Source organism: Salvelinus sp. IW2-2015, linkage group LG33 (genome assembly GCF_002910315.2).
Source record: "Salvelinus sp. IW2-2015 linkage group LG33, ASM291031v2, whole genome shotgun sequence".
In the NCBI taxonomy this organism is placed as follows: Eukaryota; Metazoa; Chordata; class Actinopteri; order Salmoniformes; family Salmonidae; genus Salvelinus; species Salvelinus sp. IW2-2015.
Window position 1 is genome coordinate 9036611 of NC_036872.1, and position 144179 is coordinate 9180789.

Consider the following 144179-nt stretch of genomic DNA (forward strand, 5'->3'; position numbering starts at 1 on the left):
ACTTCACTCCACATGTAATTCTAATGCCTACTGCTCGCAACATCCATTTATTCAACAATTAAAAATAATGTTTCTTTGCGGGACAAAGTTCGTATTGACTTTCAAGAATGCTTGAGTTGCTTCGCATTGCAATTTGAAGTTTCACTATCAAATTGTTTCAGATCATCTAGGCATGCGTGACTGCAAGTAAATAAAATTGCGATAAATTGACATGAGAATGATAAGAATATTGCAAATATTAGTCCATTTTTGTATTATATCCATCCTGGATTTTGCGGGCTACCTGAGACATGAAAGATATGTGGGCTGGGCATACATGCTGTAGCCACTTTATTAATACGCAATATGCCTAATAAGATGATGGATACACTTCAACCACATTTCTATTCGACGTTTTAGGTTTTGTGACGTCATTACGTCCAGCTGTTTTTATCGACACAACAGTTTAATGGAAACGCACGGTGGTAGGCAATATACGCGTCTGTCTGTGAATTAAATATCGAGAAAAAAATCACTGGAAAAGTTAATGGAAACATAGCTATTGCAAGTTTTGATTACCTATGTAATTGCTTTCCTGTTATAAAGATGTTGTGGATTTGTTTTCTTCTTTCTTTCTTCCTAGTGTAGTAGTTAACATATCATAGTTTGTTGTTTACCTGTGAAATTTGCCCTTCATTTCAGACACAGGTTGACTTTTTATTTTATTTAACCAGGCAAGTCAGTTAAGAACAAATACTTATTTACAATGACGGCCTACCCCGGCCAAACCCGGACGACGCTGGGCCAATTGTGCGCCGCCCTATGGGACTCCCAACGACGGCCAGATGTGATGCAGCCTGGAATCTAACCAGGTACTGCAGTGACGCCTCTTGCACTGACAGCAGATCTGGGACAAGGCACATTTCCCTAAACGCTCCTCACTCTTTTTTTTTTATGACACCATTTCATGGCTCAAATGGGTTGCTTAAGTTACTAACACTCAATTCCTCAGTGAGATAAACTCAATTGTAACTGTTAGTTAGTATGCAAATAGAGCATCCAAAACTGCCAATGAGAGGAGCCACAGGGCACAAGTCTATTTCCATGGCTCAATAATAATACTTTACATAGTATAATACATTTTACATATAATGTTTTAAATAAAAAGTTGTACATATCATGATTTGCTCTGTAGGCCTACTGTATTTTGGAGCAGACTTGTCATGGAAAATGAACATCCTCCAACCCCGTAACAAACATGATGAAAAACAAAGGAAATCAACCGGCTCATCAAGAACTAGTTCTATTAACTTTCAATCACTGTAGCTATATTCATTCCATGACCAAGGTAATGATCCATCATGCAGAAATCATTTGCTCATGTGTTTTTTCAGTGCTGGTGTAACAGTATAACTTTAAACCGTCCCCTCGCCCCGACACGGGCGCGAACCAGGGACCTTCTGCACACATCAACAACTGACACCCACGAAGCGTCGTTACCCATCGCTCCACAAAAGCCGCGGCCCTTGCAGAGCAAGGTGCAACCCTACTTAAGTCTCAGAGCAAGTGACGTAACTGATTGAAATGCTAGTAGCGCGTAACCTGCTAACTAGCTAGCCATTTCACATCCGTTACACTCACCCCCCTTTCAACCTCCTCCTTTTCCGCAGCAACCAGTGATCCGGGTCACGGCACCAATGTAACAATAACTTTAAACCGTCCCCTCGCCCCGACACGGGCGCGAACCAGGGACCCTCTGCACACATCAACAACGGTCGCCCACGAAGCATCGTTACCCATCGCTCCACAAAGCCGCGGCTTTTGCAGAGCAAGGTGCAAACCCTACTTAAGTCTCAGAGCAAGTGACGTAACTGATTGAAATGCTAGTAGCGCGTACCTGCTAACTAGCTAGCCATTTCACATCCGTTACACTGGTACATAAACCCAACCTGTACTATATTAAGGAAGGGTTGCTAGACCTGAAGCATTGACCAGTGAGGCTTTTTTAAGATGACCAATTAAATAGATGTAAAATGCCTTCGCTGCTCATTTAATTAAAATGTGCATAATAGAAGTACTCAAGGAAATTTGAGAAGTGCAGTATCCTGTCCATTACCCCATAGACAGGAAGCACAGCAGTTCCCTATGATTTGAGTAAACACAGCGAGTGAAGAAGCACAATATCGCCTTGTTCAAAAAGGTAGTTGAGGCACATTAGCCTATAGGCCTACAATAGCTCTGCAATAGGTCTTACAGGCCTTGAACAGGTTTGTGTTCCACTCACTCAGCAACATTTATTTTCCTTTCCTTGCAATCATCTTTTTAAATCCTGTGAGTTGCAGTGCTGGAGTTCAGGGATTTTAAACCTCAGATTCTATGAGGTTGTGTGGGCTTCAAGTCATAAATTGCACTTATTCCATGGCCCAAACTGTGACATGAAAGTAAACAACAACTCAGATACTTGTAGGGCCTTTTGTTGTTATTGTTGTTGATTAAAGGTCAAGTTGTGTAACACAGACCACTTCACTACTGATAACATATTTGGCAGATAGCATTTCTCGGATAATGGTATGCTAGACGAGCCTATACCTTGTAGAGATACTGCTTTAGTCTGCTTGCCTTGGGTTTTTCTTCTGCTATGCAATAATGCTAGTCTCTTTGCATTACTTTTTTTTACATGCAGCTACTACCATCATGCAAATGTAGTATGTATTATTCTGTACAGATTTTAGGTAGAGCAGGTAACATCAACTGCTTGTTATGGGACTAGGCCCACTTTCGAGTCGCTTTTCTTCTGAGGACACTCCCTACCACTGTCCGACGTCACCGACCAGGAGTGAATGGTCTCTGTAAAAATACATGGAATTGATGAAAGGGAAAGGCTCAAGCCTGTACGAAACATGATCGTTTTTTCTATTTGTATTATAGGCAAACGTGTAGCGGAATAATCAACGTTTTCCTATTCAAGGCACACGGATGACGAGTTTTTCCGTTTTGTAAAGTTAACATGCGATTGGTGTTGCGTGTTTTTTCGTGTTGTTTTTTTTTGTTGCGAGTGAGAGATAATTGTATTCATGTCTAGCGGATTGGAATGAAAGTCCGCCATATTCTGCTTTACCACGCCCGGGAGTCGAGCTATTGGAAATAAAGCGGACACGTTTTTTCATGTCTTTTTTCATCAAACGGATGATATGATAGGACTATATTGGACGTAGGATATGAAGACATGCCTTTTAATAAAAGACGTGAAAAGGATGACTGGGCAAGAATGAGAATGCTTATCACAAAGACTACGGACGGATCTGTTGATCATATTTAGAAGAGAATTCACACTACCCATTACCCAATTAGAATTTTACTGACATTTAGTTAACTCCCCGAGCTACTGTCTTCTGACTGACAGGCGACCAGAAAGGACACGAAACGGGGGGCAACACAAATATACATTTTATTTTAACCACATCTAGGCTATGTCCTATTTATATTAAACGCGTCCATGTTTTTTTCTGCAGCTGTGAGGGCGTGATATGATATTCGTTAACTGTTATCATTTATTGCAAGTGGAATCTGCATAAAGAAGCAGGAAAAGTGATTTTAAAAGAATGACCCTTGACTCCATAATGGCGTGTTGCCTCAGCGAGGAGGCGAAAGAAGCCAGGCGGATCAACGACGAGATCGAAAGGCAGCTCCGCCGGGATAAGAGGGATGCTCGGCGGGAATTGAAGCTGTTGCTTCTCGGTAAGCTAGTGGTGATGATGAGATGCAAGTAAAGCCCAAAATTCCATATAGGTAGTGATACGCGAGCTACGCCTGCGAATCAGCCTGTTAACTTTGTAACCAGCCACACATGTCGAATTGCAGTTTTCAATCTTACGTGTTCCAAAGCCATCTTATTTGAATATATACTGAACAAAAATATAAATGCAACAATTACAAAAATGTTACTGAGTTACAGTTCATGTAAGGAAATCAGTTAATTAAAATAAATACATTTGGCCCAAATCAATGGATTTCACATGACTGGGAATACAAATATGCATATGTTGGTCACAGATACCTTTAAAAAAAGTAGGGCAGTGGATCAGTAAACCAGTCAGTATCTGGTGTGACCACCATTTGCCTCATGCACCAAGACACATCTCCTTTGCATAGAGTTGATCAGGCTGTTGATTGTGGCCTGTGGAATGTTGTCCCATTCCTCTTCAATGGCTGTGCGAAGTTGCTGGATGTTGGAGGGAATTGGAACACGCTGTTGTACACGTTGATCCAGAGCATCCCAAACATGCTCAATGGGTGACATGTCTGGTGAGTATGCAGGCCATGGAAGAACTGGGACACGACAATGGGCCTCAGGATCTCGTCACGGTATCTCCATGCATTCAAATTGCCATCGATAAACTGCAATTGTATTCGTTGTCCGTAGCTTATGCCTGCCTATACCATAACCCCACCTCCACCATGGAGCACTCTGTTCACAACGTTGACATCAGCAAACCACACAACGCCATACACGTGGTCTGCGGTTGTGAGGCCGCTTGGACGTACTGCCAAATTCTCTAAAACGACTACGTTGTAGGCATCTTATGGTAGAGAATTAACATTAAATTATCTGACAACAGCTCTGGTGGACATTCCTGCAGTCAGCATACCAGTTGCACACTCCCTCAAAACTTAAGACATCTGTGGCATTGTGTTGTGTGACAAAACTGCACATTTTATTGTCCCCAGCACAAGGTGCACCTGTGTAACGATCAAGCTGTTTAATCAGCTTCTTGATATGCCACACCTGTCAGGTAGATGGATTATCTTGGCAAAGGACAAATGCTCACTAACAGGGATGTAAACAAATTTGTGCACAACATTTGAGAAAAATAACCCTTTTGTGCATATGTAAAAAAAAAAAAAGTGGGATCTTTTATTTCAGCTCATGAAACATGGAAGCAACACTTTACATGTTGCGTTTATATTTTTGTTCAGTGTATTTAGTTACCATTTTTTGAATCACTCGCACCATCCAACAATTGATTTCAGTGATAGCTGAGGATGATAGCTGTGATCCCTAAATCATTCCAAGTGGTTTCCGTCTGTTTACTGATGAGGCCAAAGTCTAGGCGTTTTATTGGTAGCAATTACAGGGTCTAGAACTCCTGAGATAAAAGCGTGTTTACAGTGGTGTTTACCTGTTGGCCTACACTATTAAGCATGTAGACATTCCTGCATGTTTCGAGTCCGAACGTTTGGCCCAACAATCTGTGCACGCCACTCGCACACATCTCTGAAATAGACAGCTGTTTTTGAAATGCTTCAGGTGATTGAAATCTGAACGCACTACCAGCGCTTTGAAAAGTTGTACGTAGTTATACTTTCCTGTGGATGTATTGTCTCACATTCCTACCTGCAAAAGGACCCACCGCACGGTCAACCAGTAAAGTACGTTAAAATATGATTTTATTCAGCATTCTGCTTGTGAGAGGACATTTTTCCAAACAAATGTACAGCATTAATCTCACACTGTGAACCAGAGGTATCACAGTCTGATTATCAGGCAAGCCTACCAATTGACTCTTGAAGAAGATGCCTAATGTTAACACAACTCTCCTTTTCTATTATACCCACAAAAAAATAAGGTTTTATTAGTGTTTACAAACAAGAAGGCCGCAAGCAAAAATAATAGCTTTAAAATATGTTTAGAGCTATCATGTGGATGTCATGGATTGTCAGTCCTTGCATCTAGAATGCTGGCTGTATGCCTATACCTATACCAAAACAAGTGGCAGGGACCACGTTTGATTGCTTATCTAATCCCAGAATGTAGCTTTAATGGACTATCTATTACAAAGTTACTATTAATGACTAAATGTAGTCTATTTGATCAACGTTTCATATATGGCCTACTGTATGATGAATGTTACTTACGTAAAAAGGCTGGGGGTTTTAGGTCTTTGGCTTGTAAATTAACTGGGTTCAAAAGGGGCAGATGTAATCAAATCAACTCCTAGCTGCCTGAACTGAAAGCCTGCACTCATAGGCCTACGGACATGGGTCAGTAAGCTGGATTTTCCTCACATTTGTTGCACGGCAGCAGCGAATCAACAATTCCTTGAAATGCAGTATGGGTAATTCACAGAAAAACCACTCATGTGGGAGGTCATTACTAACACTCTAACATTGACCGTTCACTTTAGTTTTACGAGTTTATCAAGGAAGTCCAACCATTGTTTGGCAGCTCTGTCGGCCATGTGTCAGTTTGGGGACTCCAGATACATTTTACATTTACATTTTAGTCATTTAGAAGACGCTCCTATGCAGAGCAACTCACAGGAGCAATTAGGGTTAAGTGCCTTGCTCAAGGGCACATTGGCCAATTTTTCACCTAGTCGGCTTGGTGATTCAAACCAGCGACCTTTCGACTACTGACCCAACACTCTTAACCGCTAGGCTACCTGCCGCCGAGATACAGTGAACTTTAGCATCGTTGCCATTGTTTTAACACTGTACTGTAACTATACTAGATCATCGTCCTTGTGTCAACAGTTTCCTGACTCGAATGCAACCCCTCAAACACCACTCAGAATACAGGCTCTCTAGAACCAGGCACACACTATAGATTTTTGACTGTCCCCTCTGAATGCAAACAAGTGGGGCCTCTTTCTACTCATTGGCTCTTTGTCATCACGCTGGAAGATGTGTATTCCACAGCCTCCTTGTGTTCTATGAAAACTGAGGCGGCGTTCCAGCCTGACTACATTGCAGACGCCTGCCATATCTCACAACATCTGGATAGGTGTTTAACATTTCAGCTAACCGCATCATATGACAAAGCAATCTGATGCCCAACTGTGCAGTCAATGGCATGGCGCACATCCATTGGTTGATGCAATGCAAAGACTGCAATGTAGCTGGCCTGGAAGGTAAGGAGGAGATGGTGGTGGAGACTCTTTCTTCCTTCCAATCTATAGCAGGGTGTGGTGTATACAGAGGAAGAGTCTGCTTTTTATGATGCAAAAATCTAAAATTGTATATTTCATGTTCATATCATGGCACTCCGCAGGTTCAAGAAAGGGGAAATAAAAACCTAGCTCGGTTCAGAGCACTTCACTTATAAACCAAAGAGTATTTCAAAAATCAACAAATTAAACAATCTCTTTTGTGGCTAGGCTTGACTTTGGCTTTTGGCTACGGAAATCACTCATGCACGTTCTTCGTCTTTTAATCCATAATTTTTCTTTGTCTCAATGTCCTCTTCTTTCCTTTTCTTGTTTCGTTGCTCTATATTTCTCCTCGTTTCTTTGTCGATTCGTTCCTCCCCTTCCGTGTCTCCATTGTTCTCTTTTGTCCGTGCGTAATTGGTCCTGTGCCTTCCCCTGCGCCGATAATAAGGGGTGTGCTTGGGGAGTCTTGTGACATCGTCAGGGATTCCCTGCGTTCCCCCGCCCCTCTGACTCCCATTGACCGCTACACCTCTGGATGGCTCACACACCCCCATCCTCAGAATCTACCCAGCAGGTCGAGTGGCCTCTCGCCGCGGCGGGACAGTAGTCTGCATTTCCGTGAGGGACCCTGAATCTGTAGTTACCCTACTGTTACTCTCTTTGTTTCTCGCCATGCAGGTGAGTGGTACGTGATCAGTCAATAGAGGCAATTTGCTTCCTAACAGATAATATCGCTAGCCCCTCTCTTTCAACCATGGCATATTTCCTTTTTCTTTCGGAGAGTTTACAGCTGATGTAGGCTATGGGGTGCTTGTCCTCTCCCAACCCCTTGGAGAGCTGCTCCTATGCCGAAATCAGAGGCCTCTGGCTGCACAATGAAGTCCCTGCCCAAGTTTGGTGAGCTTTGTACTGGTTTTGCGCACAGGGATTCTTTCAAATTTTGGAAAGCTATTTTGGCTGCTTGAGTCCGCTTCACCTGGGTGGGAAGGTCTTACTTTGTCAGGTCGGACAGTGGAGCGACTATAGATGCATAGTTGGGTATAAAGCACTGGTGGTAACTTGTGATCCCTAGGAAGGATCACACATGCTTTTACGCACTGGCCTTGGCCACTCCCAGATAGCCTCCACTTTCTTTGTCTGGGGGCATATGAGACCACTCCCAATCATGTACCCCAGATATTTTGCCTCACTTAACCCGAACCTGCATTTCTTGCTGTCAATCTAGCTCTACTTAGGCTCCCCAGCACGGCCCGTAGCCGTTGTAGGTGCGTCTCCCAGTCTTCTCTGGATCACCACGTCGTAGATGTAAGCTGCAACGTAAGCTTGGTGGGGTCTAAGTAGCTAGTCCATTAACCGCTGGAACGTCACGCCAGCTCCGTGAAGCCCGAAGGGTAATTTCACGTAATGTTAAAGGCTGTCTGACGTAGAAAACATTTTCTTTCCCCTGTCTTCTGGGGCCAAAGGCACCTGCCAATAGCCTTTATAGTGAGATCTAGGTTAGTTATGTAGCTCGCTTCTCCCAACCGCTCTATCAGCTCATCTACCCTCGGCATTGGGTATGCGTTCATTTGGAGATGTCATTCCTTCCTCAGAAGTCCTGAACAGAATCTCATCATTCCGTCTGGCTTCGGAACGAGAACTATCGGACTGGATCATGCGCTGTGGAACGACTCAATAACTCAAAATCAAATCAGATTTTATTGGTCGCATACACATATTTAGCAGATGTTATTGCAGGTGTAGCGAAGTGCTTGTGCTCCTAGCTCCAGCAGTGCAGTAGTATCTAACAATGCACACACATCTAAAAGTAAAAGAATGGAATTAAGAAATATATGAATATTAGGACGAGCAATGTCAGAGTCCGGGAGTATAAATATATTTATAAACTGGGTGGTTCGACCCCTGAATACTGATTGGCTGACAGCCGCGGTATATCAGACCGTATGACAAAACATTTATTTTTACTGCTCTAATTACGTTGGTAACCAGTTTATAATAGCAATAAGGCACCTCAGGGTTTGTGATATATGGCCAATACTCCGTGATGCGCCATGTCTAAAAATAGCCCTTAGCCATGGTATATTGGCCATATACCACACCCCCTAGTGCCTTATTGCTTAAATATGTGATGGGATGTATAGACCTTATATACATTATGGGCAGTATGAGGATAGAATATTTAGTATATCTGTAGAACACGTAGGATAGAATAGTATATATGCAGCAATAGCTTAATAAAACAGTATGTACACTTTATTAAAGTGACCAGTGTTCCATTATTAAAGTGACCAGTGATTCCATGTCTATGTACATAGGGCAGCAGCCTCTAAGGTGCACGGTTGAGTAACCGGGTTGTAGCCGGCTAGTGACAGTGACTAAATTCAGGGCAGGGTACTGGGTGGAAGCTGGCTAGTGATGGCTATTAAACAGTCTGATGGCCTTGAGATAGAAGCTGTTTTTCAGTCGCTCAGTCCCAGCTTAGATGCAGCTGTACTGACCTCCTGGATGATAGTGGGGTGAACATGCCGTGGCTCGGATGGTAGATGTCCTTGATGATATTTTGCCTTCATGTGACATCAGGTGCTGTAGGTGTTCTGGAGGGCAAGCAGTGTGCCCCCGGTAATGCCTTGGGCAGACTGCACCACCCTCTTGAGAGCCATGCGGTTGCAGGCAGTGCAGTTGCCATACCAGGGGGGATACAGCCCGACAGGAAGCCCTCATTGGTGCATCTGTAAACGAGGGTCTTAGGGCCCATAACAAATTTATTGGCACTGTTGCGCCTTCTTCACCACTCTGTCTGTGTGGGTAGACCATTTCAGATTGTCAGTGATGTGTACGCTGAGGAACTTGAAGCTTTTCACCTTCTTCACTGCTGCCCCGTCGATGTGGATGGGGGCGTGCTCCCTCTGCTGTCTCCTGAAGTCCACAATCAGCTCCTTCATTTTGTAGACGTTGAGGGAGAGGTTATTTTCCTGGCACCACTCCGCCAGGGCCCTCACCTCTTCCCTGTAGGCTGTCTCGTTGTTGTTGGCAATCAGGCCTATTACTATTGTGTTGTCTGCGAACTTGAGTTGGATGATTGAGTTGGAGGGGTGCGTGGTCACATAGTCATCAGGAAATAAGGGAAGGGGCTGAGCATGCACCCTTGTGGGGCCCCTTTGTTGAGGATCAATGTAGCGGAGGTATTGTTTCCTACCTTCATCACCTGGGGAAAGCCCGTTGGGAAGTCCAGGACTCAGTTGCACAGGGCGGGGTTCAGACCCAGGTGAATGATGAGCTTGGAGGGTACTATGGTGTTGAAGGCTGAGCTGTAGTCAATGAAAAGCATTCTTACATAGGTATTCCTCTTATCTAGATGGGATAGGGCAGTGCGATGGCGATTGCATTGTCTGGGGATCTATTGGGGCGGTATGCAAATTGAGGTGGGTCTCGGGTCTCAGGTAAGGTGGAGGTGATATGATCCTTAACTAGCCTCTCAAAGCACTTCATGATGACAGAAGTGAGTGCTACGTGGTGATAGTCATTTAGTTCAGTTACCTTTGCTTTCTTGGAAACAGGAACAATGGTGAACATCTTGAAGCCAGTGGGGACAGCAGACTGGGATAGGGAGAGATTGAATATTTCTGTAAACACTCCAGCCAGCTGGTCGGCACATGCTCTGAGGATGCGGCTAGGGATGCCGTCTGGGCCGGCAGCCTTGCGAGGGTTAACACGCGTAAATGTCTTACTCACGTTGGCAACGGAGAACGAGAGCCCACAGACCTCAGGAGCGGCCCACGTCGGTGGCACTGTGCTTTCCTCAAAGCGGGCGAAGAAGGTGTTTAGCTTGTATGGGAGCAAGACATTTGTGCCCACGATGTGGCTGGTTTTCCCTTTGTAATCCTTGATTGTCTGGTGTCCCTGCCACATACGTCTCGTGTCTGTGCCGTTGAATTGCAACTCCACTTTCTCTGTACTGATGTTTTGCCTGTTTGATTGCCTTACGAAGGGCATAACTGCACTGTTTGGATTCAACCATATTCCCAGTCACCTTGCCGTGGTTAAATGGGCTGGTTCGCGCTTTCAGTTTTGCATGAATGCTGCCATCTATCCACGGTTTTTGGTTTGGGTATGTTTTGATAATCACAGTAGGAACAACATCCCCTATACACATCCTGATGAACTCAGTCACGGTGTCTGTATATACGTCAATGTTATTCTCAGAGGCTACCCGAATAGAGTCGTGAACCTTGTTGCCATCCCAGAAGAGAGAGTAACAATGGTTGAGAACACAAAACATTTTTATGGTCTAATATTGTAAGAAATAACAAAAATAAATGTAAAAAATACTGCCAAGTTCCTTAGGAGCTAGAAGCAGAGCTTCCATGTCTGTCAGCGCCATCTCTCTCACTCCCTCCCTGATGATATATCGTCAGTCAGCAGGGATTCTGTAAGGCCTTAAGTTTACTCTCTTGCCTGGCTCTGTGTATAAATTATGCTGGATGAGGTATGTATTCCCTGGGAGGGAGGAAAATACCTCCCAGTGTCGGTCAACAAGGGCCCGTGGGTTCTGCTCTTGCTCGCACGTCAGCGACCCCAAACTTCGGGGCTAGGAAGTCCGGTTGTAGGCTCTTTGTTGCGCTTGCAGCGCGCTCCCCATGTGTTCCTTCACTATTTGCCACACCGTGGCCATCAGGTCTCGCATTAGAGCGACATGTTCTATCAGTGTTCTGTGGGCTGGGCTTCCCACGCCTCCTTGGCGAGGTCCTGGATCCCTCTGCACTGCCTCCCATATAACAGATAGAATGGAGAGAAGCCCGTTGACAACTGGGGCACCTTCCTAAGAGCAAACAACAAGTGAGGTAATAACATGTCTCAGTTCCTGCCGTCTCACTCAATCGCCTTCTTCAGCATAGACTTAACAGTTTTAATCAGGCGTTCACATAAATCATTGTTTTGTGGATGATATACACTTGTGAGTATTTTACTCATATTGTACAAGGTGTGCAAGTATTTCATTATGCGGGACATAAACGGGGTCACTTGGTCCGACAAAATAGAGGAGGGTAGGCCAACTCTGGAGAAATCTGAACCAACTCTGGAGAAATCCCTTTAGTGGACATATTTAGCTGGGGAATGGCTTCCGGGTAGTGTGTTTCATATTCGATTACCACCAGTATATATTCGTGCCTTCTGCTGATTTGGGAATAGGACCCACCAGATCCATTGCTATCTGCTCAAAGGGTGTTTCAATGGTGGAATGAGCAGGTTTCTGTAATTGACTTCGGGGGTCGTCTTTTGGCACTGGTCGCATGACTAACAGTACTTTTCTACATCATTCGTAATATGGGGCCAGTAGAATCTACTCATGATGCGCTCTTTAGTTTTGTTAACGGCCAAGTGGCCTCCCAGCACGTGCTAATGCTCCAGGTACAGTAGAGTACAGTGTCTCTATATGATCCAGGCACCATTAAGAGATCTAGAACCTCGTCCCTTCTCTTAACCACCCAGTACAGTAAGCCCAGTAATACGCGGATTTACCTCATTGATGCCCTACAATCGATTCCCATCCACTACTTTCACTTTGCGCCGCCCCAAGACCAGGTCTGTGTCCTGCAACTGTGCGGTGCCGAACTGTACTTTCAACTCATCAGATAAAGGAAAATCTTGGCTGTCTATTCTCAGTGGGGGGAATTGGTCTCCTCCCGCTCTCTGTTGGGAGACCTGGGCACATGTCATCCTCTGTCGTTTCTTGAAACAGCTGCCTCAGCCTCTGATCTAGAATTGTATTTTTCTTCCCCCCCAGCACTTGATCTGGGTGAAGAAGAGACGTCTGTCTTCCTGTAGTGCCAGTAGGGCGCGGCGAGTGCGCGCCTGTTGGGGATGTGTTTTCTCAGAGTGTGCCAGGGACTGCTTCGCTTTGCTTCTGTGTATCGGGGCGGTTCTGTTTACGCTGCCATAGGTTCTCGAACAGCTTACAGTATCTCCTAGCAGTACAGGTAAATGGTTCACCACCCCCATTTTTATAGTGCACTTGCCTTTGGTAGTTACTAACGTAACCTGCGCCACTGGGTATCTGCGTGTCTCACCATGGATACAGGAGACTGACATCTGTTCCTGACACAAATCTCCTTCCTGTTCTGTGACAGAACTAGGCTAATCTTACTTCCTGAGTCTAGGGCTGTGGCAGTCACAGCATTTTGTCAGCCGGTTATTGTCATGCAAAAGTATGCCAGTCTCACGGTAATTGACTGTTAATTAACATAAACAGGTTTAGCATCTCTAGGCCTCCACGCATACAAGCCTCCACGCACATTTTTTAAAGTTGAATAAATCAATTTAATATACGTCATCACAATAAATCTATTATTTATTTTAGTCAGGTCTAAAGAAACATTATGATATGAAGAAAATGTATTTCAGAAGAACAGAATATGTTGGCCTACTGTATGTTATCTGGCTATGATCCATGCAATAGGCTGTAGGCTTGTTCATTTAGCTGACAAGATTTGCTTATAAGTCAAGTGCCGTTATTTTATATTATATGATTTTATAGTGAGAAGAATATAATTTAACTTAGCTGAATAAAATAGAAAGGATATTTTTCCCATTCCGGAGCAAGTGCGCATACGAAGTGGCTATGTTGAGTGTAAAAGTGATCATTTGAAACACATCCTATACACCTGGTTAGAGTTATTTGGCAACTTTAGTTGCGGATGATACAAACCTTAGAATGTCTTAGAAATCAAACATGTACAGACTGCATGATGCGACTATAGGCTTTTGATGATTTGAGAAAGTAAAAAAAAAAAAAGCTTGCGATCAGTTCCTTGCCTCGGCTGCACACGCTGTTCTCTCATCAAGTGATCATATTTTCACCCATCAGACAATTCTCAACTTAATCTTTACTAATATGTAAAATTGGTTTCAATTTAGAATGTCCCATTATCAAATGGGCAGGAACAGGGGCAGGGGATAAAAATACCTGTCATCAGTATGCAGTCGAATAGCAAATGGAGTCCGCACGCTTTCCCATGGTCCGTTTTTCAATGATGCCAGGTAGGCTACTTGCTACTAGCTGAGCTGTGCTTCATATGAGCAGCCGAGAAATAAATATAACAACACTTATATTACTCCATGCATCAACCACTGTTTGAGGAGCATGCTCTCGCTGGGCGCTGGTGATATTCCGGCCTAAACTCTGTACGCCAGGGGCTCTCCAACCCTGTTCCTGCAGCTACCCAGTGCTTAATTTGGGAAACTAAATTAAATCTGTTCGGGAGCATCGATAGTAACATGTTTTCACAACAAAACATATTCCACTAAACTGTTGACAGCCCCTCTGCACGCTCTAGAAAGGAATAAAGGAGAGAGAGGAGGAGATGGAAACGGATAGTGGTGAGATATTCTGTATCCCTAAAGGTAATGTGTCACCCAATTAATCATGAAAATATAAAAAATGCCCTATTGCTAGGCTATTCAAAATCAAATACAAATTCACTATAATTGTAGGCTAACTCTCTGTAAGCCTCCCTGCACAATCAATGAACCAACAGCATCGCCTGGGGCTAAACTTTCTCTCCCAGAATCATGGATAGAAATGTTGGAGTGTAGCATAAAGTGAGATTGTAATCCACGTGAGACGAGCTAGTAGAATGATGGGGGAAGACTGCTACCTTGATAAAGTCCATCCTTAGAACACATAATAATTGGTATCTATAGTTTAGGTGTGGTTTACCTGCTGCTCTGTTGATGACAATCACATCCCTGTCATTTAATACACTGTCACCTTACCACATACATAAATGTACTGCCTCAGTCACCAACTAGTCCAGTTGCTAAAGTTGTAACAAGCTAAATCAAATGAAGGTACCTTTGGGAGTTCTATACTAGATCAGTGTGGTTCGCACTGCATTTCCTACATGCAATGCCCATCTATCAGGGAATGCAGGCCTTAAGGGAGTCAGAGGGTTTGGTCTGGCTCATATGATGGGTGTACCCACCACTCCCTAAACTGACTTTTTGCAAGGTGGCATCCTATGACAGTGCCACGTTGAAAGTCACTGAGCTCTTCAGTAAGGCCATTCTACTGCCAATGCTTGTCTATGGAGATTGCATTGCAGTGTGCTCGATTTTATACACCTGTCAGCAACGTGTGGCTGAAATAGCCAAATCCACTAATTTGAAATGGTATCCACATATGCAGAAATCGCTCTGCCATTTCCTGGTTGCTAAAATTTGAATTGGTCGCCTAATTTCTGTTTATGTGACAAAACAAGCAAGTATAGTGTAGAGAATCATTGTACCATCTAAACCGCTGTGAAATATATTTTACATAACCAAAAATATTGTGTTTGAAGCTGGTGTACAAAACTGAAAGTAAAAGACACAAAAACGAAACTTACGAACGGGATGCATAGAAATAGCGCATGTAGAACAGATCTAACGCTTCTTATACTTGCTTTCAATAAGAATGATAGATCTATAACTGTTATATGTGCACTATTTCTTTACTTCCCATTCTAAAAGTTTTTACTTTTACTTTCAGTTTTGTACACCAGCTTCAAACAGCTGGAAAAATATATATTTTTGGTTATTGAAAAGAGATTTCACAGTGGTTTAGATGGTACAATGATTCTCTACGCTTGTTTTGTCACAAACTGAAATTAGGATAACTATTAGAATTTCAGCAACCAGGAAATGGCAGAGCGATTTATGCGTAGTGCACATTTAACACTATGATTTGACTATTAGATGTCAAAGCAATGAAATAACTAGGGCTTTACAATGATGGTGAAAACGTGAGACATTTGGGAGTGTGGGTTAAAGTCACAGAGGGTGCACAGAGGGAAATACATTATATCACATAGAGCAAATCTTTATTCAGATTCAAAATCAGATTTATTGAATTCTCCATGTGGTCTATATTAAAGGGCACTTCATTTAATATAAAAGGATTTCAGAATGTAATATTGGTGCACAATTTCTACTTAACATATCAAACGGACGCAAAAGGCTATCATTTTGTGGAACGACCCAGTAGTGTTAACGTTAAATTCTGCCCATTGGACGTAGGTTGCAATGCTCTCGTCAAGTTTGTTTGTTTATTTGTCAAATGCACATTAAAAACATGGAGTCTACTTGACTGATAATATATCATGTTTGTAGTCATTTTTGTAGTAATTTAAATGCATTTTAGTGCCTTTGGTACATGTCAGGTAAAATAAAAATGCATTTTGACAAAATATATAATTTAATATAAAAAATGTTTGCCATGTTTTAATTAAAATGTATTTCTTACAAGTAAATGTAAATGCATGTAGGAGTATTTCACAAAACATTACCAAATACATTTTAAAATGAATTGACCTAATATTTTGATAAACATATATTTCAGAATGTATTTTAAAATACATTAAATATATCTTACGATGCATTTAACATATATTGTGATATACAGTTTACATACATTTATAAATACATTTTAAATACATTCCATAATATATGTTGGAATGTGTTTAAAATGCATTGATTACATTTTTTTCTATATATATATATATATATATATATATATATATATATATATATATATAAATATATACCTTATTTGGCCAATTTTAAATATTTCACAAATATTTCAAAACATGTACATTTTAAAACTCAGTATCGGTAAATAATGCCTCACAATTCTTCAAAGACCCATGTATTCCTTCCTTCCCCTCCTCTCACCCATCTCCCCCTTTCCCAGGTACTGGAGAGAGTGGGAAGAGCACCTTCATTAAACAGATGAGAATCATCCATGGCACGGGCTACTCAGAGGAGGACAAGCGCGGCTTCACCAAGCTGGTGTACCAGAACATCTTCACTGCCATGCAGTCCATGATCCGCGCCACGGAGACCCTCATGATCCCTTACAAATATGAACACAACAAGGTAAGGAGGGTGGGAGAGGGAAAGAAGGGAAGTTGTGGGACAGAGTGGGAACGAAAGCTGTGTGTGTATGTGAGTGCGTGTGCGAGAGAGAGATGTGTTAGTGAGCATAAGAAGATGACTCTATCTTTCATAGTCATGGAACAGCCTTCCACATTCACATCCTGTCTGTTTTGGTATTTCCTGTGTCTTCCTGTCACTCTCAACCCATTCCATGTCATCCAGCCAAGGGTGTGTGTGTGTGAGAGAGAGAAAAATAGTTATCTGGTGTACTGAGGTCATATTTCTCAGTTTCAGTTGTCTGCGTAGACTGAAACTGCTCATATGAATTCCTCCTCTTTGATTAAGACTGGTGTCCTTTATCCTGAGCCTTAGTCTAATTCAGGCTATTATTTTGGTTACAGAGAAAAGAGAGGTCTCAAAAATCTAGAACTGCAGGTAATTCCACATGAAACTGTCCAATTGAGGTACTGAGACCTATCAGTTGTTGACGGGCCATGTCTTATATGAATCACTAGGCCTGGTGTGACATCTGACCATGTAGTCTCAGGTTGTTAATAGAGGATAGGGTCGTTCCCTTATGTATGTTACGTTGTATACATGTTGTTCTTTAGTGTTCATATAGTCATCACAAGTTTTAAGTGACCTGGATTGTATATGAAGCCTGTGGTATTTTCCTGGTGTGTTATGTTGGCTTGAGGATTGGATACATTCAACGGGGCAGTAGCATGTCATTCCCCGGTTGTCACCGGGCAAAAACAATCACTAACATTTGGGGTTTTGGTGTACAAGGTACAGTAGAGATAAGTAATGAGGTGAGGTCAGATAATGAAGTGAAGCCAGTCATGTGACTCGGGGGATTTCAGAATCCCACCTTTTCTAAATAATTGTAGAACGAAATACTGCTGGAGTTGGGCTAGGTGGGCTATGTGGTAGCTTCATATTAGGCCCTTAGAGTCCTCTGTGGAGCGGCATATAGTGAAACAAATAGGCTGTGTTCTTTTTTTGCAGTTGCACTCGCTGTTCATCTCAGAATATTACTATATCAGATTAAATTGCTTCCTAATGTCACGGATCCCTCCGGAACTGTTATTACGCACACCTGGTCCCTATTCCCATTGATTAGTAATTGTATAAGTGTGCCCTTTGTTTACCATTGTCCTGTCGATTATTGTTCCGATATCCGTTGGTCGTTTGAGTACCTGTGCTGTGGCCTGTTACGGGTCTCGTGTGATAATCATTGTGCGATTGTGTATTTATTCGAGGTACTCCTCGCTCATTTGGGTCTCAACCCTGTGTTTGGTATACGTGTTTGTTTGGTCTTCGTCCCCGTGCCTTTACACGGCACGCTGTAGTTTGGCAATAAAAATCCCTATTACGCATTCCTGCGCCTGTCTCCCGATCCCTTATACCAGCATGACACCTAACATGCTGACCACGTTGTGATCGCGAGCGTTGCAAAATAAATGTACACATACATGTTATTCAATCATTGCACCCACACTGCTCGCGCGCGCCAACGAGGGTCTGCGTTGCCAAGCGCAAACATAGAAGTCAGTTCTATTTGTGACGCTGAACGCGGTGCAAGTCCTGCCTCTCCCATCTCCTCATTGGTTTATAGAAGCATATACCCACGTGCCATCTCCTCATTGGTTATACCCACGTGGGTGATTGAAAGTTGAACTGAGGTCGGTCGGTCGTGGTAATACACCTATGAAAGTTAGATGCCAATCGCCATATAGAGTGCAAAGACGAAAAAGCCTAGAAGGAGGCGAGATGACTAGAAAGGATTCGATTGACCGTTTTATGTATGGAATAATTGTCGGAGTAGAGGACCTTGTGCATTTCAGGTAAAAAAACAACTCAACGTTTATATCCCAGGACAAATTAGCTAGCAGCAGCAATCTAGCTAAATAGGACAATTAGCTAGCAACTGCAAGCTAGCTAGCTAAATTGCCATAAATGTTTAATGCTTTTCGACCTGTTCCCAAACTAATATAATTGGTTCAGAGTTTGTTTTGATATTTCAACCTGCGTGCCGTGATCGCGTTTAGTGTCGGGGGACAAAATCAATTTGCGCACGATGGCGCACGCGCGTTTCTGGTCTGGGCATGGTGTTAGACATTAATTAAACACCTATTCAAGTGTCGCGAGATCTGATCGTCTCCGCATTACAACTGTAAAATAGTCCACCCGGAACCCGGCCATACTCACCGACAGGATTGTTTGCCTGAGCCTGGGTTATGCTTTAGTACCAATTCAGACTCACTGAACCTTGAATTAATGCCATTTAATTTATATATTTGTTTCTGTCGACTAAAAGTCTGACCTGGAGGAGTGTCTCAGCCTGTTTTTTCTTCCCTCCCTCAGGGCAACGCTAACGTGGTCCAAGAGGTGGACGTGGAGAAAGTCTACACGTTTGAGAACCCCTACATAAACGCCATCAAGTGTTTATGGAATGACCCGGGCATCCAGGAGGCTTACGACCGGAGACGGGAGTACCAGCTGTCGGACTCTACCAAATAGTGAGTAAATGAGATCTCTAACTCTACTACTACATCACATTTCCCCTCCTGCTAGACAGTGGGCACTCACAATACCCCTCCCCCCCTTTTTTTGTCTCCATAGTTACATGAATGCATTGGACCGGATCGCAGAAACCTCTTACCTGCCCACCCAGCAGGATGTGCTGAGGGTTAGGGTCCCCACTACGGGCATCATTGAGTACCCCTTCGACCTCCAGAGTGTCATCTTCAGGTATGCCAACCCTCAATCTCACTGAGCTGTTCAATTCTATTCTACTACACTCCATTATATTCTATTCTATTCTATAACCGACACAGTGTGAGAAAGTGAGATTGAGGTTTGTCTCTGTACTCACACTAGGCACTGCTTATATGTAGCCTTCAACTTCCATACTGATGTAGTGGGGAGAACAGACCAGAGGGTGGAGCTCTATCAATTGATGTTATATTCTTAGGGTATCTAGAGTACAGACTTGCAAGTTCACTATAGCTCATTCTTAGATAAACGTGTGTAACAATGGTTCCATTGAAACAGTAGCTCATGCCTTGCTTTACTGTGGATTGTACAACAACATTAGGGATTATATTTTATCAGCTGTCCAGCGAAAATAGTAATTTTAACGGTCTAGATTAAAATAATAAATTGTGTGAAATTTATCAGGTAACAATCATGTAAATAATATGTATGGTATTTTGTTTTTTGATGACCCCTGTACCATGTTTGACTATGTTTGTTTTTTAGTATCTAAAAAAGCAATTTGAGTGGTCCACAATGTGTTTTTTTTAAATCGGTATTTTCAAATATTGTATCGTTGTGTAGTGACACTTAAATACACTTTTCGAAACACTAAGCTAAATTTCTACCACGGGTTGGTCAAAACAAGCATTGTGATTGCTTGAGATCCGTTCTAAGCTGATCTAAAAAAATCCATTAACAACAGGTACATCGCAAAAAACACTTGTTTACTGTTCCATCCGAAATATCACTGCTGTTCTTGATACCAGGGCAAATGACAAGAGAAAAGCAAGAAGGCTTTTATTTAACACATTATTACCCCTTGTTCTAGTTTAACGTTTGGCTTGCAACAACGGGGGTTTCTACAAACATTGCTGTCTGCCTCTCCAACCTTTGCAACATTGTATTTTTTTTTTATTGCGATCTCCACCATCGTGTAGACTAGAGAATTAGGATGAGATGAGACAGACAGCTTTTCTGATACTGGAAAAATGATACATCAACACAATTTTCATGGTTATATACAAATAAATGTCAATATAAAAACAAGTAAAACGAATCGAAATGCTTATAGTTTGCTGTCTCTCCAGCTTCAGTTTGAAGTGATTGTGTGTAGTGGTGGAGTGTCAACTCCAAAAGAGTCGATATCTCGACTCCTTGACCACCGAGAGTTGGAGTCGACTCCAAAAATCCTGGAGTAGTCAAAAGAAAGGTAGCCTAGCTAGGCTGACGTAGGCTACTGATTAGCCTTAAATATTTTGATGAGTAGCGATTGTCAGATTTACATTTACATTTACATTTAAGTCATTTAGCAGACGCTCTTATCCAGAGCGACTTACAAATTGGTGCATTCACCTTATGATATCCAGTGGAACAACCACTTTACAATAGTGCATCTAACTCTTTTAAGGGGGGGAGGGTTAGAAGGATTACTTTATCCATATAGATGGCACTATATGCATAGCTAATCAATCACCCAAATCAAATCAAATTTGATTTGTTACATGCGCCGAATACAACAGGTGTAGTAGACCTTACCGTGAAATGCTTACTTACAAGCCCTTAACGAACAATGCAGTTCAAGAAATAGGGTTAAGAAAACATTTACTAAATGAACAAACGTTTTTAAAAATCTAAAAATTAACACATTATAAAATAACAATAACGAGGCTATATACAGGGGGTACCGGTACCGAGTCAATGTGCGGGGGTACAGGTTAGTCAAGGTAATTTGTACATGTAGTTAGGATTAAAGCAACCTAATGAACCCAGAGTGTGCAAAGCTGTCATCAAGGCAAAGGGTGACTATTTGAAGAATCTCAAATATTAAAGATATTTTGACTTGTTTAACACTTGTTTGGTTAGTACATGATTCCATATGTGTTATTTCATAGTTTTGATGTCTTCACTATTATTCTACAATGTAGAAAATAGTAAAACATAAAGAAAAACCCTTGAATAAGTAGGTGTTCTAAAACTTTTGACCGGTAGTGTACATTGTACAACACAGCAGATTTTTTAGCATGGTTTTGTATTTAAAAAAAATAATAGAAGTTAGCTCTTTTTCAATGGGGGGTCAATGGGGAAGACAGATTGTTTTCCCCCAAAGAGGGCGTGGTCTAGGGGAATTCCTTCTTATGACGTGAATATTGACTGGGACAATTGAACAAACGACCAGACGGCTCGGCTAGCAACCCTTGGTTTACTGTCGGGTCTGTATGAATACATATATCAAACAAAAAGGTTTTAATGAAAATATCTCACACATTGTTTTAATGTTATGTTGGTACTCAGCTACGCCTCGTACCTACGACCGCAGCACAGCCGTGCTAAAAAAGTAGTTTAACACATCCTCTCGTGTACAGTTGCTTTAAAATGAGTCTCAAGCATGTCTTTGCTGTAAAAATGCTAGCTGTTTTTTTTTTACACCAAAATGCTACGTTTAAATGAAACAATAATAATCTCGCAAACACGAATAGGACCTACACTATATTCCCATACCAACTGTAGTTGTACTCCACTCATCTGTGCTTGATATTGTTCATCTCTTCCTATGACAGGATGGTGGACGTGGGAGGTCAGAGGTCAGAGAGGAGGAAGTGGATCCACTGCTTTGAGAATGTCACATCCATCATGTTTCTGGTGGCACTCAGCGAGTATGACCAGGTGCTCGTAGAATCTGATAACGAGGTGAGCTTTGTTATTAACAACTGTGCAGTATGCAGGGCTTGACTTTAACTTTTTTTTTACTTGTCCAAAAGTTGTATGATCCGTGTATGATGAAAGGAACCATTATACAAAAATAAAATGTGATAGAGAATCAGACAAAAATGTAGTGCTATACTCTGCCTATTGGCTTCTTAGCATATTCAAGCCTGTTTAAAAAAAAAAACACTCCCCCTTTAAGGCTCTCCTTGAGGATGGTTGGCCAACCTTGGTAGCCTATAAAATATTGCAACATTACAATTACGACCAAATACTTTTGTATATGTCTACAGTTCAAAACAGACTCTGGGACAGACCACTGCACACCGCACGTAAGAGCGGTTTCATGTGGCAGAGATGAAAATATCAGTTAGAAATTAAGAAAGGGTAAAGATGCATCAACTAGCATGCACTCTGAGACAAAAAGGTTCCTTGTAGAACCCAAAAAAATTATATCGCTTGCTTCAAATATGGAACCACTAAACGTTCTATATATTGATCAGAACCCTAGTGGTTCTTCTTCACTGAACCAAAATGTTTCCATATAGAACCCTGCATGGTGCCATTTATAAATGATGGCTACTACTATTAAATAGTAATATTCTTTGCTAAGAATATCATTTAATAAACAACTAAATAATGGACAAAAGAATATCAGTACTGTTTTTTAGAATGTATTATCATAATATGCAAACAGATTGGAAATGTGCACTGGTGGCCAGGGAGGCATCTCTTCGTTTGAATGATGGTCCATGTCAACTCTTGCTAACTTCTTTACAATACAATACAACTTTGTTCATTAGTTACAGTGAACAACAAAAATGTTCCTCTGCTCAGTTTTTCAACCCCCCCAAACAGCAGACCTCACACATACAGTGGAGACGGTCACAGGTTCCTGGATGGAGACCATGTTGTGGGGTTAAGGGCCTTGCTCAAGGGTCCAACGGTAGGGGAATGTTTTTGGGGATTTGAAACCATCAGCCCTCCAGTTATCAGATACATTTCGTCTATTTTTTTTCCAACTGGCCACCTTTCGTCCACAGGTAAAACTCCTGCCACCGGTCCAACTCCTTAGCCACTGGGCTATCTACCGTCAGTACAGTATGGGTTGTTGCCTGACTGGTTCCAGAGAAGAAGAAAAGAGGAGCAAAAACATGAGATAATCTTCAGAAATAAGCATGAGTTCATCTGCCAAAATGAAGACAAAATGCTATGCGGGCATAGAATTATTATGATGTAGAAGAACAACTTACATGCAGTTGTTGTCAGCAGCAGCCACAAGAGAGATCCTCTGGCTCTGTTAGTTCTGGGTTACTGCCAAACTGAGCAAAACATAAACAGTGTGTTTAAAAGTCATGTAATGATTAACTAGGCTATTAAATCACCGAAACGTATTATACATAATTTATTATAAATAATTTATACATACCTCCTCTCAGTCAGCAACAGTTTACTAATGGCTTCATGACACATAGTCCCCTCAATTGACTCCACACTGAAATAAAGTAACAATTAGCAAATTGCCAATGTCAGGCTGGGTCTGTAGCTCTATTTGGCATATCCCATAATAGTATGTTTATTTGAAAGAGTTAGCTGGCTAGCTTGTAAAGTGGCAAATGCAAGTAGCCTAGCTTTTTTTGTTCAGTTAGCGAAGTTAGCTAACGTAGCTAGCTATCTTACAAACATGCTCAAATTCTTTAAACTTTATTTATCTAGCGTATAGTTTATCATATGACTTTGATTTAATTTCATTATTATTGAATTAAATAATCAACTTTGTTTACCTTAATATATTGAAAAAGAACGTGCTTATTGGTAGGCCACATGCAAGTTGGTTCAATCACGTCCTCTTGCGTGGTTATGCTGGAATGACAGATGGTTTCTATATAGAACCCCTTTTTTAATCTAAGACTGTATGCTTTCATTAAGCACATTATTTCCTCATGCTTCTAGATAGAATTTAGTTTGCAACAGCACTGGTTTGTATCAACCTTGCTGTTTGCCACTCAGAACCCGGCAACAATGTTTCAAAATAGGAAATCGATCATCCTCCTGCCATAGAGGGCTAACGGTTTCAGACGTCAGCTAGCCATCTTTCTGACCATGCCAAAAACAAATATTTAACCTTTATTTAACCAGGTAGGCCAGTTGACAACAAGTTGTCATTTACAACTGCAACCTGGCCAAGATAACGCAAATCATGCAGCAGCATCATTAATATGGCTATACATGTCAATGCAAAACAGCTGAAACAAATTAAAAGGGAATATTAGCTGTCATTTCAGAGTTTGATGTGACTGGGTTAGCTTTTGTTAGCATTTTCTTTCTAAAATCCCCATTATACTCAAAGTTCTTTGCCTTCACTGGGTATATTTAGTTCAATGCCTTCAGAAAGTATTCACACCCCTTGACTTTTCCACATTTTGTTGTTTTACAAAGTGGGATTAAAAGGGATTAATTGTCTTTTTTTTTGTCAACAATCTACACAAAGTACTCTATAATGTCAAAATGGAAGGAACATTTTTAATATTTGTAAAACATTTCTGAAAAATAAAACACAAATATATCTTGATTAGATAATTATTCAACCCCCTGAGTCAATACATAGAATCATCTTTGGCAGCGATCACAGTCTTTCTGGGTACGTCTCTACGAGCTCTCCACACTTGAATTGTGCAACATTTGTCCATTATTCTTTTCAAAATACTTCAAACTCTGTCAAATTGTTTATTGATCATTGCTAGACAACCATTTTCAGGTCTTGCCATAGATTTTGAAGCAAATTTATGTCAAAACTGTAACTCGGCCACTCAGGAACATTCACTGTCTTCTTGGTAAGCATCTCCAGTGTAGATTTGGCCTTGTTATTGTCCTGCTGAAAGGTGAATTAATCTCTCAGTGTCTGGTGGAAAGCAGTCTGAACCAGGTTTTCCTCTATGATTTTGCCTGGGCTTAGCTCCATTCCGTTTCTTATTTTTCCTGAAAAATTCCCCAGTCCTTAACGATTACAAGCATACCCATAACATGACGCAGCCACCACTTTGCTTGAAAATATGGAGAGTGGTACTCAGTAATGTGTTGTATTGGATTTGCCCCTAACATAACACTTTGTAGTCAGGACAAAAAGTGAATTGCTTTGCCATATTTTTTGCAGTATTACTTTAGTGCCTTGTTGCAAACAGGATGCATGTTTTGGAATATTTTCATTCTGTACAGGCTTCCTTCTTTTCACTCTGTCAATTACTTAGTATTGTGTAGTAACTACAATTTTGTAGTCCATCCATCCTCAGTTTTCTCCTATCACAGCCATTAAAATCCCTGAGCGGTTTCATTCCTCTCTGGCAACTGAGTTAGGAAGGTCGCCTCTATCATTGTAGTGACTGAGTGTATTGATACGCCATCCAAAGTGTAATTAATAACTTCACCTTGCTCAAAGGAATATTCAATGTCTGTTTGTTTGTACCCATCTACCAATAGGTGCCCTTCTTTGCGAGGCATTAGAAAACCTTCCAGGTCTTTGTGGTTGAATCTGTGTTTGAAATGCACTGCTCGACCGAGGGACCTTACAGACAATTGTATGTGTGGGGTATAGAGATGAGTAAGTCATTCAAAAGTCATGTTAAACACTATTATTTTACAAAGAGTGAATCCATGCAACTTATTATGTGACTTGTTAAGCACATTTTTACTCCTCAACTTATTTAGGCTTGACATAACAAAGTGGTTGAATACTTATTGACTCAAGACATTTCAACTCTTCATTTTTAATTAATTTGTAAAAATGTAGAAAACCCAAATTCCACATTATGGGCTAGTGACCAAAAATCAAAATGTAATACATTTTTAATTCAGGCTGTAACACAGCAAAATGTGTAAAAAGTGAAAGGGTATGAATGCTTTCTGAAAGCCTTGTTTAGTAAAGGGTTCTTTAATCTTGTCCAAAGAACCAAAAGGTTCTAAATAGAACCCCAAATAACCCATTTTCTAAGAGTGTGGGTTACTGGTATGACTAGGATCATGCCTTTGGCTGCTGGTCAATAAAATAATGTTGATTTGAAAACCAATAGAAAATGAGAAAAATGCTTCTTTCAATGGCATATTAATTGTTTATAAAATAATTACCTCAACATTTATATGGTTGTATTTTGGCTAGCCTAGGCTACTTTGAAAAAACGTCCAGGTTATAAACAATTAAGTTTATAGTTAAATCATTTCAAAATGCTGACCTCCTCCGCTCAGGTGGGTGATGTAGGCTACTGTTCTTCCCTCTCCGGTCTTGTGACCATTTGATCTGAACGGACAGTGCCATGAGTAGGCCTATGTCGACAGAATCAAACCTTTAGACGCTAATGTTAATTATCTTTCATTATATTTGCCAAACATGACTGGCGCATAGCCTATATTTATGTCATTTAAAGGGTCACTAAAGTTTGGCTACATTTTCTGGCGCCTCTCTCGTGTCAGCATCTGTTTGGCCAATATGCATATCACCTACATTTACATTTTTTAAGTCATTTAGCAGACGCTCTTATCCAGAGCGACTTACAAATTGGTGCCTACACTTTGACATGTATGCTTTTTTATTTATGGACTTGAAACATTTATTTGAATATTATTCCAGTGTTGTTCTCACTGATCCAATTTTGATCGGAGTAATTGTTTGATATTGTGATTCTTCTTGTCCGACAATTTTGTTTTACATGTTCCGGGCAAGAAGACAAGCACTCATGTCGAGCTCTGCAGTATGTTTAACTAACACACACACTCAGAAAGTACACCTATTTTACTATTTAGATAACAACAGCACTTTGCATGAAGTTACATCATTTGACAATAGGACTTCAAATAATCTCTAACAAAGTAAGTTAATTACAGGTCTCTGAACCATTGTACAATTCAGTCTTTCTACTCGAATTACATTATTCCCATGGGCAAAATAATGTGAATATATCTGTGGCTATGGTCTTCTCTCTCTCAACTATGGTGTATATGGGTGTTTTAGAGGCACACCTCTCTGTGCTTCTGAAAGAGAAAGGCTTGTCCTTATTTAAAATAATGGAAATAAGACACTGCTTTTTCCTGGCTTTTTCCAGCTAGACCTCCCTTTCACTTGGAAAGCAGTTGTAAATTACTCCTACAGCTGTTTTGAATACAGCCTACGGGCGACAGAACTTCTTCAAGAGAATACATACCATCTGTGTGTTCCCAGCATTTCCCAGCATGCTCTTGACTTTTCAACTTTGTCAGTAGAAACCTGTGTCCATAGGATAAAACCAGAGAGAGACCATTAAAACATCTGTAATCAGGCAATTCATGTTTACAGTGACGATACAATACAAATAACATAAGACCAGTTGGTTGAATGTAAAGCTATATTAAAAACATGAGTCGCACACTCTCTATATAAACTCCCAGTAATTTATTGGGTAAATCCAATCAAATGTTATTTGTCACGTGCCAAATACAACAGGTGTAGACCTTACAGTGAAATGCTTACTTAAAAGCCCTTAACCAACAATGCAGTTTTACGAAAATACAAAAAAAAAGTAATAAATAATTCAAGAGCAGCAGTAAATAACAATAGCAGGACTATATACAGGGGGTACCAGTACAGAGCCAATGTGCGGGGGCACCGGTGTCGAGGTAATTGAGGTAATATGTACATATGTAGGTAGAGTTATTAAAGTGATTATGCATAGATAATAACAGAGAGTAGCAGCAGGGTAGAAGGGGTGGGGGGCAATACAAATTGTCTGGGTAGCCATTTGATTAGCTTTTCAGGAATCTTATGGCTTGGGGGTAGAAGCTGTTTAGAAGCCTCTTGGACCTAGACTTTGGCACTGCGGTACCGCTTGCCGTGCGGTAGCAGAGAGAACAGTCTATGACTAGGGTGGCTGGAGTCTTTGACAATTTTTAGGTCCTTTCTCTGACACCGCCTGGTATAGAGGTCCTGGATGGCAGGAAGCTTGGCCCCGGTGATGTACTGGGCCGTACACACTACCCTCTGTAGATCCTTGCGGTCGGAGGCCGATCAGTTGGCATACCAGGCAGTGATGCAACCCATCAGGATGCTCTCGATGGTGCAGCTGTAAAGCCTTTTGAGGATCTAAGGACCCATCTTTTCAGTCTCCTGAGGGGGAATAGGTTTTGTCGTGCCCTCTTCACAACTGTCTTGGTGTGCGTGGACCATGTTAGTTTGTTGGTGATGTGGACGCTAAGGAACTTGAAGCTCTCAACCTGCTCCACTGCAGCCCCATCGATGAGAATGGGGGCGTGCTCGGCCCTCCTTTTCCTATAGTCCACAATCATCTCCTTTGTCTTGATCACTTTGAGGGAGAGGTTGTTGTCCTTGCACCACACTGTCAGGTCTCTGACCTCCTCCCTATAGTCTGTCTCATCGCTGTCGGTGATGGTGTTGGAGTCATGCCTGGCGGTGCAGTCATGAGTAAACAGGGAGTACAGCAGGGGACTGAGCACGCACCCCTGAGGGGCCCCCGTGTTGAGGATCAGCGTGGTGGATGTGTTGTTACCTACCCTTACCACCTGGGGGCGGCCTGTCAGGAAGTCCTGGATCCAGTTGCAGAGGGAGGTGTTTAATCCCAGGGTCCTTAGTTTAGTGATGAGCTTTGAGGGCACTATGGTGTTGAACGCTGAGCTGTAGTCAATGAATAGCATTCTCACATAGGTGTTCCTTTTGTCCAGGTGTGAAAGGGCAGTGTGGAGTGCAATAGAGATTGCATCATCTGTGGATCTGTTGGTGCTGTATGCAAATTGGAGTGGGTCTATGGTTCATGGGATAATGGTGTTGATGTGAGCCATGACCAGTCTTTCAAAGCATTTCATGGATACAGATGTGAGTGCTACGGGTCAGTAGTCATTTAGGCAGGTTACCTTAGTGTTCATGGTGGTCTGCTTGAAACATGTTGGCATTACAGACTCAGACAGGGACAGGTTGAAAATGTCAGTGAAGACACTTGCCAGTTGGTCAGCGCATGCCCGGAGTACACGTCCTGGTAATCCGTCTGATAATCACCAACGTTTCAGCTGCCGACTCTCTTTATTTTGATAGCTTATGGATGTAAAGCTATGACATTTTACCGTTTTCCCCCTGTACTTTAAACCTGCAGTTTAAACCTTCATGCAAATCAGAGGTTTGGAAGCCCTGAAAGGTTGTTTGTAATGCTTGTGAAGCACCACACACAAATTTAATTTTTTTTTATTTTTTATTTGTCACATGGACAGTGAAATACTTAAATTGTAACCGCTACCCAACAGTGCAGTATTCAATATCAAAATAGTATAACTAATAAAACTTTTTTTAAACAAGAGAAATAAGAAAAAGAAGAGGAAGATATATACAGGGTCAGTGCCAGTACCAAATGTACATTGTGCAGGGATACTGGAGTATTTGAGGTAGATATGTACATGTAGACAGGATTAGGAGAAAGTGACTGGTAGCAGGATAAATAATAATAATAATAATAATAGTAGTAAACAGTATGGCAGCAGCATAAGTGGTGGGTGGGAGTGTGTGTGGTGGTAAGTGTGTGTATGTAAGTGTAAGCGTGTGGGGGTGTGCAAGAGTATTAGTGTTGGCCTGATAGGCGGAAATGTAAACAGGGCTGAAAAGAGACTGGTAACAGGAATATATACCGGTAAATACTTATGATAACATGCTAATGGTAATATGTACATGTAAAAAGGAGTAATATTGTCAAGTAGCAGTATAGATATTAATGGTAATTGCAATCGATAATCAATGAACAGCATTGTAGCGGTAGTAATGAATCTAATCAATAATCATTTTAGCAGAAGCGTAGGTGTAAGGGGAGCAGTAGTTGTTAGCTTCCCTGGCTTTTGGCTAAGATCAAGTGTAGTTGTTAGCCATTTAACAGGGGATGGAAGCTGTTTAGGAGTCTGTTGGTCTGAGCCTTGATGCACCGGCACCGCCTGCCAGACAGGAGCCTGGAGAATAGTCCATGTCTCGGGTGGCTGGAATCTTTTGCAATTTTTCAGCCCTTTCTGAGACATCGCCCGGCATGTACGTCCTGGATGGCTGGGAGCTCACCCCCAGTGATGCGCTGGGACGTCCACACCATCCTATGTAGGGCCTTCCGGTCGAGAGTGGTGCAATTGCCATGCCAGACGGTGATACAACCGGTCAGGATGCTCTTGATGGTACAGGTGCAAAAGTTCCTAAGGATCTGAGGGGCCACGCGGAATCGTTTCAAACCTCCTGAGGGAGAAGAGGCACTGCCGTGCTTTCTTCACGACTGTGCTGGTGTGAGAGGGCCATGTTAAGTCCTCCGTTGTGTGGAAGTTGAAGCTCTTGACCCTCTCCACTGTGGCCCCGTCGATGTGGGTGTGCACCCTCCCCTGTTTCCTGTAGTCCACGATCAGCTCCTTGGTCTTGCTGATGTTGAGGGAGAGGTTGTTGTATTGGTACCACACTGCCAGGCCTCTGACCTCCTCCCGACAGAATCAAACCTTTAGACGTCAATGTTAATTATCCTTCAATAAATCCCTGTAGGCTGTCTCATCACTGTTTGTGATCAGGCCTACTACCGTTGTGTTGTCAGCAAACTTGATGATGGAGTTGGAGTCGTGCGTGGCCACACAGTTGTGGGTGAACAGGGAGTACAGGAGGGGGCTAAGCACACACCCGTGGGGGGCCCCCTTGTTGAGGGTCAGCGTGGCAGAGGTGTTGTTACCTACTCTTACCACCTCAGCCCGTCAGGAAGTATAGGATCCAGTTACAGAAGGGGTGTTCAGTCCCAGGGTCGGCTCCTAAGCTTAGTGATGAGCTTGGAGGGCACTATGGTGTTGAACACTGAGCTCTAGTCGATGAAGAGCATCCTCACATAGGTATTCCTCCTTTCTAAGTGGAACAGGGCAGTGTGGAGAGCAATTGAGATTGCGTAATCTGTGGATATGTTGGGGCGGTATGCAAAATGGAGTGGGTCCAGGGTGTCTGGGTCTGGGATGATGGAGTTGATGTGTGCTATGACCAGCCTTTCAAAGCACTTCATTGTTACAGATGTGAGTGCTACAGGGCGGTAGTCATTGTGGCAGGTTGCCTTAGAATTTTTGGGAACAGGAATGGTGGTAGTCAGCTTGAAACATATGGGAGATGTGTGACAATACTCTTGTCTAAATGGTGATGACACCATAGAACAGACTTTGAATGTGCTTTAGGTGGTGTGTGTGTGTGTGTGTGTTTAGCAGTGAGTGTAAATGTTAAAAGAAAGTAAATAACAGCCCAGTGGTGAACTGAAAAAGCATCTGGAGGCCTCTCTCTCTCCCTCTCTGGCTGTAAAAAGTTGATTAGAACCTGTACTTAACGGGATAGTATAGCTGAACTGAACTATCCCTTCAATGATAGCAGCTGGACTTGACAAACTGTTCTCTTCTCTCCTCGTTTCTCCCTCAGAACCGAATGGAGGAGAGCAAAGCCTTGTTTAGGACCATCATCACATATCCCTGGTTCCAGAACTCCTCTGTCATCCTCTTCCTCAACAAGAAGGATCTGCTGGAGGAGAAGATCAATTACTCCCACCTGGTTGACTACTTCCCAGAGTATGACGGTGAGTGGCCGCACCCGTTTGCTATTTGGAGTCAGGGGCCCGACCACAAATTAAATTCCCTCAGGAAAAATAAAGTTCCCTAAAACTGTACTAGCCTCTATGCTTTATGACTTGTTAAAAGCACAAATGAGCCTTTATAATGTGTTATGACAAGGCTTGTAATATGTGTATGTCTCTAACATAGGTCCCCAGAGAGACGCCCAGGCGGGCCGCGAGTTCATCCTGAAGATGTTTGTGGACCTGAACCCGGACAACGACAAGATCATCTACTCCCACTTCACCTGCGCCACGGACACGGAGAACATCCGCTTTGTGTTCGCCGCCGTCAAAGACACCATCCTGCAGCTCAACCTGAAGGAGTATAACCTGGTGTGAAAGCCATAGAGTTAGAATCCTAGAAGGGACTTCTTCGGCATGAGCGGAGCACGACTGAGGCCGAGACCCTTCTCCAACATTGACAGACTGAATGTCAAACTGACTGTCAAAACAAACATCTAATGGTTGCGTAATGCTAATTTATTGCCATTGTTGACCCTTCCTTTCTTTTGTCTATTTAAAAGAAAAACATTATTGAGGGGGTTTGGGGGGTTTAAATGTCATTGTTGGATATGTACAGCACCGTTCCTCCAATTGTTTTAGGCTAAGCGTTGTGACGTTTTATTTTTAAGACATTTAAAGTGACAGCTGGGTTTTGTCCGCCTCTGATCTCGATTCCAAGGTGCTCCTGCCTTCTGTGTTTCTGATTTGACCCAGTCGGTCCATTCCACCGCCAGTCTGTGGCGTCCATTCTTCTGCCTAACACTTATTTTCCTCAGAAAGGGTGAAAAGGGTTGATACTGTGATTTTTTTAAGTGATTGTTTTTCATTATTGCATCAAATGATTTGGTAGCGTTTGACGTGGGAGTGGTTTGAGCCACACAGCAGGGCAGGAGGTTAGCCGTGTAACTAGGTTGTGGAGTGAGCACCATGATACTCATTGTCCATCACAGGCCCCGGGGTCAGGAAAAGGTTATTGATGAGACAGTGTTGAAGTCGCGCTGTGCCACGCTCACTTTTTTTAAGGTCCTGTTTATTGCCGACGCCAAAAGGACGTAGAGTAAGGTTAACTCAACGCTCCCCTTTGCACAGTTAACTAGAAAGTGTATTGGAAGCAAGACGGGACACAGCCTTTTGAAGGCACCAAGAGTTGCCAATGCACACGTGACCATTTTAAAGTGTTTCCCCCCGTTTCTGGTTATACACTCCTCCCCCATCTCGTATTCATTGTTGAATGCCAAAACCAGTCGTTTGAGTCAGTATGCCGAGCCTGACAAAACACACATTCACTGGAGTTCATAGAGTTGTTGTGTTGTTAATGCCAAATTGAGTGGCCAATCGTTTTGTGGTCATTGTATGGAAAATATAATACTATTGACAGTAGAAGCTGAAGTCCTCTGGTGACCAGTTGTGATTATGTGGTTGGTTGTATTCCATAGGCCCTTTTTATCCAAGTCTTGGGTTTGGTACACCTTACACACTATGAAATGGTTATTTTCTTTTGACCAGACGGAGGCGGGGACCAGGGGGATGGAGGACCTTGCTCTATTACTGATGGGTCACACAGATTCAGTTGTGAGAATCTGCTTTTGACAAGGGCTCTTCTCTCGTAGAGGGGCTGCTAGTCTTCTCTCACTGCCTGGACTGAGCTGGACCACCGCAAAGGCAGCTGTGGCAGCCAATCACAGTGCCAGTGTCTCACATAGACTGAGAAATCACAATGCAGCTCTGTCCTTTTGATTGTCCAATCACAGCCCAGCTGTCCGACTGTTTTAGTTTGTTAGCAGTGGAGATGATTAGCTGTTTCCCACGTTAAAAGGGGCAGTGGCTCTGACTCCCAGTTATTTCTCTGAGTATATACAGTTTTTGTAACAATTCCCTAAACATAACCCTGTAATTGACATTTTATTGAGGTATAGTGCAATTATGAATGCTATAATCATTTTACATACATCTCTCTCTCTCATATATATATATATATATATGGCAGCATCCATGTTGGCTTTGTAATCATTATTTTTTGGCAGATTGAATGTGCGGTATTGAAAAAATGTATCTATGTAATTGCATTGTATGTCTAATGTATGGCTAATTCGTTTGGGGGGAAATTATTTACGTTTGATTGTTTTTAAAAGGAGAATGTATATTTTTTCCCCAGTTCATTTCTCAACAAGAAATGAAGTGCAGTTTCAGAACTGCTTAAGGAGTAATCAATATGATCTAACGAAACAATATGCCAGAAGCAGCAATCACTTTTGCTAATTGACTTTCGTATAAAAAACTGCAGACTCAAATTACAGGGCTAATTCCATTGGTTTAAATCTAAATACTGGCTTCAGGAAAAGAGCACGTGTCATGTAGGAAAGACCACATCACGCATTCTCCGACTCCTTTCTTTATTTGACTACATTTGTTAGCTATTTTATTTATTCAAACAGGGTCTTGGAGACAGCACTCTGCAGTTTCCCCATTTCCCCTTGTCATCACCACACTGGGACTGTGCGTTCTGTTGGGGCTAATTGTTCATTGGCCATTTAACGTAATGCTGCACCCCCTGAGGTTTCTTATGTTAACATTTAAGACTGAGCTGTGACCAGGAGGACACTGTTCCAATGCCCAGTAAGAACAAGCTATTCGCCTCTCAAAAACACCTTCCAGTGTCTTTTTGCTGTCGAGGGTCCACGAAAACCACATCTACATTCGAACCACTCCCTAGTCCCTACATGCTTGATATTATCCTGGGTCGTGTTCATTATGCATGCAACAAAACCAAAAAATTAACAACAGAACAAGAACATTTGAGTTTTTCTTATTGCAGGAAGCCAGGTTTCAGTTGATGTTTTACGTTTGGTGCCTATTCAATGGAGTTAAGAACGCATTGTAAATTCATTCCTCGGCCAATGGAGCTAACCAACTGGTACCTTTTCGTATAGCTCAAATGGTTCGCACGTTGTCAAGCGGGCGGTCACGTGTGTTGGCAAGGTAGAGGACCCTGGTTCTAAGCAGTCCGAGGCAAGTTCTGGGAGGCAGCGCTATATGCTAAGCTAGCACACTGAATCCGGTTACACATAATAAACACGACCTAGTGCGTTCAGATCTATAACACTGAAGGGGTAGGGGGCTATGGGATGGAACATGTGGGCACTTGAGTACCGGGGTGGGTGATAGGTTAGAATGCAGGTCGGGGACAAAATGTGGCACTTGCCAAAAAAAGAATGTGCACCACGATCACAATATGCTAGGAACCCAAATTTGTTTGAATGGATATATTAATGGATGGTACATTAATAAAAGTGCAGTCGCAAAAAAACATCAAGCGCTATGATGAAACTGGCGTTTCGTGCTTTTGTTTTGATGGCCAATCATCAGAATGTACAGATTTGTTTATGAACAAGTGATAGAAAAAAGTTAACTTGTACATGTTGTCTTATTGTGGGAGCTGTGCCTCCTGCTCTCATTTAATTAAGGAACACTTCATCATATGTTACCTCTCTCTGAATGAGACTCCTCTGTGAACATGTTTCAGTATTCACACAGACCAGAAGGCTAGGAAGCCAGCTAGAACGTTTCCCAAGGAAGACAAATAAAGTGAGTACAGCAAAGTATTTTCCTACAATAAATTTGCAACACACACACATACATAGAGACAGTGCAGATAAAGACGCCATAAAGAATTCCTATCCTGGAGTTGCTTGCCGGATATTTACCTTGTGAGGTGACTGGCTTAGTTGCAACAGACAGGTAAACCCTGCAGAGGAGTTCAAGAGGACTCATATTTATGTTACATTTGATTGAAATGTTAGACTTAATATAATTAGCCCAAACAAAGAATTCAACTAATCTTATTTCTAAAGCAGGAAGACTAAACTGGGAGTCTTGGTGTAGTGTTCCTGTTATCCTTTTGTCATGTGGTCCTAGATATCCAATTGGCCAGGTCAAATATTGTTACATTACAGTGCTTCCTGCCAGGGCCGGTTCCAGGCATAAGTGACATAACCCCCGACTGCTCGGGGGCCTCTGAACAATAAAAAGAGATATGCAGTACCAGTCAAAAGTTTGAACACACCTACTCATTCAAGGGTTTTTCTTTATTTTTACTATTTTCTACATTGTAGAATAATAGTGAAGACATCAAAACTATTAAATAACACATACGGAATCATGTAGTAACCAAAATGTTATATTTGAGATTCTCCAAAAAAGCCACCCTTTGCTTTGATGACAGCTTTGCACACTCTAGGCATTCACTCAACCAGCTTCATGAGGTAGTTACCTGGAATGCATTTCAATTAACAGGTGTGCCTTGTTAAAAGTTAATTTGTGGAATTTTTTCCCTTCATGCGTTTGAGACAATCAGTTGTGTTGTGACAAGGTAGGGTTGGTATACAGAAGATAGCCCTATTTGGTAAAAGACCAAGTCCATATTATGGAAAGAACAGCTCAATTAAGCAAAGAGAAATGACAGTCCATCATTATTTTAAGACATGAAGGTCAGTCAATCTGGAAAATGTCAAGAACTTTGAAAGTTTCTTCAAGTGCAGTCGCAAAAAACATCAAGCGCTATGATGAAACTATCTCTCATGAGGACCGCCACAAGAATGGAAGACCCAGAGTTACCTCTGTTTCAGAGGATAAGCTAATTGGAGTTACCAGCCTCAGAAATCGGCTATTAACTGCACCTCAAATTGCAGCCCAAATAAATGCTTCACAGATTTCAAGTAACAGACACATCTCAACTGTTCAGAGGAGACTGCGTGAATCAGGCCTTCATGGTCGAATTTCTGCAAATAAAGCACTACTAAAGGACATAAATAAGAAGAAGAGACTTGCTTTGGCCAAGAAACACGAGCAATGGATATTAGACCGGTGGAAATCTGTCCTTTTGTCTGATGAGTCCAAATTTGCGATTTTTGGTTCCAACCGCCAGGTCTTTGTCAGACACAGAGTAGGTGAACGGATGATCTCCGCATGTGTGGTTCTCACTGTGAAGCATGTAGGAGGAGGTGTGATGGTGTGGGGTCCTTTGCTGGTGACACTGTCTGTGATTTATTTAGATTTCAAGGCACTCTTAACCAGCATGGCTACCACAGCATTCTGCAGTGATACGCCATCCCATCTGGTTTGCGCTTAGTGGGGCTATCATTTATTTTTCAACAGGACAATGACCTGAAACACACTTCCAGGCTGTGTAAGAGCAATTTGGCCAAGAAGGAGAGTGATGGAGTGCTGCATCAGATGACCTGRCCTCCACAATCACCCGACCTCAACCCAATTGAGATGGTTGGTTTGAGAAAAGCATTCCAGGTGAAGCTGGTTGAGAGAATGCCAAGAGTATGCAAAGCTGTCATCAAGGCAAAGGGTGGTTACTTTGAAGAATCTCAAATATGAAATATATTTTGATTTGCTTAACACTTTTTTGGTTACTACATGATTCCATATGTTTTATTTCATAGTTTTGATGTCTTCACTATTATTCTACAATGTAGAAAATAGTAAAAATAAAGAAAACTCTTGAATCAGTAGGTGTTCTAAAACTTTTGACTGGTCGTGTATATATTTTAGGAACTGGAGTCGGGGTCTCAACTTACTATTGAGTGATAGAATAGTAGAATACACCAGGTGTAATTTCATCAGCAGTTTTATTTTGTTATGTCAGTCACTGACAGTCACTTAATTAGCCATGTCAATTTTTACATTATTAGTTAATCTAGCCAGGTATCTAAACTTATAGTAATCATAGTAATCATGTAGAAATGCAGAAAACGTGCTTTAAAACTGCCACATTTTCTCTACACCCCATGGAAAAATGTGTAGAATTGCAGGAAATGAACTTTCCTCTCCACCGTCAACAGGGGAGCTGCTAAAATATTTTGTGCAAGGTGGGGGGCCCTCCACCCAAACCTTGCTTAGGGACCCTAAAAGGCTAGAGCCGGCCCTGCTTCCTGCAGGCTCCTTGTAAGTAACTATATCATAGTCAGGCATCTACTGTAGGCGCGCCGGTCCCCGCCCCGGTGGAGATGTGTCCTATTGCCTTGGATAAAGTTCAGGATGTGACCAAGCGCCAGGAAACATATGCGCACTGCCAGTCTAACGTTCACCCACAGCTTGTAGCTGTTACCTGTAGAGCAGGAGGTTAGTATTCCTATACCGACAACTGGGAAGGAGACGATTTCGGAACTTCAGACAGAAAGATCAAAACGGGAAAACGAAAATAACAATTTATTTGCTATGCGCATTCCGACCGGGAGGAACTAATCGGACAGACAGGTTGGCCTTTCATTGGGACTCCTGTGTCTACTGCTCCATCTTCTCAAGTGCTGTAAGTGCAAACAGAGGGAACATTGGACAGTGACTGCGTCAATGATGGCTGGATGTTGTATGTCGGCGGAGGAGAAGGAGAATCAGAGAATCAATCAGGAGATTGACAGGCAGCTGCGGCGGGACAAGAAAGACTCGCGCAGGGAACTCAAACTGCTGCTATTAGGTGAGAGCTATCACATCTGTCAATAGGTACACACTGCTTAGTGCATAGCCACGGCTGTAGCCAGGGTCCAATACATTTGAAGAAAGTTTAAGCTCATTTACTTAATTTCTTTACAATTTAAAAACGTTAAAATGCTATTTGGAGAAGAGCAAAAACAAGCAAAAATGACCCCAGCCATTATCAATCACATTGGTTGCTGCAGCTTCATTCACCTCAGTCGATCTACAAACACATAGCCTATTAGCTATAGCTGCTACACATTAACTCACACTAACTCAGCACCGGGATTAAAAACTATAATTGAATATGTACAGAGGGGAAAGTATTTTATTAACAAATGGTAAACAAATAAGTTTGCTTGACATAATATGTTTTTATTGTTGCAGTTTTAGAGCAGATTTCCTGCAATTCTACACATTTTAATATGGGGTGGGGAGACATTTTTGCAGTTGTAAAGCACATTTTATGCAATTCTACACATTTTGCCATGACTTATGACATGTTAAGTGTGGGTACCCTGGAGTTCTGGACCCCTGAGCAGGTGCCCTGTGTGCCTAGTCGGTAATTCATGTTAACTACAAGTTTAGATAGCTGGTTTAGTTAGACTAAATAGACTAATTTATCCCCCCAAAATTACTGACATGGGCTAATTGACTGACTGTCAGTGAAGGAGATATAACACGAGGAAAACTGCTGATGCACAGCCAAGTTTAGAAATTGGCTACTAGGCAAAGCGTGGACCACACCTGTCCATAGGTGTCAAGTCAGGTGAGGAAAGGATCAGTAGGCTAGGCTATCACAGACGTGCTAATACATTCTGATAATTGTTAGACTATAACACATTTAATATATTAGGTAATAGGCCTATAATGTGTCCATGCTGTGCAGACATGTGAGCACATTCCTTTTTTTTTATCTCCTTTTAATTTCATTTCCTTCACCCAGACTTCACCCTCCCTCTCCGGATGTGGTTGTGGTGCGCTCTGGCACTGTTCACTGAGCTTGGCACAGTTGTTCCACATTGTTCCATAATGTCAGCACTGCACAACTTCTCAACATAGCCTAGGCACTCACACTTTTTTCCTAGGCTATTAGCATAACTTTTTAAAAATATTGCCAAGGCTTACTAAACAGTTGTGCTGCTCAGATAGAAGGCGCCTTTACAACTAGCCCATTCATAGACAGCAATGTTAAACATATACCGTTGTATTTACGAACCTGCCTGCCGTCCAGGGGCAAATGCATCGACGCTGCCCAGAAGCTCTGTCTAAATGTCAATACGCTTCACTTGCAATACAGTTTTGGAAACATTTGGTACTGAACTTTCATATCGACGAGAAATCATTTTCAAAAAACAAAAGGTTAAATTACTACACACCTTTATAGAGTTAGAGTTAAGGTTCCGGCTCCTTAGCCATACATTATTGGGCTACTTTGCACCCAGTCGAGAGAGGTGAATGAAATTGTACTGGTGAAAACATTTGATGGCTTCACTTTCATTGTCAACAAATAGAATAGCCTACTTTCCTAACAACTAATAATAACTAACTGCGAAGCTTTCAATTACGAAATGTTGGTGGCTTGCCTTGGGGCGTTGGCCCACCGATGTGTTTGTAGTCGCAGGTAGCTGGTGTACCACGGTTATTTTCTCATGCAAAGTCATGCAAATACAACTGAGAGTATCATTTCAGTTTTGCCTGATCAACGCTCCTGGAAAGTGTGCTCTAAACACACACCCAAAAGTCTAGAATGAAAAAAGAAGGGCTTGTAACGCACATTCTCATATAAACAAGTTTTATGTAAATGTCATAAACACTGGATATCTTAAGTTTCTAATAGATCTTCACCTGTTAAACACCACAAAACCATTATGAAAGCCATATCTTATGTTAAGAATACATCAGAATGTATCATAGACATGTCTACAACTTGAATATCTTTGTTTGCCATATAGCAGATGAACATAGGCCTAGTTGTGCTATAAGGAAAAACCTTAGATGGTGCTCTTCTGTCCAGTGTGTGTGTGAGAGGCAGTGAAGTGTGTGAGCCACTACATGTCCCTGAAGGTATCATTAGACCAGTGACTGCCCACAGTAAAACTCATGGGAGACATTCAGCACATGATGAAAAGGTTGATACTGAAGGCTTTCTGGGCCAGACCTACATATGATCACCATGTGTATTGTGTAACACTTTGAACTATTGCTTGTTAGCATTGGTGAACAGAGGGCATCAGTCATCACCGCAGGCAAGGTAACTTACTTTTCACGTGAGTGTGGTTCAACGGACCACCTCTGTTTTTACACCAGCATCTGCCTCCTCATGCTTCAGTAAGAGACTATACAGATTCTGCAGCAGGGCTTTGTGTAGGCTACTGTCCTCACACCTTAGCTCCGACAAATGAGGAAGTGGAGGTTTGTGTGTCTGTTTCTGTGGTCAGAGGGGCAAGCTGGGTGGTTATGGTTATAGCTAATGCCTGTAATGCCCACAGCTGAATGCTCCTCTGAGCGGGGGAGGGGCCAGCTGGGCAGACAGATAGACAGACAGACAGACAGACAGACAGGGAAGCGGACTGGTGGTGGTAACCACAGTGGTAATACTGGTATGGTAATAACCCAATTTCACTATTACATCACTGTGTAAACCAAGGGTGCATGACATATGACCGTGCGCTCCAGATGAGGGCTGAAATCCAATTCAATCCGTCATGGTCGTCGTAGTAAGAAAATAATAGGCTGAATCTCTTTTAGAATGGTTTTGGTTAAAACAAACTACTAAAAGTTTAACTTAACCCAGATAGAAACTGTAGAAATTATAATTTACCTTTGTATATATTTTCAAAATAATTCATAATTCTTTGAACTATAACCTGACATGTCAACTTCTAAACACGGGATGTTAAAGGGATAGTTCAAATGACAAAATGACATTTGTTTCCTTACCCTATAAGCAGGCTATGGACAAGGTAGGCCAGAAATCCATGCTTTGGTTTAGTTTCCCTGGGGCGGGTTCCAAATGCTAATGTTTTATCATTTGTGGCACAAATCCCATTCAAGTCATGGAACCGATATTAGCATGTTCAAATCATCTATAAGTGACTTTGTTGAGCTTCACAATCAAATGTAGATACTTTCGGATGATTTGAACTATCATGCAAACACACAGGCAACTTTTAAAATTGCGCTGTAAAGTTACAGAATAGATGTCCCAAATTCTATACATATCGGAGAGGATTGGACAGGTGTAAGCAATACAACATCATTTCTAGTAGCCTATTAGAGGGCAAGTTGGAGCTACTGTCATATCGCTTAAACCTGTCACATCCTCTCAGATTGCGACAATTGTCTAGGGGGTAGGGACTAGGGGTTGTTTCTGGACAGTACCCTTAAATCTCCTGCCTGCTTCTCCAAACATTGCTATGAAATCTTAACCTTTGACCCTTGTCTCTCTATTGAGACTGCCTGGGAGACTGAATCAAATTCAGCACCATGCCTTCACATCCTATATTAGAGATTCAGTCAGAGAAAATGTTACAGTGATGTGGTCAAACATACAGTGCATTCGGGAAGTATTCAGACCCCTTGACTTTTTCAAAATTTTGTTACGTTACAGCCTTATTCTAAAATGTATTAAATAGTTTGTTTTCCCCATCATAAATCTACACACAATAGCCCATAATGACAAAGCAAAACAGGTTTTCAGAAATGTCAGAAAAAAACTGAATTATCACGTTTACATAGGTATTTAGACCATTTACTCAGAACTTTGTTGAAGCACCTTTGGCAGCGATTACAGCCTTGAGTCTTGGGTATGACGCTACAAGCTTGGCACACCTGAATTTGGGAAGTTTCTCCCATTCTTCTCTGCAGATCCTCTCAAGCTCTGTAAGGTTGGATGGGGAGTGTCGCTGCACAGCTATTTTCAGGTCTCTCCAGAGATGTTCGATCGGGTTCAAGTCCGGGCTCTGGCTGGGCCACTCAAGGATATTCAGATTCTTGTCCCCAAGCCACTCCTGCGTTGTCTTGGCTGTGTGCTTAGGGTCGTTGTCCTGTTGGAATGTGAACCTTCGCCCCAGTCTGAGGTCCTGAGCGCTCTGGAGCAGTTGTCATCAAGGATCTCTCTGTACTTTTCTCTCGTTCCCTCAATCTCCCAGTCCCTGCTGCTGAAAAACATCCCCACAGCATGATGCTGCCACCACCATTTTTTTTCACCTTTATTTAACCAGGTAGGCCAGTTGAGAACAAGTTCTCATTTACAACTGTGACCTGGCCAAGATAAAGCAAAGCAGTGCGACAAAAACAACAACACAGAGTTACACATAAACAAGCGTACATAATAGAAAAATCTATGTACAGTGTGTGCAAATGTAGAAGAGTAGGGAGGTAGGCAATAAATAGGCCATAGAGGCAAAATAATTCTAATTTAGCATTAACACTGGAGTGATAGATGTGCAGATGATGATGTGCAAATAGAGATACTGGGGTGCAAAAGAGAAGGGGATAAATAACAATATGGGGATGAGGTAGTTGGGTGTGCTATTTACAGATTGGCTGTGTACAGGTACAGTGATCGATAAGCTGCTCTGACAGCTGATGCTTAAAGTTAGAGAGGGAGATATAAGACTCCAGCTTCAGTGATTTTTGCAATTCGTTACAGTCATTGGCAGCAGAGAACTGGAAGGAAAGGCGGCCAAAGGAAGTGTTGGCTTTGGAAATGACCAGTGAAATATATCTGCTGGAGCGTGTGCTACGGAGTGGCTTCCGTCTGGCCACTCTACCATAAAGGCCTGATTGGTGGAGTGCTGCAGGGATGGTTGTCCTTCTGGAAGGTTTTGCCACAGAGGAACTCTGGAGATGACCAAAGCCCTTCTCCCCCGATTGCTCAGTTTGGCCGGGCAGCCAGCTCTAGGAAGAGTCTTGGTGGTTCCAAACGTCTTCCATTTAAGAATGATGGAGGCCACTGTGTTCTTGGGGACCTTCAATGCTGCATAAATGTTTTGGTACCCTTCCCCAGATCTGTGCCTCAACACAATCCTGTCTCTGAGCTTTACAGACAATTCCTTGGACCTCATGGCTTGCTTTTGCTCTGAAATGCACTGTCAACTATGGGACCTTATATAGACAGGTGTCTACCTTTCCAATTCATGTCCAATTAAATGAATTTACCACAGGTGGACTCCAATAAAGTTGCAAAAACATCTCAAGGATGATCAATGAAAACGAGATGCACCTGAGCTCAATTCGAGTCTCATAGCAAAGTCTGTAAATAAGGTTTTTCTTATTTTTTTAAACCTGTTTTCACTTTGTCATTATGGAGTATTGTGCGTAGATTGTTGAGGAAAACAATTAATTGAATCCATTTTAGAATGAAGCCGTGACGTAACAAAATGTGGAAAAAGGGAAGGGGTCTGAATACTTTCTGAATGCACTGTACATTCATACAACATATTTGTTGAACCAGCTCAGGCTGGTAGTGTGTGAGGACGTGGTGTTCTTGCAGTAGGACTCGGAGAGGAATGCTAGCAGCAAGAGTGTGTGATGGGGTCTGCAGAGAGGAGCTGAGAGAGCCGATAAACATGTCCAAACAACCACAGACAGAACCTCTGACAGTCTACAGAGCATCACCGTCCCTCACCCTCACACCACACACACACTTCTCTTTGCCCAACAGATTGGCCATTACAGTAACACACACGCACGCAAGATTGTGCACACACACAAATGTAGGTTCTTATGCAGCCCCTTTTTTTGGCCTGACGACACATTCTGAATGTTATGCTTCTGCTCTAGCAATCACTCCATAAGAAAGGCTAGTAGGTGTGGCGTTTGTGGATGGGTAGTCAGGCTAGCCCTTTTTAACTGCAGGTCCAACAATGTTAGTTTTTCTTTAAATACAATGATCAGTTCACACACTTTGCCCTTTAGTGATGCTGGGTGACCTATGGGTGGGTAGCCAAATAATTACCAACTTTATCTTCCTGGTGTTCATTTTTTTGACACAAGATCAGGAATCATTGAGAGTGAACAGTTTCCAGAGTATAATTCATCATCAACAATCATCTACTATATATTTTTGAAGGCAATGGCCAATAGAAATGGTCAAATCAAGGGTTTTCTGCATGGATGGGATGCTGCATGTATACTGAACAGAAATATAAACGCAACATGCAACAATTTCTAAGATTTACAGTTCATATAAGGAAATCAGTCAATTTAAATACATGAATTAGGCCCTAATCTAAGTTTTCACATGACTGGGAATACAACCATGCATCTGTTGGTCACAGATACCTTTAAAAAAAGGTAGGTTGTGGATCAGAAAACCAGTCAGTATCTGGTGTGACCATTTGCCTCATGCAGCGCGGCACATCTCCTTTGCATAGAGTTGATCAGGATGTTGATTGTGGCCTGTGGAATGTTGTCCCACTCCTCTTCAATGGCTGTGGGAAGTTGCTGGATATTGGCGGGAACTGGAACACACGTATATGTCGATCCAGAGCTTCCGAAACATGCTCAATGGGTGACATGTCTGGTGAGTATGCAGGCCATGGAAGAACTGGGACATTTTTAAAACATGAGGTGATGGCGGCGGATGGATGGCACGACAATAGACATCAGGATCTCTGTGTCACGGTATCTCTATGCATTCAAATTGCCATCGCTAAAATGCAATTGTGTTTGTTGTCCGTAGCTTATGCCTGCCCATACCATAACCGCATCGCCACCATGGGGCAATCTGTTCACAACGTTGACATCAGCCAACCACTCGCCTACAGTGAGTGGTTGACATCAGCCAACCACTCGTCTGCAATCTGTCGGGTACAGTTGAAGTCCGTGAAGAGCACACTTCTCCAGCATTCCAGTGGCCATCGAAGGTGAGCATTTGGCCAGTGAAGTCGGTTACGACGCCAAACTGCAGTCAGGTCAAGACCCTGGTGAGGATGACGAGCACGCAGATGAGCTTCCCTGAGACGGTTTCTGACTGTTTGTGCAGAAATTCTTAAGTTGTGCAAACCCACCGTTTCATCAGTTGTCCGGGTGGCTGGTCTCAGACAATCCCGCAGTTTAAGAAGCCGGATGTGGAGGTCCTGGGCTGGTGTGGTTACACGTGGTCTGCAGTTGTAAGGACGGTTGGACGTACTGCCAAATTCTCAAAAATTATGTGGCTTATGGTAGAGAAAATAACATTGAATTGTCTGGCAACAGCTCTGGTGGACATTCCTGCAGCCAGCATGCCAATTGCACACTCCCTCAACTTGAGACATCTGTGGAATTATGTTGTGAGACAAAACTGCACATTTTAGTGGTCTTTTATTGTCCCCAGCACAAGGTGCACCTGTGTAATGATCATGCTGTTTAATCAGCTTCTTGATATGCCACACCTGTCAGGTGGATGGATTATCTTCACAAAGAATAAATGCTCACTAAAAGGGATGTAAACAAATTTCTGCACAACATTTTCAGAAATACGCTTTTTGTGCAAATGGAACATTTCTGGGATCTTTTATCTCAGCTCATGAAACATGGGACCAAGACTTTACATGTTGCATTTATATTTTGTTCGGTATAAGTGTAACTGTCACGAGGGGAACTAGGGGAGTTTTGTGGTAGGGACGGGGAGAGCAATGACAACCCCCCCCCCCACCCCCAATATACTCTAGAATCAAAACGTATTGAACTGGAAATCATAAAGTTCTTCGATGATGGGTGGTGGGCTTTGTATTATATTTTTAAAAGTAGGGGTCTGAAAGAATGCATAATTACTGTAAGCATAAAATAGTAGGTGTATAGGCCTATAGCTAAATCATGTTCTGTTCTCTGTGTGAAGGTCCTAATGGATGGAATTAAGTTGGTATATTAATATAATTCATATAACTCATTGTATTGATTTGGAACACTGCCGTAACTTTCTAATCTCAATGGCAAAAGGATGGATCAACCCTCTCCAGTACAGTGTTTAAAATTGTATTGTATCTCTATCTCTATGGTTTAATAGGTCATGAGGGTAAGTGCAAATACCAGCTCCCCCTCTGACTGCTTTGGACAGTTGTACATGCCAACTCTCCCTTTTGATTGGTCAACTTAATGTTCACAAGTGCCTGTGACCTCTTTGATTGGTCATGGTCAGGCACACGTCCCTGCCCATTATGTCTGATTGATGGATGGATGTGGCGGCTTATTGAGGACATGTTTTCATGTTGTTCTCATTAGAATATTGACTGGCTAATTTTGAAAGTCAAATTCATTCAAATTTGTCAAAGCCTATGTACAGATGTCTGCAAATACAGTTTCCTTAGCAACAACTTACTTATTTGGTTTTAGTCTCTTGGAAACCCTCCATCTCAACTCTCACACGTACAAACAGACTGTAAGAAGCATTTTTGAAGACCACTTCCATTGTCCTCCAAGAGTAGCTTAATGTTTTGCTAGAAGGTGGGTGTGTGTTTGAGTGAGGTGCATTGGATTCGCAAGCAACTAAAGACAGAGGAGACCCAGCAACAGAGGAACTTGTGTTCTGAATCTGTTGGTGTCTGGTGTGTGTTGGCAGCATTTATTCCTATGCTGACATGTTTAAATCCTGAGAGGAACTGTGACTAAATGGTGGTCAGGAATGAGCCCGTCTTTGACTTCCTCTCAGAAACGACGCTAAACAGTTTACAGAACGAGAGAAGACTGTTACCCAGCTGGCCCCCTCTTTAAACAGCACACTTCTCAAGAACAAGCTTCTCTCCTCTCCCCATCCCCCTTTCTCGCCTCGCTTTCCTTTTTCTCGTCTCTTTTTCACCTCGGCCTATCCAGGTGAATTCCTCTAAGCTGACAATCCGGAGTCACTCTCTTCCATTTCCCAACCACTTCAAGAGAAGTTAACAATCTGGTTGCAACAAGAGTATTGCATAATACATGCTCCGTTACAGCTCTTCCCTGTTTTGGGTCTCTGAGTGTCTTCACATGATATATTTTTGATCAAGGTCCCTATTCTATTCATCAATGAATCTGTCAATCATTTATGGCCTCGGAGCAGTTCACTTAATATGTGTTGCTGTTGCCCGACTCATTAGATAATGTGTGTGTATCAGTGCTGTGATTGGGGGATGAGGCTCAACCTAATCCTGCCATAGTGCTGATATAATGTGTCCAGATTTATATTTTCAGAGGCACAGAAACAAAAACACAGCTGGGAGTGAAGGCTGCCGTGCCACTAGAGCACTGCTGCTGGGATACATACAAAGGACAGAGACCCTGGCTCTAAGGTCTCCTTGTCAACTAGACACACACACTACTCATTGTTCCTACAGTAGCAGGGTGGATGGATGTTTTTTTCAGTGTGTGTTTACATCCTGGTGTGGTTGTTTGTGATGGAGTTAACCGCGGGTGATTCATAGAGCAGCGGAGGTGGGGTTATACAGTCACAGGCTCTGCTGTTCTATCTGCTGGACACTCATTGCTCTCCTGGCCCTCTCCTCTTCCCTGGGCCCTACTCATTCCCTCTGCGGCAGTAGTAGCATTTACTGGCAACTCACTGAAGACCACATTGAGTGTTTCCCTGTGACTTCAGCAGACCTGGAATTCTTATATATTTTGTAGACTTTATTGAGACAGTTATGATGAATGAATCAGAAAGGGAGGCCATTGGGAAGGGAGGACGCAGAGATCAAACCCCTGTCTCCGGTGGGGAGATGTATACACTGTATCTAGAGCCAGGAGCTTTACCACTAGACCACGTGCTCTGCACTGCTCTAGTGCAGGTCCTGTTGGATAATGAGATTGAGTACTTTGGCTTTTGATATGTTGCTGTTGGTGGACCAGGTGCTGAGCGTATCTAGTTGCTTCGGCATTGATGATGGTTGCTGCAGCTTGCTTGTTTCAAGTCTATTTATGTCACTGACATATTTCTGCACAGGGTCGGCAGCCTTTTATTCAGCATCATTGATGAGGGAAAGGAGTAGGACTGGGGCAAATAGAGTGCCTTGGGGAACACCACATGTAAGGGGCTGTATTGGGATCAACCCTGTCTCTTTCCTCCCTCCTTTCTGCCAGGTACTGGAGAGAGTGGGAAGAGCACCTTCATTAAACAGATGAGAATCATCCATGGCGCCGGCTACTCAGAGGAGGACAAGCGCGGCTTCACCAAGCTGGTGTACCAGAACATCTTCACTGCCATGCAGTCCATGATCCGCGCCATGGAGACCCTCAACATCCCCTTCTCTGAGGCCCAGAATAAGGCAAGAATCCCAGCAACATTACACTTCAGCCCTACCTCAGTACTGGCTGATCACGGAGCCAAAGAGTTTCGTTTTTCTTTGTGAAGTGTTTTAAAGCATTTTCCGTTGCGTGCCCCAAGGAACACGCCCCAACCATCTTGTCTGCTCCCTCCCTCCCAGGGCTATGCCAGCTTGTTGAGTGAGGTGGAGGTGGACATGGTGAATGATCTGGAGAAAGGCCATGTGGACGCCATCAGGAGCCTGTGGATGGACAGTGGAGTGCAGGAGTGCTACGACCGTCGCAGGGAGTACCAGCTATCTGACTCCGCCAAATAGTGAGTAGACTTAGGTCATAGGGCCAGGAGTTTTTCTTGAACTGGTCATGATCAGGAAAACCACAGGTCAGGTAACTTGGCCTTAGCCAAAGACAACATGTCTATTGCCAAAAAGTAATGACACTATAACGTAAGACTGCAAAGCCGTAAAAAAATGTTAGTCCCTGAGCCAAGCGGTTGCTTCCAGGCCTGTTGTGTTGAGGGTTAATAGGCCTCCACTGGGTTTGTGGATTGGGCAGGCTTCATGCAGTACATGGTTTGCTCCACCCCACAGGCACATAGGGAGCTTTTATTCCTCCCACTCTTGTGTCCAGGTGAGATTTGTGTTCAAGTCATCAGTGGGTGCGTCTTTACAAATTTAGCGCGTCAGGTGTGGGGCATTGAAGACTATTTTCAATCATTTTGTGGGTAGTTTCGAGTCTCGGGTTTTGGGGGGGGGGGGGGGGGGTGACGTTTGTCAGGGAGGGAGTCAGGAAAGCGGGTAGATCGTAATGTGTCAGTGATGATGCGCGTGGTGGTGTTTAGCTGTGTCAACTCTGTGTGCGTGTGACAACCTTGACCAGACAGGTGCACAGTACTCTGCCGTTCAATGAACCTTAATTAAAGATGAAATCTGTGCTGCTGCAATGTTTCCCCTGCATGCCCTATAAGAGAACTAAATCAATATTCATACTGGAATGTAAATATGCTGCCAACAAGCCCTGTTTAATTACGTGGACAATATTTGAACTCTAGCTGGGTTTTCTTCAGCGTATACCAAGGTAAAGTATGTGTATCATTGGTTGTGGTATCATTGTTCTTCTTTTCTCTTGGCGAGCACACATCATTCCCTTCAACTTTTTCTTCATGTGTTGTTCAGTTATCTGAGTGACATGGACAGGATCGCAGAGCCCTCCTACCTGCCCACCCAGCAGGACATCCTGAGGGTCCGAGTACCTACAACAGGCATCATCGAGTACCCCTTCGACATGGAAAACGTCATCTTCAGGTGAGGTACACTTTGGTTCTCCGATCGCCACTGAGCGTCCTACATACGAGAAACACTACAGACCCATTTCCTGTCTGTGTCATGAAAATTTGCACAGGCAGATCCAAATCAGAAAGGGGTGGGTTTACATGGGAGCGGATAGAGAATGTTTTCATGGTCATCACTCAAGTTTAGCAAGATCCCAACTTCAGCGTTAGCTATCCTGCTACAGAGCTTTTTTGTTGAGGATGTGCGCATCACTCGTACGAGATGTTTGCTTGTAAACAACAAATATGTCTGTCTATTGGTATACAATAAGCAGCGCTCCAAACATTGGCTTGTTGTGACAGGATGGTGGACGTGGGGGGTCAGAGGTCAGAGAGGAGAAAGTGGATCCACTGCTTTGAGAACGTCACATCCATCATCTTCTTGGTGGCGCTTAGTGAGTACGACCAGGTGCTGGCTGAGTGTGACAACGAGGTGAGCTCCCTTCAGTCAGAGCACCGTCACCGGGCCTTTGCCTGATACACTTGCAGGTCGCATTCGTTGAGCTAACACGCTGTCATGTAAAATTGATGAGTAAAATAAGCTATTAAGTCAAATGTACCTCACATTGAAATGCATAAGTTAAATGTATCTCACAAATTCGATGAGTATGGGCCATCATATCCACTTACTGTACGTGCATCAACTTCCCCTAGAACCGTATGGAAGAGAGCAAAGCTCTCTTCAAGACCATCATCACATACCCCTGGTTCCAGCGCTCTTCTGTAATCCTTTTCCTCAACAAAACTGACATCCTAGAGGAGAAGATCACACGCTCCCACCTTGTCAACTACTTCCCAGAATACACCGGTAAGCTCTAGTAGTGTTTGTGTTGTGTGTGACCGCTATTCTTATGTGTATAGTAAGTAAACATTACTTAACACACACATGACCAACCTGGTATCAAAGCCAGGCTGCCACATGACTCAAGAACACGTTAGCCCACTGAGCTAAAGCCTAGGCATTCGTTCTGGGAGCTAACACATTTTCAAGTCTCAGGCAAGGTTACGCATCACGAGTGTAGTTCATCTAACAACCTCTGCTAGGTACACACATCATAACTAAAGCTCTTGTTTCCAGGGCCACAGAACGACCCTAAAGCAGCCAGGGAGTTCATCCTGAAGATGTACCAGGAGCAGAACCCAGACCGAGAAAAGACTGTCTACTCCCACTTCACCTGTGCCACCGACACAGAGAACATCCGCTTTGTGTTTGTTGCTGTCAAAGACACCATCCTCAGACACAACCTCAAGGAGTTCAACCTGGTTTAGAGGAGAGCTAGGGCTCCTGCAAGGTTAGGAGACATCTAGACTGGTCCGAGATGATGTGCTTCAGCTAACTTCTCTATCGTTGACATGAGTTGGTTAAAGCACATACAGATCTGGGATCTGGCTAGGAGACCTGAGACTAGATGTATAGGGTTAGGTTGGAAGGTCAGATTGATGTGCTAGAAGAATATGCTCGGACTGCCAGATTTGTAGTGCTGTTTTTCTGTCCAGGGTGCTTTTTAGGTTGAACATCTATACCAAGAGAAAAGCTCCTCTAGATAACTTTTCAAAAGGATGAAAATTATACTCATATGTATAGTGACAGGGATGCCAACGTTACGTTTTATTAAGTAAAATATATATTTTCTTTGAAACGGACGATTTTAATTTATTTGTTGTGGAGTTAGCACAGAGGAAGGAGTTAAAGTATAGCACCTTTAAATTTATGCAAAACTATGATCTAGCAATTACATACAACACTCCTCGGGATGTCTTTCCTTGAGCAGTAGTGTGATAGTGATGAGTGAGAGTGCAAGTGAAATTGTGAATTCAGTCCAAGTCTTTTACTTGTTTAAATGTGAGCAACACTTGGCCGTAAAAATGTAATGTTTTCATACAGATACTGTATTTATGTACTCCGTCATATATCTAAACAGTGAAGACGTGCATATTTTAGCCAAGTAATCAGTCTAAAGTGCCTTGTTTGTGAGAGGAATAACAGAATAACTCCAGTGGACTATAGGGACATTTACCAGAGACCTTCATTTAGGAGCAAATCCTTACTTCTACTTGATTCAAATTTTCAGTTGGTGTCAATGGGAAACTAAGTGAAAATTAAAAATTTGAAGTAGGAGTTAGGATTCACCACTAAGTGCATAAATATGAATAGGTATTCCTAACAACCGATTTTTGGTCATGAAAGAATTCCCCATTCATAGATTATGACCACTTACTTATTTAATATGTGCATCAAGTCATTTCTACATTGTTACATTTCAATAAATTGTTAGTCAAATGTACAATTTTTATTGATGCGTCACAGATTAAAAAGTGTCAAACAGAACTTGGAGAGAGAAATATGTGCTGATTGTATGTCGTTGTAGATCCCACCATGACAGAAAGACCCAATACCAAACAAATTAAATACCCTTTATTTTTCAAAAAATGGCAGAACTTTATCTGCACCAGTGATTTTATACCGCCTCACAATGAGAGCACTTGCTGACAAAGGCAAAACAGATTAAATAATTTAGTTACATTAATTAGTGACCCCAAACCAAAACAAACCTTTAAAACATTTGAGTATGAATGTAGCAGCTGACAATTTATAATTTATTTTAAATATATGTCTCTCCATTGCATAACTCTTCGTCGTTAATGGCATTGCATACCTGCTGTATAAAAACATGAAAATCGCCAATGATGAGATACAACCCCTCAATAGATTATCTTAAATCACAGCAGGCTGCTGAGGGGAGGATGGCTCATAACAATGGAGGGAATGGAATGGTATTAAACACATGGAATGGTACAGAACAAAACACATGGTTTCCATGTTTGATACCATTGAAATGTATTCCATTCCAGCCATTACTAGTCCTCCCCAATTAAGGTGCCACCAGCCGCCTGTGTCTTAAATAGAGAGATATATCTATACACAAAACTTCCAAAATAAAGGCTACACTTGAGTAAATGAGGGGTACAAATTATATTGAAGTCAGGTGCTTCCAATTGTGTGGTTCCTGAGTCAATTAAGCATATAACATCCCATCATGCTTTGGGTCATGTATAAAAATGCCCAGTTGCCCATGAGGGGTCTCAAAGGAGCATAGGGGGTTTAAAGGATGGTGTGGGTGTCTCAGTCACCAGATCCTAAGCATTTTCCACCACCATCAACAAAACAAAAGTATTACATTTATTGTGGAAGAATGGTATCGCATCCCTCCAATAGAGTTCCAGACACTTGTAGAATCTATTCCAAGGCGCATTGAAGCTGTTTGGGTGACCCAATGCCCTATTAAAGACACTATGTTGATGTTTCCTTTATTTTGGAAGTTATCTGTATATACACACAGGATACCCTATTGAAATCATTTTACAGCAGATTGACATGTACCGTAGAAAAATAGCATGCTTTTTTCGATCACGTGCAAAGTCATAGCTTGCAGAAATGTATAGAAAAACATAAGTTAGTGATTTAGGAAGAGGGGGAGTATTGGTACAGAATAACTATCACAACAAGCATATTAACAGTAACGTTTGTTACCCCCCCCATCCTATATCAACCAGTAAAATAACAATGTGTGTAACATATACACATCAAGGCAGTTAAACCCAGTGTTCCGAGTCCCACAATAATACTTCAAATTTGGCCACAATCTCTTTTCAAGCACATCACTCAGTAACTGGCAAACGGATTGAAATGTGATGGATAGGGCTACTTCAACAGTGGCAGTTTGAAAAGTCATTCAGGTACCCTACTTTTTCAACGAAAACAACAACAAAAAACGACATTTGGGGGAAAAGGAGAAATGTCTAGCACATAGTTGTGTACAATCGGAGCGGTGACATTGTGTAGGGTTTTGTGTTCGCCGTTCACAACAAACATCGTTTTACAGACAGACTGCAAGCTGATATAGAGATAGGGGCTGACTCCACACATCAGAACTAAAGCTCGTTTCCAGGGCTGCAGAATGACCCTAAAGCAGCCAGGGAGTTCATCCTGAAGATGTTCCAGGAGCAGAACCCAGACAGAGAAAAGACTGTCTACTTCACCTGTGACGCCGACAGAACATCCGCGAGAGGTTTGCCGCCTTCGAATACTCCCACCGCGGCCTCTTCGGGTACAACCTCATGCAGGCTTACGGTAGTGCAAGGAGTTAGCCGATATTGCTGTGTACAACCGAAACAGTGATGGTGTTTGTGATAGTGAAGTCCGTGTGTGTCTGCAAGATGTCCAGACAGTCCGTGTGTGAGAATGAAAGAGAAAGTCTAACCTGAGAGTTAGTAGTACACTGATGGAGGCACACCCTACTCTCCTAGCATGCATACACACACACTATAACAGTCAACGTTGTACTTTTGTCATGTCTCAGTGCTGGTTGGTGGCCCTATTAGAGTGGCCAATCAGTATTTGTGTAGACTCTCCCTGGCGTCTTCAAGCTTGGTAAGAACCCACTGCAGATAAACAAAACCACACACATTTTTTTTTTTTAAACTACACCATCAAAAGTCACATTACAACTTGGAACCACATCCTACATAAACTATTGTGTAAGTTGTGTGTTGTTCACTGACAAATACTGTTTACTGTCTATAAAGAAAGCAAAAACTGGCAGCAGTTTATATTTATGTTATGCTAACCCACCTTGGCTATTTCTGGACTTCTGAAGTTTATAATCTTCCCAAACTCTTTGGCATGAAACACAGACTTCACTCTCTCCTGAAACACACACAGGAAATAGTTTTTAGTTCAACACGACTTCTGAGAAATAGGGGGATGTACTGGTGAGATACTGTCGGCACTAGAACCTCTAAAACAGTCATTTTGAATGTATTGATTTTATTACTCTGCCATGTTTTAAAGTCATGTCCACCTCTGTCCTTGACTTGTCCTAAATAAGTCTGTAGAACACACTGCCCTTGTTAGAATCTTAACATCACAAACAGAACTGGAGTTTTAACCAGTTTTAGGAAGGCATGTCATTATTTGAATGGGTCCCCCCCCTCCTCCCGACAGCACGGCCTGCTCCACTCATTCTCCCGACATTGGAATAGAGCTCCCTCCCGCTGTGCAAAACAAGGCACATGCACAGCCGTTGTACTGAGGAATGACAAGACAGCACTCACACTTTACCAAAGCAAGTCAAGAAATAACATCACTGTCATGAGCACCATGCAGCCAACAGTTGCCATCGACGGGGACACGTTAAGAGAAAACGGGATACTACGACGCGCTACAACCAAGCAAAGGCATGTCAATATTACATAATACGCATCGCCATATATAGATCAACGTATGTGACGCATTATGCTCTTCTGTATAAACACGTGTTGTTTTTCCTATGGGAAAATCAATGCTCATGTTTTACTACTCTATACTGTTCCATAGGATGGTGTGTATGTTTTGGCTTAGAAGGCACGGCTGTACTCTGAAATGAGGCACCCGCCGGCTGGCCTGTTGCTGTTTTCTATAACTGGCTTGACTTGGCTGCTATCAACGCACAAGTGTTGTACAAGCAGTGCATCAACGACACCATGCCCAGGAGAGACTTCATCATGAGTCTGGCATACGGGCTACGTGACAGAGACATGGGGGCCAAGGCAGCAGCAAAGATTCCACACGAGCCAAATTGCGCACCGCTCCCAGGGGTGGAGACAGCGCCAGGTGGCCAGACGCACAAAGAACAGAACCCAAGACAGCTGTTTGTGGGAAGTGTTTCATGCAAGTGAAAGTGGTGCCATTGCCATTGATGCCATTGCTTAAAATGCAAACCATGTAAGCATGAGCTGACAATAATTGACTGCTGTCATATCAACACATTCATTATAAAACGCAATTATTGATTTTGTGCAGATTTTCACTAATTATCAAGCACATTTGGCGCTTATAATGATGTTTAGGTTACTCTTTTAATCATTTGACCGAGCGTATTGCTGACCTGGCTTTGTGGTTGGGGTATTTTGTAAAAAAACAAAAAAAACACATGATTTCTGTTTCATAGTTGTAACAAAAGACCATGACTATAAAATTGATTGAACAGTTCAATTTGTGTTTTTACATATAGCCTACAGTAACAAACTAATGAAAATGCTATTTTATTATTATAAAATGTTACTTAATTAACGCCTTCATGAACACAACCAAATTATTATTTTACCAATAGCATATATGAAACGTATTAATTAGACTGTCAGAAAGTTGTAGTCAGAATGACTGCTCATTAGCTGGAAGGGGTGTTCCTCGAGGCCCAGCAGTTCTAGTGTTTATACAGAGGCACAAACAGTTTGGATGCAAATGAGTGAAGGGGTATTTCCTAGGCAGGCGTGAGTATCATGATGGTTGGAAACGGGAGTGGTTATTCAGATGGACATGATGAGCAGTTTGATAAAGGAGAGCTTCATATGGTAGTTAGTCATTTGTGTGTTCCTGTGTATGGATGACAATAAGCAGATGAGGATACCTTGGCCTCGATCCGAAGCCGCCTCCCTTCCACGATCATGGGCTCCTTGGTGAACTCGTCGAACAGATACTGCCACTCGCAGGTCAGCTGCCCAAATGTACCTTTGGTCACGAAAAAGATTCCCCTGGTGAAAGGCAAGAGAGGTAGAGCCTCAGAACATTCACTGACAGACAAGACGGTGACACAGGAAGTGAAACAGCAGCACTCTGTAGGTCACTGCAGTCCACTTTTAGAAACAAACCCCAGCCAGCCTCTTACCTTTTGGTGATCATCAGGAAATCAGACTCGTTCACTTTGGCGTGCGCAAAGTATCTGTACTTGGCGAACCTTCCATTTTCAATTTTCTAAAAAAGAAATATTAACTTATCAGGTTCTCTCAAACACATTTTTGGGAAAATATGCACACATTTATCAAATTGGGTATATAAAACACATATGCTACGCTAAGTCTACTGTTGATATGATACATAAACGAGTCACTCGGTACCTTTTTCCAAAGTTAGATTAAAATGGCTTCAGGATGTTGACCATTCACACAGGCTCTGGCAGATGATCTGATGGGTATTGTTACTGATCTACACCTACTTTCCCTCCTGATCTGACAACAACTTGTATACTGGACACATCCTAGTGTGTTTGATTACGTCCTTCCTTTCTCCCTTCTTTGAAGAAATTCTGACATGGCTGGAATGAAGAAAGCTGTGCTACAACAGTTGCTTACACATCAAATTGCATAAGATCAGTGATCACTTCAAGGGAACCAAGGTTGCTTTTAAAAATATTCAAAAACAGGGCCATCCTCTTTGACCCGGAGACATGTCAAACAGCATCTAAAATGTTCCACTGCGGTACACTGATACTTCCTTGAGTCCAATGTATACCTGTTATAGACCGATTATAAACTGCTCATAACAGCATGTTAATGAGTGTTGATGAAGTGAAGGGAAAAGGTAGGGATGAGAAGACGAAATAGATGTTTCAAAATGCACTTTATTCAGAAGGGAAGTGGTGCTGGCTATGAGTATATGACTGCGCGCATAGCAAGGACTCTTATGAAAGAGGGAGGGGCCAAAATGCCAAGAGGGAGGACGGCTGACAGACTATTGCATGAATCCAGTCCAGACCAATACAATAGATTTCATATTAACTTAAAGATGGAATCTGCATTAGGGGAAACAGCACCACTGTCCACCCCAGCACCTTTCTTATCGTTTTTGTTTTGTGGACAGAGGTGAGCATGCTAGCAGATACCCATAGACTTCCAGTCATTGTGCTAACGCTAGTTAGCATTGGCTTGCAAAACTACCTCCAACTTCCTTCATACTGGACACAGAGACATAAAAATAGTATCCACTAGTTCATCTGACTCTGGGGAAATAGATACAAAAATCCAGAAGTGTCCCTTTAAGGATTCCAGCTTTAATATGAATAATATCAACTTGCTCTAAAATAGAATATTCTGAATTATTTTCAGAACAAATATTATGATTGACGAGTCTCTTGGCTTTCTGACTCCTCCCCCTTACATGATAGGGTAGAAGGTTGGATGACAGAAGACAGTTAAAATAAGTAGAATTATGGTTTTACATGACAAAATGCAAGGGGTCCTGCAGCAGCAGAATCCTGAGAATACATGGGTGTTTAATAAAAACAATTGAAATACAGTGCACGTCTAGAGTTACCAAAAATTACGAACAGCCGAGAATGACAAATTGGCTGGCAGCTGGTTATTCGTGTTATTCGGGATGCATTGAATGTTAAAATATCCTGCTGGAGCAGGCTACTCCACATTGACTGACAACACATTAAAAGCTATGGAAGACCAAAGCATCAACTAGGACTTAGCAATTCCATTCTAGCTGTCATCATCATCATTGCCAGTCCTACTCCATTCAGTGAAGGCCACCCTTTTCTGTGGACATGACAAGAGAGAAGACAAAGCCAATGTCAGAACAGACAAGCCCGTCTCTAATAATCTCTAGCGCTACAAAAACATCTAGTTTCCATTGAAGCAAATGATCACATTTCACCAATTAAAAACGCCAGTACAGTGGTAACAGTGCAGCTTCAAGATAAACTACGAAAGACCAAAGCATTAACTAGTGCTTATCAATTCCATTCTACTTGTTATCATCCACATCAACAATAGTAACAATAACACATTTGATATGTATAGCGCTTGTTCATCATCATCATCACTGACAGTTCTACTCCCTTCAGTGAAGGCCACCGTTTTCTGTGGACATGACAAGAGAGAAGACAAAGCCAATGTCAGGACAGACAGACACACGCACATACAGACAGAGACAGAGAGACAGACACTACTATTAAATCTCCAGCTCTACGGATATCTTGTTTTTTTGCATTGAATAAAATGACGACGTCACTTCAGCATTCTCAGTGACACATCAATACAGAAGTACAGTACAGCTTCAAGATGATCTGTTAGTACTCAAGCTACAGCTAGAAACCACAAGTATAGTGACCCCACAACCACACTACAGCCAACACCTCAATGCCTTGGCTCACTACAGCTTCTGCTCACGACGGTCCCATTCCACTACGGCCCTACAGGCCACTGACAAGAGTTGGGTCCATTCCATTTAAACTCAGAGTCAAATTGAATTGACTGAATTGAAATGGAATTGGCCACAACTCCGGTCATGTTCCTGCTCGACTACATTGCAGACGTGTGCCCGATTTTACAACGCCTGGATAGGTTATTTAACATATCAGCTAACCACGTCATATGATATAGCAATCTGATGCCCGACTGCACAGTCCATGACGTGGAATGCAACCATTGGTTTATGCAACGCAACGCATGCGTATCTAGTCGGGCAAGAACTCGACCTCTGCCATTTACATCACTAAGTGGGACTCACACACAGAGAGCTACAACAGCCATACGGCTATGGGAGAACTTTAGAGCAGGTGGGTGAAAGCACATAATCACAGGATGAAAGAGATAATGACGATGAAAATCTATCGGGACTGAGAAGCAATAAGGGGTTGAGAAGTGGAGCGAGAGATGGAGAGCAAGGGGGTGTTTCTATGTGAGGCCACACTCATTAACATGAACCCTGACCTCAGGGTCGTGTTCATTAGGACACGAGAGCCAAAACTTTTTCAAAAGTTTTGCAACAGAAAACAAAGATGAGCGTTTCTTATTGGACAGGTTCATGTAGTCCCTTCCCGATGTCAGTTTTTTTTCTTCCATTTGGTGCCTAATGAACACCACCCAGGTCAGGGGAGCCATCTGTTTAGAGGACATAAGGGTTAGTTTTGTTTCCCCGAGAATTCCTGTTACCTGTAGCATCTGGCTGCCGATGCCCTCTCTTTCCTTGTATGGTCGGATGACCCCGTCCTCGTGGATGAAGCGAGGCGGACGCAGACTCTCCACATCCTGGGACGTCTCAGCCGCCCTCTTGATGCCCTGGAAGGTGCTGCTGGCCATGTCGATGATGCCTCCAGTGGGTCTGGCCACAGCACCCACTAGCCCCTTGCCCACACCCTTAAAGAAGCCCGCCGCACCCTCCTTCTGAGCACCTTTAATGGGCTTGGTGACAATCCCTGTGATCCCACTGACAAAGCCCTGAGACGTAGAAAAGGCGAGTGTTACAGACAGAGCAGCAGAGTTGAGAGAGAATCGGCCTGAGAGACTGTTTCTACTGCTCAGCTATACTGGTTGTGTTCAATTGACAACAATGCTCATCTTCAATTTTGCTATGTTGGGTCCTACTGAACAGGTCCCGGTTGTGCTGGTGTTGCTGGGTCAGACTATCAGAGACCAGTTAGGCTGTACTGGTGTTAGCATACTATAGTAGGTCAGACTCACAGACACCAGTCCTTTGCCTCCGCGGGTCAGGCCCTCTCTCAGGCCGCTAGGCTGCTTGTTAATGGCCTCCCGTCTCTTCTGCTGGTACTCCTCGTCCATCGTCATGGCAGCCACACCCTTCGCCATGGCGCCTGTGATCCTGGAGGCAGCGCCCGCAATGCCACCTGGGAGAGGGGACAGCGTGAACACACAGTGGAGAAGAAGAGAGAGGGGCCAAGTAGATAGGAGAGAGAAGAGAGAGATATGTCAGGGGGGGAACACAGTTAAGTCGGAAGTGGAGGGATGGCAATGAAGGAACTAAAGAGAATCAAGGTTGGCAGAAAAGAGATGAGCGAGAGCATTACTTACCTACTGCTCCTCCTACCAGCGCTTTCACCCCCAGCGCCATACCCTCCACAAACTCCTCTGGCCCCTGGATAGCTCCCTGGGGAAGCCCAAAACAGAGTTACTCAGATACATGCCATCTACATGGATAACTACCGCACTGTGTCAAGTATTACACATCCATACTGGTAGTGTTCGGTGCTACAAGGGATTTAGCACCTACCTGGTGTGGTTCATATTGGTTGTACTGTGGTCTCACCTGATAGGGCTCGTAGAAGAATGCCTCCACTCCCTCCGACAGACCTCTAATGAGTCCAAAGGGGTTTCCCAGCACGTCCAAGCCCAACACCAGCACATACATCTGCTTTATCGCCTGGGACACAGATGAGAACACGGCTCAGTCGTGTATCATAGTAACTCAATGAGTTGTTAGAAAGGGGAATCCTAACATGAGGAACCTGGATTGAACTAACATTTTTCACATGAATCATTAATTGAAGTGGGAACATTTGCGTTGGACGTGCACATTTTCAGTTAGGATTTGGCCATTAGAGCCCACTTGGAGTGGAATGTGTGTGAGACGTTACCTGTTTCGAGTAGTGTCTGATGACCTCCCATTGTAGTTGCTGGCGAGTGCGAAACTGGAAGGTCAGCTCGAAGAAGGCCAATCTAGGGAAGTTGCAGAAAATTACTTTGGGTCAGACACTAGCGTAAATGTATACAAAAAAAGGACATGGTTGAATAAAGCCTTGCCATAAGCAAATAATTAACATTAAGAGGTTTTGTAGAGTCTCTGTATGGTTTGTGTGTGTGTGTGTGTGTGTGTGTGTGAGAGCGAGCCATTGCCATTTCACATGATACATTCTACTCTGGTTAAGTCACTATTTCCTATATTCTCAGAGTTGACCCTGAGTTGGCTCTAGAAAATGTCTCCTCCATATTTATTCCCCTGGCAGATGAACACACCCTATTAAACAATTCAGAGTCAAAAGATAGAAAACCAAGGGTTAGCTCTTCGGGGCCATCTGAGCTCATTCAGATGAATCAGGTCTGGGCCAAAGAAAGAAAACCTGACTTTAGTGCACTGGAAATCTTTCAGACAATTTAGAAAACAGACTTACTATCTCAAGTAAGAAAGCCAAATCAAGCCCCATCTCTGACTTCTGGTGATTCTTCAAAATTGTGGAAAACAAACGCACAGAAGCGTACAAATTCCTCTTTTTCCCTGCCATGCAAGTTGTCTGACTGGCATCACAACTGAGAAGAATGGGATAAGCGATGCTTTTATTCATCATTTTATCATCATCGACAGGCTTTTTATTTGAGAGAAACGGTGGTTTAATTGACCCTAGTCGGTCGATCAACTGCTCTTCCCTCTGCCAGCCCTTAACAGATTCACTAGAAGTTGAATCAGCTTTCATTTCAACAATTTACTATCTGTCATGTGCTAGATGCCTTGCTTAAGATTGATGTAAAACAAATACACGGGGGCTGAAATGCTTGTTCCAGTTTTAATGCAGCCCTCTGCCCCCCTGATTGCTGAATGATTAACCTGTATTTTTAACCTGACGATTATATCTGGTACTATCCTCGAGCTTTTGAAGGCGGCCCGTGTACTACCCCTTCAAAAGGTGGTGACCCTTGTGAACTAAATAAAATGTAAAAAAATTAAATCGCCTTATTTCGAAACTTTCTTGCCTAGCGAAAATCTTAGAATCCTTGATTAATTCTCAGCTAAGATTATTCTTATATTTGAAATGTATTCTAAATGTACATCAGTCAGGTTTTAGACCAGGTCATGCCACTAGCTCTGCTGCATCCCTAGTTGTACTGTACGGATAAAAGGCAACATTGTGCTGCCCTCTTCATTGACCTGTCAAAGGCTTTCGTTACGGTTGATCACTCACTGCTAATCTAAAGGTTTTCCTCAATTGGCCTAGACCAGGCTGTATCTACTGATGGTGTTAAAAAATCAGGCTTCCTGGATATTACGAAAGGTGTCCTGAAGGGGTCAATTCTGGGTCCTGTACTTTTTACTGTTTACACTAACAATATTGATTTTTAACCTGCACTTGTATGCCAATGATACTGTTTTGTATGCTATTGCCCTGACTGTTGACCAGACTCTATCTGAACTACAGTCTGCTTTCATTATATTACATAATAACTTTGACCTGAAATTAGTATTGAATGCAGGTAAAACTAAGTATACATTATTTTCTGGAGCAGATAAATATACCTCTGATGATTTAAGCATACAGTGGTACTTCCTTTAAAGGTTGCGTCATACGGCAGCACGCAGAATTCTATGGCACGTTATTAAGATGCCAGCCATTGTTACCATTAATGCTAGTTAGTGCTAGTTTTATGTCAGAACACAGTATATGGGATTGATTGGAAGATATTTAGCTTAATTAATTAGACTAATATTATGGTGCTTCTATCCCAAGAAAAACAAAACCCTCAGGGTTTTCATTCGGATGGAACGTAAAATATGGCGCTGTATAACGTGACGGTCTGGAGAAGACTACAGTACTAAGAGCATAACATTTCCACACCCTAATTGTAGTCTAACCAATACCCAAAAGGAGATTCAGTGAAAATAAACATCTAATTGATTTATCAAGACCAGTCCCCATGCTTGTCTCAGAGCAGCACGAAACAGTGCTAAAATAGTTGTAGGCTATTGCTTCAAATCCTATTGCTTCTAACTTCAATATGCTTTTTAAATAAATAAGACCTACACTTTTAACAGCACATTACTCAACACTAGTGAGACATCTCGCCTACAGTAGGCCTACAGTATATCTACAAATATATTTTTTTTCAATGACGTGACTCTCAGCCAATAATTAGATTTTGAGGATTGGAGAATTCAAAATTAATATATAAGGGGCATATCTGATCTGTGAGAATATCTAAGGGGCTTTTATTAGAGGTGGACTGATTATGATTTTTCAACGCCGATACCGATTATTGGAGTACCAAAAAAAAACAATAACGATTAAAATGGCCGATATATATATATATATATACACACACACAGTGCGGAGAACAAGTATTTGATACACTGCCGATTTTGCAGGTTTTCCTACTTACAAAGCATATAGAGGTCTGTAATTTTTTATCATAGGTACACTTCAACTGTGAGAGACGGAATCTAAAACAAAAATCCAGAAAATCACATTGTATGATTTTTAAGTAATTCATTTGCATTTTATTGACATGACATAAGTATTTGATACATCAGAAAAGCAGAACTTAATATTTGGTACAGAAACCTTTGTTTGCAATTACAAAGATCATACGTTTCCTGTAGTTCTTGACCAGGTTTGCACACACTGCAGCAGGGATTTTGGCCCACTCCTCCATACGACCTTCTCCAGATCCTTCAGGTTTCGGGGCTGTCGCTGGGCAATGCGGACTTTCAGCTGGGTTCAGGTCTGGGTTCATTGGTTCAGGTCTGGAACTGGCTAGGCCACTCTAGGACCTTGAGATGCTTCTTACGGAGCCACTCCTTAGTTGCCCTGGCTGTGTGTTCGGTCATTGTCATGCTGGAAGACCAGCCACAACCCATCTTCAATGCTCTTACTGAGGGGAGGAGGTTGTTGGCCAGATCTCGCGATACATGGCCCATCCATCCCCTCAATACGGTGCAGTCGTCCTGTCCCCTTTGCAGAAAAGGATCCCAAAGAATGATTTATCTACCTCCATGCTTCACGGTTGGGATGGTGTTCTTGGGTTGTACTCATCCTTCTCTTTCTCCAAACACGGCGAGTGGAGTTTAGACCAAAAAGCTATATTTTTGTCTCATCAGACCACATGACCTTCTCCCATTCCTCCTCTGGATCATCCAGATGGTCATTGGCAAACTTCAGACGGGCATGGACATGCGCTGGCTTGAGCAGGGACCTTGCGTGCGCTGCAGGATTTTAATCCATGACGGCGTAGTGTGTTTACTAATGGTTTTCTTTGAGACTGTGGTCCCAGCTCTCTTCAGGTCATTGACCAGGTCTGCCGTGTAGTTCTGGCTGATCCCTCACCTTCCCATGATCATTGATGCCCCACGAGTGAGATCTTGCATGGAGCCCCAGACCGAGGGTGATTGACCGTCATCTTGAACTTCTTCCATTTTCTAATAATTGCACCAACAGTTGTTGCCTTCTCACCAAGCTGCTTGCCTATTGTCCTGTAGCCCATCCCAGCCTTGTGCAGGTCTACAATTTTATCCCTGATGTCCTTACACAGCTCTCTGGTCTTGGCCATTGTGGAGAGGTTGTAGTCTGTTTGATTGAGTGTGTGGACAGGTGTCTTTTATACAGGTAACGAGTTCAAACAGGTGCAGTTAATACAGGTAATGAGTGGAGAACAGGAAGGCTTCTTAAAGAAAAACTAACAGGTCTGTGAGAGCCGGACTTCTTACTGGTTGGTAGGTGATCAAATACTTATGTCATGCAATAAAATGCAAATGAATTACTTAAAAATACAATGTGATTTTCTGGATTTTTGTTTTAGATTCCGTCTCTCACAGTTGCAGTGTACCTATGATAAAAAATTACAGACCTCTACATGCTTTGTAAGTAGGAAAACCTGCAAAATCGGCAGTGTATCAAATACTTGTTCTCCCCACTGTATATATAAAAAAATATATATATATATTTTGGAGATTTCGTTTTCAAAGTGTCTTAGACCGCTGCGCCACTCGGGCGCTGTACAATGTGACCGGTCGGGAGTAGACTACAGTACTACAGTAAGAGCAAAATAATCCTAACATTTCCACACACTAATTGTAGTCTAAGTTTCTCTAAGAATAAAAACCTTAGTGTAACAACAGTTTTAGTAAGTAACACTGAAGTCGTGCACAATTATCAGTTCCTATTTGGTTGATGTCGCCCATTCATTGTCAGTTAGAGACACAGTAGCGCCTTGGGGCCCAAAAGCATAATCAGTGCTCTAACTCTCCCTTGCGCTGGTCTGGAGTGATGAAGTGGTGACGCAGCCTACCGTACTAAACCACAAATTACCTCTAAATCCCGCTGCATAATCTCAAAACCTTTAGTGGAGCAACCACTGTATGTACTTTGGATGGTGTCTACAATATTAATGTCCCTTATTACAAATATCTGGGCATCTGGATAGATGAAAAGCGGTCTTTCAAAAATAAAATTGATGAGTTAGTTAAGAAACTGAGAATAAAAATGGGCTTCTATAGAAATAAGCCCTGCCTCTCGCTAAATAGTAAAGAGCAGATTATTCAGTCAACGTTCCTATCGGTCCTAGACGATGGCGACATCATCTATATGAACGCACTTCATTAAAGCAGTTCGAGGCAGTTTATCATAGCGCACTGCGCTTTTTTACGGGCGCCAATTTTGGCTCTCTTATCGTTTTGACGTGACGTACAGTAGGTTGATACATTGCCATGTTCTCATTTATAAATCCCTTTTACAAAAACTCCCACTGTACCTAATATCTTTACTAAACTTTAGACATACGAGTTACCACACCAGGTGTCAGGGATGGTTAACTCTGGGAATTCCTTTGGTCTCTACTGAGTTACGTACATCAGGTACATCATCATTCTTGCTCCTTATTTGTGAAACAATCTTCAAAATGTTCTTAAATGTGATGTTCTGGTGCCTCTAGTGTAATTCAGAAAGCTGATTGAGGACCTTATTACTGATGAATATGTTTGTTTTTTATGACCGTGTTGTTCTTTCTGCTTGCGTTTCATATTTATGTGTGTATTTTCTGTAATTCAGGGCTCATCTGCTTGGTCTCAGTATGACTCCCTGATAAATTAAAAGGTTAAATAAAACAAAAGTGTATGTGTACATACTTGAAGACGACATCCTGCACGTCAGTGAGGGTTGCTCCGATGCTTTTCAGCAGCAGATTGAGGGACTGGACAGGGATGATCTCGGTCTCCCTCTTCTCCTTGTTACCATCCTCTCCTCCAGAACTCAGAGAGAAACTCAGGTGCAGCTGCCAAACAAACATGCCTCATAGATAGATCATCCCTAGGGCAGTTTTCCTAACCCGATGATGTGACCAGGAAAAAGTCCAAGCCCATACGTTTTTACTGGTCAGAAGCCCTTACTATGGTACATACTTGGTCAGTAACACTTCGTTACAATTGCTAGGCCATTTAGTCATGGTTTGTCCTAAATGCAATTTATAAACTTGTGGTTCGAGCACGGAATGCTGATTGGCTGACAGACGTGGTATATCAGACCGTATACCACGGGTATGACAAAACGTTGGTAACCAGTTTTTAATAACAATAAGGCACCTTGGGGGTTTGCGATATATGGCCAATATACCAAGGCTAAGGGATGTGTCCAGGCACTCAGCGATACGTTGTGCTTAAAAACAGCCCTTAGCCGTGGTATATTGGCCATCTACCACACCTACACGTGCCTTATTGCTTAAATAAAATACACAGTGAACGCACTGTGGTGACACCGAAGCTTACCTTGATAGGAGAGATGTGGAAGTACTCATAGAGACTGATAGGGGACGTGTCAGTGGCCGAGACGTCGTTGAGCTCTGTCTTCAGATACTCTATGTCCTTCTCAAACAACTCCACCTGAACACCACACACAGAGACAGACGAGAGATACAATGGTCTTAGCCCTGATAGGCTCTTTGCACATGCTAGTTCAATTTAGCTTTCTGGTTCGTTACGAACTCAGAAGCTAATTGAACTAGCATATGCAAAGAGCACCACTAGAGATTATTGAGGCTACTGTAATTGAGGTAGGTAGTGGGTTGTGGTAGTAATGTCGGGAGGTCAATTGTGGGGAAGAGAGATGGGGGTCTCACTCAACATTGTGCTGCCTTATTTATAGACCTTTCCAAGGCCTTACACACTGTTGACCATCAAATGTTGACCATCACATTCTCATTCAAAAGGTTAACTGAATTGGGCCTGGATCAGGCTTCTTGGAAGTGGTTTGAGAATGATCTGTCAGACAGGACACAATGTGTGATTTCTGATGGTGTTCAGTCTAGTTTCCTGGGTATTCTGAAAGGTGTACTGCAGGGGTCGGTATTGGGACCTGTTCTCTTGACTATTTCTATAAATTATATCAGTCTGTAAATATCAAGCTGTAATGCAGACAATACTGATATGTATGCCATCGCCCCAACTGTAGAACAGGTGTTGTTCGAGCTGCAATCTGACTTTGTTGCCTTACAAAAAGTCCTGGTTGGTTTAAAATGTGTACTTAATGTGGGTAAGACTAAATATATATATTGTTCTCTAATTCTCACAAAAATGTTTCAGATGGACTACATATTTATTCATTGAACGGTTCTCCCATCGATTGTGTTCCCGCCAATAATTATCCGGGCATTTGGATTGACAAGGATTTAACAAAATATATATATATAATAATAAAAAAACAGATGAAAAAAAAACAAAGATTTAAAGTGGGCTTATTTTTTAGAAATAGATCTAGATAATCCCTAAACAGCAAAAAGCAGATTGTACAGTCAACTTTCCTGACAGTTGTTGACTACGGTGACACCATTTAGCAGAACACAGCAGCCACTCTTAAACCTTTGTATAGCATTTACCATAGCGCCCTTACTTTCATCACAGGTAGGGCTGACCCCAATTAGTTGACTGATCGATTGTTTGGTCGTTAGGCTGTTGGTCGACCGAGATTGTTTTAGTCGAGCAGTAACAAATATATTTGCACCCATCTCAGTGAACTAATCCATTGCGGAGGCCGAGACTAAAAGCCAATTATTGCTTAATTCGAAAACATGGTCAGAAGCTCCATATGGAGGGTTTGACACAACTGCAGAGCCTCCAGAGGCCAAATCGAGCTCCGTACCGCATCACTATGTGCCTCCCAAACTCTAACAATGCGGAGGGCTCTGTGTAGCTCCGGATTAACAGGATTGGTTGACGGTAGGTGGGGGCGGTACGTCCAGTATCAACACAAACTCACTTGACAACAGCTCTGCACTGCTCCGCGAAGCACAAGTAGTATGAATGTCCTGACTTCTGATGAGGCCATTCTTGCCCTGACTTCTGCTGAGGCCATAAATGCTGCATGGCCAATGCAGACATTGGATTGACCATGGCTCAGATGTACAATGCACTTCTCGCTCTCCAGAACGCGTTCTCCTGCCAATTTTTGCAAATGTATTGTTTCATAACTTCATTGTGCAAATTGTTTGCATTTGATTGTTAGTGTATATCTTTTTGTACTTTTGACCCCTTTATCCTCCCCAATTTCGTGATGTATCCAATTGGTAGTTACAGTCTTGTCCCATCACTGCAACTCCCGTACGGACTCAGGAGAGGCAAAGGTTGAGAGCCATGCATCCTCCGAAACATGACCCTGCCAAGCCGCACTGCTTCTTGACACACTGCTTGCTTAACCCGGAAGATATGCCGCACCAATGAACAACTGGCGACCGAGCGCGAGGAGTCGCTAGAGCACGATGAGACAAGGACATCCCGGCAGGCCAAACCCTCACCTAACCCTGTGCCACTCGGGAGGCCTATCAATTCCTCATTAGGTATACAGTGCATTCGGAAAGTATTCAGACCCCTTGACTTTTTCAACGTTACAGCCTTATTCTAATTTGGATTACTTTATTTATTTTTTTACTCAATCTACAAACAAGACCACATACTGTCAAAGCAAAATCAGGTTCAGAATATTTTTTTATACATTTGCAAAATTAACTGAAATATCACATTTACATAAGTATTCAGACCCTTTACTCAGTACTTTGTTGAAGCACCTTTGGTAGTGATTACAGCCTTGAGTCTTGGGTATGATGCAAAATCTTTGCATACCTGTATTTGGGGAGTTTCTCCCATTCTTCTTTGCAGATCCTCTCAAGCTCTGTCAGGTTGGATGGGGAGCATCGCTGCACAGGTATTTTCAGTTCTCTCCAGAGATGTTCGATCAGGTCCAAGTCTGGGCTCTGGCTGGGCCACTCAAGGACATTCAGAGACTTGTCCCGAAGCCACTCCTGCGCTGTCTTGGCTGCGTGCTTAGGGTCATTGTCCTGTTGGAAGCTGAACCTTTGTCCCAGTCTGAGGTCCGGAGCAGTTTTTCATCAAGGATGAAGCTTTACTCCATCAATCCTGACTAGTCTTCCAGTCCCTGCCGTTGAAAAACACCCCCACAGCATGATGCAGCAACCACCATGCTTCACCATAGGGATGGTGCCAGGTTTCCCTCCCAGACGTGACACTTGGCATTCAGGCCAAAGAGTTCAATCTTGGTTTCATCAGACCAGAGATGCTTGAAAACAAAGATTTTAGTGTCCAACAAGCTTTCTCTACCCTTAACCTTGTTCTGACCACCTTTCCAAAACAAAGGTAATGTGGTTTGGTAAGAAGAATGCCCCTCTCCCCACAGGTGTGATTACTACCTCTGAGGGTTTAGAGCTTGAGGTAGTCACCTCATACAAGTACTTGGGAGTATGGCTAGATGGTACTGTCCTTCTCTCAGCACATATCAAAGCTGCAGGCTAAAGTTAAATCTTGACTTGGTTTCCTCTATCGTAATTGCTCCTCTTTCACCCCAGCTGCCAAACTAACCTTGATTCAGATGACCATCCTACCCATGCTAGATCACGGAGACAATTTATAGATCGGCAGGAAAGGGTGCTCTCGAGTGGCTAGATGTTCTTTACCATTCGGCCATCAGATTTGCCACCAATGCTCCTTATAGGACACATCACTGCACTCTATACTCCTCTGTATACCAGTCGCAAGACCCACTGGTTTACGCTTATTTATAAAACCCTCTTAGGCCTCACTCCCCCCTATCTGAGATATCTACTGCAGCCCTCATCCTCCACATACAACACCCGTTCTGCCCTGGGTCGATCATCTTTTCAGTTTGCTGCAGCTAGCGACTGGAACGAGCTGCAACAAACACTCACACTGGACAGTTTTATCTCAATCTCTTCATTCAAAGACTTAATCATGGACACTCTTACTGACAGTTGTGGCTGCTTTGTGTGATGTATTGTTGTCTTTACCTTCTTGACCTTGGTGCTGTTGACTGTGCCCAATAACGTTTGTACCATGTTTTGTGCTGCTACCATGTTGTGTTGCTACCATGTTGTTATGTTGTGTTGCTACCATGCTGTGTTGTCATGTGTTGCTGCCTTGCTATGTTGTCTTAGGGCTCTCTTTATGTAGTGTTGTGTTCTCTCTTGTTGTGATGCGTGTTTTGTTCTATATTTATATTGTATTTATTTTAATCCCAGGCCCTCGTCCCCGCAGGAGGTCTTTTGCCTTTTGGTAGGCCGTCATTGTAAAAAATAATATGTTCTTAACTGACTTGCCTAGTTAAATAAAGGTTAAATAAATTTTAAAAACATTTAAAAAAGGGTCAGAGTTGTTTAGGTGCTTTTTGGCAAACTTCAAGCGGACTGTCATGCCTTTTACTGAGGAGTGGCTTCCGTCTGGCTACTCTACCATAAAGGCCTGATTGGTGGAGTGCTGCAGAGATGGTTGTTCCATCTCCTCAGAGGAACTCTGGAGCTCTATCAAAGTGACCACCGGGTACTTGGTCACTTCCCTGACTAAGGCCCTTCTCCCCTGATTGCTCAGTTTGGCCGGACGGCCAGCTCAAGGAAGGGTCTTGGTGGTTCCAATCTTCTTCCATTTAAGAATGATGGAGGCCACTGTGTTCTTGGGGACATTAAATGCTGCAGAAATGTTTTGGTACTCTTCCCCAGATCTGTACCTCGACACAATCCTGTCTCGGAGCTCTACGGACAATTCCTTTGACCTCATGGCTTGGTCTTTGCTCTGACATGCAGTCAACTGTGGGACCTTTTATAGACAGGTGTGTGCCTTTCCAAATCATGTCAAAATCAATAGAATTTACAAAAGGTGGACTCAAAGTTATGGAAACATCTAAAGGGTGATCAATGGAAACAGGATATACCTGAGCTCAATTTTGAGTCTCATAGCAAAAGGGTCTGAATACTTAAGAAAATAAATGTTTATTATTTTTTTTATAAATTAGCAAACATTTCTAAAAAACAGTTTATGCTTTGTCATCATGGGGTCTTGTGAGTAGATTGATGAGAATGTTTAAAAAAAAACAATTTTAGAATAAGGCAATAACATAACAAAATGTGTAAAAAGTCAAGGGGTCTGAATACTTTCCGAATGCACTGTATCACCAGTAGTACATTCACCATTTATTCCTATAATTTCTAATCTATAATATTTGTTACTTTGGTTACGGTCCTTTCTTTTAATGCATTCAATATTATTATTCCAGTCTGCCTGTTTTCATTGTCAGAGTGGACACATTGTTTGCGGAGTGCACAATCTATGCTACACTTGTGAGAAACAAGTTTAGGATGATTTAATTCCATTTATGAGTTCCGTCAATTTAGTCATTGTCTTTTGTTTGGAGCGCTCCTGTCGATGTTGAGTAAGGATGAGCACACACAGAAGTGGGCCTATAGGCTACCTGGCCTGCTCGCCAACGTAATCATATAAAATTGCCCATTTGGGGATCTGATAGTATTTCTGATTGGCTTAACGCACCACCACTAATAACCTCTGGAGCTTCTCAAAGTAATGTTTTCTTCACCTCAAACAGCAGGAAAACAAAGTCTGTTTTTACATGCATTGAGAATTACAATAGTTCCTCAATGCATTTGAAAAAAAATTATAGTGCTCGCCCTTTCGATAACCACTCAGAGTGAAAGGGAAACATGTCATGCTCTGATCCAGCATTAACGTCATAAAATAGGCTTCTTATCAGTGTTTGACTTGGACTGAAATAGGTTCCGGTACTCATTTTGGGTGTGGTACTGTTTATATTTAGGTGCAGGAGCTCAACAATACTTTTGAGCTAATATTCTATAAGAGAAACAGGAGCTCAAGCAGTAGAACATTTGAGGTGCCGGTACTCAGCTCCGGTGAGCTCCTGCCCAAGTCAAGCACGGCTTCTTACCCCTTGCACAAATAGCCTACAGCTGTGTCTGTCCCGAGCTCACAGGCACAGGAAACTCTGAGGGCCCAGAATATTTTATACAATGTTGTAAGTTCACTAGCACAAGCTTCGGGCTAGACCCAAGTTTATACAATGTTTTAAGTTTGTTGCAGACAGACCATGTGTAGCCAATGTGATTTATAGGATATTTCTTTTTTAAAAACAGGATATTTTCTACCTGCAGGCTGCAATGTATTTATTTGTTGGCTTTATGTAGGCTATTTTTACATAGTTGGCAATAGAAGTTACTTTTTAGGTTCGTATCATTTTCATTTAGATTTGGATAGAATTTGATTAACCACATGACAATGAGCTATGAAGATCGGTAAAAGTGGTCAGATAAATTGTCATTCCACATGAGAAAAGGTTACCGACGACTCATGTGGCCTATTATCGGCAACTTCAGGAGAGTAATGCCAGAATCTGCAAAAGCCAGCTGGAACGGGAGGAGAATATATAGTTGGGTCAGGTTAAGTTTTGCCTTCTTCTGGTTATGTAGATCTGGTGCCCTCTTCAGGCAAAAAAAAGTCAGCTTAAAGCATCAGACAAGCTCAATTTATTTATTTAACCTTTATTTAACTAGGCAAGCCAGTTAAGAACAAATTCTTATTTTCAATGACGGCCTAGGAACAGTGGGTTAACTGCCTTGTTCAGGGGCAGAACGACAGATTTTCACCTTGTCAGCTCGGGGATTCAATCTTGCAACCTTTCGGTTACTAGTCCAACGCTCTAACCACTAGGCTACCTGCCGCCCCAAAGCATATAGTTGATTTTATTAAAACACATAGGGTGTCTATAAAATGGAAAAATACAAGTTTAAACATTTTGAGCAGTCGAAAGAACAGATTACTTTTGGTCGATCAAGATTATTTTGGGTCGGAGACAGCCCTAATCTAAGATTACAGTTTTTACAAAGCTCTACTACACAAGCTTCCGACTTACATAACTCGTGTTTTTATACTTCAACGACAAAGTTATCAAACCCGTTCACAGGGTTGGTTAACTCTTAAAGGTTCCTCGGGTCACCACCGAAATAGGAAATTCCGCTTTTAGTTTTAATGCACCTCCCCACTGGAACAATTTACAAAACTCATTACAAATGGATGTTCTGGTGCCGCTCGAGCAATATAAAAAGTGTTAATTGAGGACTTAGTGGCTGAGAAATGTAACCGTTGTTCTTCAATTTAGTGTTGTGACGTTATATTTGACATTGTATTGGATTGTTGCATTACTGTGATCAGGGCACCCTTGAGAATGAGACCCTTCTCTCAATGGGTTTTCCCCTGCATAAATAAAGAACAGTACAAATAAAAACCTGCTGCTCTGACGTCATCACGCTGGCATTCTCCGGAGTGAACAGATCCAAGACGGCATAGAGGAAGCCCAGGTCCAACTTCAGATCCATCTCCTGGATTAGCACCTTGAAATACCTGACCACAACATGCCAAGAAAGGGATGTTGTTATGTGTGGTTGAGAGAGAGATATGGAAAGAACATGAACTATAGCGATGGACTCACTTGATGCGTGAGATATCAGAGTGCCCGGCTGCCCTGGTAACAATGCTGATGTCGGTCAGAGGTTTGGGCTCTACAGGAGAGAGAGGAGCAGAAACACCCATCACGATGTATTTATCCAGAGTACCTCAGTAAAACAATGCCTATGGATGCGTCCCCAATCGCTCCTTTTGCCTATGTAGCTATTTACAAAATTAGACATCCTTAATAAAGATGAGCAAATATGACTATAATGAGCATGTATTGTATGCTCCAACATTTTTTGATAATTATATTATTTTATACTAATACAATTGCTCAGAGAAAGAGGTTTTGTTTAACAAGTAATACAAAAAAGATAGGTCAAAATGATTGACAGCCTGTTTTCAATACCTCACCTTGCGAGGGTAATGGCACTCGAGCATTTTTCTAAAATGTTTTGAGACTGGAGAACACATTGGGAGGGATCTTAGACCATATCTCCATACAGAATCTTTCCAGATGTCCACATGACATCATCTGCGCTTCTGGAGTGCCCTCTTCAATTCAATTCAAACCACAGGTTCTCAATGGGATTCAAGTCCGGAGACTGAGGTGGCAATTGCAAAATGTTGATTTGAACCATTTCTTTGTGGATATCGTCTTGCTCGTCTTGTTGTCATTTTTTGCTCATCTTTATCAAGGGTGTCAATTTTATACCCCACTGTATGCAAGTGTAAATGCACAACACAGAGAGACTTGGACAGAGCTTGGGACTGACCTGAGTCCATGGTGACAGACTTAGGTAGTTTTATAGGGTAGAAGACATATGGGAAGATTGCTCCAGGTAGCTGATTCTGGATCTGTGGAAAAACAAAAGCACTCAACAACAAAAAAATCCCTCCAACCATGTCTCCAATGGGTCAGCATGAAATCGTTTTAATTGAACGGTTGGCAAGATAAACAGTCAATGTAAAAACTCTATCGTATGGTTGGTGGTCGGGAGGGGACCCACCGTAGAGTTGGATAGAATGCACACTTTCCAACTCTCTGGGGACCCACCTGTATGCGGTTGATCTGGACACGGTAGGCACTCTGGCGGGCCGATACGCTGTACTCCACCTTCACCCCTGGCAGGAAGCTCCTCCTGATTGGAGCGTCATATGGCTGCATCATCCTCATGTCTTGCCCATTATGGGTTAGAGACACCTGATAACACAGTTAGACTTAGGACACACACACAACCGTGCTAGCAAAACTAGGAACAACGTCTACCTCTAGAATTTCTAAAGCTTTCAAGGGGGTGGTATGGTATATATGGTACCAGACAGAGGCATAGCCAGTTGCTGCCTGACCTGGAAGTTGTTCTCCAGGTCTAAGATGACGTTGTCCACTGGTCCACTCTCTGTGTACTCTTTGAAGTGGGTCTCCAGCAGCTCGGCATCTTTTCCACTTAGGGGTTTCCAGCGAGACTTCTTCTTTGGCTTGGACTCCCACACCACGTCTGAACTACACACACACACACACACAGGAGGAAAGCACACTGAACATGCTGCACTGAATTTGAAAAAGCATGTTCCCACAAAGTAGTCAACTGTAGCACAACCATACCATTGAGTGTATATACGGTGTTTGTATGTATGGTTACACATGTTTTGTGTGCGCACACACACACACACACACACACACACACACACACACACACACACACACACACACACACCTGGTAATACCGATGAAGGACACCTCCTGGCGGCTACTGTTGTTGACCAGGGAGACGCCCACGTCTTGCAGGGAGAGGATGATCTCCTGTTCAGCCAGCTCGGCCTTCTCACTCTCACACAGCAGCTTGTAGATGCGTCTGTCCTCAGTGAACAGCGCCACCCGCTGGAGGCCCTCGTAGAACGAGATAAGGTACAGCTTGCCCTCCTCGTTCACGTCCAACCGCAGGTCCTACACACGGAACAAGTGCCCATCAGATGGGAAGTAATGTGCGTTTCACTTTTAAGTTGCTCTTTTGCTTTGTAGCCACAGCCATAACTCACACAACACCAAAATTATATACCATATTAGCTTTTAATTGAGATTTCAGGGAACTAATGAGTCCAGGCAACAACAGTTGCTATCATTTGACAGTTGATTTGATTTCAACAATATATATCTTTCTGGTTATACTACGGTTTGCATTCTGTCTCACCACTGTGGCTGACATGCCAAAGCACCCAATCTTCTAATATTTTAACTGGGTATATATGTTGCTTCCCTTGTAAAACTGCTCAGCTCATCAAGCCAGTATAAGGGGTAAGAAAATTCAGTAACACTTAACTTTCTGGCAGACTTCGCTAATCCCTACACTAATCCTATTGAGGATTGGAGCCTTAATAAAAGTCTGATTAAAGCTTTGTGTGTGTATAATGACGGGCTAAGCCATATTAAGCAGCTGTTAAAACACTAAGCAGAAGATCCTAATCTATCGTTAAGTCTGACACCTGTGTGTCATATTGGTCTAAAGTACTTTATACAAGTGTGCGTCAAACTAATAAGAAACACTGATTTTTATACCAGATTTAACCGTAGTATCAATCCAAATGTTGCAGAATGTAACATTCCACCACCGTTAGAGCAAAAGGGGCGTAAATAGAACGCTGTGGTACGATACCTCTTCGCTCTTCAGCTCGCCGCTGTAGCTGCCACACTGCCAGGCCAGGGAGCGCGACCCAGTGGGCTCAGCCCAGGTGTAGTACATTGCCTTCCCGGGGCTTAGCTTGTCCTTCTCCTTCTGACTACTACTCACACACACACACACACACACACACACACGAGTTAGAAAGCACACACACAAGACCACCAGAACCCCACCAAGAGGAAGATAGACGACGGTCAGAAAAAAAAGCCGCGGTCATGAGAACGTAGCCACGTTACACAGCCCAGGCACCATGAAAAGAAACCCAAGAGCCCATTTGCAAATCAACACTATGGAGAGAAGAAATCTGACCCATTAATGGAGGTGTCGAGGCTACTATCCAATTTGATCATGTTGTCGTTCTTCCTCCAACAAACGAAAACAACCCCCCCCCTTCGATCAAAGAGAAAGAATGATTCAAATCATCATTATTGCAGAAGACACAGGGAAAGAGGAGGATGAAGAATGATTGGCAGGACTGTTGGGGTGGGGGGAACGGGGGGGGGGCAATGGAAATGGGGGCATGAGGGAAAATGGAAGGCGTATGGAAGCAGAGGTCGGATCCCATTGGCAGAGACCCATCCAAACAGCAGCAGCCAAAACTAAGTCCCACTATAAAAGCAAAGACCTGGAATTAAGGGGGAGGTCAAAGAGCAAATGGTCATGACACTGAAGCCGGAGCTCCTCCTTGATCACTCCACTTCCTGTAGTTTGGTCACTATCAAAATCAGATAACTTGGTCTGTTGAACCATACAGTGATATTAATGTAACGCAATATTTTTCAGCTTTTATAAAATGCACATTATCAATTTCCTTGTTGAGTGGCATGTAAAGGAGTAGATCCGGCTCAAACACCAAAATGGAAAGAAAAGCTCTTCCCGTACACCTTCGGTTACCTGGGGGTCCAGCTCTGTCCACACCCTGACCACAGCTCAACTATGAAACGGGAACACAGAGACCACATCCCCCACTGAATGTGTGCATGTTCAAATAGAGATCTACGGACCATGCCTTTTGCATTACGCATTTGAAGTTCCCCAATATGTCCACCCTTTCTGTGTCAGGGTCAGAGTGGGTGAGAGCAAGAACCCTTGTGGGGCAGGGTCCTGCTACCTGGGCTGGGTCTCCTCTACTGAGAAGGAGAGGCCGAGCAGCTCGTCTGCCACCCATTCTGATGAATCTCTCCGAAATCTGCCCGGCCAAGAGGTGTGGGGAGGGAAAAAATCAGACTTAAACAAAAACAAAACCATCAACACAAAGTCAGACCAAAAAAGTCAGTAACAAAAAAATATGGATTGAAAAACAAATTGAAGAAAAATAAGTGTCCGTCACAACAAGTCACAAACCAAAGGAAATGGATCCATGCAAACAGACACACCTACAACAACACAAAAGCCAAGAACACGAATACCTTGTATCAAAACAAATACATACAGCACATCCTGGGAAGTTTGCTAAATATATATAACATGCAGATCTCATTCAGAAACAACATTTGGAATAGTACAGAGCGTAACACTAATTTTGTACTGTTTACTTCTATCCCCATAAATAATTGGCACCATCCCATGGACATTTCTAAAAGGAAAGATGAGACATCCCAAATTTAAGATGCGACAAATACAGGTTTTATTTTAGGGCATTGCGCCTGTTTTGAGAACAGTAAAACGTGACCTATATAATGAAACACATTTCTGCTTATCACCCCATTACTGTTCTCCCTCCCCATCCTTCCCCTCCGTTACCTCTGGTAGAACTCCACCGTCTGCTCCTGGGTGTGGTTGATGATGAGGAAGGGGGCGGCCCCGTCGTGGTAGTCAGAGAAACGGATGATAATCGAGTGGTCTGATAGGTTCACATCCACAATGACCCCGCCCAGCTGGAACAGTAAAGCCAAATTAAAAACAGAAGTATTAGTACTTTACTGAACCCAACGTGGGAAGTGGATTTAATCGTCACAAAGCATCAACTTATAAAGTAGTTACAAACAATGTATGTGTGTGTGTGTGTAAACTACTCACCGTGTTGTCCAGGTGCAGCAGCAGGCAGTTTTCCGGTTTGGTGAAGTCCATGGTTTGAGGAGTTGACCGACTGCCTTCTACTTTGACTTTGAGCTTCTTGGAGTCCCTCTCAGGCCAAAACGGGATGGCTGCCTGAGAAGCACAGAAAAAAAAGGGAGAGAAAAGCGAGAGAGGGAGAGACAGACAAAGAGGTGTCCGTTTCACTACATGGATGTGCTACTGTACGCAGGGTAGGGGTCCATTATTCCCATTTCAGAATTCAGGAAATTAACCGATATTCAAACCATCATTTTAACACATTTTTACTATCAGCGCTTTCTGAATGGACTGAATTGCACTGGCGTTTGTAAGTAGCTCTAGTTGTGGTACCTGTTGTGGTCTGGCCTCGGTCCAGTCGTCCTGGCCCTCCTCTCCCACCCAGATTACATGTTTGGTCCTGTTCACTAACAGGTAGTACGGCACAAAGCTTACGATACGGGTCAGGCTGAAACTGCTGGCGTCGATCTTCACTCCGATCTTCAATCAAACCATAGAAAGCCACAATCAACATGAATCAATCCATCCATCCATCCATCCATCTATCGACGGTTCAGCAAATTACACTCAATGACCAATCTGAAAGGTGAAACATCAACTGACGCTGTTCTTCTGCTGGAGTGTCATTTCAAATCAAATCTTAGTATGCTTGATCCACCACTCACTCACCACGTAATCTTTAAGCCTCCCTTTGCACTTCACTTCACCATAACTACCCACGGTATCCAGGGAGAAATCATCCGACAGGTCGCTGTCCGAGATCATCAGCCGCACCTGACCCGGAGAGAGAATAGGGTCAGATGTCAGGGAGACAAACAGCAGGGGTTAGGAGTTTTCACTTAAAAGCCCCTCCTTGTTTAAAACCCCCCCCCAAAAAATAGCATCCCAGCTACTTGGCTTAAGCTTGGACCAAAGTTGATCCCCACCCCACTACCTTGTTGTTCTGCAGAAAGTTGTGTGGCTTGAAGGAGAAGAGCAGAGGCATGTCATAGTCCATGGCGTGTTTACGGTGGATGTCGTCAGCCTTGTATTGCAGCAGGCGGCCCGTCTTGTTCACCATCCAGTAGGGAGAATGGATGGCCACCTCAGTCTGGCCAGGGTCGTACTTCACATGCACCGCAATATCCAGCTCCGCCCTCTTCCCTTCTCCCCCCTCTCCTAACCTGACCACCTCCTCTTCAACGCGCAAGGAGCTGAACACAATGAAGGTGATCTCGTCCAGGTCGCCACGGAGACCGTAGTGGGCCTGCCAATCGTGCCCCAGGTAGTCGAGGAGGCGGAGTTCCAGGCTGGACTGGTCCATGATGGCGGTGTGCAGCTGGGCCGAGTGGCCGTCCATCAGGGTGATGGGGGTGGGCTCTTCACTGTCCTGTCAGCCAATCAACACACAATACCAATCAATAATAGGCATGTCATGTGAAGGGGAAGCTCTGAGGAAATATGATAGATGAGCTGTAGGTCAATTTCTCTGCTGGTGCGTAGGGATGGGGTAATGTGTGTGTACCTGTAGGCGATAGGTGATGGGGTAAGGCAGAAGGTTCCGGAGCAGGACGGAGGGCCACAGGTGCAGGATGTAGGGCTCGTCAAAGTGCTCCCCGGCCATTCCTGTGTGTGGTGATGTCACAGTATCTTTCAGAGGGACGATGTTGACCATGAGGACGCCAGCGCTGTCACCATGGCGATGACAGGTCTGCTGCACACGAGCACCGGGCTGCTGGCTCACCAACTCGTAGCTGAAACCCTCGGAGCAGTCGTACTGATCGTCTCCCTCGGTTACCGGTTGCAGTCTTAGCTCTGACCTACGGGGGGGGGAGGGGTTCAGCACAGTCAGCGTGTGTGTTTGTATGTGTGTATGTATGTGCGTGCACATGTGCGTGCGCATGTCACCTGTAAGAGTCCAGAGGCACACAGAACTCCTCTGTAGGCAGTGATATCCCCAGACAGGTGGTGCCCTCCATCACTCTGAATGGGATGGAGAAGTGGTTTATGATCTGTAGGGGAGACATGAGAAAGAGACAGATAGAAAATACATTCTCTGGTCAGATAGTTGAACACATTCTGAGCTCAAGTTAAGTACAGACTAGAGAAAGTAAAGGGGGAGAGAGAACGGAGAGGGCTAGGGAAGCAAGCAGGGTGGATTGAGATGAATGGTTGGAGAAAATGAGCATTTGGGTGAAATCTGCAGAACAGTGAGCATTCATTGGTGTGAGTTGGAGTAGAGGTGAGGGGTGGCGGGGTGACTAACTTGCCTGGAAGGGAGAGCGGATCTTGATGTACTTGCTTCCCTCCACAGAGTATATCTGACAGACCAGGAAACGGGTGACCCCAGAGTCTTTGTGCATGACACTGTACATGCCACGCCCCACTTTGATCAACGGAATCATGCCTGTTGAAGTGTGGCCCACCGGAGCTGAGGACATGAACATAAAAAAACAGCGTGATCAATGACTAGTGACCCGAGCCACGAGTACTGACTTTTGTTAACCAGGGATACAAAACTGGTGAGGGCCCAAAAAGGTGACGCTTTTTTTTCTGCACTGAAACATGCAAAAAAATCCCTTCTAGGTGGAAATACAGGTTTTAACTAATTAAACAACAAAGAATATGATCTACATGATCCGTCTCTGTGTGTAAAATAAAGTGGTTCATGTGAACCTAATTCACAGCTAAAAAAAAATGTCAGTTGTCAAACAATGCATTCAACTGAAATGTGTCTTCCGCATTTGACCCAACCCATCTGAATCAGAGAGGTGCCGCCTTAAATCGACATCCACTTCTTCGGCCCCGGGGAACAGTGGGTTAACTGCCTTGCTCAGGGGCAGAACGACAGATTTTTACCTTGTATGCTTGGGGATTTGATCCAGCAATATTTTGGTTACTGGCCCAACACTCTAAACACTAGGCCACCCTTAAAGAAAGCAATCCAATGTTATTTGTTGCCTAGACTTTACTGCAAATGACACTCAAACCTTGAGAAGAAAAAAAACAATACACTAATATTGCAGTTAGCCATGACAGCCTTTATAATAGAACGCGTGTGACCACACACACACATATATATATTGCACTTAGGGAAAAAAACATTTTAAATTAGAAATAGAATGAAACAAACAGGCATTCTATTTTTGCTCTATTATAGTGGCCACTATAGTAGACATCGATCAAGTCCACAAGGCTACATGTGTGCAAAAATAAAAAAACTTAATAATCCCCCCTCACTCACAAAGTGGTAATGTCCAGTTAAACACAACATAAGCATTCTCTTTGGGCTACACTGCACATTATTACATCATACACTTCCTGCCTGTGGACATCTGTTCTACAATGTGCCAGCAGAGCATTGTACCCTTTGTTGGCATAATTGATCTCTTTCATGCAGAGTACACCTGGCATACCCCTTTTTATCCACTGTATTGAAAATTGAGAAAGAGGGAAAGTGTGTGGTGTTCATTTCACCTATAGTGGCATCTAGCTTAAGCCAGGCTCAGCTCCAGCTACACTTGATCCCTGAATCCACTTGCTTATCAAGCAAAGTCTCCTTTTCACCTAATTCTCTCATTCTGAAAATGAACCACATACTGTAGAGGGAAAACATTACTGTTAGTTCAGTTAGTTAGTTAACGTTTCACACAGATTGCCAGGGTCCAGTAAGCAACTAACGCATTATAACTTGAGGAATGGCAAGGAGTCGTATAACGTTAACAGTTAATACAATTGTGAATTGGTTAGGTTACTAACGTTAGCTCATCTGATGTTGTGTGGTCTGACTATTAGCCAGCTAATTTTCACACCATGAACTCAATTATTTGATCAGTTAAGTTGGCTAATGTTGCTCAACATTTCTCTGGCTAGCTGTCTTTCCAGAGTACTTCTCTCTTCAGTCGCATGCTGCATTCTGTTGTTATGTGAATGATTGGCTGACCCTTGGATAGAGCCAGTATTGCGCCAAACGCGCATTACTCGTTCGCATACAGCCAGTAGTCATCCAAATTCCCCCCCCGCCCAAACTTTTCTCATCGGATCTACATGAATCACGTAGGTCACCTGTTTTGGATTCAAAACGGCGAATTTCGCCGAAAAGGTGACTAGTTTGCATCCCTAGGTTAACCCCCCCCCAAACTAATACCTGGGCATTAGGTCAGAACCCTAACACGGTTTTGGACCTAGGATTTGATATCTGACGTCGTATGTATGAAGTTAGGATATAAAAAGCAAAAACTAGACTGGCAGTACAATGAATACAGACGCTGGTCTGCACTTCTGCAGTGGTTGTAACTGTGTTGCTTACTGGGCTGTATGTAGTAGTCCTTGGCCACCAACGAAGTCATGGCAGAGAACTGGTCTGAGTGGGTGGTGGTGCGAAGGTAGTCCATGTTGAGGCTCTCTCCGTTCTGCAGCTCTACCCGGCGCGCTGTGGCCTCGCGGCCCAGGGGGCTGAACAGTTCACTGTGTACCACCGACACAGTCAGACCTAGACGGTTCTTCACGACGAACGGAGCCTCGTCCTTCTGGAAACTATCCGATGCCTGCTTGGCCGCCTCCGCAAAGGCCTGTCACACACACAAACACACCCAGGCATGCACATGCAAACATGTCACCCCCCCAAAAAATGAATTTTATAGGGTGAAATTCAACACAAGGCAAGCTATTCCATCACATTATTCAAAACAACCCACTTATACAAAAAGTAGCCACCTTTTCAGCTAGAGAATAGAAGAGCATTTACAGTGCATTCGGAAAGAATTCAGACCCCTTCCTTTCCTCCACATTTTGTTACAGCTTCATTCAAAAATGTATTAAATAAAAGATTTTCCTCATCAATCTTATGCTCAATACCCCATAATGACAAAGCAAACAGGTTTTTAGAAATGTTTGCAAATGTAAAAAAAACAAATAGCTTATTTACATACAGTACCAGTCAAAAGTTTGGACAGACCTACTCATTCAAGGGTTTTTCTTTATTTTCACTATTTTCTACATTGTAGAATAATAGTGAAGACATCAAAACTATGAAATAACACATATGGAATAATGTAGTAACCAAAAAAGTGTTAAACAAATTAATATATATTTTATATTTGAGATTCTTCAAAGTTGCCACCCTTTGCCTTGATGACAGCTTTGCACACATGGCATTCTCTCAACCAGCTTCATGAGGTAGTCACCTGGAATGAATTTCAATTAACAGGTGTGCTTTGTTAAAAGTTCATGTGTGGAATTTCTTTCATAATGCGTTTGAGCCAAGCAGTTGTGTTGTGACAAGCTAGGGGTGGTATACAGAAGATAGCCCTATTTGGTAAAAGCCCAAGTCCATATTATGGCAAGAACAGCTCAAATAAGCAAAGAGAAATGACAGTCCATCATTACTTGAACTCTGTGAAACATGTCTTAATGTAACAGACACATCTCAACAACAATGCAAATAGTCCGGGTAGCCATTTGATTACCTGTTCAGGAGTCTTATGGCTTGGGGGTAAAAACTGTTAAGCCTTTTTGTCCTAGACTTGGCACTCCGGTACCGCTTGCCATGCGGTAGTAGAGAGAACAGTCTATGACTGGGGTGGCTGGGGTCTTTGACAATTTTTGGGGCGTTCCTATGACACCGCCTGGTGTAGAGGTCCTGGATGGCAGGCAGCTTAGCCCCAGTGATGTACTGGGCCGTACGCACTACCCTCTGTAGTGCCTTGCGGTCAGAGGCCGAGCAATTGCCGTACCAGGCGGTGATGCAACCAGTCAGGATGCTCTCGATGTTGCAGCTGTAGAACCTTTTGAGGATCTCAGGACCCATGACAAATCTTTTTAGTTTCCTGAGGGGAAATGGGCTTTGTCGTACCCTCTTCGCGACTGTCTTGGTGTGTTTGGACCATTCTAGTTTGTTGTTGATGTGGACACCAAAGAACTTGAAGCTCACAACCTGCTCCACTACAGCCCCGTCGATGAGAATGGGGGCGTGCTCGGTTCTCCTTTTCCTGGAGTCCACAATCATCTCCTTAGTCTTGGTTACGTTGAGGGATAGGTTGTTATTCTGGCACCACCCTGTCAGATCTCTGACCTCCTCCCTATAGGTTGTCTCGTCGTTGTCGGTGATCAGGCCTATCACTGTTGTGTCGTTTGCAAACTTAATGATGGTGTTGGAGTTGTGCCTGGCCATGCAGTCGTGGGTGAACAGGGAGTACAGGAGGGGACTGAGCACGCACCCCTGGGGAGCTCCAGTGTTGAGGATCAGCGTGGCAGATGTGTTGCTACCTACCCTCACCACCTGGGGGCGGAAGTCCAGGATCCAGTTGCAGAGGGAGGGGTTTAGTCCCAGGATCCTTAGCTTAGTTATGAGCTTTGAGGGTACTATGGTGTTGAACGCTGAGCTGTAGTCAATGAATAGCAAGTGTTCCTTTTGTCCAGGTGGGAAAGGGCAGTGCAATAGAGATTGCATCATCTGTGGATCTGTTTGGGCGGTATGCAAATTGGAGTGGGTCTAGGGTTTCTGGGATAATGGTGTTGATGTGAGCCATTACCAACCTTTCAAAGCACTTCATGGCTACGGACGTGAGTGCTACGGGTCTGTAGTCATTTAGGCAGGTTGTCTTTGTGTTCTTGGACACAGGGACTATGGTGGTCTGCTTGAAACATGTTGGTATTACAGACTCAATCAGGGACATGTTGAAAATGTCAGTGAAGACACCTGCCAGTTGGTCAGCACATGCCCGGAGCACACGTCCTGGTAATCCGTCTGGCCCCGCAGCCTTGTGTATGTTGACCTGTTTAAAGGTCTTCCTCACGTCAGCTATGGAGAGCGTGCATCATACCCAAGACTCGAGGCTGTAATCGCTGCCAAAGGTGCTTCAACAAAGTACTGAGTAAAGGATCGGAAAGATTTCGTTTTTTTTTTATATACATTTGCAAAAATGTATAAACACTTGTTTCTGCTTTGTTATTATGGGACATTGTGTGTAGATTTATGAGGGGATAAGAATAAGCCTGTAACGTAACAAAATTTGGAAAAAGTCAAAGGGTCTGAATACTTTCCGAATACACTGTACAAGAGTGCTGGTGTGTGACGTCATTGACTTACCGTGCCCAGGTTACTAAGCATGCCCAGTCCACACTTGGAGAGGGTGATGTTAAGTTGGTCCTTGCTGCTGATGCTGATCACGGTCTTGTAGTCAGGGATGCTGTATTCCACTTCTTCTGATATACCTGTGTACTTCACTGGCTTCTTCTTCATCTACAGTTCAGGAGAACGCATAGCCGTTAAGTGTGTGTGGTGGATAGTGCATTTACACTATCTGTATGAAGGATGTGTGTGGAACATGGGACAGTGTGAGTGAGTGAGTGACTGTATGTATGTATGTATGTATGTATGTATGTATGTATGTATGTATGCATGCATGTATGCATGCATGCAAGGGTTACCTTTAATCCCAGGGTCCAAGGTCTGAAGCCGTCTCGGGTCTCGTCTTCTAGGGGCTCCAGCAGTGGCTCCCACACCCCCATCACCTCGTTGAAGTAGTGAACCTAAACACACCATGTTACTGTACACTAAATGCAGTCTGACTAAACCCATGTTTTAGTTGAATGGAGGTTGTGTAAAGGTCATGTAGATGTTGTGTAAAGGGTTGTGTAGAGCTGTGCAGTGTCTGACCTCCAGGTTAAGCTGGCTGTGCAGGTTGATGAGGGTGCTCCAGTTCTTGACGTCACCGTGGAAGGAGGACTTGGCCAGGAGCATGGGGACGGTGCGGTGGCCCACCCCTGCCTCCAGGGTCAGGCAGATGGAGTTGATGGCCAACTGCAGGGACTCGCCTTGGGGAATCAGTGGGACCAGGGACTGGGCATCCTCGTCTTTACCCTCCTCCTCCAGGAACCACAGCTTGAGGTCTCTCCAGGACCGGCGCTCCCACAGGTCTGGGGGCACAGGGCTCTCCAGCTCAGACTGGGGTGTCTCGGCACCAGCCGGGCTCAGCACCGACTGAATGGTAATCACTGTGTTGATAATGATGGGTGACACCTGGGGGGGGGGGGGCACAGAGGAGAATGGAACGTGAGGCACATCACTCTGGTTTGGCTAGCTGGGCCAGAAATAAAAACACAGGAAAAAGATGACAATAAGGTCTATGACCAAAATGATATGCTCCTAACAGGTATTTTATTAGTAAGACGCTGCTTCCTGTCTTAAAGGGATGGTTTTGTTTTTCGCTGCGGCCTACCTTGAGGGTGAGTGCGTTGATGCAGACCTCCATGGCCTGCGGGGAGGTGGAGGACTGTGTGCTCTTGAAGAACACTTGGCAGGGCTGCAGCACAGTGGTCTCATTGTTCCTCTTCTCCTTCAGGAAGGGGCAGGCCACCACCTTCAGGTCCTTGACCACCGCCGTCATCAGCTGACCATCCGGGTCACTCTTCATCACCAGCTCGCACTCCGTGGTCATGACCAGGGCCGGGGCGTCGGCACGTGTCAGGTCGGCCACAAACACGATCTCGGGGTTCTTCACCAGAACATTCATCTCTGACTTTGCCACCACCCCCACTGGAGCTGTGTTACGGAAACAGAGGGGAAAGCAGGGGCGTGTACATTAGGCATCCAATCCAAAACTTCACATTGTGCAAACATGACATTTGTGGTGAGTAATGTGAAGTGTGAAATTTGAATGTGTCATACCAGGTTCCTTGGAGGCTGCGGCTGCAGTGGGTTTAGTGCTACTGCTGTTCTTGGGGGTGGCGGAGGAGAAGCCCTGCTGGCTGGCTTTGAGGAAGATGTCGGCCACAGTGAGCAGGAACTCCATGCTGGCACAGAGGTACACGTCCTGCACCACCGTGTCCAAAGAGGTGCCGTCGCGGCCCTGCTTGTAGTTCACCTCCACCATCACGTTCCTCTCAGCGCCCGGACGCATCGCCATCATCCTGACAGACAGAGGCCAGAGGGACATGATGAACCTTACAGCAAGGGAACTATCAACAAACCCTATAGCAAGGGCACTATCAACAAACCCTATAGCAAGGGCACTATCAACAAACCCTATAGCAAGGGCACTATCAACAAACCCTATAGCAAGGGCACTATCAACAGACCATAGCAGGGCACTACAACAGACCCTATGGCAAGGGCACTATCAACACCTATAGCAAGGGCACTATCAACAGACCCTATAGCAAGGGCACTATCAACAAACCCTATAGCAAGGGCACTATCAACAAACCCTATAGCAAGGGCACTATCAACAGACCCTATAGCAAGGGCACTATCAACAGACCCTATAGCAAGGGCACTATCAACAGACCCTATAGCAAGGGCGCTATCAACAACCTATAGCAAGGCGTATCAACAGACCTATAGCAAGGGCGCTATCAACAGACCTATAGCGGGCTATCAACAGACCTATAGCAAGGGCGCTATCACAGACCCTATAGCAAGGGCGCTATCAACAGACCCTATAGCAAGGGCGCTATCAACAGACCCTATAGCAAGGGCGCTATACAGACCCTATAGACAGGGAGCTATCAACAGACCCTATAGCAAGGGAGCTATCAACAGACCTATAGCAAGGAGCTATCAAGACAGCCCTATAGCAAGGGAGCTATCAACAGACCCTATAGCAAGGGAACTATCAACAAACCCTATAGCAAGGAACTATCAACAAACCTATAGCAAGGGAACTATCAACAAACTATAGCAAGGGAACTATCACAAACCTATGAAGGACATCAAAACTATAGCAAGGGAACTATCAACAACCAATAGCAAGGGAACTATCAACAAACCCTATAGAAGGAACAATCACAACCCTATGGCAAGGGAACTATCAACAAACCCTATGGCAAGGGAACTATCACAAACCCTATAGCAGTGGAACTATAACAACCCATAGCAGGGAAACTATCAACAAACCCTATAGCAGTGGAACTATCAACAAACCCTATAGCAAGGGAACTATCACAAAACCCTATAGCAGTGGAACTATCACAAACCTATAAGCAGGGGAACTATCAACAAACCCTATAGCAGTGGAACTATTCCAAACCCTATAGCAGGGAACTATCAACAACCTATAGCAAGGGAACTATCAACAACCCCTATAGCAAGGGAACTATCAACAAACCCTATAGCAGGGAACTATCAACAAACCCTATAGCAAGGGACTATCAACAACCTATAGCAAGGGAACTATCAACAACCCTATAGAACGGGACTCAACAACCCTATGGCAAGGGAACTATCACAAACCTATGGCAAGGGAACTATCAACAAACCTATAGCAGTGGAACTATCAACAAACCTATAGCAGGGGAACTATACAAACCTATAGCAGTGGAACTATCAACAAACCCTATAGCAAGGGAACTATCAACAACCTATAGCAGTGGAACTATCAAAACCCTATAAAGCAGGGGAACTATACACAAACCCTATAGCAGTGGAACTATTAACAAACCCTATAGCAGTGGAACTATTAACAAACCTATAGCCAAGGGAACTATCAACAAACCTATAGCAGGGGAACTATCCAAACCTAAGCAGGGAATATCAACAAACCCTAAGCAAGGGGAACTATCAACAAACCCTATAGCAGGGGAACTATCAACAAACCCTATAGCAGGGGGACTATCAACAAACCCTATGGCAAGGGAACTATCAACAAACCCTATAGCAGGGGAACTATCAACAAACCCTATAGCAGGGGAACTATCAACAAACTCTACAGCAAGGGAACTATCAACAAACCCTATAGCAGGGGAACTATCAACAAACTCTACAGCAGGGCAATGTCATGACGCTCCTGGTCAGGGATCCAAGGCACAAGAAAGGAGAGCGCGGACTGTGCCGTTTTTAATGACACTTCACGCCAATTGTAAATATTATGAAGCAGAGAACGCTCTCCTGCTCTTCAGTACCAACCAAAGGAACGCCTTTGACCTCTGGGAAACTTTTGCCGCCAAAGCTATAAATGACCAAAAAAGTAAATACTGGAACAATATTTCTAAGGTAGGAATATTAAGAATGGTCAGTGGGGATATAAATAATAATCATGTCATATTGCTTTTCATTTTGTGATGTTTTTAAAAACTGTATGAACCAAATACTGTAACTTAGGAAGGAAACCCAATTCGGCTGTTAAGTTTCCATACAATATGAAGAATGCTGAAACTACTTTTGTTAAGATATGAATGTGATTTTAGTTTTCATGTCCCTTGCACATTAACTAAACCACGCCCCGAATGAGGTCAGAAGAGCGTGTCAGTGTGATGGAACCGCTCTTTTCGACCAGAGTGCTTAAAAGGACTCCCTAAGAATGAAAATGCAGACCAAAAGACATGAGACCGTGGTCCACACGTTGAAATGGTTGCAAACTCAACACAAGGTGAAGAAAAACTCACTAGACCAAAACATTGACAGTCTGCAGCTGTGCATGTAAAAGGGATCTAGAACTTCGACTAAAGACACGAGGTGGAAGGAAGAAAATCCCATCTCAGACAGAGTATCTGTTATGTTTCACTATATTGGATCACTCCAAAATATCGGTATCACTCCGCGGCGGAGGGATTACATCCGAGGATTTACAGATTCACTCCCGTGTAAACCTGTGTCACGGCTGGGGTCCGCCCCTATATATATAGACACCATGGCGGCGAGACACATTCTCTATATAATTTGAGGCGCCTCTAGCACCGTAGAGAATTGGAGTGATCCGTATAGCTCACATAACCGTGGTTACATACGATGCCCAGGACTGCTGAACCAACCGCAGAGGGAGGTGTCAAGTTACCCGATAGTACCTAGCAAAAGGTGCAAGAGGAAGTCCAGCTGGCCGTAGCACAGATATCAGCGAGGGGCACTCCTCTCAGTAGAGCCCAGGACGCAGCCACATCTCGTGTTAAATGTGCCACTACAGATCGCAGCACTGGCCTACCAGCCAGGCAGTATGCGGTCGTGTCCACGATCCAGTGAGAGAGCCTCTGCTTGATAGCCCAGGACTCTCACCATAACAGACAAAAAGCTGGTCTGTTGTTCTCACTGGATCAGCAACCAGGTAATGGATTTGATTTCAGCGAGTGGAGCACTCAAGAGGGGCTGACCATGTGGCCAGCTGCTCCAGGCTGCAAACAGCCAGTGAGTATACTTGCACGCAAGATATTACACTTACCAGTGACTTACCAAGTGAACTTCAGAACGTTTGTACCGCAAACCATACGGACGTCCGCTGAGAAAATGAAAGAACGTCTGTCTCGGCCATGGGGTCTATATATAGGGGCGGACCCCAGCCGGTACACAGGTGTACACGGGAGTGAATCTGTAAATCCTCGGATGTAATCCCTCCGCCGCAGAGTGATACCAATATATTGGAGTGATCCATATAGCTCACATAACCGTGGTTATACACGTAACCGTCATTCTATTTGAACACTCCACTATGAGACCAAAACAGAAGGACAGTGTGTCCTCTGGTGGATAACCAGAGCATTACACCCATCAAGCCATTCCCGACAGATAAAGACTACACGTAAATACATTGCATTTCTTACCAAAACGTGTGTAAGGTATTTGGTTACTGTGAGCGTAGTTACCAAATGTACGATAAATGTCCCTGCCCCCTTCTCCCTCTCTCTATTTTCCCCTCCCCCTTTTCCATCTTTGTGTAATAAGCCGTCATATCTTGTCAGTCCACTAGGGACTTTTGTCTCATGTAAAGTGTGTACGTGTATTCTGTGTTATTATTTAGTTCGTAAATAAATAAATCAAATTTGTGTAGAACTGAATAATCAGAAAAGGCTGCTGTTATTGTGGATTCAAGAAGTCTGCGACGTTCAGAATGAGACTGATACGAGGTAATGATTAATAAGTGACTTATCGCTATATAACATATATTTCTTTAGAGTTTAATTCGGGAGATGGTAACTATAAACAAATTCTCCCGTGGTGCCCCAAATTCCTAATGAGTTAATTGTTTCATGATTAATTTAATAGAGTAACAATTAAACATAGTTAGTTGATAAGATAAATAACAGTCATCACATGAAATCAGTCACGTTACGACAGCACTAATAACAAACCCTACCATAAGTGCACTAAATACCTTGTAATCCGTTTGTCAAATGATGTTACATTGAGGAGTGAGACTAACTTTCTATTCTACAGATACAAAGATTCCATTCTCTCAACACAATTGACATACTTTATCCTTACTCATGGGTTTTGATGGACTGGGAGTGAGAGATTAACTTAGTTGCTTTGACTATGATGGGGCTGCTAACCAAAGACATTCATCTTAGCTGTGTGACAGTCCTATGTGAGTAGACAGATGGTGAAGCAGTGATGAACATGATGCCACGCTGAAGAACACACACTGAGCCTCGTACATCAACGCCAGCACCGAGTCACACGATCATATGTTCACAGTACACATACATTACTCTGTGGCATCTCTCCCAGGTTTTGTGAATGTGTAAGTAGGCTCAGTACCAAATCAAATCTTATTTGTCACATACACGTGTTTAGCAGATGTTATTGCGGGTGTAGCGAAACCTAGGTAACTGTGGGTGTGTCCTCTACCTGGCAGTGATCTTCTTGACACTGCATCTTTTGTCGTCTAGCAGGCAGTCTGTGAGTTTGACGGAGGCCTTCATAGATCCGTCTGAGAACATGTGGACAGATGTAGAGATCGTCCCCAGGGTGAACTCAGCCAGCTTCAGCTGCTCATCCCTCGAGTCCAACACCTGCACCTTGGAGACACACAACAAAAAGTCTCTGTCTGTGGGCGTAAGAATATCCAAGTAGATGGAGTTTTATATGGTTAAAGCCAGTGTTTGTGAAGGCATGTAGTAGTCACCTCAGTCCCATTGGGGCTGTACAGGACCAGTGTCATGGAGTCAAACTTGAAGTCAAGTTTCAGTGTGCTCTTCAGCTTGGTGCTCTTCTGGGTCTCCACCACTGCAGCAGTTACCACTGTGTTGCCTACAGACAGGGTTCAACACAATTATAATAACAGCACAATCCCAGCAACACACGCGGCCACAAAACACATCCAAATTCAACCCAGACTGACACACTGCTGTCCTCACCGCTGGTGGGGTTAGTACCAGTACCTCCTGATGCCTGTGAGCCTTTGGTAGAGGCCGTGTCGGAGCGGTCCACTGTACGCGGAGGAGGAGGGGGGGAAGCAGAGTCTGACGTCTCTGACAGGTTCCCACTCAGAGTCCTCAACACCACCGTCATATCATCCTGACCCAGGATCAGCTAGTAAGACACACACACCGTAACACTGATGCATCAACATTTCATACTAACATTTCATTTCACACACTAACATTTGTTCATTGAGAGTTGGCTTTAACTAACACAAACGCATACACTCCGACACACACACACACACACACTCACGTTCATTGGTTTGAGGTGAGCAGTGATCTCTATGTCGGGGATGCTGTGGTACCAGGAGGCTGACAGGTTCCTCTGGATGGACAGGTCCAGGTTGACCGGCTTCAGAAGCTGGATTTCCCCCTGAAACCTCCCCTCCTCAAAGGTGGTTCTGGACAATCAATCAATCAAACACACACACACACACACACAGCTTTACAGGTTCTGATTTGCTGCACATCCGGGGACGGACCAAATATGCAAAACTAAGTGAAATAACACAGAGACGTGTCAATAGTTAATCAACACTTCACATCCCAGTGCACAAATTAAGTAGTCCTTTCATTGTAAAACAACTACGCATCTATGACGTTTCATTCCAATCCTTGTACATCTACAGAATGGCCTGACTACCAGTTTGTATCTCACCTGTACATCTTGAGGTCGCTGAGGCCCACGGTCATGGTGTCCATGACGGGAGGGATCTTGACGTGCATCTGGGAGGGGACCATGGCGAAGCGGTTCTTGACCGTGACCATACCGAGGTCGGCCACGATGACGTTGGCGGAGGACGACGACTGCGGCAGGAAGACGACAGGAGCGTTGAAGTCCACGTCCAGGGAGATGCGCGTGCTGCGCTCAGCCAGCTCCATCACCCCCGTGGCCGCCTTCTCCGCTGCCTGCACAGTCACCTCAGCCAGGGCCTCCTTGGCCACCTGGAAGTTGTTGATGAAGGCCTGGGGGAGGAGGAGGAGTCAGGTCATGTTACAAAGTGCTCGTGGATCGTCATAGCACTTAGGATAATCCAAGTCAATAAATTCTGGGGCATTTTTGTACCGGTATTAGTAAAGGCACCGGTTCTCAAAGAACAGGAGAATCGAGGTTAAAAGATCGATAGGTGGAATGAAGAAAGATGGCGGCGGGTCTCTTACCAGGATGGAGGAGACAAACTTGTTGAGGAAGATGACCTGGATGCAGCCCACCGTCAGGGTGATGCTGGTGTCCACTTTACCCATGTCTAGATAGGCATCGCCCTCCGTGGCTTCCGTGTGGTTCACCATGCGGAAAGCAAACACCTCCTCATCGGCTATGGATACACACTAGGACACAGAATTCGTACAGAAATACTCATTAGAAGCACACCAGCAGAAAATTAATTAATTTCCTTTTTAGCTAATTAAAAAATGTACAGGTATCCAAGGCTACCTGCTTGTACAAAGCCTCCTTATCACAGTCCAGGATGACTATGTTCTTCAGGTTGGCCAGAACCTCGACCGCCTTTCTCCTCATCAGCACCTCCGACACCAGGCCTGGAACATAGAGCAGAGGTAGAGAGAACCGGTAGAACAGAACGAGGAGGTGTAGGACAATTCTAGAACATAGACAGCTGTTTCAGTACCAGAGCCAATAAGACACTATCATCAGTGGTTTATTTATGTCTACCACAAGGTGGCCCCCTGCATCATTATCATGTGTGTGTGTGAACACGTCCTGTCAACACATCACACATCATTTTGATATTTGATGCAGAGGCCATCATAAATCATGCATGTAGCTGTTGACTTTATGCTGTGGACGTGTGTTGCAGGCGGGGACTTGTCGTGTGTGAGGCGGCCTTTACCCTCGATGCGGATCTCCGCTATCCTGTGGCTCTGGCCTCGGATGAAAACCTTCAGACAGTTGAGATCGGCTCGGATGTGCAAATTCACCACATCCTCAAACTTTGACTTCTTAGAAGCTAAGGAGAAGGGGGCAGAGAGACATTTATGAAAGAGCTGCTCTGTTGTCAGAATTTCAAAGATCCATCGATGTGAAGAGGACTTTGTTGGTGCATCAGAATACATCTAATGTCCACTGGTCCATACAAATGGCATGGAAATGTACATTTGGTTTAGCTAGCTAATCTACGTATTAGGAGAACACGCATCTACTCAATATCTCCACATGCAACAAACATATAGGAAGTATACGACCTAACCGATGTCTCTTCCACTTTCAACTACCTTGAATCATGAAATTGTAAATCAATATCAAAACGCGGAGAAGTCTAAGTCCCAGTAAGCAGAATCGATTCCATGAAACGGATAGTTACAAGTTTTTTTTGCCACGGCCGATCCCTCTTTCTTCTCGCCTTCCTCCCCCTCTCCCTCGTCCTCCTCGGGGATGGTGGGCAGCTCCTCCTGGCTGGGCGCCACCTCCTTGGTCGGGGGGAGGAGACTGATCAGGAAGTTCATGGCATTGAGCAGAGCCTCCGTGTGCAGGTGTATGTCCAGAGACGAGAAGTTCACCTGAGACGTCACACACAGACATACCACCTTCACTATGAACACACACTAATACAACTAAGCAGAGAAGTGAGGTCAAATCAACATGTTGAAATTCCAACTGCGGGTTAACACAGTTGTACTGTATTGCAAGAAATTACCTTAACTGATTGTTCAGTGTTCTTGTACTCAGACTTGAATTCTGGCCCATTCTTATCAGCCTGAAAGAGACACTGATGCTATTAGACCTGCTCTACTGTTAAATCTACATTGTCGTCTTGCATTCTTCATCCAATGTTGACTGTTGGAAGTGTTCACTGTGTGTGTGTGTGTGTGTGTGTGTGTGTGTGTGTGTGTGTGTGTGTACCTTAGTGTACTCCAATGTGAGGAGGTCCTCCTCTGTGTTGTCTAGAGTGGTGATCAGGTGCACTTTCTTCTCCTCTGAATCTGGACACGTTTACAAAACCAGAAAAAGCATATCACACATACGCACGTCTGCCAACATGCCACACACATACAACTACCAACAACATAACAATGTTTAATCGTATGATAGATATATACAAATGTCTTCACAGTCCTGCTAGTGTTTCAAAAAATGCAATCGCAGGAAAAACACGGTTCTGAAAGCACCAGGTGACAGAGATGAAAATCTATGTAAAAAGCGTAGAAAGAGGGGTGATCTAAAGACGCGACTATAATGGTTTGCGAACAAAGTCCCTTTGAATGCATTGGACAACGAAATGAAGTTGATTTGAAAACCAATAGAACAGGAGAGAAACGCTGGTTTCAATGGCATATAAAGAACACCTCCAGAAAACAGACACATTCAAGTTTGAACTACCTTTCTGGCGTCTCCCCTAACGTCAGAGCTGCTGTGGATATCTAAGGCTGTAGCGAAAGGTGCATATCGCTCACTTCGACATTTACATTTTTACATCAATGTGTCCAAAATTAGATAAAAAATATTTTCCCCGATTGTGAATTTCTGCCTCAGTTGACAGCTCTACCAGCCAAACCCTCACTGACCCATGTACTCGGGGCACTCCAGGCAGATCTCTCGTAGGAATGTGTAGGATGTCATGTCGAAGGTACGTAGCTTCAACTCGGTGCCCAGCCCCTCAATGTCCAGGTGCAACACTGTGACCTCCTCGCCTCCAGACAGACGACACAGCTGAACGGACAGCTAGACAGCAGAAGAAGAAGGGAGAGGAGGTTCAAGTTCATGCACGCACACACACGCACTCCTATACTAGCGATCAGAGTGAACGCAACTACATGAAGTTTTTAGGTACTCTCTCTCACACACAGATGTAGATGAGTTTTAACCATACTTTGCTGATCTCAAACGTCATGAGGAACTCGGTCATGTTCTTCTTAGGGTCTTTCTTGACCAGACCTCTCCTCTTGACCGAGTCGGAGCGCTGCAGGGGGCTGGGCATGTTGTCGGGGAAGAACGGACGGTCTCCTATAGGAGAGCTGGGAGCATCGTAGAACAGGTCCTCCTCTGAGCCTGCACACACACACACACGCGTAATTGCCACACTGTGTGTATGCGTATTAAAGTACATACATCCATTTGTAATGTGTACAAAGGGCTGTATGTGTGTGTGTGTGTGCATGTCCCTCACCTGATTCCCATATCAGGGAATTGCGCAGTTCAGCCATGGTTGGTTTCCTGGGGGTTAGCTGAGGGGTGTACGACTGCTTTAAAGCCTACGTCATAAACACAAGCGGAGATTACACGCCGCACATAGTTTTTCTATTGGCTTGTCTATCTACACACAAACCCAACAGACACTACAGACAGAGTCAACCTACAGACAGGCAGAGATAGAGGCCCAGTAGAGTTAGTACCTTGGATGTTGAGTGAGCGTTGGTGCTGCGCGGGGCCGGCTTGCTCTCTGGCAGCGGGATGCTGTCGATCAGCTCCAGCACGCCCCGCACCTTATCATCAGAGATCCTCAGAGACAGGAGGGGCAGCTCCCCGGAGATTTTAAACCTGACACACACACACACTTTATTCATATAATTCATCTGACCAGCTGTTTGACAAACACCATTACACAGTGGCTGACTGTCCATCACACCAACCCGCACCCCCACCTTTCCCTCTTACTTGGGCATGCGGGAATCTGTGACCACCATGGCTCTGCTGAACACCACCTTGACATCAACAGGCTCCAGGATGTGGAGGGCCGACTGCCTCAGCTTACGGGCTTTCTTCCAGTCCCCATCTAAACACAACAACCACTGGCGCCGTTAAGCCTAATTTATAGTCTACCTAATTACCCAACGCAAGAACACAATAAGCTACACAAAATGTATTCCCTGCGTAGTTGCGTCACGTGACGATTTAGGCAGCAAACCTGCCGATAATTGTGTGTGTGTGTCTCTCCCCATACGCGAGTTTGCGTGTGTGTGCCTTCGTCCGGCGGCGTGCGTACCTGGTTTGCTGTAGAGGAACTGTAGGCTGCTGAGTTGGACATCGAAGCTGTCGTAGGCTCGGGACATAATGTCCTCTATAGTACTTCTCCCCACAGAGAGCTGCGGCAGCCCCTCTCTGCTCAGACTAGACACCTGATAACACAAGACAATGCCATAACACCTGGGTGAGGTCCTGTTCATTAGGCAGGGATTGACATTAACGGTTGCCTGGGGCAAGTCAATTAAAGCAGTCAGGCAAGTGGATCCTTCTCTGTGGTCAAATTGTGTTGAAGACAACTGTTAATGTGTTACCTCTAGTGTCCCATTTTTCAGGTGAATTTAGTGACTCACAAGAAGGAGAAAAAAGACAAAGCCAAGTGTGCTCGATCATAATTCTCAACTTCTCCATACATCGTCTCGCAAATCACTCAAGTCCGAACCGACCACTCGCACTGAGCACGTTGAAGTGACTTACCTTGAAGTGACCCAGGTCCAACAGCATGAGGTTCTGGGTAGAGTCGTAGAAGCCGGTTTGGGGAACGATTACGTAGGAGGCCATGAGGTTGACGTTCAGATCCAGAACCTTCTGGGTCTCAATCACGTACATCAGTCCTGCAGACAACAACATAGAACGGAGGGCATACTTCAACATGTTCTTACATATGGATACGAAACGGGTGGGAGGCGTGCCAGTAGGAAGTGGAGTGGAGATTGAGGTCAAAGGCTTGTAATCCTGTCTGATGAATCAGAGTAAAATGTCCATAGAAAGTCAAATTAGAATAGATCTCTATGTTTGGGTCTGCGGCACACGTCAAAAAATCTATCAGTGCCGTGTTTCTTGTGACAGGCCAGGAGTGCGAGTGTGGCCTGTCAGTCAGAGCTAGAGGCGGGGCTCTGACCTGTGGAGGTGCGGTCTCGGAACTGCTCCAGCTTCATGAGCGTGGCGTTGGTCAGCTCGTCCAGCTGGAGGTCATCAGGCGGCGAGAAGAACGTAGACATGCTGTTCACCGTCACCTGCCGGAGAGAGAGACAGGTATCCATGTTGTTACACACACAAAAACAGGATGAGCAGACTTTCGTTCTAACATGCCTGATTGAACCAAGGAACAACTGGAAAACAATTATGTACACAGGACACTCACAAAAATGCACAAACAAACTCACAGCATCATAGATGATCTCCAGAGGCTGGGACTCGACACGGAGCCGCTGATCAGCGCTCTCGTCCAGAGGGTTGGTCTCAAACAGGATGTCCAACAAGGGGGTCCCCGTTACCGTGGCAGCCTTCCTTGACGACAGCAATGTGGGTGCCGGCCGGTTATTGGCTAGTCCTGTCACCTCAAACAGACTGAGCTGGGCCGACAGCCTGAGAGGAAATACCGCATCAGAACCAAGGGCAGAAAGAAGTGGGGAGAGAGTGGAGGCAGAGGAAGAGAGAGTGGGGGAAGAAAACGGGAAAAGCAGAGAGAAAAAGAGATCGACAAACTGAGAATCGCAAAATGGTGGCACAAGAAAAAAAAATTATGACATGCCAAATATAGTGCATACCATTGATAAAGCACTAAAACAGAGCAGGGAAGAAAGGGGAAAGTATTTAACTACAGGGTTTGTTCAGAAGCGTAAAGCGTTACCGGTATGTCAAGTAGAATTGGGCATCATGTCAGTTCTATTAATATCTATCTGCAACGTTCTAAACGTTTCACCTTGGGGAACACACCCCAGAGTGCATACTGTACTTACTTAATGGCTTGTGCTCCGGGCCTCTGGGTCAGCATGGATTTCAGATCTTCAACTGTGAGTTTAAGGATTTCATTCTGGTCCTTGTTGTCTTTCATTGAGACAGACATCCTCTCCATGTGGAAATTAATCTTCATATCCTCAAACTGCACAAACAAGACCAGAGAGAAAAGGGAGACTGAACAGTGTCCTGGATTATCTTTCTTTCTTTTTGAAGACGCAAGGGATTGTGATACTGCCCTACAGTGTGTGGGAATATACAGTAGCAACTCACGTTCTTTGGCAGGTTATGATTGACAGCTATCTCACTGTAGTCGATGGCGGTGTAGAGTTTGGCCTTCTCAGCAGAAGTCATAAGCTCGTCAAAAGCTGAGGATAATTATAAGACAAAAAAAAAAACACGTCAATCTCCATGCAATGTGGAAATGTGTCTTATGATTTACAATAGCAGCATTAAAACATCAGGAGCACCTTATCAAGATTATTTCAAATCAACTTCACAAAAAGGTAATACAGAGTGCAAAATGCGGTTCCAAGTGCACGGTTAAACCAAAGTCAACCACATTCCCATCCACATTTTCTATGCGAGTAAAGTCATATCGTACGGAGAAAAAAATAATCACGACACCTGTGATAGAAACAGGAAGTTCATAAAATGCCGACAGATCATTTGTTCGCGCTCTCTTTTTGTGTCTGTAAAATAAATGATGCGAGAAATGGCAGTGGAAACGCTACAGATATACATGAACATCTTTGGTCCAATACCATCATCTTGAGAACCTGGTCATCAACGTGATTCAATACTTCATAAAGGTGGGACAGGACAGGTTAAATGCACAATTGGAATAATTTTTCAATTGTGTTCTGTGTCCAGTGTTCTTTCATCCTGGTTCTGGAGACTCACAGGGTCTGCAGGTTTTAACCTCCAGCCCAACATCAACACCATTGACTCAACTAATCCACTAGATTTCGTTTAACGGTTATTTTATTTTCATCGATAACGGTCAGTTACACGGTAATTGTGTCAGCCCTAGTTACACACCCCATGGTTCCCCAGGACCAGGATTGAAGAACACTGTTCATCAAAAATAGTAACTGCAGCGCATTGGCATGCTCATGACACACTGATGACCGGCTGAACGATTGGCCCGGTGCTCTTTGCATTATCATTGGGGGTGGAGTCGGACCCCTTGACTTATTCCACATTTTGTTTTGTTACAGCCTGAATTCAAAATGGATTAAATTGATTTGTTTTCTCTCACTCATCTACACACAATACCCCATAATGACAAAGTGAAAACATATTTTTATTTCATGAAAATGAAGTAGTACTGTGTTCACACCCCTGAGTCAATACTTTATAGAAGCAACTTTAGCATTGATACACCATTCAAAGTGTAATTAATATGCTCAAAGGGATATTCAATGAATGCTTTTATTTTTTAATCTACCAATAGGTGCCCTTCTTTGTGAGGTATTGGATAACCTCCCTGGTCTTTATGGTAGAATGTGTGTTTGAAATTCACTGCTCGACTGAGGGACCGTACAGATAATTGTATGTGTGGGGTACAGAGATGAAGTAGTCATTCAAAAATCATGTTAAACACTATTCTTGCACACAGAGTGACTCCATACAACTTATTATGTGACTTGTTAAGCACATTTTTACTGCTGAACTTATATAGGCTTGACATAACAACAGGGTTGAATACTTACTGAAACAAGACCTTCCAGCTTTTCATTTTGTAATAAAAAAAATAAAACATAATTCCACTCTGACATTATGAGGTATTGTTTGTAGGAAAAAATAAATAAATAAAATGTATACATTTTAAATTTGGGCTGTAAATAATTGTGGAAAAAGTCATGGGGTGTTAATACTTTCTCAAGGCACTGGATGTACAAAATGGAGCATGGTGATTGGCTACGCGGGCGATCTCACCTCCGGTCTTGACCTCCTTGGCCTCGGCGCCACCGTCTCCTGACCAGCCGGACCACATCCAGCCCAACCAGCCCTGAGATTCCTCCTCCTCCACCTTCACCCCCGGACGGAAGATACGCAGACCCGCTTTGCTTGCCTGGAACAACCGACCAGCGCCAGTCACAGTCTATACATAACACTTCAGCCTCAACCACTAGCTAGAACCACTGTTAGTTCCACTGTGACCACTGACCAGGTGATGCACTGGTGGTTACGCTACAGCAGTGTGACTGAGTAGGGTCATTTCAGTCATGCTTTTCTGCCATTTTGAACAAATTAGTTAGTAGACAGACAAAACTGAGTACAGTACACACAGAGAAGATGGATAGTTCGTTAGGGATAATTCAACAGATTGCTCAATCCGTACCTCCATCTCAGCTTGCTGCCTGGCCAGAGTGATGTTAAAAATATCCAGAGTCCGCTCAGGCTCCTGGGCACACGGCAAGAAAGACGGATCGACTGGTCCATTAAAACAGTTCCCTGACCGTTATGGGAATCCATCAATTACTTAAAAAGGTAGACTCAGCAAAATGACGTTGCCACGAGCAGCACCGCAGATACTGAGATGAGCGAGATGCAAGACTTCGCTCTCACAGTTACACACACAGTATCTGTGTGCACAGGTTCGCGTCACGCTGTTACAGCTTGGTAGGCAGGGGACCAAAACAGTGGAGAAGAGCGTCGTGCTTCAACGCTCTTAGTTGTTGCGAAAATTGACCACTATGCGGTTTACTTTCTGCATCTACGTCATGTCGCTGAGTATACCTTTAATGTCCATCATCAATCAATGCAGCAGAGTAGATACAAAGACTGGGGATGCAACTCAGAACTAGGCCCTTCTCAATCTCCACACCTGGGTTCAAATAGCATTTTCTTTCCTTTCAAATAGTTTGAGTACTTGATTGAGCCTGGCTGGTGTGCCAGATGGGCAGAGTATGCACTTTGAGGACTATGCCACTGGTCCCATTACACACAGGCAGGCTCAATCAAGCACTGCTCAAGTTTTGAAATGAAAACCAGTACTATTTGAACTCAGGTCTGGGTTGCACTCATTAGGGAACGCAACAGAAAACTTTTCAAAACGGAAAATGTTAATGAGTGTTTCTTAATGCCCAGGTAGTCCTTCCCTGTTTCAGTTCATTTTCTTCCATTTGGTGCCTAATGAACATCGCCCTGATCTCTACACACCTCCAGCTCCCTGAGCTGCTTCTCAGTGGGCTTCTTGCTGGTGATCTTGGCCTTGTAGAGCTCTCTGTACTGCTTGACTGTCTGCCGGTGGCAGCGGATGTGCTGCCACGACCACATGTGCAGCCGCGGCTTCACGTCCACCTCCATGATGCCTGTAATCACATACTGCCACCTGGATGACATACACAAGCAGTGACAGTCACAACGGAACCAGCACGTGTACATCACGATAGCTCAAATCGATTGAAGGAAATGTATCTCATAATCTTATACTGGATGGCATGAAACAACACAATCAATCAAATGCATTCACTATCTAAACATCAACAATAACCAACATTTTTGTCGTTGTGACAATTTTTTAGTAGAGGAAAGAATTGTAAGTAAAAGAAAAAGTGTGAGAGCTGACCATAGATAGGCGTTGGTGTGCACGTGGACTTGCGGACGGTATTTCCTGTAGGGCAGGTTGCGTGACATCATATCCACTGACCCCAGGAGCTCCAGAATGCTGATGTACTGGAGAGAAGGAAGGGGTGAGAGTTCAGGGGTCATCGAGAAGCACAGAGGGGGAAAACAATAAGACAGTGACTTTAAAAATGTGTCGAAATTCTAACTCTGGGCAACGCTCATCATGCAAGAAAGCACAGATCTGTGCAAAAAAAAATTAAATACTGTAACATTTCAAATAGACGGGATGGTATATAATCCAATGCGAGTTCTGATTGTGTGAATGGTATGCATCAGTTTACCTCACTGTGGTTAAATAACAGTCATCCTCCTTACTATGCACATTGTTGAAGAAATGTTCCTAATTAAATCAGGCTGCAGATTTAAATTATTTTTATGGTACTTTCCTGTGCTCTTTTGCTCGATTAAAATGTTGCATCTTTCTCTCTCTCATATCTCCCTCCATCACCTGTGGTCTGTTGAGCTCCACGGCCACCTCTCTTAGGTTGACCACCAGGTCCACCTTGGGAGAGGAGAAGTCCACATCTGACCGGGGGTTCATGCGCAGCTTCGCATCGGCCGTTATCGGACGAAAAACTGCCACCAATGGACAGGGAAATAAGGTTATTAATATGATACAGAATTAATCAACAATTCCACCGTGGGCCATCGTAATGAGCAGATATCTTCAATTACAATAAAAACTCCAACGACTACACTGACTGAGATTTTATTCCCTGTATCAGGTGGGTGACAACATTACTATCAAGACTCTGATCCAGATGTGAAGGATGTCACACCCCTATATCGACTGGGTGACACTCACTGAAATCGTGGTTCATGGGAGTGGAACCCCCCGGGATGCTGTCCTGAAGGCATCGCTGTGGAAATGCGACAGACAGGAAGAGATGCCTCGTTAGACGTCATTGATAGACATAATCACTCACTTAAGGGACCCGCCGCTCCGCGACGGCACTGAATGATGGCACTGTGACTCACCAGGGCCTCATCTGGCATGTGATTGGAGTACAGCATCGAGTTCACATTCCAGTAAGCAAAGAGATTGTCCAACTGGACAAGCTGAGGAGAGGAAAAAGCATAACAGAAAACAGCTTAGAATGCTGTAGACAGTAGAACAGTGTCATAATTGATGTAAAACCCATACAGTATATCAATTGCTGTGGACTGACTACCTTGAAAAACAGCTTGGCTTTCTCATCCAGGAGACAAGGCATCCAATTCTCATCTGCTGTCTGTGGGGTCACAGTTATGGGGTTGAGACGTTACGTGATATGGATTCAGGGTCAGACCAGAAACAGATCATAAACCTGACCACAACAAAGATCTCATATCCAGACCTTAACTAAATTGAACCACTGTAATTGAGCTTGTATATCTTCTCCAATGAATGACCGATTTCACGAGGTCGGGGCCTCACACATTACCTGAAGGCTGAGGTTCTGCAGTGACACTCCAAATGAAAAGGGGCAATTGGGGTTGGTGACCTGAGAGTGAGAGAAGCGGACAGTAATGAAATACAGGAATAATACACTCATTTAAAATGTTGTAATACAACTGTAGCACACTGGGTAGAATACACACATCATCCTCATAGCGGACGTGGATGTTGGAGATCTTCACTTGAAGGTTCTTGATCACCTGCGTCACAAGTTTCTCCACAAAGGTGTCCTGCTTCTCAAGTGCAGGGTTTTCTGTGGAACCAAATAACACATTACAGTACATGCGTTCAGGTCACAGTCCTGAGTCTGTTTTAGCCCGATGCCAGCGCTGCAACTCAATGACATTATAACATCTATTTAAGAGTGGTTTGAAGATGTAATGAAAGCATGACTCACAGACAGACACATAAACTCTGACCTTGTTCTGCTGCTTTCTGTTTGGTCTCTTCGATCCTCTGCAGCTCCCTCTGACGAGCCTCCTGGAGCTGTTTCTCCTCCTTCTCTGCATCATACTTTATACCTGAAACACGCAAACATTAACAAAGAAACACACACACACACACACAAACACACGCTACAGCTAGGTATCTTACTGGCTGTGGGCACGATGAGTAGGTAGACTCCATCCAGTGTGGCTTCCACTGACTGGGTGTACAGATTCTTCCATGGAATCTTCAACTCCAAGCGTCCTGCCAGAACCACACACACACAGTTAATAGGAAAAAGGTTGAAGAGTGAGAAAGATAGAGAGGAATTATAACAGTGAATGTATGGTAATGGTAGGAGGTGTTGGTTTGAGAGTCATTGGACAAATCTTACCTATATGCCCTGCTCTTACTTTAAAAGGAATGTCAAGTTGACTCTGAAACAAGAACAACAATATTCAGCACAATACAATGTGAATCTACCTAAATAATTAACATTTAACCACGGATACGTTTAGTCGTAAGCCTAGCCATTCATGTCAAACATACCAAGGCATTTTCCTTTATTTCAAGATTTCTGAGCACTGCATCACCTAGAGAAAAAAAAAAGAAGAAAAAAAATATTTGTTTAAAGGGCGACTGCACTTGCTGATTTGGCCTCGTTTTGAAGATTACTCGCTAATGCTAGCGGCCATGACTGAAGCCAAACGAGCGTTGTCTAATTCTTGGGGGGGTGTGGTTTGATGTAGGTGTGTTATGTTTGCATATCATACCCTGGCAGGTAGTGTGGTACTGTTGTTTGGCCCTCCTGAGTCACCGTAGCAACAACAGCCACTTCCTCAAAATTGACTTCCTTAAAATAGTCACGATAAATCGAGAAACATGTCATTCACTGACGTTTTTGCCGAGGTCTTAGTCGCGCAATTTTACATCTAGCTAAGTTACTTGGTGCAGTATTTCTCAAGTTACAACATTTCCATGAAAAACTGAATACAGTCTATTGAGTCGGGAAAGTCTGGCTGTGCGCTCAGGACTGAATTCTTAGAACAATAACATGCTGTCAATCTATCGTAAATAAAGCACAAGCTACACGTTTATCAGTGCCCCAAACCACTTGCTAGCTAGGTAAATTCCAACTGTGTTTGTCAATGAAGCTAGCAGGTAGTAGCTAGCAGGCACATTGAGCAGTCAGGCCACAATCAGCTTATCAAGTCACTGGCCATGTGTGTACTTCAGTGTGTTTTGTACAACTTTCTCACTATTACCAGAGTGCGTATCTGTCTGGCAGTGTTTCATAGGGAATCATGTTACAAAACAGGTCGCGAATGTGTTTTGTAAAATTAATAAGTTGCAGTTGGGACAACTGTCAATGATCGTCTCAATTCAAAAAGTGGCAGACTCAAGTGATTGACACTGTCAAACACATGAGTAAGTAGCCACTCAAAGGGCTAAGGCCAAGGGTTATTTTAACATAGGCGACTCGTTGTCTTATGTAAACAAGTCTGAGGCGCTGCATAATGGTCAGATCTGTCTCACTGTCTGGAGGTTCTGACTTATGATTGGATAGAACTCACACAGCTGATAAGCAGCTGTGCTGATTGCGCTCTCTCTTCTGTTAGTGTGCACCATTGTAATCCATACCCAAACCTCCAGTAACTCATTTTTGGAAGTGACTGACTGACCAAAATGATCCTATTTACACATTGTAGTCAATTTTGACACTATAATTAATGTGACTTATACCAATGCCACATTGGCTGCTTAAAACCAGATAAGTTTGTTCTAAGAGGCAGTTGACCTTTAAAATTATTCAATAAGCACTGACACATGAATATACAGTGTACAAAACATTATGAACACCTGCTCTTTCCATGACAGGTAAAAGCTATGATCCCTTATTGATGTCACTTGTTAAATCCACTTCAAATCAGTGTACATGAAGGGGAGGAGACAGGTTAAAAGAAGGATTGTTAAGCCTTTAGACAATTGAGACATGGATTGTGCATGTGTGCCATTCAGTGGGTGAACGGGAAAGAAAATATTTAATTGCCGCTGAACATGATATGGTAGTAGGTGCCAGGCACACCGGTTTGTGTGAAGAAGCGCAACGCTGTTTTTTAATTTTTTTATGTTTAAACGCTCAACAGTTTCATGTGTGTATCAAGAATGGTCCACTACCCAATGGACATCCTGCCATCTTGACACAACTGTGGGAAGCATTGGAATCAACATGGGTCAGCATCCCTGTGGAATGCTTTCGACACCTTGTAGAGTCCATGCACCGACGAATTGAGGGGAAAAGGGGAGGGGGTGCAACTCAATATTAGGAAGGTGTTTAATGTTTTGTACACTCAGATTATTTCACTAATAAAATGCATAGTAACCTGATGTTGGAAACATATGGCCTAGCCTAAGCTGACAAATAACTTAGCCTAATTCCACTGTACATTTTCCATTCAAAGCAAATATTAGCAAGCGGCGCAGTATGTTATCATGTGCCCAGATAGTCTTCACAGAGCCTGCATTTCAGTAGAAAATGTTGTGCTTCGTCTGTTGGCAAGATGTCAGGCCTTGGACTTACAATACATTTTCTCCAAGTATCATATCTTTCTAAAAATGAAATATGCCTAGATACTGTTTAGGCCAGTGGTCACCAACCGGTCATCGTGATTTAATATTGCCACTTTAATAATTTCTACATATCTTTCATTACTCATATCATATGTATATACTGTATTTTATACTATCTTGCCTATGCTGCTCGGTCATCGCTCATCCATATATTCCTATTCCATCCCATAGATTTGTATTAGGTAGGTGTTGTGGAATTGTTAGATTACTTGTTAGATATTACTGCGGTCAGGACTTGAAGCACAAGAATTTCGCTACCCTCGCAATAACATCTGCTAACCATGTGTACGTGACAAATAACATTTGATTTGATTGTTGCTCCGAGACATTTACCCTTCACAATAAGAGCACTTACAGTTGACCGGGGCAGCTCTAGTAGGGCAGAAATTTTGCAAACTGACTCGTTGGAAAGGTTGAAAGTCACTGAGCTCTTCAGTAAGGCCATTCAACTGCCAACGTATATGTCTATGTAGATTGCATAGTTGTGTGCTCTATTTTATACACCTGTCAGCAAAGGGTGTGGCTGAAATAGCCGAATCCACTCATTTTAAGGGGTGTCCACATACTTTTGTGTATACAGTGTAGCTATCTAATTAGATTAGCTGGCAGAGTCAAGCTAACGTTATCCAATTTTGCTAGCTAGCTGGCTTAACAGCTAGCTAGCAAACTAATAAATATACTGTAAATAAACTAAACTAATATACTGTAGTTAGCCAGTTGACTACAAAACCTTGCTAACAAATAAGCAAGTACTGTAATAGCTAGCTAACTAGTAAACCTGCTCCCAGCAAACAAGCACAGCAGCATTGTCTAATGCTAACATCTATGACAATCATGACAGCTGCAGGTTTCTGAACTGACGTTAAGCTAACTAGCTAGGGTGGCTAGCAAGGAAGCTAACCATAACACATAATCGTTACCTCCCCAAATCCCGAGCTTGAGTTGTGAGCTGTCAAGGTTTACAACGTAATCCCCTAAAAACCTGTTTAGGACATCTACCACCACGCTTTCGAAGACCATGTTGCTGTTTCGTTCACCTCTCGGTCACCATGTTTACATTCCGTTTTAACGCTTAACTCGCTCGCCTTTCGCTAATAATGACAGCTGGCTGGTCCTGTTTCTTGAAATATCCAACGACGCTCGGTCACATGGACGGTCTTGACCCCATGTGGTTGCGTCAATAGATTATTCTCTTTGGAGTATCCAATGCAAGGTTCCTATTCCTCTTGCCAAAGATAGTAGATTAGCGTTTACAGTCCGTGACAGAATAGGAACCATAATTATGGTCCGTGATTCACAGGGGGCCCTAATTAGTGGTGAACAGGTAGAAATTTGCGGTCATGGTTAGAAAGGTTGCAGCTTTCGTAAAATTAACGTCACGCCTAGGTCACACCTACAGTATTTTGTGCAAAATGGTTCTCAGGCGGCATCATCTGGACATGTGTGCACCAAAATTTCAACATACACCTTCTGCTACCATTTCTGTCAAGCTGTAGCAGAAATTGAATGTTGAACTTGTGTTGCACACATCCAGACGATGCTGCATACTTAGCGAGTGTTGTAGGTGGATCGATCAGAGTTGTCGGTTCGTAGCAGTTTATGAGAATTAACATATCAGGTTAGGATAATTAAATTAGGAAAGGTTTAGGTAAAATGAAAAACGTTTCAACTTTTGAGTTAATTTTACAAAATATGGATCCATTCTAGCCATGGCCCAATTATGGGTAACTTATATAGATAGATAGAGGACTCGTCTTTATGTCTGTGCCATTATAAGTCTGTGAGCATGGGCAGCGCCATTGATACCTTGATACATCTACAGTGAAATTGCGCAAAATGGTATGAAGCATCATCTGGATATATGTGCAACAAAAGTACTGCACCGCTGCAGCTCAGCGTTGTGTGTGATTGATTAAGACTAAAGCCGTGGACTTCGGAGATCAGGTTGCTTTAATGTATCAGAGTTCACTCTCCTGCATCCAAAAGAAAAGACAAAACATTTGTAGAGCACAAATATGTTCTGCCAAACGTTGCCTCTCTCCAAGTGCATCAAAATTATTTTAGAATACAAAAGTGAGAACAGCCTCTCCTTATAATGCATCAACACAATTCTCATTTTACATAGATAAAACCACATCCCTGCATCCAAAAGAAAAGGCAAAACATTTGTAGAAAACAAATATGTTCTGCCAATCGTCGCTTCTCTCTACAACATAGACGCACAATACACAATAGCTACAATAACACATACAGTACCTTAGCTAGCTAGTATCCACATGTTGAATTCAGAATGTTAATATCATCCTAACAAGTACAATTACAATAGCATCTTTACAATACCATCCACTTATGAGTAAACTCTAAATATACAACATTATTCATGACTCTGTACTTAAAGGAATCTAACTTTCCTGAACATGACAGAAAAAGTGTGCCTAACTCTCCTAGTGCATTAAAATGATTTGAGCACGAGCACACAGGGCAAAGGGTAAGTATGCACTCCCCTATTTCCCAGGATGCAGGCATGCATAATAACAAATCAACATGCTATATTAATATATGAACCTGTTGAAATTCACAAAGTATTTTAACAACTGTTACAAATGCACCACACAGAACGCACTGCAACTGCCTCTGCAACTCAATGCTGCAAGGCAAACGCAGCGTTTCATTGGAAATGAATGTACTTCTGGTGAACCAAAATGCAAATCACTGTCGGTGTGATTGAGGCATGAGGCTACAACCAAGGGCCCAGTGTTCCGGCCCAGAAGCATGGTTTCGACTTCTCCTACAGGTTTGCTTCGGTACTGCAGTTTAACTGATGCACGGCCCAGAAAGACAATTTCCGTAGACGGCCACATAGAGATATCAAACTAGAAAATTCCTCGTAAGACTTTTTAGACATCACCATTGTGCACAAAACATCCACTGAATCACTCAAATAATTGTCGCTGAGGCCAATTTAGTTTTTCATCACTCACAACGAAGATATAAAATGTTTATATTCATCCAATGTCTACCATGTTTTTGGATGACCTGATGATGTCGCTGCTGCTCCCGGTGCACACTGAGTGCTAGTGCGCATGTGATGTTGGTTCATATAAATCGGATGCAACTCGGACATAGACGGTTCACGAATCGGCATATGCAAACGTAAGTAGATAAGCTTGAAAACAACAGTTGGACATCTCCAGTTCTTATTATACCTCAGTGGCTACAACCCATAGGAATCCCGACCCAGTTGAATACTTTCACCACTTTAAAATGGTGGAAACATGGTGGCCACCATCATTCTCTGAAAGTGGGCGTTGCGAAACAAGTGGGAGGATCAACACCAGTGGGTGTGTCGAACGTCGAAACCTAACAGCCAATTGGGGAGATCTGTTGCCACTGAAGACTGTTTTGCATGGCTACTTCCTGCTTCCTTGTAGCATTTTAGCTGAACCCGGTTAGGCAGGTTAAGAGAATTAGCATGGTAGGTTAGGAGAATAAACGTAGCAGGTTAGGAGAATTAACGTGGCAGGTTAAGAGAATTAATGTGGGCTCAAACTGACGGATTTTGATGGGGATTTTCTTATTATGTTACTTAGATTCATGCACGGGTGCGTCAATATACTCTTAAGGATTTTTAACTGCTCAGCACATATAGCCAGCCGCATGTGCTCACTCCCGCGGAAATCATTTGTGGAAAATATCCTTTCTATTTGTATTTTTTATGGATCCCCATTATCTGCTGCCAAAGCAGCAGCTACTCTTCCTGGGGTCCAGCAAAATTAAGGCAGTTTATACCATTTTAAAACTTTACAATACATTCACAGATTTCACAACACACTGTGGGCCTTCAGGCCCCTACTCCACCACTACCACATATCTACAGTACTAAATCCATGTGTATGTATAGTGCGTATGTTATTGCATGTGTGTGTGTGTGTGTGTGTGTGTGTGTGTGTGTGTGTGTGTGTGTGTTGTGTGTGTGTGTGTGTGTGTGTGTGTGTGTGTGTGTGTGTGTGTGTGTGTGTGTGTGTGTGTGTGTGTGTGCGCCAGTGTTTGTGTTGCTTCACAGTCCCCGCTGTTCCATAAGGTGTTTTTTTATCTGTTTTTAAATCAAATTTACTGCTTGCGTCAGTTACCTGATGTGGAATAGAGTTCCATGTAGGCATGGCTCTATGTAGTACTGTGTGCCTCCCACAGTCTGTTCTGGGACTGTGAAGAGACCTCTTGCTGGCCAAGTCTTGTGGGGTATGCATGGGTGTCCGAGCTGTGTGCCAGTAGTTTAGACAGACAGCTCGGTGCATTCAACATGTCAATACCTCTCATAAATATAAGTAGGGATGAAGTCAGTCTCTCCTACACTTTCAGCCAGGAGAGATTGACATGCATATTATTAATATTAGCTATCTGTGTACATCCAAGGGCCAGCCATGCCAGCCGTGAGCCAATTGCAAAGTCCTTTTTTGTGGCACCTGACCACACGACTGAACAGTAGTCAAGGTGCGACAAAACTAGGACCTGCCTTGTTGATAGTGTTGTTAAGAAGGCAGAACATCGCTTTATTATAGACAGACTTCTCCTTATCTTAGCAACTACTGCATCAATATGTTTTGACCATGACAGTTTACAATCTAGTGTTACTCCAAGCAGTTTAGTCATCTCAACTTGCTCAATTTCCATATTATTCATTACAAGATTTAGTTGAGGTTTATGGTTTAGTGAAGGGTTTATTCCAAATGCAATGCTTTTAGTTTTAGAAATATTTTGGGCTAACTTATTCCTTGCCACCCACTCTGAAACTAACTGCAGCTCTTTGTTGAGTGTTGCAGTCATTTCAGTTGTGTTGAGTCATCCGCATACATAGAAACTCTGGCTTTACTCAAAGTCAGTGGCATGTCGTTTGTAAAAATTGAAAAAAGCAAGGGGCCTAAACAGCTACCCTGGGGAGTTCCTGATTCTAACTGGATTATTTTGATAGGCTTCCATTAAAGAACATCCTTTGTGTTCTGTTAGACAAGTAATTTTTTATCCACATTATAGCAGAGGGTGTAAAGCCATAACACATACGTTTTTCCAGCAGCAGACTATGATCAATAATGTCAAAAGCTGCACTGAAGTCTAACAAGGCAGCCCCCACAATCATTTTATCGTCAATTTGTTATTACTATAAAATCATATAAAATATTTTGCCAAGGGAATTATAAGCAAATATTGCCTGCTAAATGAAGTAATGTAGCCCACAGCCATATGGCATAGCCAGACCAGGGCCTAAAATAAAGACAACTCAGAATATGCTATTATGTTCTTCCGAAATAGGCTACATTTTCTTCATAATGTTCCTTTAGACCTAAATAATGGATTTATTGGTGTAGGATGTATTAAATGGATTTGACTTTTTAAAATGTAGATGTTCCAAAAGTCTGCATCAGTGGCTTGTAGGCTATGCAGTGGAAGCCGAAGATGCTAAACATGTTCATGTTAATTGACGGTCAATTAGCGTAATACCGGCAGTTCTTTTCATGACAATCACCTGATGACAAAATGTCATGACCTCCACAGCCCTAGGTATAAGCATTAAGCATACATGTGTCAGAATTCAAAGGTGAATCAAGTACCATGTTGCTTATACCTTTCCAGTATGTTAAAATATAGTGGGAGCCAACAGTCTAATTAGGAGGGTATAAAGAATAAAAACATGGTGAAAATATACATTTTATTTACAGTGCAGCCCAATGATAACAGTGCAAAAGTGATAGTCCAACATAGACACAGGGCAACATACCTAGATAGCCTAAAACATACAAGAGAGACAACACACGGTGTTTCACAACCTGTTATCCGCAACCATTGAGGAAGCCATAAAGGCTACCTGAACTTGACACTCCCAAAACGGGCTAAACCATTCACGATTAATCAAACAGGTTTTTATTTACATGGCCGGTCAAAATGTGCATATCAAAAACATATAGACACAAAACACTATAGACATCATTAATGATAACTGCAGTCACTGACTGTATCAGACATGAATATACCCAAAATGAAATAAACCAATGCAAGAGAGTACCAGAGAATGAGTCATAATGCCCATAATGGGAAATGGTTCCAATAGTTTTTCCACTATTCATTTTTTCCATAGTGGATTTTAGAGCACTTAAAATAAGGACAAATGGTCTTGGTTCAACAATGGTTGAAGACCTGGAGAATAAACGCTCCTCCTCACAGCTGCCCATGTCCCTTGAAGTTGATGATGTGGTTGTCACTGACAAGAAGGACATGGCTGAGCTCTTTAATCACCACTTCATTAAGTCAGGATTCCTATTTGACTCAGCCATGCCTCCTTGCCCGTCCAACATTTCCTCATCTCCCACCCCTTCTAATGCGACTATCCCCGATGCTTCTCCCTCTTTTTCCTCTGCCCCGCAACAAAGTTTCTCCCTGCAGGCAGTCACTAAAGGAGCTCCTGAAACTTGACCCCCAAAAAACATCTGGGTCAGATGGTTTAGACCCTTTCTTCTTTATGGTTGCTGCCCGTATCATCGCCAAGCCTATCTCTAACCTCTTTAACCCGTCTCTCCTTTCTGGGGAGGTTGCCATTGCTTGAAAGGCAGCCACGGTTCGTCCTTTATTTAAAGGGGGAGATCAAGCTGATCCTAATTGTTATAGGCCTATTTCTACTTTGCCCTGTTTATCAAAAGTGTTGCAAAAACTTGTCAATAATCAACTGACTGGCTTTCTTGATGTCTATGGTATTCTCTCTGGTATGAAATCTGGTTTCCGCTCAGGTTATGGATGTGTCACTGCAACCTCAATGATGTCACCGTTGCCCTTGATTCTAAGCAATGTTGTGCTGCTATTTTTATTGACTTGGCCAAAGATTTTGATACGGTAGACCATTCCATTCTTGTGGGCAGGCTAAGGAGTATTGGTGTCTCTGAGGGGTCTTTGGCCTGGTTTGCTAACTACCTCTCTCAAAGAGTGTAATGTATAGTCAGAAAATCTGCTGTCTCAGCCACTGCCTGTCACCAAGGGAGTACCCCAAGGCTCAATCCTAGGCCCCACGCTCTTCTCAATTTACATCAACAACATAGCTCAGGCAGTAGGAAGCTCTCTCATCCATTTATATGCAGATGACACAGTCTTATACTCAGCTGGCCCCTCCCCGGATTTCGTGTTAAACGCTCGACAACAAATATTTCCTAGTTTCTAACAAGCTTCCTATTTTTATTTTATTTATTATTATTTATTTTTTTACCGTTATTTTACCAGGTAAGTTGACTGAGAACACGTTCTCATTTGCAGCAACGACCTGGGGAATAGTTACAGGGGAGAGGAGGGGGATGAATGAGCCAATTGTAAACTGGGGATTATTAGGTGACCGTGATGGTTGAGGGCCAGATTGGGAATTTAGCCAGGACACCGGGGTTAACACCCCTACTCTTACGATAAGTGCCATGGGATCTTTTAATGACCTCAGAGAGTCAGGACACCCTATACCCTTAACCTTGTTCTGAACACCTCCAAAACCAGGGTCATGTGGTTTGGTAAGAAGAATGCCCCTCTCCCCACAGGTGTGATTACAAACTGCTGAAGGTTTAGAGATTGAGATAGTCACCTCATACAAGTACTTGAGAGTATGACTAGATGGTACACTGTCCTTCTCTCAGCACATATCAAAGCTGCAGGCTAAAGTTAAATCTAGACTTGGTTTCCTCTATCGTAATCGCTCCTCTTTCACCCAGCTGCCAAACTAACCCTGATTCAGATGACCATCCTACCCATGATAGATTATGGAGACATCATTTATAGATCAGCAGGTAGGGTAGCCTAGTGGTTGGAGCGTTGGGCTAGTAACCGAAAGGTTTCAAGTTCGATTCCCTGAGCTGGCAAGGTACAAATCTGTCGATCTGAACAAGGCAGCTAACCCACTGTTCCTAGGCCGTCATTGAAAATAATATTTTTTTCTTAACTGACTTGCCTAGTTAAATAAAGGTATAAAGGTAAGGGTGCTCTCAAACAGCTAGATTTTCTTTACCGTGACCAGTTTACAGAGGAGTATAGAGTGCAGTGATGCTCCTTATAGGACACATCACTGCACTCTATACTCCTCTGTAAACTGGTCATCTCTGTATACCCGTCGCAAGACTCACTGGTTGATGCTTATTTATAAAACCCTCTTAGGTCTCACTCCCCCGTCTCTGAGATATCTACTGCAGCCCTCATCCTCCACATACAACACCCGTTCTGCCAGTCACATTCTGTTAAAGGTCCCCAAAGCACACACATCCCTGGGTCGCTCCTCTTTTCTGTTTGCTGCAGCTAGCGACTGGAACGAGCTGCAACAAACACTCAAACTGGACAGTTTTATCTCAATCTCTTCATTAAAAGACTCAATCATGGACACTCTTACTGACAGTTGTGGCTGCTTCGCGTGATGTATTGTTGTCTCTACCTTCTTGCCCTTTGTGCTGTTGTCTGTGCCCAATAATGTTTGTACCATGTTTTGCGCTGCTACCATGTTGTGTTGCTACCATGTTGTGTTGCTACCATGTTGTTGTTATGTTGTGTTGCTACCATGCTGTGTTGTCATGTATTGCTGCCTTGCTATGTTGTTGTCTTAGGTCTCTCTTTATGTAGTGTTGTGTTGTCTCTCTTGTCGTGATGTATGTTTTGTCCTATATTTATATTCTATTTTGTAATTTTTTAAATTCCAGACCCCGTTCCTGCAGGAGGCCTTTTACCTTTTGGTAGGCCGTCATTGTAAATAAGAATTTGTTTTTAACTGACTTGCCTAGTTAAATAAAGGTTAAATACAAATAAATTAAATAAAAATAGCAATCTGGTGCCTGACGGCATGACACGTTACCATTGGTTGATGCATGCATTCACACTATACATCCGCATCACGCAGTGAAACATAGGAAGTCATTGGGCGCCTTCGAATGGATCACTTTTATCAAGTTGTTGACCATCGTTGGTCACTGCCTTTCCAAGTCTGTTGCATTATGGTTAAAAAATTGTCTGACTTGCTGACTGCATGAACTATACAAAAATAATGTGCTCAAAGGTCCTGCAGTTTTTGATGAAGTCACCTTCTAGTCGCTGCAGTTGCTTCTCACGAACTGCACCACCTGCATTGTGAGAAGCACTATTTGTCAACCAATAATTTTTTTTTGACCACTACAAACATGGCAAAATAAGTGACTGAAACAGGGAACCAACTTTGCCCGAATTCTAAAACTACAGGGAATACAATTTAAAAGTGATATTTGAAACCTCTTTCTAACCCACGTGTCAAACTCCTTCCACGGAGGGCAGAGTGTCTGCGGGTTTTCAGTCCACCCTTGTAGTTGATTGAGTAGTAAGGAACTCCCCTCACCTGGTTGTCTAGGTCTTATTTGAAAAGAAAAAATGAAACCCTGCAGAAACTCCGCCCTCTGTGCAATGAATTTGACACCCTGCTCTAACCAATGAGTTGGACACATGTTATCTTTCCAGTTTGTGAGTGTGTGATATGGTTTAGTTTATTTAAGTTTATTTCAACATTTATACAGACCAACTTTTCTAAACAATAGCAGCTATGTTGACACTGCCATGTTGATCTGAGCCTTGCTGTTGGAAAACCAATTCAGTGTACGACTCGGCTGTGGCAGATGCACCTCCCCAGACTTTACTCGCTGACTTTGTCTACTGTCGGCTTCGTTAGGCTTCCAGCTCGAACACACCTATTCACTGTCAATGGAAGGAAGGCGAGAGAAGCAGAGTGGGCAGGGGGACCATTTAGCGACTCGAGCATGGGCGAGGGAGCTGAACGGGACAGGAGAGTGACCAATCAAAGCTCACCATAACTTCCAACCCTTACTGGACTGGCTGACTATGGCTGTTCATACCATAGAAATAGATAGAGGACTCATCTTTATATCTCTGCCATTACAGTGTCTGTGACATCTTGGGCAGCTCCATTGAGCATAAAACCCATAGGAATCCCCACCCAGTTAACTATTTTGACTACTTAAAATGGCGGAAGCATGGTGGAAGCCCTCAATGGCGCTGACCATGCTTAAATGGCCTTTTGACCACTAGAGGCCTTTTTAATTCTATATGGTTGATATGTTGCACTACCTGGCTTGCTTGCTAGCTTGTTAACACCCACATGAGGGCGAGGCTAGCGTGGCTAGGCGATTGCCGCTTTTATAGTGTGAACGCTCTGTGACGTTGCATTTCCACAAAACACGATGGGTGTGATGAAATAACGGAGCCCAATTCATTTTCAAAGGAGGGAGCGTGAACAGAGAGCGACCAAAGTTGGGTAAAGCTGAACTTTATGCAATCGCTATTGACCAATCGAAGCTCACTATAGTTTCCAGCCCGCACTGGATTGGCTGTTGATACCGAGCACTACCTAGCCTACTTGCTAGCTTGCTAGGACTGACATGAGGGCGAAGCTAGAGTGGCTATCCAAATGATGGTGTTATGTGGAAATCCCTTCCGAGCAGGGGAACGAGACCGAACTGTTGTGTGCGTGCACCCTTTATACAGTGCGGCACAACTGGAGATGGCAAACTGTAAATTAAATGTTGCGATGTAACTTGTAGCACAAACTTTGTGCACTCAAAAGCAAGCCCTACAAAGTTCCAGACTGTCAGAATTCTATTTGTGTTTGGCGCAGTACGGAAGTAGGGATGGATGGTGTGGCAGACTACACAATCCCTTTAGATCTCTTCAAGTGTATAGGTAGGGTTAGAAGTTGATTTGGGATCTGACCCAATGTTTCATTTGAGGTTTTGTCCATGAAAACATGAACCCTAATGGCCACTAGAGGGTGCAAGCAGACTGGATTTAACCTTTCAGACTGAATTTAACCTGGGTGATTTTGCTATTGATGTTTTCATGGACAAAATCTTGATTTATTCGTATAGGGCAGATCTTTGGGGTTTTGAACATTTTGCCATAAACTTTTCTTTTTTTCAATGGATAGATATCAAAGTAAAAATTCACAGTATCTCCTATCATAAGTGTCTTTCAATGGATGGTTTTTGATTATTTCCATGGGTCCAGTTAAGCACAGCAACAATGTGTTTGTTATAAAAATGAAACATCGCGTAAAATTAAAAGTCAGACAATGAATAACAAAGTGACACAAACTGGTGTGCAGTTACAGAGAGAGAACATGCCTTGACACACACGCATGCTCAAACACACACACACACACACACACAAACACACACACACGACGCGCCGGGGTCTTTGTCTGTGCGATTAATCCAGTTCCCCTTGTTTGCCTAATTAAAGATAACAGTAATTAAGTGATTGGGAGGAACAACATGCCCGTGTTCCCTCACGCTCCGAGTGAGATGATGAATATGCAGAGGGAGTCGGGGGCCCCACCGCGCTCAGGGGTCAGGTGAGTTAAGATAGACTTTATTGCACCAATAAAAACCCAAGTGCTTCCTCTAATGGAGAGATAAATGATCCGGGAGTCAGTGGAGGACCTTTCCTTTAACCGCTGCCACAGCCGCAATTAACACTAACGAGAGACTAGAACAGTGGGTCGTAGCTAGACCCCGCCGTTCCTGCGTAGCTACCGTACCGGTAGCCTCTGCTGCAAGGTCTGGGTCAGTATACATAAACCATCTCAGAGTAGGAGGGCTGATCTTGGACCAGGTCCCCCCTGTCGATGATTATAGTCTTAAAGAGAAAACTTATCCTAGATCAGCAGCACTTCTACTCTGAGAAACTTTATGATTACGGGCCCTGTGGCATAGGAAGCGTGCCTACAGCATATTGTGAAAGCAAGCACCCTAATGTTAACGTCAAAGTCAAACTGCAGAAGACAGATTGTCACCCGTGTTGAAGAAACCTACACCTACCTGTAATGTGAGATCCTATCTCTCTTGAGTACCTATATCCTCCCCTCACTCTTTCTCTGTCTCTGCTCTTAGACACATTCACTCATACATCACATACGAGCACACAGACAAACACACACACCCTCAGGGCTCATGTGATTGATGTGAGCTTCAGAATTAAACCTGCTCAAGCTTTGCCATAATTATCCATTCCTTTGTCTGTGTGCTTTATCTAAGAGTTCATGCCCAGGTCTAATGGCCCTCTACTGCCATACAATACAAACACATTCATATTCTCCTCTCTCTTTCCCTTTGTGTGTTTCTCTCCTAAACCCATAACTACACAAACATGCACATACTCACGCACTCATATCGCACAGACACACATAATACAAACATGTAAAACCGACATCATGGAATACACATAATGGTCCATCTCTCTGTTTCTCTCTTTCCTCCTTCCCTGCAGGTCCGGTAACTCCATATCTGTGGCCTTGGGCAGGGAGTGTCCTGTTGTCTGTACTCTCTTACTGGACAAAGAGGCTGCGGTGCAGTCGGATGGTCAGACATCCACCTATAGATCCTTAACGTCCCCTGAAGTGGTTAAATTTGTATATTCGACTAGGCAAGTCAGTTAAGAACAAATTCTTATTTACAATGACGTCCTACCCCGGTCAAACCCTAACGATGCCGGTCCAATTGTGCGCCGCCCTATGGGACTCCCAATCACGGCCGGTTGTGATACAGCCTGGAATCAAACTAGGGTCTGTAGTAACGCCTCTAGCACTGAGATGCAGTGCCTTAGACCGCTGCACCACTCGGGAGCCCCCGACAGGGATGGGAAGGGAAATGGCTGGAATGGGTCTGAGTGTAGGATACACTCATTAGGATACACCATAGAAAAACGTTTTGCAATGGAAATTGGTTGGACAAGTTCAGGTAATCCTTCCCGGCTTGAGTCTGTTTTTTTCCGTTTTTGTCTAATGTATACGAACCGTGTGTGAAAGTCTAGTAGGCTGCAGTAGATGTATTTCTAACTGTTCAAAACTGGAATTGTTCATACTTTGGGTTTCTGAGAAAAGCCATACGTTTGACTTTCTCTTTTCAGCACTTTTTGAGTACTTTACCCTCCATTTCTATTGTTGGGGCCATGAAAAAGAATATGAACACTTATCCTTACCCTCCTCAAAAGGTTGGAATGTTTTTGGGAGGTTAAATGAACCTCTTCTCCAAGTAGACTGTGTCCCCAAGTAGACTGTGTGAGAAAGTGTCACGCCCTGACCGTAGAGATCCTTTTTATGTCTCTATTTTGGTTGGTCAGGGCGTGAGTTTGGGTGGGCATTCTATGTCTGGTGTTCTATGTTGTCCTTGTTTTGTATTTCTATGCGTTTGGCCTGGTATGGTTCCCAATCAGAGGCAGCTGTCTATCGTTGTCTCTGATTGAGAACCATACTTAGGTAGCCTGTTCCCACCTGTGTTTGTGGGTAGGTGTTTTCTGTTTTGTGTGTCATCACCTTACAGAACTGTTCGTTTGTCGTTTCTGTTGTTTTGTCAAGTGTTTCGTATTTTATTAAAGTAATATGAACACGTACCACGCTGCACCTTGGTCCTCTTCTCCTTCTCCCGACGACGTTCGTTACAGAAAGTGAGAGATGAAAGAGGAGAAAGGATTGAAAAAGGAGAAAGCATGGGACGGAGGCCAACAAGAATGCCCCCTGACCCCTTTTTGTAATCCATAATGAAGTGTAATAATCTCTAATCAGGTAGAATAATGTGAACCATTAACGCCGACAGCAGAATGGAGATTGGATGAGTTGCGTCAGAGGACCTTGTTCAAAGGACAACCAGAGGGCATCTAGACCCTCACCTCTGAGCACTGAATCACCCTGAATCACAGAGAGAGAGAGAGACAATATGAGAGAAAGGGATCGAGAGAAGAAAGGGGGGGTCTAAGGGAGAGAGAGAGAAAGAAAGGGTTGGAGAAAGCAAGATAAGAGGCTGTGCAAAAAGTGAACGACAATGAAAAGAGAGAGTTATTGTAATCTGCGGTCCTCTCTGGGTGACCTGCCGTTTAGAGTGCCGGGGCTGACAGCTTCTCTCTGTTGCTGGGGCCGATGGTTAATGTTAGGTGAGTTTTTCATTAGCCGGGCTTTACTGTCTCGACGGGCAGCAGACACGTCATGTGCCAACTATCCCCACCATCAATGGGCTGGCGTGGTACAGACGGTGAGGCAGCTATTACCGAGTGGCAGCAGCTGTGGTCCGTACTCCCAGCGCCCGCTAGCAGTGAATCATATACGTTAGCATGATGAGGGTAACTCATCCAGGCAATCTGCGAGGTTGGCTTTGAAGGCAGCTATGTACAGATGTAGGCTATTGGAGTGCAATACTGCCTTATCAACAAAATAGTTGTCTCCTTGTGTGTGGGTGTACTTTAATGGCCTCTGCCAAGAGATGTGTGGACCTTTATGGCACAGGAGGTAGAGTGCTAGCCCTCTAATCGAAGGCTTGCAGAAGTTTGTCAAGAGTGAAAACGTCAACATAGGTGACACACAGTAACTATGTCAGCAGGTGACATATACTATAATTACAATGGTTTGAAAAAAAATATTTTAATATATTCTAGTGTTGCAGATCGAGTGTGTAAAGTTTCTCAGTTGCACAGTGGAGTTGCTCTCTCAAGGTCCTGAGATAAGTATCCTCTGAGGTCGCACTTTCCCTGGCACTGGAAATTCAAGTTGATAAAGAAACCTCTTAAGAATATTATAATTTCATTAGTGCTGCTATATGGTGCAGCCCTTGTGCCCTTGTGGGGGTCTTGTTCTCTACTGTCTGCTGTCTTGTTAAGCCACGAGTTTGTGCCGAGACGGAGAAGAATGCATGCTTGAGATCGACGACATTGCACTTGGCAACTGCAGACTGACGGATGATCTAGACTACCGGTCAATTGTTTTAGAACACCTACTCATTCAAGGGTTTTTCTTTATTTGTACTATTTTCTACATTGTAGAATAATAGTGGAGACATGAAAACTATGAAATAATACACATGGAATCATGTAGTAACCAAAAAAAGTGTCAAACAAATCAAAATATATTTTATATTTGAGATTCTTCTAATAGCCACCCTTTTCCTTGATGACAGTTTTACACACTCTTGCCATTCTCTCAACCAGCTTCACCTGGACTGCTTTTCCAACAGTCTTGAAGGAATTCCCACATATGTTGAGCACTTGTTGGCTGCTTTTCCTTCACTCTGGGGTCCGACACATCCCAAACCATCTCAATTAGGTTGAGGACAGGGGATTGTGGAGGCCAGGTCATCTGATGCAGCACTCCATCACTCTCCTTCTTGGTAAAATAGCCCTTACACAGCCTGGAGGTATGTTGGGTCATTGTCCTGTTGACAACAAATGATAGTCCCACTAAGCCCAAACCAGATGGGATGGCATATCACTACAGAATGCTGTGGTAGCCATGCTAGTTAAGTGTGCCTTGAATTCTAAATAAATCACAGACAGTGTCACCAGCAAAGGACCCCCACACCATCACACCTTCTCATCCATGCTTTACGGTGGGAAATATACATGTGGAGATCATCCGTTCACCCACACCGCGTCTCACAAAGACACAGCGTTTGGAACCAAAAATCTCCAATTTGGACTCCAGACCAAAGGACACATTTCCACCGGTCTGATGTCCATTGCTCGTATTTCTTGGCCCAAGCAAGTCTCTTCTTATTATTGGTGTCCTTAAGTGTGCAAAGCTGTCACCAAGGCAAAGGGTGGCTATTTGAAGAATCTCAAATATAAAATATATTTTGATTTGTTTAACACTTTTTGGTTATTACATGCTTCCATATGTATTATTTCATAGTTTTCATGTCTTCACTATTATTCTACAATGTAGAAAATAGTACAAATAAAGAAAAACCCTTGAATGAGTAGGTGTTCTAAAACTTTTGACCAGTAGTGTACAAATCGCATCACATCCTAAATGACAGTTCGTTATTATTTGTAGATCAGCTAGTCTGCAGACGCCAACTGCTGTCGATCCCAAACACACACCTTATCTCTATTGTTTACCCTGTGCGGATGGGTAGACCTTAGTTTACGTACACACTGATGGTTTAACTCGAGTATAGATAACTGCAGCGATGTAATTGTAATTGCTCACCCTAAATGCTGCTGGATTAAACGATGAATCTATCAATGCAATTATATGTTTTTATCTATTACCACAATTTCTCTCATACAATGGTATCAACATAATAAAATGTACTATCCGTTTCAGAGAATGTTATATCTCTGCTCTGCTTAATTTGTGTGTTTGTGTGTTTGTGTGTGTGTGTGTGTGTGTGTGTGTGTGTGTGTGTGTGTGTGTGTGTGTGTGTNATGGAGGTATATAATACACCCCCCTCAATCCATCCTTTGTGGCACACTCATAGCAGCCAGGTCTTCTAGACACACACACACACACACACACACACCTGTCTCTTATACACATCTAGATGTGTATAAGAGACAGCCTCAATCCATCCTTTGTGGCACACTCATAGCAGCCAGGTCTTCTAGACACACACACACACACACACCTGTCTCTTATACACATCTAGATGTGTATAAGAGACAGGTGTGTGTGTGTGTGTGTGTGTGTGGATGAATGAGAGCATTAATGAATTAAGCTGCTCATTATAATGGTCTGCTCTTGTTGGTCATTAAAAAAACTCATGTAGAATTTGTCACCCTGGCCCCGATGGAGTCTGGGTAATTATGGTTAATGTCTCATCTCCTATTCAAGGCTGGAGCGTTATGCTTAGGAGGGTCGTGCAGCAACAACCCCCTGACCTCATATTTTATTCATCTTAACAGTCATATTATTTGTGATTAACAGATTTTCACAGAACAAAAGTTCGATTCATATTCATGTCATACAGTTTAGTTAATCAGTTTTTCTAAGATATAATGACGTATTTGCCTTGCGCAAACGAAATATTGTCATCTCACTTTCAGCCCCATTCATATTCATTTTATCTCTTTGTCTGTGGCCTCTTGATCAGGTACAACTTGATATGATAGGTTTATTACTGTGCTATTGTACCGAGTAGCTATATCATGGGACACACACACACACACACACACACAGGGACCCACTTAGAATAGCCAGGAAAACTGAATGTGCAAACATACACATGTCAGATGGTCATGTGATATTCTGATTCAAGAAGCTGTGATATTCTGAAGCTAGAGGATCAGCGAGGATAATTGAGACATTATTACGCCTCTTATTAGCTGGTAATTAAGAGGTGTTTAATTATACAGTAACACTGGGAGAATCATTAGAGAGACAACACAGATTAGGGTATTACCTCCTCATAACAATATCACTCGGTATAACTAATATACTGTAGAGAGAGAGAGAGAGAGAGAGAGAAGCCTCCAGATGCTTTTCAGTTCACCACTGGGCTGTTATTTAGAGAAAGTCATGGAGAATTATACAAAAAGAGAAGGATTTGAGATATGGTGCGTGTGTTTGTGTATGCATGTGCGTATGTGACAGATACCTCATTAATAATGACACAGACCCATTTTAATCCTAACTCCCACGTCTTTCCTCCACTTGTACGTCTCAATTATTTGTTCAGAGGCCGGTGTGACAACGGAATGGGTTATGGTTGCCTTTGGAATGCTAAACAGGAAGCCTGAAAGTAAGTCACTGTCAGTGGGCAGTACCAAGCCCTTTGTGTTCTGGAGGGGACCTGCTCCCTGGACTTCAAAGGTGGGATTATGTTGGAAAGAGAAAAACAAAAGAAAACTTCATCTAATGCCCGCTTTTGAAGTTATGGAGGTATATAATACACCCCCCTCAATCCATCCTTTGTGGCACACTCATAGCAGCCAGGTCTTCTAGACACACACACACACACACACACACACATACACACAATCACAGTAATCTAAGGTTCAGTGCTACATCTGGAGTCCTTGCAAACACGGAAGTTAATTGACATATATTTAATGACCTTTAAGCTACATGTTACAACAATATTGGGGAAAAGTATATTTGATGTTATCATAGCATAGCCTAACAACTTAATAACAGATATCTCAATATAGTTCAATGTGTGGGACGCTTGTTTTCTGCTTGATTGTATACAAAAACGGTGAAATCCCTGGTTAATAAACTGTCTCAATTGGATAACGCGCAACAGGTGCCCCGCGCGTCAGGCCGTTTTTCTCCCAGAGTTTGATGCTTTACTGCGCTCGTTTATGCGCGTGATTATGTTAATATGATTCAAACATAATAACAATCATAATAATCATAAAAACATAAACGCATCTACTCTTTAGCTTGGTGACGAGCTCTGTGAATATCATGATACCCCATAAAGCAAACATTGGCCTACATTAGGCAATGAGACCATATTTGTACTACAACATGTTCAAGTGCGTGAATGATTCTCTAATCTTCAATTTGACCACATAAATTGACACCTGAAATATCGTGTATAACAAGCGCAAGATAGTGTGACTTGCTCTCATGCCTTTCACACGAGGTGTCACACAATTGAGGAAAACCAGCAAACAAACGACGTCAGAAAAAACGTCTCGATAATTCAAACGAAACAATCCACACAAAAAAAATGACAAAATAACTCAGACAGATGATGAATTTCGTTTAAAGTTCTTTATAAATCTCTTAAGATAAATCATGTTATTTTACAGTCATAACATTTATCTTACATGTTATATTCATTTAGCGTGCTAATAAGAACAGCCCATAATAAACATGTGTGCTATTATTAGACAACACGTTTCATTTTTCAATTAAATCTAATGAACAAAAACTTTGAAATCATTTATATTATCCGCTCATACATTTAAAAACTGAGGCAGCAAGTTTTGATTTTCTTCTTTATTTTGATTGACTAAATTATTATTATTAAATTAAAACTCTCTTTGGGTCAATTCCTCATTGTATTTTAGTGCCACATGTAATGTCATAAATACCTTCACAAAATGTGCTAATAATGGATTTAAGAAGAAATTATGCTGAAATACGTGGTAGCTTACAACTCATCACTATAAAGATACAGTCTGAATTCCTTTACAGCTTTTCATACCTGCTCAACATCTAGGCAACTATACATGATTAACATTTTAGATACTGCTCTCGTTCCCTCGTAGATACAGAATCGAGTTGTTGATGTTTTACCCGGTTAAGACAGCAGAAGAGCCGGGTGTATCGCGTTGCCCTTGCCCTCCAAAGGGTCGGAACCATTCTTCTCCAGCATGGATGAAGAGGAGCAGAGCTGCGATGGGCCGGACGGAAGGCCCGAAAGACCCGGCATCGGACCCATAGACGGGGTGGGTTTGATGGGCACAGGAACAGCGGGTAGCGTCTGTCCACTGGCGTGATGGTAGAGACCCTTCATGGACACGCCAAAGGGCGCATACTCTGAGGAGACGGGTATGGCGCTCATGGAATCTGACAGCATGCCGACGTGCGGCCACATTGAGTTGACCACACTGCTGAGCTGCGCGGGCACAGGGTAGCCCAGGTGGTGCATTACCGAAGTGATGGGCAGCCCGCTCGTCATCACGCCCTTGTAGTCCCGACCTATGATGTTCTCAATGGCAAACGGGTGCTTGAAGCCGCCGGACTGTCCGCAGTTGATGCTGCCGTAGCTCTGAAAGTGGGGGAGCCTGCCCACTGCCGCCGCGGGGCCTGGATGCTCATGATGCCCTCCACTCAGCTTGCCCTGGTGGTGGAAGTAGTGCATCATCGGGGAGCTCTTGCAGGCCATGTGCTCAGCGCGCAGAAGTTTAAAGCGCTTCCGCCTGCGTAGAAAGCTGCCGTTTTCGAACATGTCCCCACAGTCTGGGTGCAGGGCCCAAAAGCTGCCCTTCCCCGGCTGATCGGGCCGCCGGGGGATTTTGATGAAGCAATCATTGAATGACAGGTTGTGTCGCAGAGAGTTCTGCCACCGCTGTGTGTTCTCCCGGTAGTAAGGGAAGCGGTCCATAATGAACTTATAGATGTCGCTCAGTGGGAGCATCTTCTCCGTTGAGTTCTGGATGGCCATGGCTGTCAGAGAGATATAGGAGTAAGGCGGCTTCTGGTCACTGTACGAGTTCTTCCCCGGACGAGGCATGCTTGTGCTTACTAAGCCTATTTATGATTTAGCTCTGCTGTCTATTTTCTGATGAGGGCGCCTGAATATTGTTGCAAGGCTTTGGTCAGTATCAGTGACTTTACGCACGATTTTCCAAAGTTTGGAGACTCCAAAATCATTTATTTCCTGGCATTGTGTGTTCGTATTTTAGTGGTCTAAAATCATGTGTGAGTCAGACAGGCAAACACAGACACACATTTCGGTCATGCTTTCTCCAGATGAATTCCTCAAAGATGTGGCTCACAAAAAGCCCCAAAAGGTTTCTCATTCCTCCACCGGCGCACACAAATTCAGAAGTTCATCTCGTGCGTAAAATGACAACACATGAAAGAGTCCGTCTCTTGCTGTTTCTTTTCCCGCTACACAGAAGATACGAGACCAGTCTCTGCGACAGCACAGGGCGAGGGTTTGGTGATGCTCCTCGTGTGGGGCCGAGCGCTCCTAGTGCGCTCTTCTGGCCACCCCGCGCCGTTTTTGTAAGGCTGGCATACAAGCACTCAAGGACACGTTGGGGGAAAGGGGAGGGATGGATGGTGAGGAATAAAGAGGAGGGGAAGGGGAAATCTGAACTCATCCGCGTGCCCTTAGCCCGTGCCAATCAGGACCCTCGCGCGCTCCAAGAGGATAAAGGGTGGACATAACAGTAAATATTAGTGATGGGGCATATAAAACCCCATAATAGTAGCCTAGTCTAATAATACTAATGTTTAGGGAAGAATATGATAACTATAAAGGGATAATTAAAACAGAACAAAATGTTCTTACAGTTTTTTCACCTTTATTCGAATATGTTTGAATGTAATTTATCTTTCACCAATTTTGTTAATTTAAGTCAGATTTTCTTCTCGTAAATCGTCCATGAAAATTTGCCGCTTGTCTGTGTTTTATGTTAATAAGTTCAAGTTGAAACACTGGAGCTTTTTAATGCCTTCTTGGATAGAGCTAAAGATCTCTGAATTCTTAACGTTGCTTTTCATTTCTTAAATTCTACAATAGCTTTTTGTGTGATGCCATTGTAAGAAGCAATTTCTTTGGAAAAATCTCAAATTCGTTATAGCTACGTTTATCTTCGTTTTCTATCTTAGTGTATTATTTGTTTATGTGACGAAATATGACCGATTCCAACCTAGTCTAAGCTATTACCCAGTAATTTTGATGCTTGAAAATACACATTATGCAATTTAACTTTATGCACACTGTTCAGAAGGATATCACATATGGCAATGGTAAGCCTATGAGTGTAAATCTAGAAAGATCTATTTTCATTCCATTCTTTTTCAAATTGTTGAAACTGCAGTTTAAGATAACAATCAATCATGTAGGCTATGAACACACACACACACACACACACAAACGCACGTTGATTAATTGCGGAGAGGGGACTCGTTGCAACCAACCAACCTGCCAACACGCACGCACGCGCGCGCGCACACACACACACACGCACACACACACACACACACTCATGTTGTTGGAGATTAATTGCGGTGAGGGGACTCCTTGCAGCCAACCTGCTGTCTGTCTGTTTAAACACCCTCCCGCGTATACTACAAGGATGTAAACAAACTTGCTCCCTCCTCTGAGTTCCGATAAACGAAATAACAAAAGCTGCTCCTGATTTTGCACGGCCAGGTGTCACGGCTCGGCCCTCAACGGCGCCCGTCTTCTCGTGCGCCCCAGCGGGACCCGAATACATTACAATAATTAAGCCTTCCGTGATTTACCTTCCTTGGAGAGAGGTCCAACAATGTAATTAAGCGTGAGCTTGCTATTTTATATATGAATATTCAAAACGGCAGGGCCAGCTCTAGCCTTTTGGGGGCCCTGGGCAAGATTTGGTTTAAAGTCAAGTTCCTGCAATTCTAGAAAAATGTTCATGGGGATAGAGAAAATGTAGCAGTTTTAAAGCAAGATTTCTGCAATACGACACATTTTGCAATGGGGCGGAGAGAATTGTTTTACATTTTATAACTCATTTCATGAAGTTCTACTTGTTTTGGCATGGGGCGAAGAGACATGTTTCACATTGAATAACTCATTTCATAAAATTCTACTTGTTTTGGCATGGGGCGAAGAGAGAAATGTGCAGTTTTACAGCCTTGTGTCATGTTAACATAGAGTGTATGTCCAATTCCCCGCATAAATCTAATTAGCATAATACAAAATCCCCATCGAAATCTGTCTGTTTAAGCTAGAGATATGTTTTTTTTTTTTTTGCATGGGCTGCGTTTCAATCCACCAATGGAGGTCTTCCTCATCTGAGGTGGAAGGAGACCGAGCTACAGCGGTGTTTGTCAGACTATGAGACATCCCGAAAATCGGACTTCTCAAGAAAACTTCAGTAGCATCCGAACGGTTTGGCCTACAAACTAATGACCAAAAAGATGAGACTCTCACGATGGTGCTCTCCGTTTTGCTCTATGACCCCCACAAGAGTCCCGGGACTAGTCTGAAGTCTGCACCGCCGATCTGCCAACTTCTGTTTGTAGTGTCCAAACAGTTTGGGCTAGATACTAATATGGAAAGGTTAAACTCTCACGAACACTTAGATATTGTTTGTTTTTTTGCTCTAGGACGCCCACAAGCCTCACATGACTCGTCTGAAGGTAGGCAGTACCAGTTAAAAACATTTATGGAAGTATATATGGAAGTAGTTTAGTGTCGATTTTTTTGTTGTTAAATATGGGTGAAAAATTATATACAAATAATTTCCTGATCTTTCTTATATCGCTGACACTTTAAAACAAACTTCCTTTTGTTACATTTTTTAACTATCTGTTTTTCCATGTATGAATCTGTTGTTTTTCAATGCGTTTTAATGGGCTAATAGCCAAATTCAATGTTTCATCCCCCCCAAAATGTGTATATGCAGTACCAGTCAAAACTTGGCATGCTCTCAACCAGCTTCATGAGGAATGCTTTTCCAACAGTCTTGAAGGAGTTCCCACATATGCTGAGTACTCGTTGGCTGCTTTTCCTTCACTCTGTGGTCCAACTCATCCCAAACCATCTCAATTGGGTTAAGGTCGGGTGATTGTGGAGGTCAGGTCATCTGATGCAGCCCTCTCCTTCTTGGTCAAATAGCCCTTACACAGCCTGGAGGTGTGTTGGGTCATTGTTCTTTTGAAAAACAAAATGCTGCAAAATGCTGTGGTAGCCATGCTGGTTAAGAGTGCCTTGAATTGTAAATAAATCACAGACAGTGTCACCAGCAAAGCACCACCACACCTTCACACCTTCTCCTCCATGCTTCACGTGGGAATCACACTTACGAAGATCATCCGTTCACCTACTCTGCATCTCACAAAGACACGGCGGTTGGAACCAAATATCTCAAATTTGGACTCCTCAGACCAAAGAACAGATTTCCGCCGGTCTAATGTCCATTGCTCGTGTTTGTTGGCCCAAGCAAGTGTCTTCTTATTGGTGTCCTTTAGTAGTGGTTTCTTTGCAGCAATTTGACCATGAAGGCCTGATTCACGTAGTATTCTCTGAACAGTTTTTGTTGAGATGTCTGTTACTTGAACTCTGTGAAGCATTTATTTGGGCTGCAATTTCTGAGGTGCAGTTAACTCTAATGAACTTATCCTCTGCAGCAGAGGTAACTCTGGGTCTTCCTTTCCTGTGGCGGTCCTCATGAGAGCCAGTTTCATCATAGCACTTGATGGTTTTTCCGACTGCACTTGAAGAAACTTTCAAAGTTCTTGAAATGTTCCGTATTGACTGACCTTCATGTCTTAAAGTAATGATGGACTGTCGTTTCTCTTTGCTTATTTGAGCTGTTCCTGACATAATATGGACTTGGTCTTTTACCAAATAGGGCCACCTTCTGTATACCATCCCTACCTTGTCACAACACAACTGATTGGCTCAAACGCATTAAGAAGAAAATAAATTCCACAAATGTACTTTTAACAAGGCACACCTGTTAATTGAAATGCATTCCAGGGGACTACCTCATGAAGCTGGTTGAGAGAATGCCAAGAGTGTGCAAAGCTGTCATCAAGGCAAAGGGTGGCTACTTTGAAGAATCTGATTCCATATGTGTTATTTCATAGTTTTGATGTCTTCACTATTATTCTACAATGTAGAAAAAAGTAAAAATAAAGAAAAACCCTTGAATGAGTAGGTGTGTCCAAACTTTTGACTGGTACTGTATTTTTAGGATATCTAAAGGGGTCCTAATATTCAAAATCAAATCGCTAAATGATCCTTGGTATGACCATCTCAAAACAATTCCATATGTTAGCTTCACAGGAGGTTGGTGGCACCTTAAGTGGGCAGGACGGGCTCGTGGTAATGGCTGGAGCAGAATCAGTGGAATGGTGCCAATCCGTTTGCTCCGTTCCAGACATTATTATGAGCCGTCCTTCCCTCAGCAGCCAGCACTAGCTTAGTAGAACCCCCCCCCCTAGACTAATTTACCACTTTAAAATGTTTTACTGAATGCACAACCAAATTTCGAAATGGCACTTTGTGTATTCTAGCATTCAACAGTAAGTTAAGACCCCGACTGAGTAAAAAATAAAAAAATAAAAAGCCCTAGGCCCTAGGCAAATGCCTATGTAGCTTATGCCCAGGGCTGGCCCTGCAAAACATGTCAATTAATTTGCCAACAGATCTCTTCCATTACGTCTGCCACCTTCAAGCACTACAGAGTCACCAGCGCCATATAAGAGTATATTTTATACAGAGCCTATGAGTCCTCATATAAGCACCTTTAAAATAAAGCACTTTTTAAAAGTAATTTAGGCCTATAGGCTTCATGAAAAATCCATTGTTTTTCAGCGCCTAAAATTTAGTTGGTGCCCTTCGAGGCCCACAGAGGCTAATGCGGGTGGATACATCCTCTTTAAACGCGCGGGAAAGATAAATATTAAATCTGTTTTCACATAGGGGGCCGTTAAGTAGGCCTAGACATCGCGCTGATATGCATAACAAAATTAATTAGGTAGTGTTCGCAGCATCCAACTCCTGGACAAATAACTACTTGTAAAGCACACCTTCTGGGCATACTGAACATATGCTGGAATTATCCTTAATTGACTAATTACATAAATTACTCATTAATTTTTACAGCACATCAATTATAAAATATATATCAATTAATTTTGCATAAATTAAGGCGGCACACCGCTGAAGAAGGAGGTAGGGGGATAAAGGCGCAGGGAGGGGGCCCACACATGGGGTGGGGGTGCGGGGAAAGGGGTCGTCTGTTTGTTTCGAGAGTCTAATAATTATTTGTTCAGCTTAGGGCAGGATGTTATTCCTCTGTCTCCCATTTGAAAAGAGATGTGGATAATGGAAATTATGATAATAATCTTTAAAGACCCCTCGTGAAGTCATCAGGGCGCATAGCGGCAGAGCGAAACATTTAAATCAATTAACCCTATTGTTTCAACGGAAAAATTAGCCGGTTTGGGAGTGGTAAGGTTTAGGCCCTACCGTTGGAGTAATGGGAAATTATTTAGTGGTGACGCATAATGCTCCATGATTGCTCTATTTCCCCATAAAACAGCGGGTGGGGTGGTGGTGATGGCGTCTCCTTGTTGTCGTTAAAAGTTATTGGAAACTCAGTCAAGTTCTGGTGAACCTATATAATATTCCTCATGACAGAAAAGTGGCTTTTTGGTTGGTGCCATCACGACATAAATCTGGTCCTCATTTAGTAATTTAAGTAGGCTAGTTATTAAGACCGGCCTATATTTTTTTTCAAGAATTGGTCTTTTGACCAATCAGATCAGCTCTGAGAAAGAGCTGACATTAAATGATCTGACGTGATCGGTCAAAAGACCAATTATTGGAAAAATATAAAAATTGGTCTGTCAGTTGTGAACAGTGAGTGAATTACACATTCACCTCGGAGACAGTTTTTCAGAGAAATTACAAGGTGAAGATCCTTTAGTACGGGGGACAGTTGTAGCGCAGTGGCTGGTGAGCGGGCAAGACCGTTGATGCTCTATCGGGCAATGGACACTGGGCGGCAGTGGTCAGCTCTCTCCATCATTTCCCTCTCTCTACCCCCCCATCCCGCCTCTCAGCTATAATGTTCTGCACTTGCCCACACCATGGGTTATGCACCTGCCCTGGCCATGCAAGACCAGTTTATTTGCAAGAATATTCGAGTTGTGGAGTTGACTAGCCTGGTTAGAGTCCGAATCACTGAAGAAGTCTATTTCAGTTATGTATTCCCTATTATGTACAATTGTAAAAGTTGAACGTTTGAAATATGGCTGAACAACCACACTGGGAGCTTTCCCGTTCAGGATTATTGTGCAGCCCTCTGCCATTAAATTGGGTTTTCCTTAGTGGCCAGTGAGATTTAGGCTATTGATAGACCCGCCTACCTAACGGCCGCTGTCCACTGTCAGTGTGGTGCTGAAGGTCAGTTCTCTGGAGTCGGGACAAGACCAATGTTTCGCCGCTGTCCATGCTGAAATCTCATATCGCTGGTAAGCTATTTGTTGCTCATACATCGGATGTCCCTCCACAACTTCTGTGTGGTTTCAACAAAGTAGACTTCAGAAAATTGATAATTTTGGTTTCAAACAAGGAACAACAATGTTGACTATATTATAGTTAAGCAATAAGGCCGGTCACGACGCAACGCAGAGTGCCTGGATACAGCCCTTAGACACGGTGTATTGGCCATATATGTGCCTTACTGCTATTATAAACTGGTTACACACGTAATTAGAGCAGTAAAAATGAACGTTTTGTCATACCTGTGGTATATGTCTGATATACCACAGCTGTCAAACAATCAGCATTCTGGGCTCGAACCACCCAGTTTATAATAACAATTATAGAATTGCATTTTGTTGACGAACAAAAATGAATTATTACGAAGTAATAGCCAGTCAGTTACAGTCATGGCCTGTTTATTGTTTATAGAGGACAGGAGTGAGCTTGAAGAGGGGTGAGAGGCAGGCTGCTGAGGTGTGTGTTGCGCCACTTTTACATATTGCCTACTGGTATTATGAAATGGTTGGGTAGGCCTATGTGACACGAGGACTACAGTGTGTAACGCCAAACGCCTTTTGCATGCGGTCAATCACAAATTGCTCCAAGTCTGTGTGTGAAAAAGAGAGAGAGAGAGAGATCTTCCCGAAGGTGTTTTTTTATGTTATGTTATCCTATAACATGTTTTCATTGCGTTTTAATTCAATTGGGGTTGATTACTGTTCAATCACAGTAAAAAAAAAAAAAAAACATAAATGTATGCCAAGGCAATTGTATGAGCGTTCAACATTTTATTGACGGTTCTTAAAAACAACGTCTCTGGGTTTTTATTTGTCATGCAGTGCATATTATCAATTTGTGCGCCAACGGGACGCGCACGCGACCACACGCACGAAACACTCACGCGCATAAACACACACACACACACACACAGTCTTTGGCCTCCGTGGTCGGACAGTCTCACCAGTAGGCTACTACAAACACGTCAAACCGTATCCTCGGCGCTGCAGAATTCTGCATTTCTGAAGCGGCTGGGCGCTCTATCCATGTTTGCATTCCTGTTATAAACGGCTTTAATCTACCCGGATACATTTTTGCCATTGGCGGGGATTCCCAAACGCTGGGTGCACGTTGAATTCAGCGAGCGCGCCCCCGCTGGATAGCTTCCCGTCACACCCACTCCATATCTGGCCAGCCTGGAGAGGGAGGACCGCTAGTTGAGCCAGTGCTGCAGTGAGCGCAGCGGGGGATTCGGCGGCGCAACAGCACAAAGACAACCAGCGTTGTAAACTTGTATATGGAGACTGCAGCGTCCCCGCAACGACAAAGTCCAACATGGAAGATTATTTGCGGCGGGCCAAGACCATGCTGGTGAGTTTTAGCCTAAACAGCCCGGGGTTAATAAGGGTTTTACTGATTGGGATGATGACGACATGCTACAGGCTGTATTCCTGTTGCTGAACTGTACATTCTCTCGTTTCTTTGCCCCACAAGCAGCACCTTTAGTAGGCTACGGCGCCAGGCCTGAATGATGAATAAAAACGAGTGGTCCAAACCATAAGCTTCTCCTCCCACACATTTTTTAAAATTAAATTTTGATCAGGGAATGCATGGAAATAGCAAGTTCATCAGAGGCACGCACCAGCCCGTACGCACCTATGCTGCAGATAACGCCTCATCTGTCATCAAGCGCACTATTTGCATTTTATTTACGCCTAATCTGTCATCAAGCAGACTATTTGCATTTAAGGCCCGCTGTCTCGGCAGAGCTCAGGGAAGTAGTTTCCAGTAAAAAGTTGTTGTAAACACCTCATGATGACTACTCACTTACTTGACAGGTAGGCGAAAGGATATTAACTGTTCGTTTTAGGTAGGCTTAGGCTACATCACAACAGTATAAATGAGTGTAGGCCTGTAGCTACAATAAACATGCGGGTGAGGTCTAAAGTTGCTTGATTTTGTTTGGTCATTCTCCATAAAGTCATGTTGTGTCTAAAGCTCCTTGAATAGACAAACCCCCGTGAAGTCTGTCGTTTTCTGTATATGTCCAGAGCCATGCATTACAGCCTAATAGTGTCAGTATGCCTATTGTTGTAGGTAGTTGTGTGTGTTGTAGGTAGAGTGTGTGCAATGTTGTTGTTTTTTTTGTTGCTGGTCCATCCATTGAATAGACAGTTCCCTTTTGTGTGATGAGATCATGGGATCCTACTAGGATGACATAGAAGGATAAGACAGAGATGATGTCATAACAGAAAGCAGGAAATACACATGGGAGCATGGGATCCACCATGGAGATTGGGATAAATTGGGCCAACTGAAAGAGAAAGAGTAATTGGACGATAAGGCCCAACTCTGTGGCCTCGTGGTTAGTGTCCGCCCTGAGATTGGAAGGTTGGGAATTCGATCCTCGGTCGAGTCATACCAAAGAAGACTGTAAAAATGGTACCGAATGCGTCTCTGCTTGGCACGCCACATTAAGGAGACAGATTGAGGTTAAGGCCCTGCGATGGACTATAGCGTAGTGTCCAGCGGGTGTACTTGTACATCAAGCTGTCTCACGCTACAGAAACAGGAGGCTCGCACAAGCCAAGGCTCGTGCTCGTGCAATTGGACTATAAGGATGCTAGCTGATTGTGTCGTGGTTGGAGATGCCGTGTAGTACAATACATGCTTATCGACATGAGGACTACTCCACCCTCTGTCTCTCTCTCATTCTCGCCATCTTTTTTTTCACCTTCCTTTAGCACTGCAGTGTGTGAATGGCCTCTCTTCCTCCTTTTTCATCTTCTCCTGCATGGCAACCATCCAGAACATCCATACCTCTAATTGGCTTTCCTGTATAAGTGCTTACTGGGTCTCGCTCGCTTTCTCTTTCTGTCTGTGGCTCTTTCTCTTTCACTCTCTCGCTTTCTTGCTCGCTCTCTGGCATGGCACTAAGGCAATGTGCTTAGTGGACACACACACACATCCACATACGCACACATGCATACACAGTGCACACATGTTTTTGAGGAACACATTGATCAAGGCTTTGGCAAGGGGATTTGGAAAGTGGATCACCCTGTCCATCACCCCACGGCAGAACCCTGCCCAGTGTCTGCACACTTTGTGGAGATTGGAGACATATACAGAGATGTACATATATATACAGAGATGTATTGCCATAGTAGACCTAAAACATTTAGACTTGGACACGCTTTGACTTGGACAGTGAATGTGATTGACAGAAACACACAGACTGTTGTTTCTTACACACATGGGGAATACGCATGTGTGTATGTGTGTCTGTGTTTTGATATGTACGTGTGTGTGTATACATTTGTGTAAAAAGCTTTCCTTTTATTCATGACGACGCACTGTAAATCACTGATGCCCAGGCAGCAGTCAGCTGTTAGTCATTTTAGTCTTTAGTACGGAAGGCTTTATGGGCAGGCAGCCCTGCTAAATTAGCCACGTCACTGGAGAAGGAGTCACGATATTACCGCTGAGCTATAGAGGAGGGGAGAAGGGGGGAGTTGGAGGGATTCATAAACAGAAGACAGTGGTGGTGAAAGAGAGGAGATGATGGAAGGACAGAGATAATGGAGGGTAAGAGAGAGGGAAAGCAATAAGAGCTAAGGAAGACAGAGATAATGGAGGGTAAGAGAGAGGGAAAGCAATAAGAGCTAAGGAAGGCAGAGAAAAGCAGCAGCACTGCGTCTGTCCACCCCGAGCCTCCTTGAGATGAATGGGGTGAATTTTAGATGAGGAGCACACAGTGAAATGGAGATGAGAGAGCGGTACCGGCTGTGTGTTTTGTTGTCTGTGTGCTGCTGCTGCTGCTGCTGCTGCAGTGGAACAGACAGTGAGTGGCCTTTCCTTTCTCCGCTAATGCGTCTCTTCCTCCCGTAGCCATCAGAGTATCGACCGACCCAACCCCCCCCCCCCCCCCCTTCTCCCACCTCCCCCATCCATCCACCTTAAGAAACATGAGACCAGATATTAACATCTCAAACAGATATCCCTGCCCAGTGCCCATCCCTCCCCTGCTCCCCTCCTCATCCACTCTAATCATGGACATGCACGGTAATATGAGACTGAGATATGAATGGGTATTCATTGCAAATTCCCCTATCTGACCTGTGGTTGTATCCAGGAGAGATTTCAGCAGGCCAGTGTGGCACGGTATACTGCAGTTGGCGTGTATACCCAATACTGCCTTAATATGCTGACTAGCTCAATGTAACAACCACCCCAGATACTGTCACAACTGTGTATGACGTAGTACTCTTCATTCTCATTGGTGTAGTACTAGTACTGGTAGTAGTGACTAGGATACACGCATGCAAGTACACGCACTCTGAGTACTGCATTCCAGCACAGTGTTGGCTGGTCCTTTGCATGGGGTGATGTAAGTTTCCTTCAACAATCAGTGTTCCAGATAGATGACACAGGAACCTTGGTATAAAACTCTTTAGTAATAAAATGCAATTGCAGACAGAGATTCACATACAGAATATTTCAGTAGTCTATAGTAAAGATCTGTGTGGCGAAACATAGAAATGTGAATTATAGATCTGTCATTCTCATTGAAAGCAAGACTAAGAAGTGTAGATATGTTCTATGTGCACTATTTCTATGCTTAGTTTAGTTTTTGCGTCTTTTACTGAGAAGGGTGCAACTGCAGTCCGCAAATCGGGGCGTTCCTGCATGTGGGCATTCCTGCATCTGCAGGAACCCCTATTTGTACTTCTATTGGTCCATTTTTAAGCTATGACTCCAGTACATAGGCGGGAGGCAGGGGTGCTCCAGTACATTATATTGTGGTAATGCGCCATAACATTGGATGCCAACCGCTGATAAACCCCACAGAGAATACATTTTATTTATTTATTTATTTTATTAATGTATTTATTTGCACCAAAGAAAACAAGTGATAGACAAAAATGTCATAAAATAAAATGTGTGCAGGTGTGGTTGGAAGCCCAAGGGCTTATATGAAAACCACACCACAAAAAAACTATACACAATACAATATACAAGTACAAAAATAAAAAAGTTATGTTATAACAGATAATAAAACCTACTAATTACAAATGTATAAATGAATTGATCAGCAATCACGAAAAAAACATATATATATTTTTTGTTGATGTGAGTGTGTGAGAGTTAGGCTATATGGAGGAGATTACTGAGTAGTTTGGTTCATCAGGCTGACCCCCAGTCTTCACTTTAAGTTATTGAGGGGTGATGGTGTTTTGGCAATGTTGAAGATAAGAAGTCCAGAGTATGATACCTCTGTATCTGATAGAGAATTGACTATGTGAGGTGTGGCAGTGGAGAGGGTGAAGGTTATCACAGTGTCTTGTGTTATATAGATGGATTTCTGAATTCACCTGGAAGAATCCATTGAAGGATTTAGGTAAACTGTCTGGCAGGTATGAGTATTTGTAGATGAAAGTGCATAATTGGCGTACATTATTGTCGTAAATAGGTATTTAAAGGATGTGGCTAGTCTTACAAATTAATTTTGTTATGATGAGTAATTTGTGTAGGTAGGAGGCATATGTACTGGCCCAGACAATATCACAGTAAATGAGATATGGATAAATGAAGCTATCGTATAGCTGGAGACAAATTGAATATGATCTTTCCAGGATAACTTTTCATCACTTAGAACTCAGAGGAATCTAGTGGATGTGACTTGTTCCATTTCATTCCCACCAATTGAGATTCTCGCTCTTTTTTTATTTTTTATTATTATTATTATTATTACAATATTTCTTATTACTAGCGAATACAATAAAGTTGGATTGTTTAACATTTAAAGATTAGCAAATTATCTGGAACCGTTCAGAAAATTTGGCCATACCTGAGTTGGCTTCATTAATTAGTGAATCAGCATTTTTGTGTGATAAAATCAAATTGTTATCATCAACAAAGAGAATGGGAAGTATAGTAGAAGACACAGCAGGAAGGTCATTGATATAGATTGGGAATAACAAAGGTCCAATTATCGAACCCTGTGGCATGCCACAGGATATCTTGTCCCTAGTAGTGTCACGGCCTGACATTAGTTCCTTTTTTATGTCTCTATTTTGGTTTGGTCAGGGTGTGAGTTGGGGTGGGCATTCTGTGTCTGGTGTTCTATGTTGTCTATTTCTTTGTGTTTGGCCGTGTGTGGTTCTCAATCAGAGGCAGCTGTCTATCGTTGTCTCTGATTGAGAACCATACTTAGGTAGCCTGTTCCCACATGTGTTTGTGGTAGTTGTTTTCTGTTGTCTGCACCAGCCAGAACTGTTTCGGTCGTTATTCTTTGTTATGTTGTTATTTCAGTGGTCATTTAATAAATATGGACACGCTGCACCTTGGTCCCTCCTTCCAACAGCCGTTACAGAACTACCCACCACAACGACCAAGCAGCGTGGAAAAAAGGAGGAATGGACATGGAGTACATTCTGGACGGGAAGGGATCCTACACATGGAGGAGATCCTGCTGGAAGGGACGCCTCCCATGTGAACAGGTGGAGGCAGCCAGGAGAGCGGAGGAAGCAGAGAAAGGAACCAGCGGTACGAGGAACACGGCTGGCAAGGAAGCACGGGAGTGTGGCGGAGTCAGGTTGGAGACTGTGCCCACTCCCGTCCTTACCGGGCGAGCATGTGACTGGTCAGGTCCCTCTATGGGTGATCGCACGTGTCTCCGGCCGAGCATCCACAGGCCGGTCTGCTCGTACCAGCGTCCCGCATTTGCCGGGTGGAAGCTGGCATCCAGCCAGAACGGGTGGGCCAGATCTGCGCTCCAGACTGCCAGTGCGCCTCCACGGCCCAGTGTATCCGGTGCCTCGGCCAAGGACAAGGCCTCCTGCATGTCTCCCCAGCCTGGTGAGTCCTGTGCCTGTGCTAAGCCCTAACCCGCCTGCATGTCCCCCAGCCTGGTGAGTCCTGTGCCTTCTCCCAGAGCCAGCCTCCTGTGTATCTATCCACTCCAGTGATGATCCATGGTAAGAACCTCAGTGATATCCATGGCAAGAAGCCCCATGTGTATCCATGGACGAAGCCTCCAGTGATGATCCATGGACGACAGTACCAGCCTCCAGTGATGATCCATGGCAAGAAGCCTCCAGTGATGATCCAGGCACGAAGCCTCCAGTGATGATCAATGGCAAGAAGCCTCCAGTGATGATCCTTGGCACAAGCCTCCAGTGATGATCCATGGCACGAAGCCTCCAGTGATGATCCATGCACGAAGCCTCCAGAATGATCCATGGCAAGAACCTCCAGTATGATCCATGCACGAAGCCTCCAGTGATGATCCATGCACGAAGCCTCCAGTGATGATCCATGGCAAGAAGCCTCCAGTGATGATCCATGTCACGAAGCCTCCAGTTATGATCCATGGCAAGAAGCCTCCAGTGATGATCCATGGCACGAAGCTCCAGTGGTGATCCATGCACGAAGCCTCCAGTGATGATCCATACACGAAGCCCCATGATATCATGCACAACCTCCAGTGATATCCATGGCACGAAGCCTCCAGTGATGATCCATGGCACAAGCCTCCAGTTGATCCATTGCACGAAGCCTCCAGTGATATCCAGGCACAAGCCTCCAGTGATGATCCATACAAGCCTCCAGTGATGATCCACGAAGCTCCATAGGAGTAATGCACGAGCCTCCAGACGCGCCTTCAGTCCGGAGCCTCCAGCGACGCCCTCTAGTCCGGAGCCTCCAGCACGCTCTCTAGTCCGAGCAGCCAGAGCTCCCTCCTGTCCGGAGCAGCCAGAGTCTCCCTCCTGTCCGGAGCAGCCAGAGTCTCCCTCCTGTCCGGAGCAGCCAGAGTCTCCCTCCTGTCCGGAGCAGCCAGAGTCTCCCTCCGTCCGGAGCAGCCAGAGTCTCCCTCCTGTCCGGAGCAGCCAGAGTCTCCCTCCTGTCCGGAGCAGCCAGAGTCTCCTCCCGTCTGGAGCAGCCAGAGTCTCCCTCCCATCCGGAGCAGCCAGAGACTCCCTTCCGTCCGGGGCCTGCTGCGAGGGTCCCCAGTCCGGGGTCGTGGCGAGGGTCCCCGCTCTAGAGGCGCCACCTAAGTGGGCCAAGCCAGAGGTGGAGCGGGGTCTACGTCCCGCACCAGAGCCACCACGCCGTGACATGCCCACCCATACCCTCCCCTATAGTTCAGGTTTTGTGGCCGGAGTCCGCACCTTTGGGGGGGTACTGTCACGCCCTGACCTTAGTTCCTTTTTTATGTCTCTATTTTGGTTTGGTCAGGGCGTGAGTTGGGGTGGGCATTCTATGTCTGGTGTTCTATGGCAATTTCTTTTGTTGCTCCTGTGTTCTCAATCAGAGGCAGCTGTCTATCGTTGTCTCTGATTGAGAACCATACTTAGGTAGCCTGTTCCCACCTGTGTTTGTGGGTAGTTGTTTTCTGTTGTGTGTCTGCACCAGCCAGAACTGTTTCGGTCGTTATTCTTTGTTATTTTTGTTATTTCAGTGGTCATTTAATAAATATGGACACGCTGCACCTTGGTCCTCTCCTTCCAACAGCCGTTACAAGTAGATGCACGGCCAGTTGCATAAACACTTTGATCTCTACCATAATCATAACTATAGAGGCAATTATATGTATAATCATGAAAACTGTAATAATGCAATTTAGAAAGTAATATTTTATGATCAACCGTGTCAAACGCCTTGGATAAATCTAAAAAGATGACAAGAGCGGATTCATTGTTGCTAAAGAACCATATCTGTGGAGTAGTTTTTACGAAAACCATATTGGTGCTCATATAGAATACAGTGTTGATTTAAATGTTTCAACATTCTCTTATAGACACATTTATAGAGGAGGATAACTTTTGCCATTTTAAACTCTTTAGTAACATTGCCAGTTTGCATTGATTTGGTGAAGATATGCGTTAGAGGCTCAGTAATCGAGGAAGACACTGATTTCACCAAAGAGGCACCAATCTCGTCATGGCCTCCTGCTGATATCTTTAAGTTACCAATTACCTCCATCACCTCCATTACATCAGGAGGATCAAACTGATGCAGAGAAGGGACCCCTTAATGTGTCCCTTAATGTAATCCAAGGGATTTCTGTCAGTTTTCTCTATTTTCTTTGACAGAGAGGAACCCACATTCACAATGAAATAACATCAGGACCACTTTTTTTCTCCCCAATGACGATCTTGTCTCATCACTGCAACTCCCCAACGGGCTCGGAAGAGGCGAAGGTCGAGTCATTCGTCCTCCGAAAATTGACCCGCCTAACCACGCTTCTTAACACCTGCCCGCTTCAGCTGCACCGATGTGTTGGAGGAAACACCATTCCAGCTCGATGAACCAAGTAAAGCCCCCCCGGCCAAACCCTCCCCTAACCCGGATGATGCTGGGCCAATTGTGTGCCGCCCTATTGGACTCCCGGTCGGTTGTGACACAGCATGGGATTGAACCCTTGTCTGTAGTGATGCCTCAAGCATGACTTAGACCGCTGCGCCACAACTAGTTTTTTTTAAACTGAGGATTTTTTAAAACCGGTTGTTAACCAACGTTTCCAGAACCCATCTGCTGCTCTCCTATGTGATTTAACTAAGGGAAAGCAGTGGTGAAATGCAGAATTGAAAGATGTGAGAAAAGTCTGGTAAGCAGACTCCACATCGGCCTGATTATTAAAACATTTCATCAATCAACAAGCACCAACAATTACTTTGGTTAAATATTCTACCTTTAATGGTACTAATCATTCTCATCTGTTCATTTCCAGCTGCCAAAGAGAAGTGTAGCTAGCTATAGCTGGGACACAGCGGTAGTGTGTCCTTCGCCCCCTCCTGTCAGGCATTGTTTACCCGCAGTTCTGTTAATGACAGCGATGGCAGGTGTTCGGCAAGTGGGAGTGAAGGACACTGTGTGCTACCTTAGCCAGCTATTCCTACGGAAGACTCCGGTACACAGCAGGCAGGTTGCAGGCGCGACACTGTGTACTAGCTAGCTAACTAGCAAGCTAGTACACTGTGTCACTGGCTAAACTCAGCAAAAAAAAGGAATGTCCTCTCACTGTCAAC

General features: G+C 43.5%; 5 protein-coding genes across 7 annotated transcripts in view; 3 read left to right on the forward strand and 2 right to left on the reverse strand.

Annotated features, from left to right (window-relative positions):
* The first annotated feature begins 2641 nt into the window (after positions 1 to 2641).
* On the forward strand, positions 2642 to 35236 carry LOC111957798 (guanine nucleotide-binding protein G(q) subunit alpha). Its single transcript, XM_023978813.2, has 7 exons — positions 2642 to 3717; positions 16639 to 16823; positions 19191 to 19345; positions 19449 to 19577; positions 22142 to 22271; positions 31717 to 31870; positions 32055 to 35236. The coding sequence occupies exons 1-7, from the start codon at positions 3582 to 3584 to the stop codon at positions 32243 to 32245; spliced, it is 1080 nt and encodes a 359-aa protein (XP_023834581.1). The 5' UTR covers positions 2642 to 3581; the 3' UTR covers positions 32246 to 35236.
* Positions 35237 to 37896: 2660 nt separating this feature from the next.
* On the forward strand, positions 37897 to 52269 carry LOC111957901 (guanine nucleotide-binding protein subunit alpha-14). The gene is made up of 7 exons (XM_023978990.2): positions 37897 to 38390; positions 48428 to 48612; positions 48772 to 48926; positions 49786 to 49914; positions 50244 to 50373; positions 50595 to 50748; positions 51019 to 52269. The coding sequence occupies exons 1-7, from the start codon at positions 38267 to 38269 to the stop codon at positions 51207 to 51209; spliced, it is 1068 nt and encodes a 355-aa protein (XP_023834758.1). The 5' UTR covers positions 37897 to 38266; the 3' UTR covers positions 51210 to 52269.
* Positions 52270 to 52341: 72 nt separating this feature from the next.
* LOC111957899 (intermembrane lipid transfer protein VPS13A) lies at positions 52342 to 108967 on the reverse strand. 3 transcript variants are annotated; one of them, XM_070436917.1, is made up of 70 exons: positions 108589 to 108967; positions 105587 to 105630; positions 105432 to 105474; positions 105206 to 105301; positions 105031 to 105132; positions 104755 to 104864; positions 104598 to 104657; positions 104346 to 104405; positions 104152 to 104232; positions 103979 to 104033; positions 103622 to 103749; positions 103115 to 103221; positions 102706 to 102877; positions 101885 to 101947; positions 101479 to 101614; positions 99811 to 99905; positions 99540 to 99682; positions 98964 to 99165; positions 98699 to 98813; positions 98275 to 98411; positions 97820 to 97952; positions 97492 to 97609; positions 97230 to 97374; positions 97004 to 97088; positions 96707 to 96885; positions 96402 to 96558; positions 95740 to 95819; positions 95534 to 95593; positions 95201 to 95396; positions 94730 to 94846; positions 94315 to 94418; positions 94041 to 94208; positions 93538 to 93845; positions 93133 to 93280; positions 92838 to 92988; positions 92582 to 92706; positions 92305 to 92474; positions 87418 to 87659; positions 86969 to 87291; positions 86407 to 86769; positions 86178 to 86279; positions 85837 to 85989; positions 83056 to 83317; positions 81017 to 81177; positions 80655 to 80758; positions 80272 to 80566; positions 79702 to 80136; positions 79437 to 79541; positions 79101 to 79247; positions 78732 to 78863; positions 78456 to 78589; positions 77824 to 77901; positions 76686 to 76812; positions 75750 to 75979; positions 75382 to 75535; positions 75089 to 75235; positions 74808 to 74889; positions 74072 to 74141; positions 73869 to 73983; positions 67027 to 67140; positions 66391 to 66536; positions 61139 to 61220; positions 60811 to 60924; positions 60576 to 60651; positions 60228 to 60391; positions 59700 to 59984; positions 56648 to 56733; positions 56390 to 56513; positions 54574 to 54648; positions 52342 to 54383 (listed from the first exon to the last, which is right to left on the reverse strand). In XM_070436917.1, exons 1-70 carry the CDS (start codon positions 108686 to 108688, stop codon positions 54333 to 54335), a joined length of 9771 nt encoding a protein of 3256 aa, XP_070293018.1. In that variant the 5' UTR covers positions 108689 to 108967; the 3' UTR covers positions 52342 to 54332. The 3 variants fall into 3 exon arrangements, with proteins under 3 accessions (XP_070293018.1, XP_023834756.1, XP_023834757.1); XM_023978988.2 differs by having other exon boundaries at positions 92814 to 92988; XM_023978989.2 differs by lacking the exon at positions 77824 to 77901.
* A 17244-nt stretch (positions 108968 to 126211) lies between these two features.
* On the reverse strand, positions 126212 to 128135 carry LOC111957966 (forkhead box protein B2-like). The gene has a single exon (XM_023979085.2). The coding sequence runs from the start codon at positions 127660 to 127662 to the stop codon at positions 126727 to 126729; it is 936 nt and encodes a 311-aa protein (XP_023834853.1). The 5' UTR covers positions 127663 to 128135; the 3' UTR covers positions 126212 to 126726.
* A 6975-nt stretch (positions 128136 to 135110) lies between these two features.
* Positions 135111 to 144179, forward strand: part of LOC111958104 (exopolyphosphatase PRUNE1-like) — a 19493-nt gene continuing 10424 nt past the window's right edge. The window contains exon 1 of the mRNA XM_023979288.1: positions 135111 to 135516. Coding sequence (XP_023835056.1) covers positions 135481 to 135516 — 36 coding nt within the window. The 5' untranslated portion in view covers positions 135111 to 135480. The remainder of the gene's footprint in view (positions 135517 to 144179) is intronic.

Bases quoted from the DNA above. Each gene is read 5' to 3' on its own strand.
- LOC111957798 (XM_023978813.2), top strand. From the start codon at position 3,582: ATGACCCTTGACTCCATAATGGCGTGTTGCCTCAGCGAGGAGGCGAAA. The intron at 16,824-19,190 runs GTAAGGAGGGTG...TCCCTCCCTCAG, and splicing joins ACAAATATGAACACAACAAG to GGCAACGCTAACGTGGTCCA. The intron at 19,578-22,141 runs GTATGCCAACCC...TTCCTATGACAG, and splicing joins CTCCAGAGTGTCATCTTCAG to GATGGTGGACGTGGGAGGTC.
- LOC111957901 (XM_023978990.2), top strand. From the start codon at position 38,267: ATGATGGCTGGATGTTGTATGTCGGCGGAGGAGAAGGAGAATCAGAGA. The intron at 48,613-48,771 runs GCAAGAATCCCA...CCTCCCTCCCAG, and splicing joins TCTCTGAGGCCCAGAATAAG to GGCTATGCCAGCTTGTTGAG. The intron at 50,749-51,018 runs GTAAGCTCTAGT...TCTTGTTTCCAG, and splicing joins CTACTTCCCAGAATACACCG to GGCCACAGAACGACCCTAAA.
- LOC111957899 (XM_023978988.2), bottom strand. From the start codon at position 108,688: ATGGTCTTCGAAAGCGTGGTGGTAGATGTCCTAAACAGGTTTTTAGGG. The intron at 79,542-79,701 runs GTAGTGGGGTGG...TCTCCGGGTCAG, and splicing joins ACTTTCTGCAGAACAACAAG to GTGCGGCTGATGATCTCGGA. The intron at 60,392-60,575 runs GTAAGTAATGCT...CCCCTCTCCCAG, and splicing joins GCTGGTAGGAGGAGCAGTAG to GTGGCATTGCGGGCGCTGCC.
- LOC111957966 (XM_023979085.2), bottom strand. From the start codon at position 127,662: ATGCCTCGTCCGGGGAAGAACTCGTACAGTGACCAGAAGCCGCCTTAC.